This window comes from Phocoena sinus, chromosome 7 (assembly GCF_008692025.1).
Source record: "Phocoena sinus isolate mPhoSin1 chromosome 7, mPhoSin1.pri, whole genome shotgun sequence".
Classification (NCBI taxonomy): domain Eukaryota; kingdom Metazoa; phylum Chordata; class Mammalia; order Artiodactyla; family Phocoenidae; genus Phocoena; species Phocoena sinus.
Genome location: NC_045769.1, coordinates 6,262,548 through 6,406,349, shown reverse-complemented (window position 1 = coordinate 6,406,349; position 143,802 = coordinate 6,262,548). Strand labels below are relative to the sequence as shown.

Genomic DNA, 143,802 nt, shown 5'->3' with positions numbered 1-143,802 from the left:
ACCTGGAACTCCCAGACCCTTCAGAAATAGCCCACTTCTCCTTGTAAGAGTTAGCGCACCCCCCTTTTACTCAGAGCCTATGCAGAGGTGTCATCCTCTCCAGGCAACACATGCTCTCCTAGCGTCTGCTTCCCTCCGCTCCCTCCACCCTTTGCCTATAACTAGAGCTAAGTCAAAACAGAACCCAGTGGGGTTGACCTGGTACTGCTAGAGATCTGCAACACCAAGGCAGCACGTTCCAGAAGGAGCTAGGAAACCTGCAGATGTGATGAGGATAAAATAACCGGGGTATAACTGTTTATGTGGAGAACAAGAAAAGGATGCCTCTTAATATCATTACAATTCAATATTAATAAGAGCTGTCCAGTGTATTAAGTGTAAAAAAGAAAAGAGTTTGAACATCAGGAAAGAAAAGACAGATGATTTGCAGATGATATGATTGTCTACCGGGAAAATTTAAGAGAGTAAATCCATTGGGAAACATGCAATCAATACTAAAATTTTTTTTTTTTTTTTTTGCGGTACGTGGGCCTCTCACTGTTGTGGCCTCTCCCGCTGCGGAGCACAGGCTCCGGACACGCAGGCTCAGCGGCCATGGCTCACGGGCCCAGCTGCTCTGCGGCACGTGTGATCTTCCTGGACCGGGGCACGAACCCGTGTCCCCTGCATCAGCAGGCGGACTCTCAACCACTGCGCCACCAGGGAAGCCCAGTGGGGTATTTTTTTTTACCAACTATGTAAATTTGAAATGAAATCACAATTTAGAATGTTTGTAAGGGGAATCTAATGTGTGAATCACTCGGAAGAAAAGAATTCAAATCTTGAGATTTGAAACTGATAAGGCATTTCTGAGCTTGTCAACAAGGAACAGGTTCCCCTAGGTATGCCCAGGGTTGGCTGGTTTGCCCGTTTTTTGTGAGGTTCATGAATTAAGCAGCACAGACCAAGCACTCTCTACCTGAGTGCCCTGAGAACACAAGAATGCCCTGAGAATGCCAGGATGCAGAAAGCACCATCTGCATCCTCTTGGGAGTCACAAGACAGGGGGGAACCTGACCAATGAAGTGGCAGTTATGGCCTTGTGATGTAAGATGCGGAGGAACAAAGAGCGGGAAGTGGATGATGCCACCTGAGAAAGGTTCTTGAAATAGGAAGTGCTTGACTTGGACCTTCAAGGCTGAGCGTAGAAGGTGGGAGAGAAAACGTCCGGGTGTGAGAGCAAGGCAACAGGCAGAGCATGGAGGAGAGAAGGCACGTGAGGTGGTGGGGCACTGATGGTTGCTCAGCCTGCTGGGAGCATGAGATCAAAGACAGGTGTGAAAGAGGAGAGATGCACCGGACAGCTCCCCGGTACGCAAATAACAGCCAGGAGGCTGAAGGCAACTAGTCTGAACTAGTCTGAGGCAACTGAGCTCATCCTGAAGTTAAAGCACTCTTCCCTAACGTCGCCAACGCTACTGCTTCTATCTTGGAGCCATCTTCACCATTTTTTCCCAATTCTTCTTCCCTGACACTCGGGAAGTTTCTGTTCTGTGTAGAGCAGGCACCTTTGTTATCATTAGAGAGCCAAGATCTGGAAACAGCACAAGAGTAAAAAGGAAAGAGAATGAAATATGATCAGCTGGACTTGAATTTTGAATTCGTGTTGCCTAGGGGGTTGACCAGATGTCATGAAGAAATCAAGAAAAGCTCTGATCTTATAATTGTGTGTGTGGCCACAACACCCAATGAGTCACCTGATCAGGAACGTATCTATGCTAGGACAATTCCTAAGAGGCCCATTGTGTCGGACCACCAAGGATATTCTTCTTAAGTATAGCATCATCTCTGTAATCAGAGAGGCTAATGGGGAAAAAACGTTGTAAAAATTCTCACCGTAACTTTAGGGGTGGGGGGCAGAGGAAGTAACTTCATTGCAAGGACCAGGTGAGTTTTGATCCCAACAGCATATTCTTCCTTTCCATGTCAGTCATAGGAAAAGAAACCCTTGAAGTGGAATCTATAATCTGTCCTTTTAAAGAACACATTAAAGCAGCCAGTCCTAAGTGGTTTCAGACACACAGCATCACAGGACTCGATAAATAATTGATTTAAATTAATGGCCAATGAAAGAAACATATCCGCACTGATCTATAATTACTGGAAGCAACCTCATATATTTTTCATAAAAGTGTCTTTTCATTGCAGTTTTTTTTTTCTCTAAAATTCCATGTATTTAGAGTTTAAATTGCTTTCAATAACTGCTTTCAACTGCTTTCAGTGGTGGAGCTTCTCTGTCAATACGGACATCAGAGAAGCCTGTGATTTGGGTGTTCCTTTCTCACCTTCTGATTCTGCCTGACTGTCTGACCTGGAATGGCGACAGCACAGAGGGAGATTGGGATGGTTGGGAACACCTGCGGGCACACTTCAGCTGCTGGGTGTTCTGAGTGTGGCTCCCCCAGAGCCTCAGGGGGAATGTCATTGCTTCAGAAGTTTGTAGGAGCAGAAGCCGGGTCCACAGTTGGCATGAGAGCAAGTTTACAGCCCAGCCAACTGAGGGTTCCATTGGATCCGGTATAGACATATGATTCCACAATGAAATGAACCTTTTAGGCAGTGATTGAAGTTTCAGCTAGGGTTCTGAATTAACTTTGCCAAAACAATCATTCAGACAAAACAATAACAACAAAGACCCAGTTCTGATCTGGAAACTGACTTTTTGTTATTAAGAGCATGGTTTCTGGAGTCGGACCGACTGGTTCGATTCCTGGCTCTGACACTTGCTAGCTAAACTTGGGCAAGTTACTTCATATTTTTGAGCCTCAATTTCCTCATCTGTGAAATGGAATAATAATACCAATTCCAAAGGGTGATTTTGAGGATTAAATGAACGGAAATATCTAAAGCTTTTGGTATAATGGCTGAAAGTTATCATTTGAAAATCAGTGAAGACCATCGAAATTGGTAATGAGAAAGGATCTATTCCCAAAGTGTGCACGTGCCCACGGATCCAGATGTATCATATGAGGAGAGCAATAAAAGTCCAAAGGCCTCGGAAAGCTTGGCAAATCATGAAAGGATGATGAGAGTTTTAATAATCAAACTTACCAATGAAGAACCAGTTTATATAGCATTTTTCTTTTGATGTGCTTTTAAATATACAAATTCTGGGCTTCCCTGGTGGTGCAGTGGTTGAACATCCGCCTGCCGATGCAGGGGACACGGGTTCGTGCCCCCATCCGGGAAGATCCCACGTGCCGCGGAGCGACTGGGCCCGTGAGCCATGGCCGCTGAGCCTGCGCGTCCGGAGCCTGTGCTCCGCAACGGGAGAGGCCACAACAGTGAGAGGTCCGCGTACCACAAAAGAAAAAAAAAAAAAGAAGGTACCTTTCATTTGTTGATTGGTAGATTGACGAGTATAATTCAGCAAGCATTTTGCATGGCCCTCTTTATACGAGGCACAGTGCTAAGTATTGGGAACATAAAAGAAATTGGCCCTCAAAGTTTATTTAGTTCTGCTACACTGAATTCTTGAATTCCGTCTAAAGTAGTGTCCAAAATCAACCATCTGCCAGGCCCAGGCAGTGATATCGGGCTGAGCAGAAAGTAGGAGGATCTATAGGAAATCGGCGTGTGGAGGCGTCAGACAATGGTGTTCAAATAAAAAATCGTAAAACACTGTGCTGTTCTAACAAAGTATATATGTGGATGGTGTTCGGCCCACCAGCTCCCATTTGTGACCCCTGCTCTACACCATCCCCAGGGATGGCCTTGTGATGTGGGCTCAAGACGATCAGTGAGTTGTATTTGCTGATAACAGTAATTGCTTAGGGTAGACTCATGACCTCCGTCAGGCCAATCCGAAACCTGAAGATCCACTTCTGAGACTTCTATTCGTGTGGTCTGGAAAGTGGGCACTCTTTCCCCCATTTTCCTTGCTCATGAGACGATGTTAGACCGAGCTTCTCAGGCCATCCTGCAATCGTGAGTGGAAAAACATGTCTGAGAAAAAAGCCCAGAGAGAGAAGGCTGGACCCAAGAAATACAGAGACAGAGGCCAGGTCCTAGTGATGTCACCTGAGCTCCTGACCAAACTGCTCCTTAAGGCGATATGACCCTGTTACTTTTAGTTTTCTCGGCTAATAAATCCCTTATCAAGCTAACTTGGATTGGGTTGGGCTTTCATTGATCTGCGGCAGAAATTCAAACTGATACACAGATCTCTTTCAAAGGAGATCTGGTGAATAAAATGTTTCCAAGTCTTTACTATAATAGATAATCCACAGAAGGTAGAGCGAGATCTAGCAACTTCCAAGTCTGAGTATCAGTGGTTGGGTTCAGTGATTATACTGGAATTACCAAGAATCCTGATCCATCGGTGAAAGAGAAAGTATAAAAGAAGGATTAGGAAAGAGAGAGACAGAGAGACAGATAGAGACAGACACAGAGAGAAGGAAATCTCCTTCAAGGAAAAAGAATCAGGCTGTGAAGAAAAGCACTCATGCCTTCCATTCCATTCTGCAGCATGAATAGGGTGGGGCCTGTTGTTTGGCCAACTTTGATGACTTTCCGTTACTTGAACCTAGAAATAGAGTCGTTTGTAGGCAAGAGTCTCCTGGTAAAGGAGACTTCTTACCTTCCAAGGTAGGAAAGGGCCTCAGGTTCTCCAGGTGGTGGAAGCATAGGCAGAAAGCCTGGGTTTGCTCTCAGTTTCATATCACAGCGTGCAGCCTGGCCATCCGAAGTGGCCCCGGTCGTACACAGATGACTGAATCAATCAGTCAATCAGTCAACCAACCAACATGTCTTGGGCACCGACTGTGTCAGGAAGCATGGGAGGCACAGGTGTTATGTTGTCACCCTCTCTAAGGCCTAAGGTTCACACCTGAGATATCACATGGCAGAGGAACTAATTTTCCATTTGTTTGGGGCTCATGGGAAAATACACAAGAAAACTTCAAATGTATTTGAGCCTGGATTATTGATCCTATTCCAGGATTAGGAAAAAGTTAGTCAGAGGCCAGAAAAGTTCGAAACACACACCAGTGCACCTACAGTTCCCAGAACTCCATGTTTATGTGCGTTCAGTCTTGCTTGTTGTCAGAACTGTGACTTCCTGGGTAAAGGCTGAAGGGGTATCCACTGGAGCTGATCCTTAACCCGCAGTCTCCAATTGGTCAAAGATGATATATTCGAAAGAAAGTACAAGGCTTTCTTCTACTGTGTTTTGTGGCTCTAGCCTTCTCCGTCCCGAGGGTCCTGGGTATGGACTTAGGTAGCACTGGGCCCCTCCTCGCGTCCCCTGATGCTCGCTGGGAGAGCTGCCTGCCGTGGCTTCAGCTAAGCCTGATTTAGCATCACATGAACTTGGGCAACAGCGGGACAACCCCAGGGAACAAAGAGAAACCAGGCGCAAATAGATGCCTCTCCACACATGGAAAATCGACTTCTGAGCCGCATCCAGGCAGGGAGGTATCACTGCTTTGCCCACCGCTGAGAGCACTGGTGGGCAGAGCAGGGCTGGGGGTTCCAGAGAAAGCACCAAAGCTGGCGCTTAGGCATCAGTGTCTGACCCATTCACTGGCGTCTTTTGACAAAGTCATACTGTTGCCAACAAAACATAACCATGTTGCCTGGACTTCTACCACATTTTCTGTCTTTGTTATCATAATTAATGTAATAAAGACCAATAAAAGTAATAACAGCAGAGTCAATCAATAAAAAGTACTGTGGAAATGTTCTTAATTGGTTTCCGCTTAGGTGAGTCACCAGATGTGAACCGGTGCCGTTAATCTGCTTCGTAGAATCTGCCGGGTTTGGCCCAGGTCATACCAAATCCTTGCTGCTCCTAAGTCACTTTTCAGAAGGACCTTGAACCTCTCCTTTCACCACTAAAGGAAGCTGATGAAACCAGCCTTGGATGTGTTTGTTCCCGAACACTGTTTCTGCCAGTTTTACTTGATGTTATAATGATGTAAATTAATTAAATACTCCATACATAGATGAGAAATAAATGTGAGAATTAAGAGTTGCTCTTTCTATGGAACTATATTTGTTTTCAATTGCTGCTGTGACAACTTACCACAAACTTCATGGCTTAAAACCACATAAGTTTCATGTATGACGATTCTGTACCTTAGAAGTCCAACATGGGTCCCACGGGGCTAGCATCAAGATGTTGGCCAGGGTGTGTTCCTCTCTGGAGGTTCTAAGGGAGAATTGTTTCCTTGATTTTTCCAGCATCGAGAGGCTGCCCACATTTCTTGACTCGTGGTCTCTTCCTTGTAGCATTTCTCTGCCTGTTTCTATCATTACATCTCTTTCTCTGACACTGACTCTCCTTAAGAGGACCCTTGTGATTACATTGGCCCCCTGGGATAATCCAGGAAAATCTTCCTACTTTAAGGTCAACTGACTAGCAACCTTAATTCCTCCTTGCCACGTGATCTAACGTATTCATAGGTTCTGGCATTAGGACGTGGACATCTTTGGGGGTCGTGATCCTATTTACCCTAACATTTTAAATTGAATGCATCTCAAAAGTCTTTAAATTTTTGCTGCTCTTCAAAGAAACTATATCCTACTACTAGCTCTGATGGTGTTTGCAAGAGGATTTCTACTGAAATTGCAAAGAGCACAGTGGTAGTGAATTAGAAGTAATTGCGCGTAACTCCGCAAGCACGGCCTGTACAGCTTGGTTGATTCCTCCTCTTTCTTATATCCTACCTTCCAGAACTTCTAAGATTATAAAACCCATCCCTCTTCATCATCTCTCTCAATCTCATCTCTTGTTGGGACCAAATTGCTTCTTTGTTTTCATTCTTCACTTGACCACTGGGGAGACTCAAGGATGATCTTTGTAAAACACAATTCTGGAGATGACCCTGTGATAAAGCCCTTCAGTGCCTGCATGCTCTCAAGATAAATTCCAAACTTGTCTTCCAGGCTCACTTTTAAAAGGCCTGTTCAACCTCCTCTCCCTCACCCCAACTACCACCTTTAAACTCCAGCCACACCCATCTGTTTGTTGATGGGCATCCCGTGTTTGGTTCCTGCTCCTGTAGGAATGTGATGGAGAGGCAGTTTTTCTCATTCCCCTGGGCTATGTTGCTGCCCCTTTGGGTGTTTCAGTTATCCATTTCTGCATCTTTGACCTCGGCCATGCTGCGATGCTTATAAGCAGGTACCAGGTTGTACTAGCCTAGGTGACCTCGGTGCTCAGCGTTAGGCCAGTATGGGGTTGGTGCTCAGTTATCGTCAAGCTGGTGAATGAATCAAACGATGACTAAAGAAATAAATTAGTGAGTAAAGAGAGAGGGGAGAGAGGGCAAGTATGGGAGGGTGTGTCTGCACTCAGGCACCAGGGTAGACTTGACGTTGAACCACAGAGAGTTCTACTCGGTGGCAGCCACGTGAGAACTGCAGAACATACAACACAATGTCAAGACCTCCCGTTAAGGTTTGAGGTGCAGCGATGACTGGACACAGACTTGGGCAGCAGAGTAACAATCCCAGGGAACAAAGAGGGACCTCGCACAAAAGGAGCGTTTCTGCACATGAAAAATTGACCTCTGTGAGTTACGTTGTTCATTCGGCTTTTATCGAGTCCTACCCCACGCTAGGCTCTGTTCCAGGCCCTGGGGAAACCCTTGTGAAAAAGACAAGGCTGCTGCCTCCCTGGTGAAGCTGAATAAAGGCTGGAGGGAGAGAGAGGTGATCAATGACACACGGCAGCACAATCTAATAGCAAGTGGCGATCAATGTAGTGACGGAGAACAAGACAGGGCGATAGGACACAGAGGGATTGGTGCTGGGGCTCAGGGAGGGCTTCTCAGACTAGGGAGTGGTTGAACAGAGACCTGGAAGAGAATGCTATTAAGAATATAATGATGACGATGACGAGCATTTCTGTATGCTTACTGGGCGCCAAGTACTGTCTTGAGTGTGTGACATGTATTAACTAATAAAATCCTCATAGAATATCTATGAGGATGGTATAATTATTATCTCCATTTTACAAATGAGAAAACTGGGCACAGAGAAGTCAAGTAACTTGGCCAAGGTCACACAGCCAGTAGTGAGTGGTGGTCTGACTCTCCAGGGTCCAAGCTCACAACTGAGTTGCTATTAATAAAGCTAGTAATAATAACCACAGTGAACACTGCTTGAGGAAGGCACTGCTCTGAGTGCTTCACTTGGGTTAACAAGAACCCTGGGTAGATACTATGATTATCTTCACCATTTTCTAGGTGAAGAAACAGGTACAGAGAGGCTAAGAAACCTGCCCGAGGTCACACAGGTGCAAGAGTGGTGGCAGTGCCCTTCGGGAGCCTGAGCTCTTAACCTCCACCCCATGCATCCTCGAATGCCACATGCTGGAAGATCTGGGGAAGAGGGTTCTAGACGTGGCAGATGGAAAACACCAAGAGCCTGAGGGAGACAAGAAGGAGGAGGCTGGGAGCTGAGGCCGGCGGTTGCCCCAGGCCGTTGCAGGGGCCTGGGTTTTATCCTGATTACAACAGGATGCCACCTGAAGGGTGTAAAGCGGGGACAGATACGATCCCACAAGGGCTTTGATGAGATGGCTTTGGAAGAGAGGTGGACAATGGATCCTGGGAGCAGAGAGGGAAGCAGATCAGCTTCAAGGAGAGAGATGGCGGAGCCTTGGATGCAGGAGGTAGCAGGAGGGATCAGAGAGGTGGCCGGGTTTGGGGTTCACAGGATTGGAATTAGAGGCAGCGCCGACAGGAATTACGGGTGGATTGGGTCACGGGGGGGAAGAGAAGATCCGGGAATGACTCCAGGGTGAACACCAGGGTGGAGGACTACTCCAGGGGACCGTGAGCTCTCTGGGGAAGGCAGAGGTTAAGGGTTTGGTGGGAGTGGGTGGCTAGGACTCAGACACTATGGTGGGGCCTCTGCTAAGTCTGCAGAACATACAACACAATGTCAAGACATCAAAGGACATCAAGGAGACATCAAGGACAATCCTTGGAAATTCCTGAAAGCATAACTTGTCCCACAGAAACATGGCTGGGACAGCCTTGACCTTTCTTTGCATTTGATTAGGGCCAACCTGCCTCTCTGTGCCTCTGCGCTGAGTAACTCCGAGGGCGTGTGTGTGTGTACACGTATAGGTATGTGTTTGTATGTGTGCACGTATCTATGTGTGTGTAGGCATGTGTTCGTGAGTGTGTACACCTGCACGTGTGCCTGTAGCAGAAAAGTCAGACAGAAGAACTCTGGAACCACACAGCCTGGATTCCAAAGCTAGCTCCAGCACTTGCTGGTTATGTAACTTTTGGCAAGTTCCTCAAGCTGTCTGTGGCCTCATTGCATTATCTGTAAAATGGGGTTGGTGATAGTATTAAGAAATATACTTGGTACCTGGTACCTCCTTGCAGGTTTGCTGGGCAGTTCCGTGAGTCAGCACATGTAAAGCACCATGTGCCTGACACAGAACAGGCTCTCCATAAATGTTAGCCATTGTCACAGGTGAGTGTGTACACACGCACTTAACTGTAGAGAGAGTTTATGATGGTAAACTTGTTCAAAATTAGGAATTCTTTATTGGGTGAATGGTCCAGTACTTTCCTACCTGAGATGTCATTGTTACAGAATGGATAAAAGGAGAAAAGCTTAACAGAAATCCTGTCCTTGGTCGCTGGATGGACTGCCTCGCTGCAACTGGCCAGAATCCCACATCAGACACTGGTTTCTTCTGCACAATTCTTACTGACTGAATTCCTCATGTTCAGTCTTTTCCTTCCGTGTGTTTGAATTTGCAGCCCCTAGCCCGGATCCTGGCGGCCAGCCAATCCTGGTTTGATGGATGTGGGGCTTCTAGGGGTCAGCAAACTGTGGTGCTAACTCTGACCTTGGAAACACGTCTTTCCCGTCAGGTTACTTTTGGGACAAATATTCAGTTATCATTTGGGGTCGCTTGGCTATTTTTGTTTCTGACATTTGAACCCTTTTCCACTCAGGGGCCACTCTGTGTGTTGGCAATACTTATAATAATCCTAATTGTCCACGGTTTTCATGTTCTTTCTTTCCATTACATTTCATCACCCGTGGCCATCATGCTTTTAAGTAACAATCAATCATCCTTTCTGTCTTGGGATGGGTTTCTCATCCCCCAAAGCAGAAAGAAGACAGAGCAGTTCTGCTAATCCAGGTGGGCCTGGAATGTGTTTTTATTTTCATGCTATTCTCATGACCATATAATAGTGGTCAGAAATCACTCAGAACTTATTTTGTCTCCTCAAGCGAAGTTTCGGTAATTCGGGTAAAAGGAAAGAGATGGCTTCTTATTGTTCCGGAGCTCTAAAGTGGGATGGAGCAGGGTCATATGGGCCAAATGGACCACGGCGTGAATTTTCAATATACAAGGTAGTTTCGTTTCCTCTTGCACGCAGGAGCCGAAGCACACTTGGGCTGGAATCAGGGCGAAAACGTTTCCTCAAAAGACACCCTTCCATCTCACCATCCCATTTGCTTTATCTATTCGAATTGCAGTTTCCTCTGTAGCTCTTTGAAATGATCTACGTTTAGTCTCCTAATCCTGTTTCTAATTCCCGTGCGTCACCATCGTTGACAAGCTTGCCCGATAGTCACGGAGTGCTTATGCGCTACTGTCAGAGAGCACGCCGTCCTGTGTAAGGAGCTTAACCCCCTCAGCACACTCTGTACTCACTGATTCTTTACCCTGCATCATGGCATCTGAGCTGAGAGCTTTACAGGTGGTGCTAGAGGCGTGGACACTAGGTCAGGGAGGTCAGGGACCTTGCCCGAGTTTGCCCTGGAGCCTGAGCTTTAAGCCAGACTCATCTTCCACAGGTGGAGTTCTTGATGGCTACAGTATTCTGCATTACTCTGAGAGATTTCTTATAAAAGCATAAGGAAAATTGTCGTTGTTTACATTTATGTTGGTGAATATCAGATACTTGATCTCTGGGTCTGAGTTATTCTTAGTCCTTTTCACTTTGGTACCTCTATCATCTCTCTCTCTCTCTCTCCCTATCTCTATCTCTCTATCTCTATATCTCATCTCTATCTCCGTCTCCATCTCTGTCTCTCTCTACTTTCATCCTCATCCCCATTCCCATCTCCATCATCTTCAACCCTGTCTCCTTCCCCATCATCTCCATCTCCATCTCTTTACCTGTCTCTATCTCTATTTTTATCTCCATCTTTATTTTGTCTATAAAAACTACTGTTCAGGGCTTCCCTGGTGGCGCAGTGGTTGAGAGTCCACCTGCCGATGCAGGGGACACGGGTTCGTGCCCCGGTCCGGGAAGATCCCACATGCTGCGGAGCGGCTGGGCCCGTGAGCCATGGCCGCTGAGCCTGCGCGTCTGGCCTGTGCTCCGCAATGGGAGAGGCCACAACAGTGAGAGGCCCGCGTACCGCAAACAAACAAACAAAACTACTATTCATTCTTGTTTCTAGTCCCAGTTCACATGAAAAGCAACTTGGCTGACATAGAAAAATCATTGAGGAGTTTCATTTAGCCTCTTACGTCTGGCCTAACTGAAGAAGGCTATAGCCATGAGAATGAAAGAGTTTTAAGCTCCTACCTCTTATCAAATCACTCAACAAAACCCTGATCTCTAAAAGAGGTGTCAAAAAAAAAAAACACAAAAAAATTAAAGAGGTGTCAAGCCCCACAGTTCCCTTGTCAGGTCACCTACAAGGGAATTGGGAAGACATGAAGTTTAAGTGGCCCAGGGAACGTCAGGCTGAGGCTGGCCAATGTTCAGATACCTTGAACACAGCTAGAACAGGAGCCTCTCACTTGAGACCAGAGGAGAGACTGGTGCCTTAGCGAGCCGGCTACATCTGATTCTGTCCAGGGGAGCAGAGTTCGGAGGGCTGGGGAGATGTCTGAAGTGTACCAAATCCAGAGGCGTTCCTTCTCCCCTAGGCAGACATGGTTCCTGGGTTCACCTGATGGATCATGTTCAGGTGGGTGGCACTTTATCTGGACCGCTTTTCTGGTTCCTACCTTTCTCGTTGCTGCTTGTCTTGAAGCTGACCCTGGTGCTGGCAGAAATCTGGTTCTTTCTGCTAAAGATGTAGCATCCCAGGTCCTCCCCTATATGTGTGAACCAGAAACTGCCTTTACGAAGATCCTCAGGTGGTTCACGTGCACATAAAAGTTTGAGGCAGGGCCAGGGCCTACCTGGGACTCCAGCTTCATGCAGGTGGTCAGGGGAGGAGGCAGGTTCATGGAAATTCACAAGCGCAGCCAATGCGTGAAGGGTGGCCTCTTCATGTAACGCCCACGTGGGCCCTCCTGCACTGGGCCAGAGGCCGTGTCCTTCCAGCCAGCTCAAGGGGAGCAAACTCAGTCGGAGGGCGTGGCTGCCACGCACAGCTGTGCCCAGTCTTCAGGGGAGGGGGACGGCCCGAGCGCCTGGAGAGGAGGTGGCCCCAGGGGACAAGGAGGCTGGGACTTTAGAGAAGGAGCATATGCTGGGGAGATGGAGGGGAACCAGGGCGAGGCCCTTGAACACCTGCTGACGTCTGGGCTCCAGTTCATGGCCGCTGTGTGTCTCCTATAGGGAACCTGTGTGCCGGAGGGGGCGGGACAGCCCTGCTTTCAAGAGGGGTTCTTTGGGGGCACAAATGGCTAAGAGATCTCTCCCATGACCCATGGGGTCTGCAGTAGCTCAGAGCCAGTATATAGTATATATTGTATATATACTGTATATAGTCTATATGGGCTATTTACTATACTGTACACATATATGCTATACATATATATATGCTACACATATATATATACGTATACTATATATACATATATATAGTATACTATACAACGTGAAGTAAGTAGACAGCCAGTAGAGCAGAAAGAATCCAAGCTCTGGGTGGAAAGTGCATGTGTTGGCCTTCTCCTTCCCTTGTAGACAATGAGCTTTGGGGGTCCCCCACAGAGCGTGACCACTTCTCTGTGTGGTTGCCCAGCTCCCGCCGGCTGTCCCTGTCCCCAGGGCAGCACACTCACCGCCACCCAGCTGGCTGTGTTTTTGCCTTGTTCTTGCCGGGTGACAGCATTTTTTCAGCTGACACTTGTTTCTTCAGAGCTGAGGTTGTCTAACTCCGCCGAACTGGAGAAACATCAGATTCCTGGTTCAACATGTCTAGGTTGGGGCCTGGCCATCCTTTTCAACTTGTGGCCCTGAAAGGCCGATGTAGGCGGTCATGGGTCACGAAGGGAAACGCCGGTGGAGGCAGGCGGTGTCTCATCTTCCTGTTTCAGTGGGCGCTGGGTGACAGAGAGAAAGGCGCCCTCTCCCTGCCCCATCTGCAAAGTGGAACCCCAGACACAGGGATGCTGAGCTGGGGGGACAGAAGCAGCCAGAGGGGGATGCTAACACGGTTGGTGCATCTGCCACGGTTGTTCTTTCAGTATTCCCCCCAAATCCTGGCACAGCCTGAGACATAGGCACTAGGACCCCACATGGCTGAGAAGGAGCCGGGGTTCGGGGGTTGAGTAGCTTTTTCGAGCTCCCACAGTTAGCAAAAGCTCAGAGCCAATTTCATTCAATTATTATTATTATTTTTTTTTTTTGCGGCACGCAGGCCTCTCACTGCTGTGGCCTCTCCCGTTGCGGAGTACAGGCTCACGGACGCGCAGGCTCAGCGGCCGTGGCTCACGGGCCCAGCCGCTCCACGGCATGTGGGATCTTCCCGGACCGGGGCACGAACCCGCGTCCCCTGCATCGGCAGGCGGACTCTCAACCACTGCGCCACCAGGGAAGCCCCATTCAATTTTTTAAAACTATTTTTCAGGGGCTTCCCTGGTGGCGCAGTGGTTGAGGGTCCGCCTGCCGATGCAGGGGACGCAGGTTCGTGCCCCGGTCCGGGAAGATCCCACATGCTGCGGAGCGGCTGGGCCCGTGAGCCATGGCCGCTGAGCCTGCGCGTCTGGAGCCTGTGCTCCGCAACGGGAGAGGCCACAACAGTGAAAGGCTTGCGTACCGCAAAAAAAAAAAAAACAAAAACTATTTTTCATTGTGGCAAAATACACATAACGTAGAATCTACCGTCCTGCCCATTTTTAAGCATCCACTTTAGCAGCATCCATTACTTGCATCCACGTCGTTACTCAATCGCCACCACCCGTCCACTTCCAGTTCATTCAATTTTGACATGTTTTCTCACAGCACAAAAAATAGGGAAGCAAAGCTGAGAATCCAGGCTACACATGGAGCTGACGGACTCTGCTTACTGTTCTGGGGCCAAGAGGGCGCTGAAGGGACAGGCCAGGCCGACGTCATTGTTCACCTGTTAAACCTGCTTTAGGGATAAAGATGGTTGAAAATGTCTCTCCTGCAGCCACTGAATCTGCTCAGAGAAGCCACCTGCTGGCACTGAAAGAGAATGCGACAAGCTAGTATTTAAACATTCTTTAAAAAATCACGTTTGCCTCCGTAGAGGAATTTGGTCATTTTGTTAAGTCTTGGACAAAATGGCAAAGCTGTAGGTTATATACCTATGCATCTATACCTATACATACAAATCTATGCTATATCTATCTCTGTACTTCTATATCTACACCGATACATCTATATCTGTAACTATACCTGTATCTCTACCTATACACCTCTGTTTCCATCTCCACTTCTACCTTCTCCACCTCACCTGGTTAGATGTATTTTGTTGTTGTTGTTGCGGTACGCGGGCCTCTCACCGTTGTGGCCTCTCCCATTTTGGAGCACAGGCTCCGGACGCGCAGGCTCAGCAGCCATGGCTCACGGGCCCAGTCGCTCCGCAGCATGTGGGATCTTCCCGGACCGGGGCACGAACCCGTGTCCCCTGCATCGGAAGGCGGACTCTCAACCACTGCACCACCAGGGAAGCCCGGTTAGATGTATTTTGAATCTTTCCCTTGTAAACACGGCTCTAAATCACCATGTGCAATGGCTCTACGATGGGGCACCTGATGAGGTCATCCTCCTTCCCATCTCTCTCATCCCCACCTCTGTCTCATCCGTCTTCTGCTCTCAGCTTTCCTTCTGCCAGCCAGGGGTCACTCACTGCTCTGCCACCTTCCACAAGGCGTATTCCTCCATAGCCGATCAGCGTGCAGTTGGTACTTCAGTGTCTACAATTTTCTAGCCTTCTGGCCTTTTGCAGTTCACATGCTGGTTTTCAAACTAAACTTTAGGTTCTGCTTTTCAATACCTTTGCATCTCTGAAAATACCTGGAAGGATGCTGTGTAGACTGCAGGCTGAGGACAAAGAGGACCAGATCCACAGCCCTGTGTATGTGCATGCATGGGGGGGGGGGGCCAGGAAGGAAATTGCAGCAGGTAAGGGTATGGGAGTTTTTAGTCCTACAATCCACATTCAGGGCAATTTTGAGATTTCTCTGATCCTCTCTCTGTTTCTGGCTAGATCTCTTCTCGCATGGGTCCTCATTGAGATACGGCCCCTGATGTTTCCAGCATTCCACAGTCCTTACCCTTCCCTATTGCCTCACGCTTGGTCACTCCATTCATTTTCACTACCTGTCTGACTCTTGGAGTATTTGAGTTTGTGATCTTACCTTAACTTTTTTCTTAAAGATTTTCTTTGTCAAAGGGTTTTCTCCCGGAATTGAACATGTTTTCTGTAGGAGTAATTATCATTAATTACATCTTATCTCTCCTTACAGATCTTGACCAAATCCCTCTGCCTTTACAACATTGCCCCTGTCTCTCATTATGTTTAATCTCTAACTTCTTTGCATTTGTTTGACTGTATAATCAAATTTTAAATTATACGATCTTATTTCTACTTGCCTGAGACATATCCTTCATATATGAATACATAATAGAAATAATAGCCAATACTTACGGAACATTAACTGTAAATGTTGCTTGTGGTACATCATTTAAATAAAATGACTAAAAATTGCCCACTAGGGCTTATTATTTTATCTCTCCTAGTGGGATTTTCACAGAGACAAAATGTAGTTTAAAGGGAGCATGGAAATAACTCTAATTTAATAAAGCCAGCCTTGCTGAGTTTTCAGGTCACCCCCCTCAGCCCTGCCTAACTAGCCCAATGCTGGATATATGTTGGTGTGGATAAAGTTAACAAAATCGACCAAAAAGCAATGTTTGTTAAATTTCCTCTACTGAACAACTTTTTCCTAATCTTAATTAAAAGCTTTTAATCTATTAATTAATTTTATCATGACTTTCCATAATGAGCATTTCCCATTTCATTTGTGGTTTTTAAAATGTGCCACAAATTGTAGAAATTCATCTTTAGTATGTTTCATACTCTGATACAATTGGCAAGCCAAGAGTGGGGATTTTGTATTCTTACTTTCTGAGCATTTAAAATACCCTGTTCTATGAATATGCATTCTTTACTCATATTCAATTGCTACACTGCTATGGTATCCCATGGTGTTAACTGTCTTTTTTCAGTGGCTTGAGTTTTTTTTCTCTCCTCGTCTTAAGAGAACCTCAGAGAAGAAGGCGGGGCTGAGAAATCTCGTTATAAAAGCCTCTTCCTTTTGCGAGTAGATCAGAGGAGCAGGATCTTTGGAGTGAAAGCAAGTCCTGTCTGATAACCTCCACAGGTACGTTATCAACTTTTGCTTTTCATCTTTCCATAAATGTTGCAGTTGTGTAACTTGTAGAATTGATGTTGGTGTAGTGAATCTGAGGAGGGCATCATTTGTTTTTTTCTATGAAGATAAGAAACCAAAGGAAGACAAAATTTGAAATTTCTCCAGGATCTGTGTGGATAAGCAAAATGCTAGTGTAGGTATCTTCAGTACTCATTTGGATTTATTCAGAAATGTAGAAATCTGTGCTAGACTTTTGAGCGATTTAAAATATATCTGTAGTTTTTTCTCTTTTTTCCTTTTTTCCTGATTGCCAGAGTCAGACATGTCCTCAAATGAACTTTACTAAAAAAAGTCACTGGGATCTTAAGTCTGCAACTGACTATCTTACCCAGTCCTATGGTCTCAAACCTACTGGGAACAGAATAAAACAGTTCGTTCTTAAATCAAGACTATGGTGAAACATAAATTAACATCAAGAAAGGATGCATTCAAATGGTCAATATTCTTTGATAATAAAAGGAGAAAGGTATATTTGACTTATTTTTACATACTGTGGTTCCCTTAGTTTTTTTCAGCTTCTGAAACATGCTCATTGGTTGTATTATTTAGAAGAAACAGAGAAACGCTGAGGAGTTGGATGAATAATTAAAGGTTTTATTTCTATTTAATTTTGAAGCCATTATTGCTAAAGCTGACTTTTTCAGTGTGAAGATTCTTAAGCTGAAAGTAAGAAAATGGTTATTCCTTAACCTAGTCTATATATGTGCTCCGACAAATATGTTCGTCACGATAGGAGTTTTAGCTCATTAGTGCCTTAGAGTGTAAAGAGCTTTCTCCCAAGGTTATGACTTTGGGTTTACAATCCTTTCAAACTTGGAACCAAGCTGTTACCCTCCATTATTAATTTTTAAAGAACTGATGTGACTCTTGGCACCTATAAAGATAATAGGGTTCCAGGCACCATAGGGACTCCCCACTTTTCTCCTTCCAGACAGTACCTTTGAGCATCGTCTCCTGCCCCAGTTCTACCTCCGGTCTCTTGCCTCTACTCTTTGGGATAGGATATATGGGATTGATGCCTTCAGGAGCCTCCATTGGCTTTTGCCGTTTTCCTGTTTTTTACCCATCTATGCAAATCTCCAAAAATGTGGTCGACAGAGGCAATTAGAAAAGCAGGATGACTCTGATAACAAAACAAACCTCATTTCTTCTCTAGGGTTGAAAGACACGTGGAGGCGGTGGTGTACGTTAACCCTTGCAGGTCACTGTAACTCTTGCAGGTACCGCTCTAGCACTTTTGCCAAAATGAGAATTGAGAAGATTTCTCCGGATGGTGTCATTTATTACTGAAGCCTCTGCAAGTGTCACACTCATTATTACGATGAATAATTGATGGAAGCCAAGAGTGGAGATGGCTGGGGTTTGGTACGGGGCCTTTTGGAACATTCTCATGAGAGTATATGAACAATTTAGTTCCTCTCTCATTAAGTGTTAATAAGGAGAACTTCTTATTTCTTCTTATTTAAAAATTTTTTTTAAACATAGAGAGACTTAGAACTTGAAAATGACATCTTGGGACTGATTTGAACATGGTGATAGGCAGGCTGAAACACAATTTTAAAAACATGCCAAATGCCATTCTTGTGTTAGGACAATAACGTAGCAGATTGATTTATGTTTTTGTTTTTGTTTTGGGCTCACAGGATTCAAGAGTATTCTGTTGTTGATGGGTGACTTCTAGACCGTTTGAAATTATTCATGAGCGTCAATGATAAAAATAACACCAGGTCAGCCTCTCCCCCAACCAACAAAACAAGGTTTCTAATTATTTAAATGTTGATAGTGTATTTATATAGTAAAAATGACAATCTATCCTTTCACAAGGACGTGTTAAAGTGGCACAAAGGAGCTTCAATTTTAAGGATTGGGCTCTCGGGCCAGCCTGCCTGGGTTTGAATGCCGTATCCTCTACTTATCAGCTGTGTGACTTTCGGGGAAGTTACTTAACCTCTCTGTGCCTTGGTTTCCTCATCAGTTTTAGTGGGAAAATAATAATCCGTATAATTCATGAGAAGATTAAAGGAGCTGACACATGTAAAGAGTGTAGCACAGTGCCTGGCACATAATAGGCGTTATATAAGACAAAGCTGTTATTAGTTATTCTTGGCCTGATGAAGATGTATGTTTCACATGCTATCAGGACAAATCGTGTTGTTCATAAATACAAGTTGCAACCACAGAAGAGCACTCAGCCAAAGTTATGTGATGCCGCCTCTTAAGCATTCTGTCGATTCCATGCTTGTGTTTGAAGAAGATTTACGTACAAGCTTTGAAAAAGTCTAACTGGTGTTATGTGTAGCATCCTGGTTTAGCTCAGTGGTTCTCCAGTGTGGGACCCTCCCCAGCAGCATCTGGAAACTTGTTAGAGATGCAGAATCTGGGTCCCACCCCAGATCTGTGGAGTCCTTGAGGTGGGACCCAGCAGTCTGAGTTGGAGCGAAGTCCCCAGTGATTCGGCCTGCCCAGCCATCACGTGTTTCCCTGAGTGGGAAACTGCAGAAGCTGGGCAGCTGTTAGCACGGAGCAGCTGTCCTGATGTGGCTGGTAGTCAATATCTTCACGATCTACAGTGAAGTCTGAAAATGTGAGTGCTGGTTAAGAATCCACTGTGGTTTTAATTTTCACTGAGGTAAACTTCGTGATGGGTATCAGGACTCCATTAATTTTGTCAGACCCATCTGCAGTCTGAGGATAAGGACCGTAAGTAAAAAATAATTGAGATCTTGATGAAAATACGAAAGCAAAGACTTTGCGTCATTCAACAAGTAAGTTGAACTAAATCTGGCCAAACTCTCAGACATTTCTATACTGGGGCCCATCATTTGTCCCTGCTATGGAACTGCCTGCATTGAATTTTACCTTAGTGATACATCTTCCACTTGCATTCAGGACTTCATAAGAAATAGCCACACAGTTTTGTGCTGTAGGCATTGCAGGGTTATGTCAAGATGTTTCCTATCGTGTGGCCCGGAGTTCTTTTTACATAGAAGTTTATTCCTTTTAACTTATTATTTTGAGATAATAACAGATTCACAGGAAGTTGAAAAAATAGTACAGAGAGGTCCTGGGTAATCTTCACCTGGTTTCCCCCAAAGGTAACATCCCACATAACCATAGTATAATATCAAAACGAGGAAACTGACACTGGTATACTCCATAGACTTTATTCAGATTTTACTCACTTGCATGTGTAGACTTTTATGCAATTTTAGCATGAGTAGATTTGTGTAATTGCCACAACAATCAAGTTGTTGAACTATTCCATCACTAGAAAAAAATCACCCACGTGCTGCCCCTTTACATTCTCACTGTCTTCCCCCCACCCCCACCTACAGGAGCTCTTTGTACATTGGACTCTGGATCGGGGCAGTTGGGTTTGATCTTGCTTTATGGACACCGTGAAGCTTGCAGTTGACCATGTTTGTTCCCTTGCTTTGGTCCCTTGTAATTAGGTTGCAGTTTCTAACAACGCCCCACAAGCAGGCTTTCCATGCGCTGGATGAGCCCATCACGTTACCAGTTTCTCTCGTTTTACTCTCTGCTCACTTCTTTCTCTTTAGTTCCTTTGTATTCAGTAATATCTTAGGAGGTATCTTCAAATCCTTGTGCACTGAGATGAAATATAAAAAAGAAAGAAAAATAAAGTCAAGGGACTTCCTTCTTACAGTGGTTAAGACTTTGCCTTCCAGTGCAGGAGATGCGGGTTCAATCCCTGGTCAGGGAGCTAAGATCCCACATGCCCTGTGGCCAAACAACCAAAACTTAAAAAAAAAATAGAAGCAATATTGTAACCAATTCAATAAAGACTTTAAAAATAGTCCACATCAAAAAAATCTTTAAAAAAATTAAAGTAAAAAAAAAAGTTCCGCCATGCCTCCTCCGTTTATTATTTAAACGCATCGCCCCCTTCAAATTCCTGAACTGCTGAAAGTTGTGTGGGTGCCTGACTACCACCTCCTCAGATTCCTGAGGGTGTTTTCTGCTGCATTCACATTTGCATTGGCTGAGGATGCAATTCCTAGGTCACAATCTTTTCCTCCAAAAATTACAAATATTGCCACATCTTCTAGCTGACAGTCCTTCTAGAAGAGAAGTCTGATGTCAGCCTGATTTCCCCCCTTCTGTAATTTACCTTTTTTCTACTATGTGGTTTGTATGGTTTTATGTTTATTCTTACCCTTCAATAATTTCACCGGGTACCTCTAAGCCTATTAGTTTGCCTGGTATGAGGCTCTGGGACTTCTTTGTATTGAAGACCCAATTCTTCCCTTAGCCCAGGGAAGAAGATTTCTCCTGTTGACTTTTTTGACTGCTACGTCTCCTGTGTGGAAACTTTTCTTCTTCTGGAAGTCCCTTTGCTTACGTGACACATCTCCTGTACTCTAATACATGTTCCCACGGCTCCATGGAAAGGGGCCAAGCTTCCTGAGGAGCTCCCGTCCCTTTGGACAGGTGAAAGCTGATGGGCGGAGCCTCGTGACAACTCCACCCTTGCTGTCGTTACTCAGCAAGCTGCCTGTGTCAGGGGTCCCCGTGAAGGACGCTGTGGGCTGGCATCCCCTGCACGTCCGAGCACATCTTCTGGTGTGACATTGGGTGACATGATGATGCCAGTTTTTGCCACCCCTGAGTAGGATGTCAACTCCATGCAGAAATAAGGACAGTAGTCCATTCTGGAAGGCAGCACCGTCCTTCTCTCTTTGTCACAACTGCCTTCATTAGACAGTTACTGAACTGGGGAGGCCACACACTCCCTGGGGTGCTGTCCATGCCCCCCGGAAGCTGTAATCAGAAAACAATAATGAAATAGCAAACTTTCTAGAGCTGAAAACAACAAAACCAAAACTCGAATTTGCATGTAAAAAAGAGCACATAGTGTAAAAAGTTTAGACAAATATCTAGTCAGAGTCAATGAAATATTAGAATTTAAGGAAAAGAGGAAGAAGCATATAAATGTTGGACAGAAGGAATAAAAGTGAGGCTGCCTCAGCATTTTCCTTTACAAGATCAAAGCCCTAAAAAGAATGGAACTGTTCCTGCGGTGTCGGGGGGGGAAAAGTGTTGGTCAGATTATCCATGTGTGAACGCAGTAAAAAGACATTTGCATTGTAAAAAAAAAAATAATAAACAGCAAAACCTCAATAAATGGAGTCGGAGGAATTTCCTGGAGGTCCAGTAGTTGGGACTCCACGCTTTCAATGCCGAGGGCCTGGGTTCAATCTCTGGTTGGGGAACCAAGATCCCTCAAGCCCGGGGGTGAGGTGGAAAGAAAAAAGAAAAAAATGGAAAAAAACCACATAGAGTTGAGGGACCACAAGGGGGGAGCTCTCACATCCTGTGATGACAGCAGAGCCCAATAGGAAGAAGAAGGACTCTTCCTCCCCCCTCCCCCCGCGGGGGCTAAGCCAGTGAAAAGCCAGGGACTCTGTTTACTACAGCCCTCCCTCCCTTTTCCCTCTATAGAGGAGTCTCCTTCCCTTGCTATGCAGGAGCTTGCAAGTGGTTCACCATGGTTGCTGACCCTGAATAGCAATTCTCTGCTGGTTCTGAATAAACCCATCTTTGCTGGAGAAATATCTGGCGGTCTATTTGTTTTAGGTCAACAACATGGATAAGAAGCTCCTAACACACACACCTCAATAAAATCATCCCCAGGGACCCTCTGATGCCGACAGAGGAGTCCAATGTGGACAAGTCGGATATGGAAGGACTCACACTGGACTCATGGCCACCAGTGACACATGCAGGGCTCAGTCTAAATGAGTGTTGAAAATACAGAATAAAAATTAATATGAAGATAGAAATTATTCTCAAAGGGGAAATCTAGAATCTAAAAAGAATAGCTTACTCGTAACAGCATGGATCTAGATCCCAGATTGAGTGGACCACTGTAGTGAGGTTGGGTGATCAATGCTCAGATGGCAGGCCGTCAGCGGATTAAGAAAAAGCCAACTTTTACCTATACCGACTTAGCGTATGGTCATCAGGGGTGTGCAGTTGGAAGGGAGGCTCGTTGCGGGTTCTGTGCCACCATTTTTCCTAAAGTTACTCTGATTTCTTCCTCAGGGTTTCTGCTCGGTCAGATACCTTAGGAGTCCTGCTTTGAATTTTACATTTATAAGACCCCCAAAATTGATGAGTCTTACGGCCAGTCTTGGCACAATGCTATATTCAAAAGATATTCAGGTCCAACAAAGCAAGAACACTGGAAATAAATGTGAGTTAAAGGTGCCACGGTAGGTGGGCTTCTAAGATGGGCCCCCCACCTGTGGAATTCATGGCTATTCACGCCCTCATGTGGTCCCCTCCCCTTGTGTGTAAGCAAGACCTCATGATTTGCTTCTAGCCAACAGATAGATATGTAATGTCACTTGCATGATTAGGTTACGAAAGATTGTGACTGTGTCTCACTGGCAGGCTCCGTCTAATGCCTTGTCAGCTTATATGCTTTGATAAAGAAGCTGCCATATTGGAGAGGCCCTGGTAGCCAGACACTGAGGGTGACCTCCAGCCAACAGCCAGTGAGGTACGGAGGCCCCTGGTCCAACAGCCCTCAAGGAGACGTATCCTGTTAACAGCCACGTGAGCTGGGAAGCAGGTCCCCCCAGCCCCCACCCCGCCAACCCCGGCCCCAGCCTTGAGACAAGACCCCAGCCCCTGCTGGCATCTGAGTGCAGCCTGTGAGAGCCCCCAAGCAGAGAATCCAGCGCCACTGAGCCCAGATGCCTGACCACAGAAACTGCAAGATCATAAGTATGTGTCATTCTAAGTAATCACATTTTGGGATAACTTCTTACACAGCAGTAGCAGCTGATACTAATGGCTGGACTCTAAAGAGCACCCAAAAGATGCCGTCCACCCATCTTGCTAAAGCCTTACTCACCGTGGCTGCCACCTTCCCCGTAGAGTCTGTATATATTCTCGCCTCTTCCTCTCCACTCGCCCGAGCTCTTCCTCTCTCACCACCTCTCCCCACGTTCTACCTGTTTTCCCTGTGACTGTCTCTGCATCCTTTTGAATGTAAATCTATTTAGCTCCCCTAGGCCACTTCCAAGTTTTCACCCTGCAAGGGCCTCAGGAGCTGAGCAGATAAAACACAAGTTTCCTGGTGACACGGGAGGGAGTGGTCACGACACTTGTGAGCCCCTGTTCCTGACTCTTCCTGCCACAGCGATTTTCTTCCCGCTCCTTCCTGACTCTTCTCGTGAAGCCCCGACGCTAGTAATAGGAGTATTGATAAAAGCACCGATGTCTGCATTACTGAAGCACGTGCCAAGCTTGCTGTAGGAGCATCTTCTTCAGTCCTATCACAACCAAGCCATGGGGCAGGGAGACACGTTCTTAGAGATCAAGGAGCTGAGACCCAAAGGGGCTAAGTGAGCTGCTAGTCCGTGGTGGAGCTCAGTCCCACGCTTGGATTTTCCTGACTCCCAAACTCAGGCTTTTGTTTTGTTTTGTTCTCTGTATCTCTACAGTCCTCATTTTCCTCCAAGTTTGATTGTATTAATAATAGATGTCTCTTGGTGTGTTTATTTGAATTCCTCTTGACATTGTACTTTTCATTATTGAAGAAAAGTACATGTTTCATTTTTGCCTGAACTTTTGAATCTCTGGCCCGTGTTACGACACTAGTGTTTTCCTGATGCATTGACCAACCCTACGATCTTTTAGAAGTAGAATAACGGGGTGAACTGGGTTTGAGTTACATGAAATCCTCATCAGACCTCATATACACGTTGCGGGGCATGCTTGGTGTTGCTTTACTGGTGGATTCTACTTGGGGAGGTGCCCTCGGTGGCGTTAGTCCACATCCAATGCTATCATTTTCCTGACTCCATTTTCCCACTCCTCAGTGAGAATTTCATTAATTTATAGAAATACACTCAGATACAGTTAAAGGTAAAGCGAGAAGATGGTCTAGCCTTGAAGTTCATGCTTGTCAGCATTACACTCCACTGCCCTCCAAATGGGTGGAACGTCAGTGCCAAATACCCCGTTTCCGATCCAGAGAAAGACATAATATCTGAGAGAGAACTTTGGTGAGGTTTTAAGACCGTAACAATTATGTATCATGCTTACATCATGTCATGTTATGTTGTGTTATAGTTTGGGAGCTATGAAATCACGTATTCCAAGATGTATGTGAAATGCCAACCCCTAATCGTTGGGGTTATTGGGAATAAGTCCATCACCTTTAACTTCTGGAACTTGCCAAACCATCTATAAACTCACTTTTCCTCAAGTAAAGTAGTGCTTTCTTACCAATTCCAAGAGACGGAAGCTGCAGACGTCCCCTGGCTGCCGGTGCAGTTAAGGTGACCCGGAGCAAACCTGCAGCAGAGCTGCAGAGCAGATGTGTCCAGCTGCTCTTCAGCAGCAGAAACCTTTCCTCAGGGGGAATCTGCTAGGACCCTGGAGATGTAAGTCTGGTGAAGCAGCACTGCTCCCACTGACGTGGGGAGGCATCCCTGAGCCCCTCACAGACGCAAAGCCCTAAGCCCCGCCTTTGAAACCACTACTCTAGACTCAGATTTTTCAACAACTATTTAGTTTTTTTTTTTACATCTTTATTGGAGTATAATTGCTTTACAATGGTGTGTTAGTTTCTGCTTTACAACAAAGTGAATCAGTGATACATATACATATGTCCCCGTATCTCTTCCCTCTTGCGTCTCCCTCCCTCCCACCCTCCCTATCCCACCCCTCTAGGTGGTCACAAAGCACCGAGCTGATCTCCCTGTGCTATGCGGCTGCTTCCCACTAGCTATCTATTTTACGTTTGGTATTGTATATATGTCCATGCCACTCACTCACTTTGTCACAGCTTACCCTTCCCCCTCCCCATATCCTCAAGTCCATTCTCTAGTAGGTCTGTGTCTTTATTCCTGTCTTACCCCTAGGTTCTTCATGACATTTTTTTTTCTCAGATTCCATATATTTGTGTTAGCATACGGTATTTGCCTTTCCCTTTCTGACTTACTTCACTCTGTATGACAGACTCTAGGTGCATCCACCTCACTGCAAATAACTCAATTTTGTTTCTTTTTATGGCTGAGTAATATTCCATTGTATATTTAGAGTTTCAGAGCCCTGAAAATGTATGCAGTGTCCCCAGCCAATCTCCTCTCTGGGGCAGACTTGGCATTTCTTCTCTGGAGTACAAGTCAGACAGTCCAGATGAGACCAAGGGCCTGTGGCCGGTGGGATGTCAGTTTCATGTCCGGAAATGATTTCAAAGATATGATGTGAGAGAACAAAAATGCCCCGATTGTCATCAGTATTTATTATGTTATTGTTGACTCTCTTTTCCTTTTACCTTCAATTTATCGTTTATCCTCAATCGATCATTTTAGTGCTGATGGCTTCACCGCTCCTGCCTACCTCCACAAAGTCCTACTCCATGCTCTGCAGTCATCATAATTATTACATTATTATATTTGCCCTGTGGTTTAATCTCTCCCTCTCTGCTACTTTTCCTCTGCCAAGATTTAAACATGATCCCACCTCTTGGGAGGAAACACGTCAGCCACGGACCCTCCCCTCCCTTCTAGCTACCCACCCGCCATGTGCTCTTGTGGATGGAGAGGTCTGCCCTGGTGGTCCTCACTCTCTCATCCCACTTACTGAAATGCTCTCACTAAGGTCACTGGTTCTCTTCGCCTTGCCCAGCCTCTAGACACGTTTCCTATTTATTAAATATACTTTCCAGATTATTTAAGAAATATATTTAATTTGGGCAAATATAAACAGTGAAAGAATAAAATTAAAACCAGTCACAGTCCCAGCCCCACATATGGCAACGGTGAACACCTTGGTGTATTTACTTCCGTGTGCCTTATACACATTATACGTGATGCATTTACATCCCTTACTTCGATAGCTGCCCTTCCTGAAGGTGGGTCATATGTCAGCTGCTGAACCACCTTTAAAGGGAAGCTGAGAGGGTGAAAGACCCACTCAGGGTCACAGGGTGAGTGACTGAACGCGAGCTGACCATCTCTAAAGCCAGAGCTCCTGACCACGGTGATTTCTTGCCTCCGGCTTTTTTTCTACTCACGATAAATCCTATGACATTTTCCATGTCATTAAAATGCACCCACTTCATGGTATCATCCTCTTACTTCTTCTGGGTGTAATGTGCTCTTACTGATGGAAGTTTAAGTCATTTCTAATTTTTCCTATGAAATGAATATCTTTTGAGTATACCCTTTAATGTGTTTCATGATGATTTTGTCTAGAATTCTCCAAAGCCAATTCAGTGGGTCAACAATGATAATACTTACGTGTCTGGCTACATTATTGCCACGTTCTTTTGCAGGCAGGAAGATGATTTTTAGCCCCCCAATGATATGAGAGTGTCTGTCCCACTAAGCTCTTCCCAACGTCAAATGCTGTCACCTGAAATATCTCCCCGGGGTGTTTCATCATCGTTGGACTTTTATTGTTTTTATCACTAGGAAGGCTTAGCATGTTTTTGTGTTTATTAGTGACTCGTGTTCCCTTGTTTGGTGGCTTTGGATTCTTTGGCCCATCTTCTCTACTGGATTTTGTGTTGTTCAACCCAGTGGTGTGATTTTATGACTTTTCCTTAGCGTGTGATACATCGACTGGTTTCTCCCTGGTGTGGCTTTCATTCCCTCCTCCTTCTACTTTTCCAGTTCACCCCCTTTCAGGGCCGGGCCACCCTCTTTCCCAAGGTTCCTGGGGGGCCCCTCTGGACCCTCTCCTCTCCTCTCCAGAACCCCCTGGAAGCCCTTGGTCCTTGGCCTATGTCCCTCCTCCTGGAAACCCCTTTCACACCGAACCCTTAGCTCCTGCATGTGTTTAGGAGATGGATAAACGGTACACCTGGAATACCTGGTATGTGGGATGGTATGAAGACCGCCTGGACTCATAATTCGTCACCTTGGACATCCCCCGGCCTCAGAAAGCCAGTTAGAAACTAACATCGAATAAAGACATGCGAAATGTCAGAAAAGGGTAGATTCTGCATTTCTTACACAGCTTTCCCATTTCTTATTTGACTGAACTGTGATGAAAAAGCAAAAATACACTTTTCTCCGTTGCAACGAAATAAGCAGTTTTTTCATTGTGAGCAAATGAAATCATTTCCTGACTGTTGGTGCCCTACTTAGAAGCCATTTGCTGTATGGGGATCATAGTAAATACCTTGCAGGATTGATTTGCGGTTTTGTCATAATGTATGTAAAGTACCAATTAATGCTCTGAGCCTCTCCGTGAAATGCCTGGGGAGAGAAGTAAAAGAAGCACTCCTTGTTTTAAACAGCCTGGCCTGAGGGTTCTGAGCGGGCTTTGAAGAGGCGTCGTTGTCTGTGGCGTGGGAGGGTTTTGAGGCTGGGACAGGTGACCTGGAGGAGGAGACAGGCTGAGGGCTCAGGAGTCGTGTGGCTGAGCCGTGGGTCTCAGGCCTTTCCTCTTGCGGGGGGCATGGAAGGCGAGTTGGAAGTAATTTGCAAACTGAAAGAGGATTTTGAGGGTGGGAGGGAGTGTTACGTAATCACTTAGATTATTCGCTCAATCAATGTTGGTACAATTCTACTCTGTGCTCTGTGCCAGGCTCTGGGAATACACTGCTGAGCAGATGGAGCAGATTTTGTTTCTGTTTTTTGCGGTACGCAGGCCTCTCACCGCTGTGGCCTCTCCCACTGCGGAGCACGGGCTCCGGACGCGCAGGCTCAGCGGCCATGGCTCACGGGCCCAGCCGCTCCGTGGCATGTGGGATCTTCCCGGACCGGGACACGAACCCGCGTCCCCTGCATCGGCAGGCGGACTCTCAACCACTGCGCCACCAGGGAAGCCCCTAGATCTGGTTTTTTACTTAAGTAGGCAGACAGGGGCCAAACAGATCATGTAACAAATCAGGATACACATGGCTTGGTGGAGGGGAGATGGTGCTTCCAGAACAGGCCACCAGGCACCTGCGCCAGCCTGGGCGTCAGAGGTACCTCCCTGAAGAGATGGTGCATAAGGCCCGTAGGATGGGCGGGAGATAAGCAGCTGGGCAGGGTTTGAGGAAGAGGGTTCCAGACAGACGGTGGGACCTAGATGGGAAAAGCGGGGCCCCGTGAGGAACCTGGCCCAGGAGGAGAGGGAGGTGGGTGCAGTCATGCGGGGGAGGCAAGCAGGGCCCAGGTGGCAGCTGCGGGCCACTGGAGGGGCTGGAGAGGGGCGAGGGGGTGCGACTGCCACTTGGATGTGGTGATGATGGAGGCGAGGGTGGGGGCCAATGTCACAGGCAGCTGGGGGAGCTTGGTGCCAGGAGGAGACACAGGGAGGCGGGGTGTAGGAGAAGGATGATGCTCTTGTTCTAGAAACGTCTTGTTTGCCGTGTCTGCCGGACAGCCTGGGGATGTGGAGTAGCTCTCTGTGGATACGGGTCTCAGATAGTGTTTGGGAGACAGGAGGGACGGGTGGCTCCTGCAGCTGGGATGGGAGGGTCTGAGCCCTAGAAGAGCAGGGGACAGCCCGGAGGCATCTCCGTGGCAAATGAGGCTTCCCGGATGCCCGGGCTAATGGCCTGCTCTCCAGGCTGGGAGGGAATTGTTGCCGGGTGTCCTTGGGAACCACGTGCCGGCTCTGAGTCTCAGGGTGACCTGGAGCACACTGGCCCTCAGGCCCTACTGCCCCTGTGGGTCAAGGTCCTTCTCCCACTTCACTTGACCGCATCAGGGCAGGACTCCTCTCTGCCGCCAGCCAGCCGGTCCTCTAGCTGCCACAGCCGCTAGCTACAGTTCTGCAAGTTCCTTCACTACAAATCCATTAACTTCGAAGGAGCTATGATGCACCTCCTATGGGCGGTGGTCTGGGATGCGGGATCCCACCTCCCATAGGAGAGGGGAGCGCACCCAGGAGGGCTCTGCCCAGACGGGAGCGGCCAGGGAAGGAGTATGGAAGGACTGAACTCAAGCTGGGTCCTGGAGGACGAGAAGGAATGAAGCAAGGAGAGCAGAGGCGGGGGGACCAATGTCCTTTGGGGGTGGGGGGCGGGACGGGGCTGGGGCATGGCAGACAGCGAGAGGGGGAGGGCATGGCGGTAAAGCTTTCAGTGAAGCCCGTCCACCGTTTGTGACCCCATCTTACCCTCCCTCCCCTTTCTCCACAGGGGAACAGATGTCCTTCAAGGGCGCCCGGCTTAGCATGAGAAGCAGAAGGAACGGCACGCCGGACAGCACCCGGACCCTGTGCTCCAGCGCGTCTCGCAGCACAGACGTGTCCTACAGCGAGAGCGTGAGTTGAGCCACGCCCCACCAACCCGCTCATATGTCAGAAAGCAGCCCTTTGCAGCTAGGATTCTTTGGGGACCAATACTCCTTCTTTAAAAAGATCATATCTCAACGTATGGCATTTCGTTCTGTGGATTATTTTTGTCGAATGTAGAGGCCTTTTCTTTTCTGTGTAGTTTCTCAGCCATTCCTGTTTTGAAGATTGTGACTGCAACCTTGAGTTGCTAAAGAATGTACTTATTTGGGGCCTTTTTAAAAAAATAGCAGTGTTCATTTCTGCTGTAGAGCAAAGTGACTCAGTTACACATATATATACCTGCTTTTTCACATGCTTTTCCATTGCGGTTTACTACAGGAGACTGGATGTAGTTCCCTGTGCTGTTCAGTACGACCTTGTTTATCCATTCAAGAATGCACTTGTTAAGTGACTTTTATGAAATCCTAAATACTGCACTTTTAATATTCCTTTTACTAGTTAATGCTTGGTGTCCTTGCTTCCAGCCCTGTGGGTTCACCCTGGAAGTGATTCTTGAAGTCCTTTTCTTCAACTCTATGGCCGGGGGCTCATTCTGGGTCTGCATTTGTTCTTGCCGTAGCTTCTAGCTGTTCTCCATAGCATCTCTCTCCTCCTTCCAAGCCCGTGTCCACACTGCCTTCAGGACATAGAGGCACACTGAGCTGTTGCTTAGGGGTGAGCGGACTTGGGTGGGGCGCCCGGCAGGAGGCTCCCCGCTGGGCTGAGCTGCCTCTTCCGTCCCTCAGCCACCTCGAGTGGTTCCCGCAGGCTTTCTGTTCACTCTCACATCCTAGCGAATACTCTCATTTGTCAGGAAATAAAGACAACGTTCCAGTCTGGTACCAAGCTTCCGCCGACTAGAGTGTTAAAAGTCGGGGCGGTGGCTAACTTTGGAAAAAGGAAGGAGGATGGACTGGGTGGGGGCTTCTGGGGTGCTGGGCATGTCAGTATTTTGATCTGCTGGGTGGGGTTCTCGGGGGTACCCGTGCACTTCTTGCCACTCCCAACACCCAGCGCCTCCTTAGATTTTGCACCTGCCGTCACCTTGACCCTGGTCCGGTGAGAATAACACAGTGGGCAGAGGGCGCTGGTGGCCTCTCCAATGCCCCCTCCTCCAGCCTCCAGCAGTGACAGACCTCTGGGAGGGCAGAAAAGGCCTTTCCGGATCACACTTGGACGCAGGCGTGGGTGCCTCTGGGAGACAAAGGCTGACTCTCCCTTGCCATTCTCCTTTGGGCTCCCATGGGATTTCTGGATGGATTTCCCACTCCCCTCAGAGATGCCAGCTGCCCTGTGGGTAGAATTTCTGAGACCACCTAAGTACATCCCAGTTATGGGGGGGGGGCTCCTGTTTGCCCCTGAGAATACACACCTTTGCAAAGTACATTTTTCAGAGGGAACTTTTTTTCTTTAAAGGCCTTTATTTTTTAATTAAAAAAATTTTTTTTGGCCACACATCATGGCATGTGGGATCCTACTTCCCTGACCAGAGATCGAACCCATGCCCCCTGCAGTGGAAGCGTGAGTCTTAACCACTGGATCGCCAGGGAAGTCCCCAGAGGGAACTTTCAGCAACAAGGCAGTTTTTATCACCACCCCTCCTCCACCATCATCGATTTCACAAGCTTATACACATAAGCTTATACTGTTGAGTTTTCTTCATCTGTGTTAAGTAGACTTAAAGTTAGTGAAGAGCTAGAAAATATTCTGAGGAAGAAAGGGCATCACAGGTTTTCAAAATTTTTCGCGTTCAGATGAGTGTAGGATTTACTTTTGCTCTCTACATTTTTATTATTTGTAGAAAAGAACATGCGAATGTAAATTCCCAGCCTAAGGAAGAATAATAAAATGAACACGCTTGCACCCACCACCAGCCCTTTGTAGGAGTCCCCCACGTGCCCTCCGTGCCAAAGGCGACAGCTATCCTGAATTTTGTGTTCCCTGGTCCTGCTTTTATTTATAAGCTTATGACTTGAATATATGTCCCTAAACAATACAAGGCTTTGTTTTGTCTGTTTTGATATTTGTGGAATTATACAATAAGTATTCCTTTGTGATTTCATTTCTTTTTTCTTTCCTTTCTTTTTTTATATCTTTATTGGAGTATAATTGCTTTACAGTGGTGTGTTAGTTTCTGCTTTATAACAAAGTGAATCAGTTATACGTATACATATGTTCCCATATCTCTTTCCTCTTGTGTCTCCCTCCCTCCCACCCTCCCTATCCCATCCCTCCAGGTGGTCACAAAGCACCAAGCTGATCTCCCTGTGCTATGCGGCTGCTTCCCACTAGCTATCTATTTTACGTTTGGTAGTGTATATATGTCCATGCCACTCTCTCGCTTTGTCACAGCTTACCCTTCTCCCTCCCCATATCCTCAAGTCCATTCTCTAGTAGGTCTGTGTCTTTATTCCTGTCTTACCCCTAGGTTCTTCATGACATTTTTTTTTCTTAAATTCCATATATGTGTGTTAGCATACGGTATTTGTCTTTCTCTTTCTGACTTACTTCACTCTGTATGACAGACTCTAGGTCTATCCACCTCATTACAAATAGCTCAATTTCGTTTCTTTTTATGGCTGAGTAATATTCCATTGTATACATGTGCCACATCTTCTTTATCCATTCATCCGATGATGGACACTTAGGTTGTTTCCATCTCTGGGCTATTGTAAACAGAGCTGCAATGAACATTTTGGTACATGACTCTTTTTGAATTTTGGTTTTCTCAGGGTATATGCCCAGTAGTGGGATTGTTGGGTCATACGGTAGTACTATTTGTAGTTTTTTACGGAACCTCCATACTGTTCTCCACAGTGGCTGTATTAATTTACATTCCCACCAACAGTGTAAGAGGGTTCCCTTTTCTCCACACCCTCTCCAGCATTTATTGTTTCTAGATTTTTTGATGATGGCCATTCTGACTGGTGTGAGATGATATCTCATTGTAGTTTTGATTTGCATTTCTCTAATGACTAATGATGTTGAGCATTCTTTCATGTGTTTGTTGGCAGTCTGTATATCTTCTTTGGAGAAATGTCTATTTAGGTCTTCTGCCCATTTTTGGATTGGGTTGTTTGCTGTTCTGTTATTGAGCTGCATGAGCTACTTATAAATTTTGGAGATTAATCCTTTGTCAGTTTCTTCATTTGCAAATATTTTCTCCCATTCTGAGGGTTGTCTTTTGGTCTTGTTTATGGTTTCCTTTGCTGTGCAAAAGCTTTGAAGTTTCATTAGGTCCCATTTGTTTATTTTTATTTCCATTTCTCTAGGAGGTGGGTCAGAAAGGATCTTGCTGTGATTTATGTCATAGAGTGTTCTGCCTATGTTTTCCTCTAAGAGTTTGATAGTTTCTGGCCTTACATTTAGGTCTTTAATCCATTTTGAGCTTATTTTTCTGTATGGTGTTAGGGAGTGATCTAATCTCATACTTTTACATGTACCTGTCCAGTGTTCCCAGTACCACTTATTGAAGAGGCTGTCCTTTCTCCACTGTACATTCCTGCCTCCTTTATCAAAGGTAAGGTGACCATATGTGTGTGAGTTTAGCTCTGGGATTTCTATCCTGTTCTGTTGATCTATCTTTCTGTTTTTGTGCCAGTACCACACTGTCTTGATTACTGTAGCTTTGTAGTATAGTCTGAAGTCAGGGAGCCTGATTCCTCCAGCTCCATTTTTCGTTCTCAACATTGCTTTGGCTATCCGGGGTCTTTTGGGTTTCCATACAAATTGTGAAATATTTTGTTCTAGTTCTGTGAAAAATGCCAGTGGTAGTTTGATAGGGATTGCATTGAATCTGTAGATTGCTTTGGGTAGTAGAGTCATTTTCATAATGTTGATTCTTCCAATCCAAGAACACGGTATATCTCTCCATCTATTTGTATCACCTTTAATTTCTTTCATCAGTGTCTTATAATTTTCTGCATACAGGTCTTTTGTCTCCTTAGGTAGGTTTATTCCTAGATATTTTATTCTTTTTGTTGCAATGGTAAATGGGAGTGTTTTCTTGATTTCACTTTCAGATTTTTCATCATTAGTGTATAGGAATGCCAGAGATTTCTGTGCATTAATTTTGTATCCTGCTACTTTACCAAATTCATTGATTAGCTCTAGTAGTTTTCTGGTAGCATCTTTAGGATTCTCTAGGTATAGTATCATGTCATCTGCAAACAGTGACAGCTTTACTTCTTCTTTTCCAATTTGGATTCCTTTTATTTCTTTTCCTTCTCTGACTGCTGTGGCTAAAACTTCCAAAACTATGTTGAATAAGAGTGGTGAGAGTGGGCAACCTTGTCTTGTTCCTGACAAGGAACAAGTGGAAATGCTTTCAGTTTTGTTCCACTTGTTCCTGACAAGTGGAAATGCTTTCAGTTTTTCACCATTGAGGATGATGTTGGCTGTGGGTCTGTCATATATGGCCTTTATTATGTTGAAGAAAGTTCCCTCTATGCCTACTTTCTGTAGGGTTTTTATCATAAATGGATGTTGAATTTTGTTGAAAGCTTTCTCTGCATCTATTGAGATGATCATATGGTTTTTCTCCTTCAATTTGTTAATATGGTGTATCACGTTGATTGATTTGCGTATATTGAAGAATCCTTGCATTACTGGAATAAACCCCACTTGATCATGGTGCATGATCCATTTAATGTGCTGTTGGATTCTGTTTGCTACTATTTTGTTGAGGATTTTTGCATCTATGTTCATCAGTGATATTGGCCTGTAGTTTTCTTTCCTTCTGACATCCTTGTCTGGTTTTGGTATCAGGGTGATGGTGGCCTCGTAGAATGAGTTTGGGAGTGTTCCTCCCTCTGCTATATTTTGGAAGAGTTTCAGGAGGATAGGTGTTAGCTCTTCTCTAAATGCTTGATAGAATTTGCCTGTGAAGCCATCTGGTCCTGGGCTTTTGTTTGTTGGAAAATTTTTAATCACAGTTTCAATTTCAGTGCTTGTGATTGGTCTGTTCATATTTTCTATTTCTTCCTGATTCAGTCTTGGCAGGTTGTGCCTTTCTAAGAATTTGTCCATTTCTTCCAGGTTGCCCATTTTATTGGCATAGAGTTGCTTGTAGCTATCTCTCATGATTCTTTGTATTTCTGCAGTGTCAGTTGTTACTTCTCCTTTTTCATTTCTAATTCTATTGATTTGAGTCTTCTCCCTTTTTTTCTTGATGAGTCTGGCTAATGGTTTATCAATTTTGTTTATCTTCTCAAAGAAACAGCTTTTAGTTTTATTGATCTTTGCTATCATTTTCTTCATTTCTTTTTATTTCTGATCTGATTTTTATGATTTCTTTCCTTCTGCTAACTTTGGGTTTTTTTTTGTTCTTCTTTCTCTAATTGCTTTAGGTGCAAGGATAGGTTGTTTATTCGAGATGTTTCCTGTTTCTTAAGGTAGGATTGTATTGCTATAAACTTCCCTCTTAGAACTGCTTTTGCTGCATCCCATAGATTTTGGGTCGTCGTGTCTCCATTGTCATTTGTTTCTAGGTATTTTTTGATTTCCTCTTTGATTTCTTCAGTGATCACTTCGTTATTAAGTAGTGTATTGTTTAGCTTCCATGTGTTTGTATTTTTTACAGATCTTTTCCTGTAATTGATATCTAGTCTCATAGCGTTGTGGTCGGAAAAGATACTTGATACAATTTCAATTTTCTTAAATTTACCAAGGCTTGATTTGTGACCCAAGATATGATCTATCCTGGAGAATGTTCCATGAGCACTTGAGAAAAATGTGTATTCTGTTGTTTTTGGATGGAATGTCCTAAAAATATCAATTAAGTCCATCTTGTTTAATATATCATTTAGGGGCTTCCTTGGTGGCGCAGTGGTTGAGAGTCCGCCTGCCGAGGCAGGGGACGTGGGTTCGTGCCCCGGTCTGGGAAGATCCCACATGCCGCGGAGCGGCTGCCCCCGTGAGCCATGGCCGCTGAGCCTGTGTGTCCGGAGCCTGTTGCTCCGCAACGGGGAGGCCACAACAGTGAGAGGCCCGCATACCGCAAAAAAAAAAAAATATATATATATATCATTTAAAGCTTGTGTTTCCTTATTTATTTTCATTTTGGATGATCGGTTCATTGGTGAAAGTGGGGTGTCAAAGTCCTCTACTATGAATGTGTTACTGTCAATTTCCCCTTTTATGGCTGTTAGTATTTGCCTTATGTATTGAGGTGCTCCTATGTTGGGTGCATAAATATTTACAACTGTTATCTCTTCTTCTTGGATCGATCCCTTGATCATTATGTAGTGTCCTTCTTTGTCTCTTCTAATAGTCTTTATTTTAAAGTCTATTTTGTCTGATATGAGAATTGCTACTCCAGGTTTCTTTTGGTTTCCATTTGCATGAAACGTCTTTTTCCATCCCCTTACTCTCAGTGTGTATGTGTCTCTAGGTCTGAAGTGGGTCTCTTGTAGGCAGCAAATATATGGGTCTTGTTTTTGTATCCATTCGGCCAATCTGTGTCTTTTGGTGGGAGCATTTAGTCCATTTACATTTAAGGTAATTATCAATATGTATGTTCCTATTCCCATTTTCTTTATTGTTTTGGGTTTGTTATTGTAGGTCTTTTCCTTCTCTTGTGTTTCTTGCCTAGACAAGTTCCTTTAGCAGTTGTTGTAAAGTTGGTTTGGTGGTGCTGAACTCTCTCAGCTCTTGCTTGTCTGTAAAGGTTTTAATTTCTCCATCAAATCTGAATGAGATCCTTGCTGGGTAGAGTAATCTTGGTTGCAGGTTTTTCTCCTTCATCACTTTAAATATGTCCTGCCAGTCCCTTCCAGCTTGCAGAGTTTCTGCTGAAAGATCAGCTGTTAACCTTATGGGGATTCCCTTGTGTGTTATTTGTTGTTTTTCCCTTGCTGCTTTTAATATGTTTTCTTTGTATTTAATTTTTGACAGTTTGATTAATATGTGTCTTGGCATATTTCTCCTTGGATTTATCGTGTATGGGACTCTCTGTGCTTCCTGGACTTGATTAACTATTTCCTTTCCCATATTAGGGAAGTTTTCAACTATAATCTCTTCAAATATTTTCTCAGTCCCTTTCTTTCCCTCTTCTTCTTCTGGAACCCCTATAATTCAAATGTTGGTGCGTTTAATGTTGTCCCAGAGGTCTCTGAGACTTGTCCTCAGTTCTTCTCATTCTTTTTTCTTTATTCTGCTCTGCAGTAGTTATTTCCACTATTTTATCTTCCAGGTCACTTATCCATTCTTCTGCCTCAGTTATTCTGCTATTGATCCCATCTAGAGTATTTTTAATTTCATTTATTGTGCTGTTCATCATTGTTTGTTTCAACTTTAGTTCTTCTAGGTCTTTGTTAAATGTTTCTTGCATTTTCTCTATTCTATTTCCAAGATTTTGGATCATCTTTACTGTCATTATTCTGAATTCTTTTTCAGGTAGACTGCCTAGTTTCTCTTCATTTGTTAGGTCTGGTGCATTTTTATCTTGCTCCTTCATCTGCTGTGTGTTTTTCTGTCTTCTCATTTTGCTTATCTTACTGTGTTTGGGGTCTCCTTTTTGCAGGCTGCAGGTTCGTAATTCCCATTGTTTTTCGTGTCTGTCCCCAGTGGCTAAGGTTGGTTCAGTGGGTTGTGTAGGCTTCCTGGTGGAGGGTACTAATGCCTGTGTTCTGGTGGATGAGGCTGGATTTTGTCTTTCTGGTGGGCAGGTCCACGTCTGGTGGTGTGTTTTGGGGTGTCTGTGGACTTGTTATGATTTTGGGCAGCCTCTCTGCTAAAGGGTGGGGTTGTGTTACTGTCTTGCTAGTTGTTTGGCATAGGATGACCAGCACTGTAGCTTGCTGGTCGTTGAGTGAAGCTGGGTGCTGGTGTTGAGATGGAGATCTCTGGGAGATTTTCGCCGTTTGATATTATGTGGAGCTGGGAGGTCTCTTGTTGACCAGTGACCTGAAGTTGGCTCTCCCACCTCAGAGGCGCAGCACTGACTCCTGGCTGCAGCACCAAGAGCCTTCCATCCACACGGCTCAGAATAAAAGGGAGAAAAAGTAGAAAGAAAGAATTAGCAGAAGTAGAAAGAAAGAAAGAAAGAAGGGAGGGAGGGAGGGAGGAAGGAAGGAAAAAAGGAAGAAGATAAAGTAAAAAAAAGTAAGATAAAATATAAGAAATTTATTAAAATAAAAAAATTATTAAGAGAAAAAAAGAAAAATATATTAAAAAACAAAAACAAACGAACAACAAAAACGGACGGATAGAACCGTAGGACAAATGGTGGAAGCAAAGCCACACAGACAAAATCTCACACAGAAGCATACACATACACACTCACAAAAAGAGGAAAAGGGGAAAAAATCCTAAATCTTCCTCTCGAAGTCCACCTTCTCAATTTGGGATGATTCGTTGTCTATTCAGGTATTCCACAGATGCAGGTACATCAAGTTGATTGTGGAGCTTTAATCCGCTGCTTCTGAGGCTGCTGGGAGAGTTTTCCCTTTCTCTTCTTTGTTCTCACAGCTCCCGGGGCTCAGTTTTGGATTTGGCCCTGCCTCTGCATGTAGGTCGCCGGAGGGCTTCTGTTCTTTGCTCAGACAGGACGGGGTTAAAGGAGCCGCTGATTCGGGGACTCTGGCTCACTCAGGCGGCGGGGAGGGAGGGGCACGGAGTGCGGGGCGGGCCTGCGGCGGAAGCGGCCGGCGTGACGTTGCACGAGCCTGAGGCACGCCGTGCGTTCTCCCGGGGAAGTTGTCCCTGGATCCCGGGACCCTGGCGATGGCGGGCTGCACAGGCTCCCCGGAAGAGGGGTGTGGAGAGTGACCTGTGCTCGCACACAGGCTTCTTGGTGGCGGCAGCAGCAGCCTTAACGTCTCATGCCTGTCTCTGGGGTCCGCGCTGATAGCCGCGGCTCGCGCCCGTCTCTGGAGCTCCTTTAAGCAACGCTCTTAATCCCTCTCCTCGCGCACCAGGAAACAAAGAGGGAAGAAAAAGTCTCTTGCCTCTTCGGCAGCTCCAGACTTTTCCCGGGACTCCCTCCCGGCTAGCCGTGTTGCACTAACCCCCTTCAGGCTATGTTCAAGCCGCCAACCCCAGTCCTCTCCCTGCGCTCCGACGGACGCCGAGCCTCAGCTCCCAGCCCCGCCCGCCCCGGCGGGGGAGCAGATAAGCCTCTCGGGCTGGTGAGTGCCGGCCGGCCCTGATCCTCTGTGCGGGAATCTCTCCGCTTTGCCCTCCGCACCCCCGAAGCCTCCTCTTCCGCCACCCGCAGTCTCCGCCCGCGAAGGGGCTTCCTAGTGTGTGGAAACTTTTCCTCCTTCACGGCTCCCTCCCACAGGTGCAGGTCCCGTTCCTATCCTTTTGTCTCTGTTTATTCTTTTTTCTTTTGCCCTACCCAGGTACGTGGGGGGTTTCTTGCCTTTTGGGAGGTCTGAGGTCTTCTGCCAGCCTTCAGTAGGTGTTCTGTAGGAGTTGTTCCACTCCTAGTGGTGTAGATGTATTTCTGGTGTATCTGTGGGGAGGAAGGTGATCTCCGCGTCTTACTCTTCCGCCATCTTCCCGGAAGCTCCCGTGAATTCATTTCTTGCTCAGCGTCCTGTGTTTGTGGTCCCTCTGTGTTGTCAGGTGTAATGGCTGTTGATTCACTCCTGCTGGGCCACCCTCCATCCTGTGCATGTCTGTCCAGCCTAAGCGGGGTGAACATTTGGGTTTCGGGTTTTGCTATAGGAGCAGGGCCACTCTGAGCCTTCCTGGATGTGGGATGTTCTCTCTGGAGAAGGTTCTTCGGCTTGAGGCCGATGGGTAAAGGCGAACACCTCTCCCTCATGGGAATTGGGGTTAAGACACAGGACTTCTGGGGAAACTTGGGGCACGTGGTCCCCATGCTCTGATGTCTCAGGATGTACGTTGGTGGGGGTAGGGGCTAGCAAAGGGGGAGACTCCTGGAGGCGTGGTGGACCTTCTTCCAGGAGAGGGAGTGCCGCCTCCCTTTTCGTGGTGACCTCATTGTGGGGGGGTGACGAGTCAGGCCTGGCTTCGGTGCAAGGCCGGGGGGCAAACCCACATGACACTGTCTGAGAACTGCTGGCGCCCGGTGACCTGAGGGAAGTGGGTTTGGGCTGCCAGCCCCACCTCCACGGAACAAGACAAACCCCTAAAGCTGGCAGCACGGTGCCAGGCATCTGAGTTTGCAGGTCATTCACAGGACACAGGGACTATTTCTAGGGCACGGTGGTGGACAGTTTCCCAGAGTGGTCGAGCCAGTTCCCTCACGGCCCATAGCGGGCTGAGGCCCCCCGCCTGGCTCTTCACTGGCATTTGGTGCCAACGGCTTCTCAAGTTTTCCAGCCTGGTGGGTGTGTAATGGGATGTCATCGTGGTTTCACTTCACATCTGCCTCATTACCGACAAGGTTGAGCTCCTTTTCACACATCTGTGTGTCCTCTTTCATTTAATGCCTGCTCATGTCTCTTGCCTTTTCCCCACGAGGTTGTCTGTCTTATTCTTAGTGACTTACAGTCTTTTATATATTCTATTTACCAATCTTATCATGATTAATATATGTCGCAAATATCTTCTCCCACTTTGAGGAGTGTAAATATTTTCGAAGTATTCTTCAACTCCAAGGGGTTTGTTTCTGCCAACTAAAGGGAAGCGTTCCGTTGTTTGTCAGAATTAGGTCCCTGATATGCCTTACCGCCTTGCCCATGGGGGGACAGATGCAACTCTGGAAGGAGCATTTGGAATATACCTGCTTTTGAAAAGCAAGCAGAAGAGGAGCTACAATCTGCAGTAAAGCATTATTTATGCTAAACTATCAATAAATGCTTATATTCCCCCAGTTGCCTTAGAGTCAGAAAAGCATACTTTGTATGTATAGAATGACATTTGTTACAAGATGATGCCAAGTGACTTTTAGAAAAATTTGCATTTAGTTATAAAAATGTAAACGTATGCCTCTTTTTACAAACTTTGACTCTGAAAGCATGAATGGATGCTGGTTGCTATGATGTGCGGTGAATCCTTAAAACCTTTGAAGTAGGTTTAAGCCATTCATGAAGAGCAGCAGGGGGTGAGAACAAATTAGTAACGTGTTGTTCCAATGTTCTTTCTCCAAAGGACTTGGTGAATTTCATTCAAGCAAATTTTAAGAAACGGGAGTGTGTCTTCTTTACCAAAGATTCCAAGGCCACGTAAGCAACTACTTTGCCTCCATTTTTTGCTACCACGTTCAAAAGTAAATTATTGACCACCATGACGACAAAGAAATTGCTCACTAGTTCATTATTCAAGTTGTTTGCATCTTGCAATTCTCAGAAACGGTGTGTGAACAGGAAGAGTTTGGCAAGCAGCTTGTCCCTGGAGAGGTATCATCTCATTTCATATTTTAAGCTTTGTCAGTAGTTGGTAAAGACTCCAAGACAGGCTGTCACTCTCTTTGATATTCCCACGAGCCTGGGAGCCCACCGGAGTGGCCATGGCAGTGAACCTTGTTGTTTCGTAGCGGTTGGCAGGAGACACCAGGCATGTGCGCACGTGGCAATCTGACCGGCTCCTCTGCCAGGCTGTTGACTGTGGCCCTTCCCATCTGACCGGGTGTTCATCTTCTCTGAATCTCGTGTGTCTCGAAGCATCGAGGCTGAGTCACAAAAGCCTTGGGGAGCACCTCCAGCAGCTCTGCCCCCAGGAGGTCCTCAGCGAATGCTACCTAGTGGGCCAGTGATAAGTGGACTGACCTCTGGTGTTTCCCACAGAAGGTGCCCTGGGATCTAACGAAGTGATTTTAGTCCTCCCTCCCTCTCACCTTTTGCCCCTCTGCCCCCTCTCTTTTGCTTACTGGTGATAGGAGAGAGTCTAGCTATTAATATTTTTTAATTGAAGTATAGTTGGTTTACAAAGTTGTGTTAATTTCAGCAAAGTGATTCAGTTATGAACATAGATACCTTCTTTTCAAAATATTCTTTTCCATGATGGTTTATCATAGGATACTGGGTATAGTTCTGGTGCCATGCAGTACGACCTTGTTGTTTATCCATTCTATATGTAATAGTCCAGCTATTAATTGATTGTTTACCTGCTGCTGTAGTTTGTAATTAAAGCACTGACTGTTGAACAGAGGCCGTGCCCAGAGGAAGGCAGTAAGAGCAGGGGCCTAAGAACCAGCGTTGGATCCAACCTGGGCCTGGCTGCCTGCTCACTCACTGCATGAACTTGAACCAATTATTCTCTTTTCTGAACTGAATCCTCTTATCCTAAACCGCTGGCAAAGTACACCTCCTGGGTTGTAGTAAGGGTGCAGTGGGGCGATACATAAAATTCCTGCTGTAGAAAGTTCTCAGTCAGTGTGCTTTCCTACTTTGTAAGAATTAGAAAGCGAACATTGGAAAAACTAAGAGATCTCTATTTTGTCATTGGTATAAACTTAGTCATTATGAGTCATTTTGACGAGTATAAACTCTGTGAGTCGGTTATTTATTCCCCACACGTCTCCCTGAAAGATTTTGCCGTTAATCTATTTGTTTGACTGGTAGAAAGCACTGTTTGGATTCGTTCACTCATTCAACAAATATTTATTGGGCATTGACTATGTCGTGGGGACTCATGTACTTGACTGCTATTCTACAACTGCCCTGCAAGGTAGCTGTTATCATTTGACTGACAAGGCAAGTGAGGCCTGGAGGGGCTCAGTGTTTTACCCAGGGTCACATGGCTGGCAGGGGATAGATGAAGGATTGAACTCAGTTTTCTGATTCCTCCCTGTGCATTCCTTTTATGCCCAGCTCCTGCCCCTTCTAGGAACAATCCTGTCTCGGGCTGACCGTCATCGTCAGCACCTTGTCAGTTGCAGATATCCAGTCTAATTGGCCTAAGTGAGTGGTGATTGTAATGGGACAGCCACATCCAGGGCTCAGTGTCACCAAGACCCTGCCTCTTTCTACCTGTGGTTCTGTCCTTCTCTGGGTGGGCAGGCTCCTTATTAGTGGTGGCAGAATGGACACCACCACTCTGCTGACACCTCTTCAGCTTACCAGTGAGGGGAAGGAGGGCTTTGTTCCAGCAATTCCACCCGAAGTCCTGGGCTCACGTTCATGGCTCTTATTGGCCTGGCATGGGTCAGGCACCCACTCTAATCCCTGCAACTGGGCAATGGAATATGTGACTGGCCAGCCTTGGGTGTTGTGTCCACATGGACCTGGTGTGGAAAGGATGATTCCTCAAAGGAAAATCAGGTGTTCCTACTAACAGAAGGAGAAGTGGATGCAAGGTAGGGAAACCTATGGCTGTCCACCTTACGGTCCTTGACTACCACTTAAGTCTGGCCCCAAATAAAGGGAGATGTGGTGAGCAGTCCCTGCCCTCCACAACACCAGCACAGGACAGGAACACCTCAGGGTCTTCCAGTGCCCATGTCAGAGGGGACCCAAGGTTATACACCAGAGTGAAGACTCTACAAGATTTTAACTTCTTGTATTTATTATTTTCATCTCTCCATCGGCAGTGGGGATGCTCTTTGTAATCTGAATTACTCATTGGACAAGTGAATCAAGGGAAATGACTAGTAATAGCGTTACTGTAATTTTGCAGCTACTTGCCACATCAGCTGACATAGGCTGCCCCAGATCTCCCCAGAGCTGCTTCACATGTGCTAAGCCCAGACCACTCATGTTTCTCTACTTTAAACCCTTCGGATGTCTGTTTCTTGCGTGGTCACTAGGGAGTGATGCCGGACCATGGCTCCTATTGCCTGGTACCCTCTGAGACACTGCTGTCCAGCTTAGGGGCCACCTCCTGGCACTCCTGAGGCTGTAAGTCCCTGGATCTGGGATTATTCTCTTCAGTTCTCACTGCCTTGACCAGGCTGGGTTCTAGGTAGAAAAAGGAAGAACATTACTTTTGCTGTAACGGGCTCTATGTAATGGAACTTTCTATTATTACTACGATGGGAATATTCTTTTTTTTAATTAAAAAAACTTAAAAAAACTTTATTTAATTTATTTTTGGCTGCATTGGAGGTTTGCTGCTGCGCACGGGCTTTCTCTAGTTGTGGCGAGCGGGGGCTACTCTTTGTTGTGGTGCACGGGCTTCTCATTCTGGTGGCTTTTCTTGTTGCGGAGCATTGGCTCTAGGCACGTGGGCTTCAGTAGTTGCAGCATGCGGGTTCAGTAGTTGTGGTTCATGGGCTCTAGAGTGCAGGCTCAGTAATTGTGGTGCATGGGCTTAGCTGCTCTGCGGCATGTGGGATCTTCCCGGACCAGGGCTCGAACCCGTGTCCCCTGCATTGGCAGGCGGATTCTTAACCACTGCACCACCAGGGAAGTCCCAGAAATATTTTTTTATCTTCATCGTCCCGTATGGTAGCCACTAGCCACTTGTGACTAGTGAGCGTTTGAAATGTGGCTAGTGCAACCATGGCATTGAATTTTCAAATTAAGTTAAATTAAATTGCATTTAAAGTCAATTGCCACATATGGCTAGTGGCTACTATATTGACAGTGAGGCTCCAGAGGATTCAGACTTGTCTTGAGGGGTAGAACTAGCGTCCTGCCGCTCTCCTGTCCTCTCCGTATCCCCTCTCTGTCACTCCTTTGCCTTCTCCATGTATCTGTGCTCCTGACGCCTTCCTGGCATTCTTCCTGCCTCTTCCCTATTTGTAAGCCAGTTCACGTAAATTGGTGCTTGGAGGGTTCCAGCCCCATCATCAAGATGGAGACAGGGGTCACCCGAGACACACCCCTACCCTTGGAAGGGAAAAGGGCTTGAGATTCGGTCGTCAGTTGTAGCAAAGACAGGTGGGGCAGGGAATTCCCTCCCCAATCCTGCAATGAACTTGGGTGGGTGTGGACAGACCCCAAAGGATAGTGGGACAGTAACAGCTAAAGACAGAGGGGAGGAAGCCAACTTGGACCCTAGTGAGGAGGACCCTGAGACCAGTGGGAGCAGCCCCCAGGCTCAGTTAGAGAAAAGGCTAAGGCAACTGTTATCAATTCTGGTTGACTTTTCTTTTCTTGGCCAAACTGAGTGATGCCCCAAGCAACTGTTCCGAAAGAGGCAAGATTTCTGGTTGGAGGAGTGACTTTGGATCCAGGTTCTAGCTCAATTTTTATAGCTTTAGAAAATATTGAATGTTTTGACGTATATTTTTGAATACAGATAATTTCCATACTTACAGTAATTAAGACTTTCAGTTGCAAGGAACCCGAGCTAGCTTAACCTAAATGGGGAGACTTACTCTAAGGAAATAGAAATGCCATGCAGAACCTGAGAGAGAGAAGTGGCTGGGAGTCTAGAATTGTTAGGACCATGGCTGGAGCAGGTGGAGGCTCAAGAGGTCTTCTCTGTTTGTCTTTTATCCCCTCCTCTCCCTGCATTCATGCTTTCTTCTTTCTCAGCGGAGATACAATTGTACTGTGTTGCCTGGATCTTCCATGTCACAGGGGTAAAACACCAAGATAGTTTTTTTTTTTTTTTTTTTTTTGCGGTACACGTGCCTCTCGCTGTTGTGGCCTCTCCCGTTGCGGAGCACAGGCTCTGGATCCGCAGGCTCAGCGGCCATGGCTCACGGGCCCAGCCGTTCCGCGGCATGTGGGACCTTCCCGGACCGGGGCACAAACCCGTGTCCCCTGCATTGGCAGGCGGACTCTCAACCACTGCGCCACCAGGGAAGCCCCCGCAAGATAGTTTTTAAACAACCGAGATGATGAAAATAGTCTGAAAATTAGATGCGATGGTGAAATCTCTTTTTGTGTTTATTTAAGCTAATCGTGTCTATTCTAAGAAACGTGATGAAATATTTAAGCAGGTTTAATGAAAGCTATTCCTTCCCATCAATATCCTTCCGCTCAGGGAAAATGTGTGCAAGTGTGGCTATACCCAGAGCCAGCACATAGAAGGCACCCAGACCAACCAAAATGAGAAATGGAATTACAAGAAACACACCAAGGAATTCCCCACTGACGCTTTTGGGGATATTCAGTTTGAGACTCTGGGGAAGAAAGGGAAGGTAAGCAATGCTTTCCTACTTGAACTAGCTAATCCATATACTAACATGGTGTGGGCTACCTTGGGTTACCTTGAATTGTCTAATAGTACGCATGGAGGTGGGAGAGGTGGGTAGTCAATCCAAAAATGATTGCAGAAGAAGATAAATCTTGTGAAAAATCAAAAGCCATGATTAGATTATGTGCCATGGCAACGCTCCACGGGTGAGGACTGGCTTGTCACCCAGGGTCCTTTCTCTAGGCACAGGGCAGGGTCATGTGACATCCACGTTGGCCCTCACTGCTACAAAAGGCCCGACAAATGTGCTTTTGATTCATCATCTGGTTTAGTTTGGCGTGTGACATTCTTGAGAATAAATGTGGCCTTGAATAAGGTGACATTCTCCTCTACGCGATCACACTGCAGGCTCTTACACAGGATTCTACAAAGATGTTCTTTTCTTTTTCTTTTTTTTTTTTTTTTTTGTGGTACGCGGGCCTCTCACCGCTGCGGCCTCTCCCGTTGCGGAGCACAGGCTCCGGACGCGCAGGCCCAGCGGCCACGGCTCACGGGCCCAGCCGCCCCGCGGCACGTGGGATCCTCCCGGACCGGGGCACGAACCCGCGTCCCCTGCATCGGCAGGCGGACCCTCAACCACTGCACCACCAGGGAAGCCCTCTACAAAGATGTTTAATGATTATGTCAAATGAAAAAAAAAAAAAAAGCACAACATGAGAGTTGTGAGTTAAGTTTTATTGGGGGCAAAATAAGGACTGTAGCCCAGGAGACAGCATCTCAGAGAGCTCTGAGGAACTGCTCCGAAGGGGGCGGGGGCGGTGTTATCTGTGATTTTAGAGAAGGGGGGACGTGCAGTCAAGCACACACGTTGGCAGAGGTTTCTTGCCCGTCACGAGGAGCAGATGTGTCTCCGTTAACGATTCTAGTGCTTTTCCAGATACGAGGAGATGCGAGAACTTGGGCTCATAGAATCTCCTGAGAAGTATCTAACTATCTGAAGGCCTGTTCTGCCAGCTTTTCCCAGAGCACACAGGCCTCATTCCTGATCTCCACCCTGAGCTCCTTTCAGGGTGTGTTGAAGGTCAGCGACCGCAGCGGCTGTTGATTTCATCTTTGTAGAGGCAGATGACAATGCCAATTTTCAGTAGGCAATGGTTAGCAGTCTCCTTAAATCCTCCTGTGTCCTCTGTCCCAGTGACACAGCCGTCCTCAGGCAGCTGGAAGCTGGGCCTTGACCCCTCACCTCCCCAGTCCCTGCCGCTGCAGCCCTGGAAGGTGACCCGGCTCTGTCCACTCTGTGTGTTCCCAAGGCCTCTGTCCCAGGATGGGCCACCACTATCTCACCTCCCTGCATCTCTCTCCTGTCTTGTCCCATAGTCAACACTGCCGCTGGAGGACTCTCTAAAATGTAAATCCCATCCGGCTTCTACTCTGCTTAGAACACCTCACAGGTGCTCTACTCCCTTTAGGATAAAGTCCCAAGTTCTCCAGCCGGCTTGGGATGGGGGGGGTCCCTGCAGGGGCACCCACACCCGCCTCCACTCCACTGCCTTCCTTCCACTTCCCCAAGGGGACGCTCCTCGGCTGCAATGCGCTCCCCTCTCCCCCTCCCTAAGGAGCAGGTAAACTGGGCTAAGCCCCACCATCAAGAGAACACCTGCGGATCCTGATGCTTCCCCTCTTCCCCACAGTATATCCGACTGTCCTGCGACACGGACGCGGAAACCCTCTACGAGCTGCTGACCCAGCACTGGCACCTGAAAACGCCCAACCTGGTCATCTCGGTGACCGGCGGCGCCAAAAACTTCGCCCTGAAGCCGCGCATGCGCAAGATCTTCAGCCGCCTGATCTACATCGCGCAGTCGAAAGGTGCGTCGGCCTCGTTGCGTCCACGCGGCTGTCCCTGCTGCAGCCACAGGACCTTCCCTGCGGCGGCGGGGACCTTGCGCCCGCGGGTTTATCCAACCAGGCTGCGCAGCGTCTTCAGAGGCGGAACGAAATTCTCCTTTGCAATCATGCGCAGACTCCAGATGCTCTAGAACTGCATGATTAATCATTATCTTAATTAAAAACAAGATCCTTCAATGAAGGGACAGACCGGGAGCTCTGGCCGATGGTGAGGGGGTAGGTGGAGGGTGGGGACACGGTAGCTCTTTAAACTCAGCGTTAAGGAGTAATTTTATGTTTCTTTCAATCTAAATTTTTCACTTTTTAATTTTTTACGTGTGAACTTTTACCCAGAGTATTCTGGCGAATCAAAAAGGAAAGTTTCATTCGTCTGCTCTTTTTTTTTTTTTTTTTTTTCTTGCGGTACGCGGGCCTCTCACTGTTGTGGCCTCTCCCGTTGCGGAGCACAGGCTCCGGACGCGCAGGCTCAGCGGCCGTGGCTCACGGGCCCAGCCGCTCCGCGGCATGTGGGGTCCTCCCGGACCGGAGCACGAACCCGCGTCCCCTGTATCGGCAGGCGGACTCCCAACCACTGTGCCACCAGGGAAGCCCTCATCTGCTCTTTAATTTTGGGATCAGTGGTGTGTTTTGGAAATCGTGTTAGTGCCTGGCGGGTTGTAAGCACCATGTAATTGTCTGATGGAGACCAAAACAAATAACCCTGGCTTTGTTATTTGAAATATTCAGCTTATTTTTTTCTTTTTAACTTTTTATTATAAAAAATGTCAGACCTACAGAAGAGTTGGAAGAATAATACAAGGAATATCTGTACCCCCTTCACTTAGGCTCACTAATTGTTAACATTTTCCCATATTAATCTTCTCTCTCTCTGTAAATATCCACATATTATGGTTTTAAAAAAAATCACTGAGAGTAAATTTTAGGTATCATAACCCTTAGTGCCTAAATATGTGAGCATCGCTGAAGAACAGGGGTGTTCTCTCAGATAACCCGACGCAACTATCAAACCTGAGAAAGTTAACCTTGACCTACACTGTTGTCTAACAAACAGTCCTTGGTTTCGTTTTGCTAATTATCCTAACAATGTCTTCAGAGAAAAAAAAATTTTTTTCTCTGTCTGGATTCCAATCCATTTAGCTTTTCATATCATAGGAAACTGAAAACCTTTCTTTCATCTGGAACTACTTTTTAGCTTTTTTCAGTCTTTCAGGACATTTTTGAAGAGTATAGGCAAATTGTTTTTGCAGCCTTACTTCCATTTGAGTTTAACTAGAATGTTAAACTCTAATTTCAAGATTAGATTCTATTTATCAAAGCCTAACCTTTATTTTATTAGTTTATCTAAGGCTAACATTTTAAAAACTTCTGTATTAAGAATATTAGTTGACAGAACTAAGGAAGCATGTCTTGTTTTAGATGTTTTTCCTTAATGTCAAGAAGAAACTGTGGCACCCCTCCCCCATTTATTCTTAATTTCCTGACCAGTCAGAGGGGACCACACAGTAGGTAGTTACTTTGTTATGAAACCCAGCAGCTCAACTTCCTTACTACTAGATCTGAACATACATCATTCATTCATTCAGCAAATACTTCTTAAATGCCTGCTATGTGTCAGGAATTGTTTTAGGTGCTGGGAATAGAGTAGAACAAAGCAGACAAAAGTCCCCAGGGCTGGGATATCTACATAGATGAAGTGAGGGGCCAGAGCAGGGAGGTTACTTGTCTCCTTGTGGGGAGCTACTATGCCTCCCATTGCCTCATTTGAAAGGGGGATGTTGACAACTGAAATCTGTCTGCAGGAAGGAGGCTGGCTGCCAAGGGGTCTGGGTTCACATCCAGTGAGAGCTGGCTGAAGGAACTGGGTCTGAAACTTCTAAGAACTACATCACATTTACCTTAAAATATTGGAAGGACTTTTATGTGGGAGAGGGCTAAATTAGTTCATCATCAGGAAGACTGTAGCAAAAGTAGAGAATGGAGACAAAAATGAACAAAAGGACTTTCTAGCAGCTGGGGGAGGGGGCTTGCTTCGGGACTCCTGAGGCTTCCATTACCAGAGCTAATCAGGGGAGGCTGGTGACCCAGCCTCAGGCTGGATTCCTGTGTGGGTAACATATTAGACTAGGGGCATTTCCAACTTTAGATTCTATTATTATGTGAGAGAATATTTTGTAGGTATTATTTACTTCAATTTTGAAAACAAAAACAAAACTGTGCAACACCTTTGACACTGCAAAAATCATCAAATAAAAACCTTAAAATACCAGTGTGCAAAAGTGTGTAATTGTAAAGTTAAATCGTAGGCACCAGGGTCATGCCAGGAAGGTCACCGGGATCCCTGAGGGGGCTCTGGGAGCGCAGCGCTCCGCTTTCCATGATGACACTGCCTAACTTGCTCAAAGGCTCAGGCCAGGCATTCATTACCCATAAAAAGATCTACCCGAGAGGCTGGTTAAAGAGGCAGGTTCCCTGGTCCCACCTCCCAGAGAGTCTGATGATGTGGGTCTAGAGTGCGGTCCAGAATCCGTATTGTTTTTAAACCAGAATCTCTTAGAAACTTGGAGATCTTCTTCTCCTTCCTTTCTATATGGTCAGAGGTCAAGCCCAGTGCAAAGTGTGGCCAGTAATGCCGCGTCCTAGTGCTCATGGGTGGGGCTTCTTTAGGGGTCGAGCAAAGGATGGGAAACTTACGAGGAGCCAGCTGAGCGTTTGTTCTTCTCTCTTGTTGACAGGTGCCTGGATTCTCACTGGAGGCACCCATTATGGGCTGATGAAATACATTGGAGAGGTAGTGAGAGATAACACCATCAGCAGGAATTCAGAGGAGAACATAGTGGCCATCGGCATCGCGGCTTGGGGCATGGTCTCCAACAGGGACACCCTCATCAGGAGTTGTGATGTCGAGGTATGGGCTGGACGTGAGGGGGTCTGCGGGGTCACGAGGCAGAAAGACCATGGCACAGGGCTCTGGCCTGAACCCTGGGGCTCTGGGATGGAGTCAGCTCATAAGGAAGTCGACCTTACAATGTTGCTTTGGAACCTCAGGGTGACATAATCAAAGAACTCCTGGGAAGGAGTTACCAGTGGATGTGTTTTGCTCATTAAAATTTGTTCCCAGCGAATCCTGTTAGAGTCAGTTCTTTAGTTTTTTATTCTCTGGTATTAAGTGCGAGGACAAAGTATCTATTTAAATTGCCTCTTTTCATGGTCCCGTAACTATGTGCTCCTCAAGGGCTAGGACTCCATCTTATTCATTTTCTAATCTCTAGACGCTGTCATAGGTCTTGGCATATGATGGATTGCAGACAAATATGTGTGTGTGTGTATCAATGTCTACCTCTGCCTTATCTAGACACACACACATACAAATGTATGTGTCTGGATACACACACACACACACACACACTTTCCTGAATGCTGTCAGTTTCAATGAATTTATACTAAAGAGCACAGGGCAGTGGAACAAGAAATGGATTAGAATCTGATTCTTACGCTGCCACCGGTCATTTACGTGACAATAAGAAAGTGATGCAACCATTTTGAGCCTTCATTTCTTCATATTTAAAATGATGGCCTGTACTATAAGATCTCTAAGACCCTTCTGCGCTTAGGAATCTGGGAAGAGCATCAGTTGAACCCAAAGGGTCAGCCTTAAGATGAACCTGTGAAAATGTCGTCATGCGTTTTGGCCAACAAATAAATCTCAAAGTCAAGTTTCTCTGTGCTTTTCAGGGATATTTTTCAGCTCAGTACATTATGGATGACTTCAAGAGAGACCCTCTGTACATCCTGGACAACAATCACACCCACCTGCTGCTTGTGGACAACGGCTGCCATGGGCACCCCACAGTTGAGGCAAAGCTCCGTAACCAGCTGGAGAAGTACATCTCCGAGCGCACTATTCAAGGTCAGTGTTTAGGAGGTGGGACCTTAGACAGACATACTAACGAGTAGCAGCAGCACCACCGACAATAGCTCCCAATTATTGAGTAAAGAATGGTGAACTCACCCAATTAGGTGTTCTATTGCCAAAGAAGAGCTGTTATATCTCTTCTTTAATATACCAGAGGTACTCCTGCCAAGGTTACTGTGATGTGTGCCCTTCAACGTGCTGGAACACTGACAAAGGCTGCCTTGTCCTACCCTGGTTTGTCCCACCCAGTATAGAGAACCTGCTGTCCCTTCTGCTCGACAGCATTTAAGAACAAATTAAAATTCGCAATGGCAAATTTGCGCTGACAAAGCAATGTGGTTAGCTAGGATAGAAGCGATAAAAACCAACCCACTAGCTTAACAGTTAGGTGGTTTACTTCTTTGGTTATTGGCTACTTCTGTATACTAGAACCACCTAAAACATTGGTTTCAAGGGGAGAATGCAGCAGTCGAGTGAAAGCCTGTATTTGCTATGGCAAGTGATAAATAACTCTCTCTCTTCTTATTGTTGAGGTGTGTCCTGTTGTGGAACCAGATTACCTCGTGATCTAGTGATAGACTCCCTCACAGGGACTTGTTGGAGATAATCTCAACCTTTTTCCTTTCTCAATGGGATGTATACAAAGGAAGACACTGATACATGCAATACTCTCACTGGAAAGAACACACAGTTATGCAAACTTTTCAGCCACTCAAGAAAGCATAGGATTATGTGAATGAGTGAAAGTGTAATTATTCTAAGGATAAACTTGAACCTGGCCTAATGTATATTAGCAAAAGTCAGTCATTCACAGACTTTGGCATTTTAAATATCAGTAAAAAATTGCAGTGTGACCCGTGTCATGCTGTTACTGGTTTGGAGCACAGGGATGCATCCACTGTGATCAGCTGGTAGATGGTCAAGTCTGTGAGATCTGCAGCCATCACCCCACACCCTGGGCTCATGGGGTCCACCACTTCCCTGAGGTAGGTGAATATTTCTGATGTGCCCAAAATAAGTTTTACGTTTTATATTTTACAGATTCCAACTACGGTGGCAAGATCCCCATTGTGTGTTTTGCCCAAGGAGGTGGGAAAGAGACTTTGAAAGTGAGTCTTGGTTTGGTTTTCTAGAAGATCAGTCAACGAGCTTACTCCACAAATTTGCATTTTCAGGGCTTTGGGGTTCACCTAATCTAACACGACTAATTTCTTTTCTACAGCAAATAGGTAGCATTTTCCCAATCACACAGTGTTGCCCTAATAGGCTGAAGTTGTTTCCTCAGCTGAGAAAATTTAGGAAGAGAGTTTGTAGCAACGTGAATAGTCCGTGCACTTACTGCTCTCTTTGGCCATCAACCTGCCAAAGAGAAGGCTTGACATGAACTCACAGGACTTAGGGATCATAATCAGCGTGTATGTTGGAAAACCATGGCCACCCCATGATCATATACACCTGCAGTTACAGGAAATTTCTGGCAGAGTTATTTGGAATCATAGTCTAATGCTTCTCTCTGTTTATTCTTTTCTATAACAATGATTCATTCATCCATCATTCATCAACGTGCATTCATTCATCAACAGGTATTTATTAAGCACCTAAAGACTTTTCAGAGAGAAATTAAAATAGAGATTTTTTCCCAGTGTGAAACAGTATGGAAATGCTTGAAGAAGCAGTCACATTACAGAGGAAGAGAGATGGAGAAAACGTAATCGAAGATGGTTCCATTTATTATCTCTCAGATTTTAGATTTAGAATGATGGTTTCCAGCAAGCTGCTCCTGGCCTACAGTACTGCATTTCTATAGCATTTCCCACAAGGTCTGTTCAGCCAATTCACCACCCACAGAACCCACAGGAGAGAGGAGCGAGGGAAGAGAGACTGCCTGCTGAACACTTCTTCCTTCAGCTCACTCTCTTATCATCCCCACTTCAGCCCCAGCGCAGCCCCGACACCCACCTGGAGCACAGGTAGTGAGGTGAAGATGGATCTCACCCTGATTTGATGAAGGCACCACACTCTTTATGGCCAACGTCTTCTCTCAGGAAGACATCACTCCTGGCTAAAGGAAGGGGCTTCACAGTTTCTTCTGTACCCACGTGTACATCACTCTGTTTTGTTGTCAAGTGATTAAAATTTTTCGTACCTTGTTCTCCTATGCTGGTCTCTGTGATTTTTATCAAGGAAATAAAAATGTGGTAGGTGTTTATCCAGAAAGCAAATATATTTTTCTTTTCTTTCAATGGAAGGAGCAAGGGAAATTATTTGAGGACGGAAATATGTGAGTCAACATAACAAAAAATGTATGGCTGCTGCTGTGAAGGTATTTTCATACCTTAAAAGTACGAATATTGTTAACCTCCATCAGAAAAGCTATCAACGACAGTGTTGAGTACCATCTTAAGAGCTGTCACTCAAATCTACGATGTCAGTATTTGGAATGATCGATTTTGTATAGAGGGATTTTTTTTTTTTTTTGCGTTACGCGGGCCTCTCACTGCCACGGCCTCTCCCGTTGCGGAGCACAGGCTCCGGACGCGCAGGCTCAGCGGCCATGGCTCACGGGCCCAGCCACTCCGCGGCATCGGCAGGCGGACTCTCGACCACTGCACTTATTTATGGAAAACTTGCCAGTCACACGTGTCCTCATTATGGAGTTTGGTATTAACATAGGATGTCAGACAACTAGCTTACATTTCTGATGCTTAAAGTGGTTGCAAACATTTGGTTTGCTTCTGATTGAAAATAACGCCCCGCCACCCCCCCACTGCCCCGCCAAATGATGAAGTGCAGAGATGTGTCGATGTGATTAGAACCTCGGTCCTGAGCTGGGTTCTGTTGATCACCTGGTCAACTCTATCTCCCTTCTCCCAGGCCATCAGTACCTCCGTCAAAAGTAAAATTCCCTGTGTGGTGGTGGAAGGCTCAGGGCAGATTGCCGATGTGATTGCCAGCCTGGTGGAGGTGGAGGATGCCCTGACGTCATCCATCATCAAGGAAAAGCTGGTGCGCTTCTTACCCCGCACTGTGTCCCGGCTGCCTGAGGAGGAGATCGAGAGTTGGATCAAATGGGTGAGTTGTAGGGAGTAAGTTCCTGGGAAGGGAGAGCGCCTTCAGTGCCCAACTCCACTCGCAGCTGGGGGTCTTTATACTTTCTCAGTGACTTTGAAACGGCACTCTGGCTCACACCAGGTTTTTTTGCTGGAAATTGAAGCTCACATAAGTTAAACGACTTGCCCTGTTTCCATACCTCACAAGGGGTAGCAGATGAGGCTTAAATTCCAGTCTGTCTGTTTGCAAAGCTGATGGTCCTTCTTTTACACCCTGTCAACAAGCGTTGAGCCTTCTGTGTTTTGTAGGTTATCAGCAGCGGGGAGGAAAAAATTCCTGTGATGCTGTTTTAGAAATGCAGATTCTAACTTGAATCTATGTCTAGTGGAGAAGCTGTTACTACAGAGTAATTGCCTTTCTAAGTTAACTGACCTGCGATTAATTCAGAATCTCTCACCTTTCCTATTGGATCATATAAGAAATAGGTACTAATCGAAATATCTCGTGCTTCTTTTGCTAAGCCTATAAAGCACTTTAACACAGTGCTATGCTTTCTCACCTTTCTCTCTTGTTTCGTGACTGGTGTTGACTTGAATGGCTTTCATTCTGTTGACTGTTCAGTTTGTGATAAAGCTCACATTAATACCCGTAGGAATGTTCACATCGGCTCATTCAGAAATGGCCTTTGCTGGTTGGATATTCTTAGGAGCACGTGCTGCCACTTGGAAATTTTCCCGTAAAGGAAATGACAGGCTGTAGACAACAAGAGTTACTTCAATCATACAGCCCATTTCATCATTAGAGTGAAAGGTTGACTTTAATATAAAGAATTTTAAAAGTTCTTTAATTAGCTTGGTATTTCTAAAGTATTTAGTTGTGGAAGAGCCTCAAAGTGTCAAGTTTGGCAAACTGAAATCCTGGAGTAGGGAAGATTATTTTGCTCACGGTAGCCTTTGTCATTATTTTTTTCTTTTACTGAAGTATAGTTGATTTACAATATTGTGTTAGTTTCAGGTATACAGCAAAGTGATTCAGTTACATGTATTCAGTCATATGTATGTATATATATATATATATATATATATATATATATATAAACTTTCTTTTCCAGATTCTTTTTCATTATAGATTATTACAGGATATTGACTATAGTTCCTGTGCTATACGGTAAATCCTTGTTGTTTATTTTATATAGAGTAGTGTGTATTGGCCTTTGTCGTTATTTAAAGCAAGCCCGGATAAATCAAATTCTTGTAAATAATGAGAAAAATCAACCCCGCCTTCTAGGCTGACAGGTACTCTGTACGAAATTAACACACACAGTAAGACCCTATTGGTTTTGTTTAATTTCACATGAGTAGGCAGTTGGGCGATAATCCCGGTAAGGTACAGCAGGGTCGAAGTGACCAGGAAGCAAGTCCTTTCTGGATTAAGCCTCATTACTAAGACTCAGGATTAAAAAATGCACATGCCTCTTCTGTCTGTAGCTGACAGTCAGTGTTGGTACTGAACAATGCCCTGCCCAACAAATGCGTGTATGATGTTCCTACTTGAGATACTGCATTTTGCAGATTTGACTGAAAAGGGTGAAGCTGGTGGTTTTACATGAAAGTTTTTGCTGGGATTTTCTTGTATCTTGGCCAAGTCCAGTTGAGAGACAGACACAAGAATTGGATAAATAGAGAGATCAAAATATCAGCTTCGTTGGTGATGAAGGCCAAGTTGAAAGATGTGGCTTAGGGGTGCAGCCACCATGGGCCTCCTTATGCTGAGCCCCAGAAAGAGACAGATGAACCCACCCGGACAGAGGCAGCCCTGGCTGACTGCTGGCCCCCATCTGCCTAGCCCTAGCCTAGCCATGTGGCTGACAGTGGACACCAGAGCACTAAAACCCTGCAAGGAGCAGATCCCAACGGAGAAGCAGGAAAGGACTGGCTGGGCAAGGCCAAAGTCACCAACTGGCTATGTCACTCCCCTACCCGGAGTAGCAGTAAGCGAAGGGCTGGGGGATACCTAGGGACCTGATTTGGATGGAGGTCCCTCTGCGTGAAAATATATGGGTGAGGAAAATATGTATCACCCAAAGTAGTTATCTTTAATTCTCCATGTATTCAGACCTAAACAGTTTGAGTCGTTCCAAACACATCAGGGAAGCAATCCCCAAGCGTAGATATCAACCGAAGACCTTGTGTGTTGAGCAATGTCCTCAAGGTAACTTCCTGTGATGGATGGAAGAAATTTGGTGGTCAGTTCAAGGATGCCCACAGAGGAAGGAATAGACCACTCTTAATTCACCCACCAAAGATGGCCCTGGGTCCATTCTAGTGACTTTTCTCCTACTCCTTCTGCGAGTTGGCTTGTTTAGTCCAGACCAGGTCACACCCAGAGGGCCATGCCACCTTATGGGTCCCCACATCCTTTATGAAGGATTTTGATTTCTGCTTCAAGAAAACTGATACGGGAAAGTCGTCTGAAGCAGGCTAAATGTCAGACATATTTCACTTCCTGTGATTATATTATTCTTTCTGGGATTCATATCTAATTCATATTCATATGCTAATGATTTATCATAATTATAATCAAGTCAACCAGAAGACATACAACAATAATAAAAATTAGTCTGGCATTTTGATTATGCACTTGTATGGGGTTGGTAGAAATTTCCCAAAAGACCAAGCCCAAGAGTGGAATTATTAATTAATGAATATATACATTCAATCAAATTTTTTTTGAATTTTGTTTTATTTATTTTTTTATACAGCAGGTTCTTATTAGTTATCTATTTTATACATATTAGTGTATATATGTCAATCCCAATCTCCCAGTTCATCCCACCACCACCCCCACCCTGCCACTTTTCCCCCTTGGTGTCTATACATTTGTTCTCTACATCTGTGTCTCTATTTCTGCCCTGCAAACCAGTTCATCTGTACCATTTTTCTAGGTTCCACATATATGTGTTAATATACGATATTTGTTTTTCTCTTTCTGACTTACTTCACTCTGTATGACAGTCTCTAGATCCATCCATGTCTCTACAAATGACCCAGTTTCATTCCCTTTTATGGCTTAGTAATATTCCATCGTATATATGTACCACATCTTCTTTATCCATTCGTCCCTGTCGATGAGCATTTAGGTTGCTTCCATGACCTGGCTGTTGTAAATAGTGCTGCAATGAACGTTGGGGTACATGTGTCATTTTGAATTATGGTTTTCTCTGGGTATATGCCCAGTAGTGGGATTGCTGGGTCATATGGTAATTCTAGTTTTCATTTTTTAAGGAACCTCCATACTGTTCTCCATAGTGGCTGTATCAATTTACATTCCCACCAACAGTGCAAGAGGGTTCCCTTTTCTCCACACCCTCTCCAGCATTTGTTGTTTATAGATTTTCTGATGATGCCCATTCTGACTGGTGTGAGGTGATACCTCATGGTAGTTTTGATTTGCATTTCTCTAATAATTAGTGATGTTGAGCCACTTTTCATGTGCTTCTTGGCCATCTGTATGTCTTCTTTGGAGAAGTGTCTATTTAGTTCTTCTGCCCATTTTTGGATTGGGTTGTTTGTTTTTTTAATGTTGAGCTGCATGAGCTGTTTATATATTTTGGAGATTAATCATTTGTCTGTTGATTCATTTGCAAATGTTTTCTCCCATTCTGAGGGTTGTCTTTTTGTCTTGTTTGTAGTTTCCTTCGTTGTGCAAAAGCTTTTGAGTTTCATTAGGTCACATTTATTTATTTTTGTTTTTATTTCCATTACTCTAGGGGGAGGTTCAAAAAAGATTTTGTTGGGAATCATGTCAAAGAGTGTTCTTCCTATGTTTTCCTCTAAGAGTTTTGTAGTGTCTGGCCTTACATTTAGGTCTCTAATCCATTTTGAGTTTATTTTTGTGTATGGTGTTAGGGAGTGTTCTAATTTCATTCTTTTACGTGTAGCTGTCCAGTTTTCCCAGCACCACTTATTGAAGGGACTGTCTTTTCTCCATTGTATATCCTTGTGTCCTTTGCCATAGATTAGTTGACCATAGGTGCGTGGGTTTATCTCTGGGCTTTCTTTTTTTTTTTTTTTTTTTTTTTAACATCTTTATTGGGGTATAATTGCTTTACAATGGTGTGCTAGTTTCTGCTTTATAACAAAGTGAATCAGCTATACAAAAAATATGGAACGCTTCACGAATTTGCGTGTCATCCTTGCGCAGGGGCCATGCTAATCTTCTCTGTATCGTTCCAATTTTAGTATATGTGCTGCCGAAGCGAGCACTATCTCTGGGCTTTCTATCCTGTTCCATTGATCTGTATTTCTGTTTTTGTGCCAATATCATGTTGTCTTGATTACTGTAGCTTTGTAGTATAGTCTAAAGTCAGGGAGTCTGATTCCTCCAGCTCCGTTTTTTTCCCTCAAGACCGCTTTGGCTATTTGGGGTCTTCTGTGTCTCCATACAAATTTTAAGATTTTTTTGTTCTAGCTTTGTAAAAAATGCCACTGGTAATTTGATAGGGATTGCATTGAATCTGTAGATTGCTTTGGGTAGTATAGTCATTTTCACAATATTGTTTCTTCCAATCCAAGAACATGGTATATCTCTCCATCTGTTTGTGTCATCTTTGATTTCTTTCATCAGTGTCTTATAGTTTTCTGAGTACAGGTCTTTTACCTCCTTAGGTAGGTTTATTCCAAGGTATTTTATTCTTTTTGTTGCAGTGGTGAATGGGATTATTTCCTTAATTTCTCTTTCTGATCTTTTGTTGCTAGTGTATAGGAATGCAAGAGATTTCTGTGCATTAATTTTGAATCCTGCAACTTTACCAGATTCATTGATTCACTCTAGTAGTTTTTTGGTGGCATCTTTAGGATTCTCTATTCTATGTCATTTGCAAACAGTGACAGTTTTACTTCTTTTCCAATTTGTATTCCTTTTATTTCTGTTTCTCCTCTGATTGCCATGGCTACGACTTCCAAAACTATGTTGAATAATAGTGGTGAGCGTGGACATCCTTGTCTTTTTCCTGATCTTAGAGGAAATGCCTTCAGTTTTTCACTGTTGAGAATGATGTTTGCTGGGGGTTTGTTGTATATGGCCTTTATTATGTTGAGGTAGGTTCCCTCTATGCCCACTTTCTGGAGAGTGTTTATCATAAATCCGTGTTGAATCTTGTCGAAAGCTTTTTCTGCATCTATTGAGATGATCAAATGGTTTTTATTCTTCAATTTGTTAATATGGTCTATCACATTGATTGATTTGCATATATTGAAGAATCCTTGCATCCCTGGGATAAATACCACTTTATCATGGTGTATGATCCTTTTAGTGTGTTGTTGGATTCGGTTTGCTAGTCTTTTGTTGAGGATTTTTGCACCTATATTCATCAGAGATATTGGTCTGTAATTTTCTTTTTTTGTAGTATCTTTGTCTGGTTTTGGTATCAGGGTGATGGTGGCCTCATAGAATGAGTTTGGGAGTGTTCCTTCCTCTGCAATTTTTTGGAAGAGTTTGAGAAGGATGGGCGTTAGCTCTTCTCTAAATGTTTGACAGAATTCACCTGTGAAGCCATCTGGTCCTGGACTTTGTTTGTTGGAAGATTCTTAATCATAGTTTCAGTTTCATTACTTGTGATTCGTCTGTTCCTGTTTTCTGTTTCTTCCTGGTTCAGTCTTAGAAGATTATACCTTTCTAAGAATGTGTCCATTTCTTCCAGGTTGTCCCTTTTATTGGCATAGAGTTGTCTGTAGTAGCCTCTTAGGATGCTTTGTATTTCTGCAGTGTATATTGTAACTTCTCCTTTTTCTTTTCTTCTCCATTTTTTTTTATTGATTTAAGTCCTCTCCCTCTTTTTCTTGATGAGTCTGGCTAAAGGTTTATCAATTTTGTTTATCTTCTCAAAGAACCAGCTTTTAGTTTTATTGATCTTTGCTATTGTTTTCTTTGTTTCTATTTCATTTATTTCTGCTTTGATCTTTATGTTTTCTTTCCTTCTACTAACTTTGGGTTTTGTTTGTTCTTTTTTCTCTAGTTCCTTTAGGTGTAAGGTTAGATTGTTTACTTGAGATTTTTCTTGTTTCTTGAGGTAGGCTTGTATAGCTATAAACTTCCCTCTTAGAACTGCTTTTGCTGCATCCCATAGGTTTTGGATCATCATGTTTTCATTGTAATTTGTCTCTAGGTATTTTTTGATTTCCTCTTTGATTTCTTCAGTGATCTCCTGGTTATTTAGTAACGTATTGTTTAGCCTCCATGTGTTTGTGTTTTTTACGTTTTTTTTCCGTAATTGATTTCTAATCTCATAGTGTTGTGGTCGGTAAATATGCTTGTTATGATTTCAATCTTCTTAAATTTACCAAGGCTTGATTTGTGACCCAAGATGTGATCTATTCCTGAGAATGTTCCATGCACACTTGAGAAGAAAGTGTAATCTACTGTTTTTGGATGGAATGTCCTATAAATATCAATTAAATCTATCTGGTCTATTATGTCATTTAAAGCTTGTGTTTCCTTATTTATTTTCATTTTGGATGATCTGTCCATTGGTGTAAGTGACGTGTTAAAGCCCCCCACTATTATTGTGTTACTGTGATTTCCTCTTTTATAGCTGTTAGCAGTTGCCTTATGTATTGAGGTGCTCCTATGTTGGATGCATATATGTTTATAATTGTTATATCTTCTTGGATTGATCCCTTGATTATTATGTAGTGTCCTTCCTTGTCTCTTGTAACATCCTTTATTTTAAAGTCTATTTTATCTTATATGAGTATTGCTATTCCAGCTCTCTTTTGATTTCCATTTGCATGGAATATCCTTTTCCATCCCGTCACTTTCAGTCTGTATGTGTCCCTAGGTCTGAAGTGGGTCTCTTGTAGCCAGCATATAGATGGGTCTTGTTTTTGTATCCATTCAGCAAGCCTGTGTCTTTTGGTTGGAGCATTTAATCCATTCACGTTTAAGGTAATTAGCGATATGTATGTTCCTGTTACCATTTTCATAATTGTTTGGGGTTTGTTTTTGTAGGTCCTTTTCTTCTCTTGTGTTTCCCACTTAGAGAAGTTCCTTTAGCATTTGTTGTAGAGCTGGTTTGGTGGTGCTGAATTCTCTCAGCTTTTGCTTGTCTGTAAAGCTTTTGATTTCTCCATCGAATCTGAATGAGATCCTTGCCAGGTAGAGTAATCTTGGTTGTAGGTTCTTCACTTTCATCACTTTAAATATATCATGCCACTTCCTTCTGACCTGTAGAGTTTCTGCTGAGAAATCAGCTGTTAACCTTATTGGAGTTCCCTTGTATGTTATTTGTCATTTTTCCTGTGTTGCTTTCAATAAGTTTTCTTTGTCTTTAATTTTTGTCAATTTCATTACTATGTGTCTCGGCATGTTTCTCCTTGGATTTATTCTGCCTGGGACTCTCTGCACTTCCTGGACTTGGGTGGCTATTTCCTTTCCCATGTTAGGGAAGTTTTCGACTACAATCTCTTCAAATATTTTCTCCAGTCCTTTTTCTCTCTCTTTTCCTTCTGAGACCTCTATAATGTGAATGTCGTTGCATTTAATGTTGTCCCAGAGGTCTCTTAGGCTGTCTTCATTTCTTTTCATTCTTTTTTCTTTATTCTGTTCTATGGCAGTGAATCCCACCATTCTGTCTTCCAGGTCACTTATCTGTTCTTCTGCCTCAGTTATTCTGCTATTGATTCCTTCTGGTGTATTTTTCATTTCAGTTATTGTATTGTTCATCTCTTTGTTTGTTCTTTAATTCTGTTAGGTGTTTGTTCTTTAACTCTTCTAGGTCTTTGTTAAACATTTCTTGCATCTTCTCGATCTTTGCCTCCATTCTTTTTCTGAGGTCCTGGATCATCTTCACTATCATTATTCTGAATTCTTTTTCTGGCAGGTTGCCCATCTCCACTTCATTTAGTTGTTTTTATGGGGTTTTATCTTGTTCCTTCATCTGGTACAAAGTCCTCTGCCTTTTCATTTTGTCTGTCTTTCTGTGAATGTGGTTTTCCTTCCACAGGCTGCAGAATTGTAGTTCTTTTTGCTTCTGCTGTCTGCCCTCTGGTGGATAAGGCTATCTAAGAGGCTTGTGCAAGCTTCCTGATGGGAGGGACTGGTGCTTGGTAGAGCTGGGTGTTGCTCTGGTGGGCAGAGTTCAGTAAAACTTTAATCCGCTTATCTGCTTGTCTGGGTGGGGCTGGGTTTCCTCCCTGTTGGTTGTTTGGCCTCAGGCAACCCAGCACTGGAACCTACCTGCTCATTGGTGGGGCTAACGGTGGACTCTGGGAGGGCTCATGCCAAGCAGTACTTCCCAGACCTTCTGTTTCCAGTGTTCCTGTCCCCATGGTGAGCCACAGCCACCCCCTTCCCTCCACAGGAAACCCTCCAACACTAGCAGGTAAGTCTGGTTTAGTCTCCTATGCAGTCACTGCTCCTTCCCCTGGGTCCCAATGCGCACACTGCTTTGTGTATGCCCTCCAAGAGTGGAGTCTCTTTTTCCCCCAGTCCTGCCGAAGTCCTGCAGTCAAATCCCACTACCTCTCAAAGTCTGACTCTCTAGGAATTCCTCCTCGCATTGCCAGACCCCCAGGTTGGGAAGCCTGACACGGGACTCAGAACCTTCACTCCAGTGGGTGGACTTCTGTGGTATAAGTGTTCTCCAGTTTGTGAGTCACCCACCCAGCAGTTATGGGATTTGATTTTACTGTGATTGCCCCCCTCCTGCCATCCCACTGTGGCGTCTCCTTTGTCTTTGGATGTGGGTATCTTTTTTGGTGAGTTCCAGCGTCTTCCTGTCAATGATTGTTCAGCAGTTAGTTGTGATTCCGGTGCTCTTGCAAGAGGGAGTGAGCGCACGTCCTTCTACTCCACCATCTTGAACAAATCTCCAATCAAATATTAATTGAGCAACCTCCCAGGGTAATTGTGGGTGACCTTACTGATCATGTGGACAAAGAGCACCCTAACCTGACCTTATGGTTTCTCATCCTCTTCAAGAGACCCTGTATTCTTCCCCACTGGGACCAGGCCCTCCTCCCCTAGCAGTGCTCTCATAGTTATTCTGCTGTATCTACTCCCCACCTTCTCAATAACTTGACCCTTCAAGTCTTCCAGTCTATCTGCCAACCAAGGTATCATTCATTCATTCATTTATTTGAAACACCTGGATTTGTTTATTTGTTGTTTATTGAGCACATACTGTATGCCTGGGACTGGAACAGGCATCTCAGAAAGAACAGTATACGCAACAGGGAGTGCTTATCCTCAAAGAGAGCACAGAAATTGAAAAAAATTCATGTTGAGTGATTACAATACAATGTATTGTATAGTTTCAAAACAGAAAGGGTGTTCTGAAGAAAGGTAGCATGGATACACAGGGCTTGAGCCAAGGGAGCCTGGCCTGGTGTGGAAGGCCTTTCAAGGGAGGGCTTCTCAGGGGCAGTGGCATGGGAGCCATGTCTGAATGATGGGTGGGGTTCAAGGGTGAGGACTGGGGTTGTTTGGTGCAAAGTTCCTGAGATGTGAGGTAAGCATGGCTACCGAGGAGTTGAAAGATGGCAATGAGGGTGGATACTGTGGGTGGAAACTGGAGGACTTTTGAGGGTTTTGTTCTTGTTCAGGTGTAGTGGGAAGTCACTGAAGGGTTTGAGGCAGGATGAGGCGTGATCCAAGTGTATTCAGTTAAGGTCACACTGGCTGCAGTAGAGGGTTAGTATCCGAGGAGGTGAGAGTACGTGGGTGGGGAGGGGGGATGAGGTAGGCGCCCCTGCAGCATCTCTGGGTCCCATCAGTTTGCTCTATATCCATATTCACCTTCTCCTTCTTCCTTTTCATTTTGAAGGAAAAGATGTCTCACCCCCTCTGTGCTGCTTACCCCCACTTGTGCCCCAGAATCTTGGGACCTAGACCCTTCCCTTCCTGTCATTTCTGGCTGGGCCCCTTTCCTCTGCCTGAACAAAGGCTGCCAGCATAATGAGAGGGCCCTTCCCCTCCTGCTGTCAGCCCCTCCTCCTCTCTCCATCAAACTCACTGCGACTTGTGTTTTCCTGCCGTTTTCATTTATTTCCTCGTCACCCTCAGATGTCCTTTGAACTAGGGCCTCCGACACTATTTTTCCCAGGAAACTGCAACCTTGAGGTCACCTGCTAAGGTCCAAATCCAGGGCTTTTCTTTTTTTTTTAATTGAACTATAGCTGAGTGACAGTATTGTGTTAGTGTCAGGTGTACAGCAAAGTGATTCAGTTTTCTCTCTCTCTCTCTCTCTCTATATACACACACACGCACACACACACACACACACATCTTCTTTATCCATTCATCTGTTGATGGGCACTTGGGTTGCTTTCATGTCTTGGCTACTGTAAGTAGTGCTACCATGAACATTGGGGTGTAAATATCTTTTTGAATTAAGAGCTTTCATCTTTTCTGGATATATGCAAGGGCCCTTTTTAGTCCACATCTTCACCCTTCCAGCCTGACCTGAGGCTTCCCTCTCCACCCAGCTGAAACTCTCTGTAGTTTTAGGCCCTCATTTCCAAATGTTGCCAGGAAAACCCACCACCATCTTGAACTCAGTCTAACCACAGCCAGACTCGTTTCCTCCTCCAGAAGGAGCTCTTCCTTGCCAAGCTCCCACCAAGCTCGCCAATGCCTGAATCCTTGGAATCAAGGGCTCTGCCTCTCCCCCAGCTCTTGAATCTTAAAAAGTGTCTTAAAATTAAATTTTAAAGAAAAATCACAAAGGATAATATAGTGAATTCCTTGTCGCTTTAGTCAGTCACCAAGTTGTCTTGGCTTTTGTTCACACTGAAATTTCCTTCCTATAATCTAAGCCCTACGTCCACACTCGGATGCTTTCTGTGGTCTTCTGTTCTCTTTTCTGCATTTATTCACTCATTCAACAACTGAGCACCTACCATGTGTTACACACACACACACACACACACACACACACACACACACACTCATCCCTAGTCAGTGAGTCTCTCAGCTTTTTTTTTTTTTTTTTTTTTTGCGGTACGCGGGCCTCTCACTGTTGTGGCCTCTCCCATTGCGGAGCACAGGCTCCGGACCCGCAGGACCAGCGGCCATGGCTCACGGGCCCAGCCGCTCCGCGGCATGTGGGATCCTCCCGGACCAGGACACGAACACGTGTCCCCTGCATGGGCAGGCGGACTCTCAACCACTGCGCCACCAGGGGAGCCCTCAGCTTTTTTTAAAAAATTAATTTTTATTGGAGTATAGTTGATTTACAATGTTGTGTTGGTTTCTGCTATACAGCAAAGTGAATCAGTTATAGATATACATCAATCCACTCTTTTTTAGATTCTATTAGCATATAGATCATTACAGAGCACTGAGTAGAGTTCGCTGTGCTGTACAGCAGGTTCTTATTAGTTATCTATTTTTATGTATAGTCGTGTGTATATGCCGATCCCAATTTATCTTTCCTGCCCCTCCTTTCCCCCTTGGTAACCCTAATTTTTTTTCTACATCTATGACTCTATTTCTGTTTTGTAAATAGGTTCATTTGTACCATTATTTCTTAGATTCCACATATAAGCGCTATCATATGATATTTGTCTTTCCCTGTCTGACTTCACTCAGTATGACAACCTCTAGGTCCATCCATGTCGCTGCAAATGGCATTATTTTATTCCTTTTTTATGGTGGAGTAATATTCCATCGTATATATATACCACATCTTCTTTATCCATTCTTCCATCGATGGACATTGAGGTTGCTTCCATGTCCTGGCTATTGTAAATAGTGCTGCAATTAACATTGGGGTGCGTGTATATTTTTGAAGTATGGTTTTCTCTGGATATATGCCCAGCAGTGGGATGCCTGGATCGTATGGTAGCTCTATTTTTAGTTTTTAAAGAAACTTCCATACCGTTCTCCATAGTGGCTGTACCAATTTACATTCCCACCAACAATGTAGGAGGGTTCCTCTCTCAGCTTTTTGATAGGGTCTTGTTGACATATGTGCCCTTGTAGAGCCAGTACTTTATTCTCATTGTGCTCGGGACTCACTATTCCAATTTAGAAATTAGATGCTGTGGGTACAGGTGCTGTAGAAGAGGGAAGGAGATTTGGAACATTCCTATAGGTTGTGTTTAAAAAAATGGAATAAAATATTCCTCACCAAAAGAGAGTTTATGCTCCTTGTGCCTGAAATCAGTTGGCTGACAACTCTGCTCTTTAAATCTTGCCAGCTCAAAGAAATTCTCGAAAGTTCTCACCTATTAACCATTATTAAAATAGAAGAAGCTGGGGATGAAATTGTGAGCAATGCTATCTCCTATGCATTGTACAAAGGTGAGTAAAATTAGCTCCTGTAGAAGTTTCAGCTTTGTGTTGCTTTCTGTGGCTTTTAATGGCTTCCATTTATTTTTTAAAACAGCTTTACTGAAATATAATGTTGCACTTAATTTTGATTAGCTTATATTAGAAGTTGGAATAACTACTGTTGACCTGCTGAGTTAAATCTCCTTGGTTGTATATATTTAACAGAACAAGAATTTTTTTTTTTTTTTTTGGCGGTACGCGGGCCTCTCACTGTCGCGGCCTCTCCCGTTGCGGAGCACAGGCTCCGGACGCGCAGGCTCAGCGGCCATGGCTCACGGGCCCAGCCGCTCCGCGGCATGTGGGATCTTCCCGGACCGGGCCACGAACCCGTGTCCCCTGCATCGGCAGGCGGACTCTCAACCGCTGCGCCACCAGGGAAGCCCCCAGAATAAGAATTTTTATGTCATCAAAATATCAGTTAAAGATGATCACAGTGCTTTCCAAAGAGCTGTCTCCAGCAGTGGTTTAGAATCTTTATCTGAGTCTGAGACACTTTGAGAATATGATAAAAACTATGGACCTTTGTCCCAGGATTCCACATCTGTGTACACATGTGCACACACACATAGATAATTTTGCATTCAGTTTCAGGGGTTAACACATCTCCTATGCTTATGAATGAACCTCAGTTTTAAAATCTCATGTGTGAACTTTGCTGTCTGAGAATCCCATCAAGGTGGAATTACCTGAAGTAGATAGACCCCTGGCAAAGGCCACGTAGAGTAGAGCCATCTGATTAATATATTTAAGGCATGCAGAGCAGAGTAAGGCACAAGAGAAGTGCACTTTAAGCCTTAGCTATTTATTAGAATCATTCTTACTGTGCTTGTCAGGAATTTGGTTGCAAGGATATTTATTAAAATGGGACTATATCTGTAGAGATACATAGGTACAGAAATTATCAGCTCTGAAAAAGACAAGTGGAGTATTGTCATGATAGAGCTCATTATGTCATAGCTTTAGATATAGTAAAAGTCAGATGTGGTCCTGGAAATGTGACATTTATGGAATCTGCATGTATGGAAAAATATCAATATACCATAGTTACACTGTTAGGATATGAAATGGAAAGATATTATCACCTAAACTGATCCACATTACATACTTTGGGACATATAGAATATGGATAAGATTGAGTGAAATAAACTGTCAGCGAAATGACGGCTCTGAGTGTCTGATTCTAAGATAACATGCTTAGAATCTCCTTTGATAAATGGCTCTGATAATTGGCCATAAGGAATGGTTCTGACTCTCTTGTTTCTGGGTGTTTGGTGAGTTGATTTTTTTTCCCTGTCCTCTTACAGCCTTTAGCACCAATGAACAAGATAAGGATAACTGGAATGGGCAGCTGAAGCTTCTGCTGGAGTGGAACCAGCTGGACCTAGCCAGTGATGAGATTTTCACCAATGACCGCCGGTGGGAGGTACATAGGAAGCCCTCCTGGGTTATCCAGTGACAGGTCTGGTCCATTTCTGACAGGGTCTTTGCCCTTGAATATTGTAAAAGATTGTCCTGTCCTGGTACATCAGTGTCGTCAAGGCTCACTTTCCTCATCTGTAGTAGGGACAATAACATTGACTTAGTAGGTTGCTTGCAAAGAGATAATAAAAATAAATACACTAATGTAAGGTAACATCAATCCACCATTACCATCCAAAGTTTATAGCTCTCCCGCCGTGATATGAGAGGTGATTCTCCATTGAGGTGTTGAGGTGCAGATTTCCTCCTGGGAGTTGATGGACAGAAATGTGGGGAAACGAAGTGCAGGGTGATTGAAAGGGGTTTATCAGAAATAACTCAACTAAAAATCCAGACAGCGGTACTCATTTTGTGCCCTGCCTCACCTTCTTAGCCAAGTTCTCATAAGAGAATTGTCAGCAGTGAGACGCATAAGAGAAAAATAGAACAAGTTGATTAAAGACATGCAATGAATATCTTAGAGTTAGAAAATCAGGACTCCCCCAGGCAAACGAGTACCTCCAATATGGAAGTTGTATGTCCAGAAAATCTGTATTTTTTTCCAGTAGAGTGACTTTTCTCACTTTGAATTTGATGAGAGCTGTAAGACTGCATTTTCCAGCAGCATCCTTTTGGGTACGACTAAAGTGAGATCCGCCTTAGGAGCTCTGTTTTGTAGGAACAATTATAAACCATCACACTTGGAGCTGCAAGGTGGAGGCTTCTCTGTTTTAAGCTCTTCAGTCACTGGTGGGCAGTGAAAACATTTTTAGGCCTGTCGTTGTATAATCAAAGATGCAGACTTCAGTTATCCTTACATGTGATCAATTTTAAGAATATAATCCAAATAAAATCATGGCTTATGGGTTTTAAATTATTTATTCCTCTAGCAAACATTATCTTTGGTCTTTGCAGTATAAGGAACCCTATCTCACATGGCAAGCCTTTAGTTAGTTGAGGGGAAACAGAACTGTTTGTAAATCTAGGTAATTGATTCAGAAATGAACGCCTGTGTGTGAAATGTTCTATTTAAGTGACATCAGATGGTACAAATAAACATAAACTCAGGCATGCATTGAATAGTACATTTCATTTTATTAACTCCGCTAAAGGTAGTTGAGTGAAGGACATAATGGTTGAGAGGATGGACTCTGGAGCCAGCCCATCTGCATGAGTTAACCTCTGCAAGTTACTTAACCTTCCTCAGTTTCCTTGTACAGTGGTGAATTGGGGTCAGTTCATACTGGTTTTAGCAAGAGCTGACTGCTAAAATTTTTAGGGTTTTTTGAGTCGCTTGTTAAATACAGTCATTAAAAATCAAATACTATACTCTTAGAACTAAATAAATTTTATTAAAAACAAAGGCAATAAATAATCAAACTCGTCCCTTTCTAACTATTTTACTACCTTTACTCTGATCTATACCCTGGAGGTTATGTCTATCGTATCTGCATTCTGGAAACGCCGTACTTGCTACTCTGTGTTGGGTCCCAATTGTGCATTCACTGATGTCACATGGTAGCCGAAGACCGGCCATGTTGGGAGCATTTACACTGCAGCAATGGTCAAATACTACAAATCAGGGCTTATTATTTTCTTCCAGAGTGTTGGTTGTGAAGTATTTACCAGCACACCGCTGCTCATCTGAAAACAGAGATGGTAATAATAGTGGCAGCTCCCTCACTGGAGCGTTGCGATGCTTAAATCAGATAGTATTTCTAAAGTGCTTAGAGCACTGGCACATATTAAGCCGTATATAAGTCTTTGTTTAAAAATAACTAAAGATCTTTGCATAACCTTTTGTAGTGCACAGAGCAGCTTCACTGTGCTAGTTCGCTTGGCCATCATGCCAGCCATCACAGGGATTATCTCATTTTGCTGGTTAATAAGCCAGGGCTCCATGGGTACCACAGGAGGGCCATTCTGATGGTTTTTTGAGGGCCTGCTCCGAACTTGAATCTCTGAAGGCATCTCGACCTGTGTTATCTCATTTCATCCCCACAAGCACCTATTTTACAGACGAGCAAACTGAGGTTGAGACACAGTCTTGTTCAAGGTCGCACATAAGGTAATGGTAGAACCAAGGTTTGGAAACAAACGTGTGTCTGACTGCAAAGCTGTTCTCTCCTCCACATGCCAGTGGCTCTCAAAGGGTGGTCCCTGGACCCGGGGCAGCATGAGTAACCTGGGAGCTTGTTAGCAGTGCAGAGTATCAGGGCAGCCACCTCTTTTTGCACCTATCCCACCTGGAGCCACAGTGGGGGGACTCAAGGGACCCTTGGCAGTTGGCTCTGCAGACAATGTGTGATCCCGGAGAGACCAACATCAGACAGAAACAGAAACCGCTAATGCTGCCCTTGGCAGGGGATATTCCCCTGAACCAGGGCTCAGACAATTAAAGTGAGGACAGTGGGCTGGGTGAGCCGCCGCGAGGCTAGTGGGGGCGCTCAGGGCTACAGTGCCCAGGCTCCTGGAGCTGCCCCAGTTGGCTCCAACTGACGGTTCTCTGTGTTGTCAGAGCTTCTGGTATTTACTAGTGAATCTGGATTTTAATGCTGGCAATGTGGATTTTTATGAACTGTCTAATTTTTAATGTTGGCAACTGAATCAAATTGTAAGAAATAGGGCTTCCCTGGTGGCGCAGTGGTTGAGAGTCCGCCTGCCCATGCAGGGGATGCGGGTTTGTACCCCGGTCCGGGAAGATCCCACGTGCCGCGGAGCGGCTGGGCCCGTGAGTCATGGCCGCTGAGCCTGCACGTCCGGAGCCTGTGCTCCGCAACGGGAGAGGCCACAACAGCGAGAGGCCCGTGTACCGCAAAAAAAAAAAAAAAAAAAAAAAAATTTGTAAGAAATAGTATGGAGGACCATCAGAACATATCTGAGAGCTGGTGTGGCCCGTGGACCACGGGTTTGTGTCTGAAGTACACGTTAATTATCTTTATTAAGATGCTTAATAAGCTTCTATGGGATAAGGATTACCAGGAGCCCAGACAGTAGAGGTACAGATAAATAATAACCAGGTATCACTGTCAAGTGTTCCAGTGACTCATGGTTATGTAACATGACCAGGCATTTGCCTCATGGCATGGGAAGGGCAGTGGGGCGACCCCATGGCACAGAAGGAAAAGTTGGCTGGTGGTTAGGTCACAATTGGTGTCCAGTGTAGACCTCAGAGAAATGGTGTGAGCTGTACCATGAGCCCCCTGCCCCCTAATGGAGCGAGTGCTTCCTTTATGCCAGACACTGGGATCAATTCTTGATCAACATCATCCCTTTTTTTAATGTAATTTGTTTTTTTTAGATTTTTATTCAACGTGGGCCATTTTTAAAGTCTTTATTGAATTTGTTACAATATTGTTTCTGTTTTATGTTTTGGTCTTTTGGCCACGAGGCAAGTGGGATCCTATCTCCACAACCAGGGATCAAACACGCACCCCCTGTATTGGAAGGCAAAGTCTTAACCACTGGACCACCAGGGAAGTCCCTCAACATCATCCTTATGTGGGTGTCATTATCTCCACTTTACAACAGCAAGAGACCAATTCCCATCCAAGCTCACATCTGGCTGATTTCAAAGATTCCACCTTGCTGCTGCCCCCATCTCGATGTTTGAGCTGTAATCTAATATTGTGTTACAACTGAAAAGATAAATTTTATTTACCTCATGGTTGAAAATGCGATGTGTCTGAGAAAGAAGGTGCCTTGTTTTCTTGATTGGATTTAGGCTGTGCATTCTCTCTCTGCTCTTTCTCCTCAGTCTGCTGACCTTCAGGAAGTCATGTTTATGGCTCTCATAAAGGACAGACCCAAGTTTGTCCGCCTCTTTCTGGAGAATGGCTTGAACCTGCAGAAGTTCCTCACCAATGACGTCCTCACCGAGCTCTTCTCCAATCACTTCAGCACCCTGGTGTATCGGAACCTGCAGATTGCCAAGAATTCCTATAATGACACCCTCCTCACGTTCGTCTGGAAACTGGTTGCTAACTTCCGAAGAGGCTTCCGGAAGGAAGACAGGAATAGCAGGGATGAGATAGACGTAGAGTTCCATGTGTGTACTGTCACAGTTGTCTGCTTGAATTCTTTGCTCTCTTGAGTCTTCCCTCAAAAAAAATCTCTCTACTTCCATCTTTCCTACTCCCTACCTCATTGCTGTCATGTAGTTAACATGTTGGGGTTGTTATTTTTTCCTACTGCCTGTATTTAAGCTAGCAAGTCCTAGCGAGGTAACAAGTGGTGCATTTTCTTGCTTTATTCTTTGTGCTATCTTTACAACTAGTTATTGCAGTATTTCCTAATTGCAAAGCTTGGTGCAGCACACTTTCTGAAGGCATCTAGCAGGGAATGGGGAAAAATAACTGGCTGCCTGATCACGTCTTAGCCTTTTGGACATGATCTGCCTGAAATAGTTCTCTGCTACCTATGCAAAGAACAGGAAAACTGCCAGGTTTCCTTTTGTGAATAAAAGGGGCAGTGAATCTTTGTAAAGAGATAATCCAGGTTTCCATTTGAGAAGGTGTTGTGGATGTACCACTTACATCCTCTCAAGAGTTCCTATTTTAAGCACAGGCAGGCCCAGTTTCTAGCACCTGCAACTCTTTGCTGAAGGTCTGCTCTGGTCAGAGCCCAGTGACTGCCAGAAGTTGGTGTATAAATACCTCAGCAACCCCCCCGCTCAGAGGAGATAATTCTGAGACCTGTGTCCTACACTGGCTCCAAGGGTTGCCTAGTGGGATTAATCTCTGGTTATTTACCGTGACAACTTGTTGGTCCTTTCTTTTCCAATCTCATTTCCTCAATTTCCTAGTGGTTTTCCTGGAATCTTGTCCAAAATAAACTACTTGTCTCAAATGCTTGATTGCTTCTGGGAAAACTCAGACTAGGTCATGATCTTTTATAGTTTTAGAATTTTATTACATGTGTGTTGCAAAAATCTAAATGAGCTAGGTGTTTGAAGGAATTGGAAATGTTTAAAAAGCTGTTTGTTGGATGCTATTTATGTTAAAACTCTCCACAGTATCCATAACTATGCCAGAAACATTTCGGATACTGGTAAAACCTGTAGGGAAGATTAAAAGGAATATATACATAGAGTTCTATTTGAAAAGGTTCCCTTGGAAGATATGGGAGGCTGAATGGGAGCTGGGATTCTTAGTTGATGTATTAGGAATTGTAACTTTGAATAACGCTCCAAAGAAATAACTTTAGTTTTACATTGTGATAATTGAACTTCAACTATTGGAAAGTTAGAATTTAGTTAGAACGATTTCTCTAGATGAGAAAGAGATTTCTATGATGAGAAGAACTTCTCTTCAGCCGTTCAGAAGTCATTCAGTTTTAAAATTGCTGTCAGCCCATTTTTTCACCCTTTATACCTTTCCGTCTACTTGTACGTTGTCTTTTATGATAGATCAAAGATTCTGTTGAAACTCACATCACTGTTCTGTGAAAATGGATTCAGACGCCAAGTTACAGAGCCCTCCAAACATGGGGCACTCTCCTAGGGCATCCTGACCCTGTCTTCATTCTTACACTAGTGTGTCTGCCAAAGTGGTGCTCCATCTGCATGTGCTGACCCCCTGCTCTAATCCCTCCCAGGACGTGTCTCCTATTACTCGGCACCCCCTGCAGGCACTCTTCATCTGGGCCATTCTTCAGAACAAGAAGGAACTTTCCAAAGCCATTTGGGAGCAGGTAAATGTCCAAGTCTGTGGCAGATGTATGCTTGGTTGTGGTCGTTCTGACCCTTTCAAACCTCGCATACCTAATCTAAAGCGGGATATTTGATGTCGGTGGATATGGTTGTGCCTGTTTCCATGTGAACAGGGGTGTGTTTGGGAGGGGAGGTCCCTGGAAAGTTCTGGGCTTGGTGGGTAATCCAGGAGGCACCTGCTTCTTAGGTTTGTGTGGATGTGTGATTGTCTTCCAAGTGGAGGAGGTTTTAAAGTTTAAAATTAATTTCTAACTTTCTTGCATTATAGGCAGGAAGTAGGGCCTGTACAAAGCCTGCTTTAGGAGATGATTGAGACTTTTCTTTGTGATTCCACACATAATGATTTTTATAAATGATTTATGAGCAGTTGAAAAGAAGCTGCATTCTCTGTTTTTAGAGCCTAAGATTAGGTATTGAATATCGATTCACACACACACTCTCACTAACTATAACTGTCAGTGTTCGTGTCCTTGACCAGTTTCCCCCTCTGAGCTGTTACAGCATGATGGTGGGTCATCAGGCTTCCCATTGCCGTGTCTAACTATCAGCTTCTCCTGCATTTGTCTTGTTTTTTTTATTGGAGTATAATTGCTTTACAATGTTGTGTTAGTTTCTGCTGTACAATGAAGTGGATCAGCTATATGCATACCTATATCCCCTCCCTCTTAGACCTCCCTCCCCCCCTTCCCCACCTTCCCCCCCATCTAGGTCATCACAGGGCACTGAGCTGAGCTCCCAGTGCTATACAGCAGGTTCCCACTAGCTATCTATTTTACACATGGTAGTGTACTTACGTCAAACCTGATCTCCCAATCTGTCCCACCCTCCCGTCCCACCCCTGTGTCCACATGTCTGTTCTCTACGTCTATGTCCCTATTCCTGCCCTACAAATAGGTTCATCTGTACCATTTTTTCTAGATTCCACATATATGCATGTACAATATTTGTTTTTTTTTTTTTCTGGCTTACATCACTCTGTATGACCGACTCTATAGGTCCATCCACATCTCTACAAGTGATCCAGTTTCGTTCCTTTTTATGGCTGAGTAATATTCCATTGTATATATGTACCACATCTTCTTTATCCATTCATCTATCATTGGACATTTAGGTTGTTTCCATGTCCTGGCTATTGTAAATAGTGCTGCAATGAACGTTGGGGTACATGTATCCTTTTGAATTATGGTTTTCCCAGGGTATATGCCCAGTAGTGAGATTTCTGTGTCATATGGCAGTTCTATTTTTAGTTTGTTAAGGAACCTCCATACTGTTCTCCATAGTGGCTGTATCAATTTACATTCCCACCAACAGTGCAAAAGGGTTCCCTTTTCTCCACACCCTCTCCAGCATTTATGATTTGTAGATTTTTTGGAGATGGCCATTCTGACTGGTGTGAGGTGATACCTCATTGTAGTTTTGATTTGCATTTTTCTAATCATTAGTGATGCATTTATCTTGATTTTTTTTTGTATGTTAATTCCGTGTTCAAGACTGTGAGTATATTCAGGTTCAAGACTCTTGGTGCACATTGCAAATTTTACTGGGAATCATTATGAACAGTTCAGATTTTTACCACTTCCTGCTTTTGCCATCAATCTGTGCTTGCCTGACTTTGATGTTGACTCGACTGCAAGGGCTTACGAATTAACTGTGACATTCTCACCCCTCTGGAAGACCAGGGGCTGTACTCTGGCAGCCTTGGGAGCCAGCAAGCTTCTGAAGACTCTGGCCAAGGTGAAGAATGACATCAATGCTGCAGGGGAGTCCGAGGAATTGGCAAACGAGTACGAGACCCGAGCAGTGGGTAAGCCTCTGGGAACGGGAGCCGTGGCCGGCACAGCCACACCACGTGGCATTTACTGACTTTTCCAAGAATGAAGGTGGTGAAATATAGGCTCTCTCATCCCACAGCTGCCCAGGGCCACACCCAGGCCAGGTCTAAGTAACTCAGCACCATAGGGAAGCCTTGGGGTGTTTTGTTTTGGGGATGCTATTCAGAAACCTTGACACGTGTGAGGTTTTACCTGATGTGCAAGCTAACAGGTTAGCCTGCCAGCTTCCTATACATATACTGACAGAAGACCCCAGACCCCTGGGTTAGGGACACAGATGGTTTACTACTAATGGCAAAGGCAGCAGCCAGAGCAGCATCTTGGGTTGGTCCCCGTGCCTCGATTCCCCACGAGGTCACGTGAATAAGGGCTGGTGTTGGTGGTCCCACATCTCCACAAACTTAGGAGGCTCAGAGCTTCTATAACCCGAGGCAACAGGCGAGCTGCCCAGCTCCCCTCCAGGGCGATGTTTCTCATCACCTGGAACTGAAGAGCGCAGAGGCCCCGCTGAGTGTGACACTCCTGAAACATCTGTCCTCTGTTCGCTGTTCACCTGCCCTTGACACGGCTTGCCATTGCCCCTGCTCAGAGGGCCCGGACCCCGCGGGACTGTGAGAAATCCAGGACCAGTTGCCTCGCAGCAACAGAGAATTTTAGGCCAGCTCAGTTTTCTTCTTTCCACTGGGGGGTTTTCAGTTTGCAAGGTGGCACGTTGCAAAATGCAGGCATGTTTGTCTGTTGTCTGATCTAATGAAGAAATGTTCATGCATTTAGCCTCTCTGTGTTGGGGAAAAGGTGTCTGATTATTTCTTCTACTATATTAAAAATTTCAAGGTATTACGTTGTTTTTGGATTGACTTCAGCTGGGCAATGGCTCCGAGCATTTCGACTTTTAAAGGATTTTCTCTGAGGAGCTACACACCAATCTGTTTGTCATAAGGTCTCAAAATATAAGCACACCCTCAGTGCAGTAGGCCAGTGTTGTTGGGTTTTTTTTAAGTTTTTTTAAAAAAATTTTTATTTATTTTATTTTTGGCTGCGTTGGGTCTTCGTTGCTGTGCGTGGGCTTTCTCTAGTCGCGGCGAGCAGGGGCTACTCTTCGTTGTGGTGTGAGGGCTTCTCACTGCGGTGCCTTCTCTTGCTGCGGAGCACAGGCTCTAGGCACGCGGGCTCAGTAATTGTAGCACATGGGCTTCAGTAGTTGTGGCTCATGGGCTCTAGGCGTGCAGGCTCAGTAATTGTGGCACGCGGGCCTAGTTGCTCTGCGGCATGTGGGATCTTCCCGGACCAGGGCTCAAATCCTTGTCCTCTGCGCTGGCAGGAGGCTTCTTAACCACTGAGCCACCAGGGAAGCCCTGGGCCAGTGATTTTTATTACGTCATTTTGGCTTTTTTTTTTTTTTTTTTTGCACTGTGCCTTAACCGCAAAGAACCTCACCAAAAAAGCACAGAGGTAAATGAGATGGAGGGGGGCTCAGGGTCTGGATCCCCTCCCCAGTGGCTGAACCCCACCAGAGAGGGCATTCCTCATGTTCACTGCAGCTCAATTCAGTGGGCATTTCTGGACACCTGCTGCCAGGAGGCGCTGTGCTGTGTGCGGGGTGCCCAAAGAAGGTCCCTTTGTTCAGTAGAGAATTACATTGTTCTGGTGTTCTGTTTGCCTTTTATAATCCAGGATGCTCACAGCCAGGCTTTCATGAAAGTCAGGGCTTGGCTGGTGGGCCCGGGTGGGGGGTGGGGGAAAGTTCTGTGTATTGGCCAGCCCTGCCTCCCGTTTCCCTCTCTTTGGGGACAATGTCACTTAGAGCTGTTCACGGAGTGTTACAGCAGCGACGAAGACTTGGCGGAACAGCTCCTGGTCTATTCCTGTGAAGCCTGGGGCGGAAGCAGCTGTTTGGAGCTGGCGGTGGAGGCCACGGACCAGCATTTCATCTCTCAGCCCGGGGTCCAGGTAAACAACATGCAGTCACCAAACATCATGCCCAGAAATGGGCCTTTCCGTCAGCTGAGTCTCTGGATCCAGTGCATCTCTAATTAGGTGTAGGGATGGGCCAGGTTACATGAACTCTCTGAGCCTTAGTTTCCTTATCTGTAAAGTGGGCATAATAGGGGGTAAAGGAAGGGTTGCTGTGAGGATTCAATGAGATAATATGTGAGTGGGGCCAGCCCTTTATGGTAGCTGTTACTCTTGGAGCTATTACTAGTAGTAATGGTAGCAGAGAAACTAGTATGAAGTGGGTTCAGCCAGTGTAGACGTTTCCTGCCCCAAATTACATTAACAGCAGTTTGCACCTGGTATCTCAGGTTTCAGAGGGGAGATTTTTTCCACCCGCCATCCCAGCTGGAGGGGTCTGGTGTGAAGGGGAGGAAGGTGGGGAGGAGATGGAAGGACTGACACTCGTCTGCGTAGCCCTGGTACACGTGACCACGCTTCACCTTCACAGCACGTGTGCGGGTCGACATCATCCCATTTTACTGAGGAGGACTCAGGAGCTCGGAGAGGTTCTGGAATGTTCCCCAGGTTGCTAGGAAGTGGCAGGGCTGGGTTTTGATCCCATGATGGTTGCCTGCCTTACGGACTTCCCATTATTCCATGCAGCCAATAACTGGCACAGTGTTTACAAAAGAATCCGTTTGCTACTGCAGCCAAGTGGATTCAGTGAGTGTGGTCATGGATGACAAGGGACACACAGGGAGCCTTGCTGTTGTTCTGGTGTAGCCTCTGTGTTGTAGTGGGGTGGAGGGAGGCCAGTGCTGGGGTCAGGGTTGCCTGGGAGACCCGGCCGGCTGCCATGGCTGCCTCGCTCTGCTCATGGCTCTGCTCACAGCTTCTTAGCCCCCACACCCCTTCTTGCAGGTGTCCCAGAGCTTTGGGCCCTGGGGAGGTTGACTCGTGCTCCCGTCCAAGTTCACCAGGCCCGACGGTTTCCACCAGATGCCGGTTCAGCGATGTTTATGGAATGTGTCCCTGCCCGGCCCGTGGGACCAGGGAGTGTGGCTGCTCTGGGCAGGCTGACGTGTGGGCTCAGATGTCGCTGGTGGCCACGGAAGCCGAGCTAGTGCGGGAGGTTTCTGTGACCGAGGGCCTCGTGGTGCCGCTTGGCGATGGCCTTGTGGGCTCATCACCCTGGAAGGGTCGGGACAGTGCGGAAGACCGGACCTTACTTGTCTCGGTGTGCCCCGCAGAGGCAGATCGCCAGACAGGGATTCGACTGCAAGTGGTTTATGCTGGATGTGAGTCCGGGAGGTGCGTGAGGGGGGTGGAGGCCGAGAGGCTGGGAAGAGAAGGGAAGGAAGCAGACACAGGTATGCTAAGGAGAAGTTGCCTTCTGGGGGCTTCTGGGAGCTTCATGCCGCCTGCCCTGGTGGTGCCCATCCGAGCACCTACCCACCAGCTGCAGTTTGCGGTTCCCTGGGTCTGCCCCTCAAGAGCCAACTACCCGCCCGGCCCCAGAAGCCCAGGCAGAGCGGGGCAGGGCTCTCGGGAGGAGCCGTCCTCTCCTGGAGGGATGCGCCGGGGTATGGATGGGTCCCCGGGTCCCAGCCCTCCAGACAGTGCTGGGAAGGCCTCAGGTCCCCCCTGCTCTGCCACGGAGACACACCGGTGCCTTCTGATTGGCATGATATTTTTGTTCTTGTGGGGTATTTTTTTGGCCGTGCTGTGCAGCTTGCGGGATCCTAGTTCCCCGACCAGGGATCGAACCCACACCCTTGGTAGTGAAAGTGTGGAGTCCTAACCACCGGATCACCAGGAAATACCCAATACGATCTTTTCTGAGAGCCGCGGGGTCCTTCCGTGTGACCCAGCCTATGCCCCCCGCTTCTGTGTTGACTTTCAGTGCTGCTGTCAGAGACAAAACGAATTTCTAATTCCTACCTTCGTGGGAGGCCCTGTTCCACCTTTCAGGAGCTGATATGTTCTGGGGAGAGCTTTTCCATGCCTTTTTAGCTCAAATGGGTGTTGAGACACCAGTGGTCTCTCTCTTGCCGACTTCCTTTCAGTGTCCTGACAGGTGTCACCTATCTGCCTCCAGAAATGAATCCTTGGGGCCCCGCAGGTAGCACTGGATGTCGTGTGAATTTGTGATCTTTCAGGGAAAAGGAGCTACAGAGGTGCCTGTTTAAACTTATGCAGTAAGAATTAGAGTTGGTTAAAATTCATAGGTTTAGTGAATTTGGACTCATACAACCTCTGTTTTAAAGTTCACAGAACACAACATAGAAAAGGACTGAAAATCAAACAGAATTTTATATGGTTGAATCATAGCCCCTTAAAATCCAGGTAACTAATGTAAAAGAATAAGGATCTCAATTCAGAGAGTTATTTATTTGGAGAGGTTTGAGGGCTGGGAAGAAAGGTCGCACACCATCCAGCATGTCATAGCATTAATAAGGACCTGTGTCCTTTGTCTCTGTTTCCTGTAGAATTTTCTTTCCAAGCAATGGTACGGAGAGATTTCCCGAGACACCAAGAACTGGAAGATTATCCTGTGTCTGTTTATTATACCCTTGGTGGGCTGTGGCTTTGTATCATTTAGGTATGAAACCAAGGCACATAATCGTGCGTGAGTGTGTGTATACATATATCTGTGTGTGTGCATGTATCTGTGTGTGTGTACAAGCACCTGTGTGTGTGTACAAGCATCTGTGTGAGGTAGAAGTGGGCTCATGTCTTCAATATCTGAGGCAGAATTTGGATCTGTTAAGCACGAAATGCCGAGGCTGAATTTTGGCTGGGTCAAACTTAGAGCCCAATTTGGACACCACCTGTCCCTGGCCCAGCTGTGGGTCTATGTTCATCGGTGTTCGGAAGGAGAGGTGTAGCCCACGCAGTGATGTTGGCCAGGATGGTGACAGTGCTGTCCCTCCTCGGTCCAGGAAGAAGCCCCTCGACAAGCACAGGAAGCTCCTGTGGTACTACGTGGCCTTCTTCACCTCCCCGTTTGTGGTCTTCTCCTGGAACGTGGTCTTCTATATCGCCTTCCTCCTGCTCTTTGCCTACGTGCTGCTCATGGATTTCCACCCTGTGCCGCAACCCCCGGAGCTGGTCCTCTACGCGCTGGTCTTTGTCCTGTTCTGTGATGAAGTGAGACAGGTAGGTCAGCCCCGACGTGGGGCCTCCCCTCCTTTCCTCAGTGAGCGGCATCTTCCTAATGCCAAAGGGGAGCAGAAGTTGCTCCTCAAGTTCCAAAGTCATTATTTCCCCCAAATAAATGTTCTCATTTGGTGGCCACCCATGAACATGAAGACGCTCTTCCATGAGATCTCCTAGCCCCAAGCCCAAGCTTTGCTCTCTAATTAATGTTAATTGGTGCAGATGAATTACTCGGGAATGTGTTCAAAGAGCAGGTTGACCTTGGACTTTTAAACCCACTCCCGTCATCAGGAGCCATTTGTGATCCTGTCATTACTGTCACTAGGGTAGGCAGCACCATGAGTGGCAGGGGAATTGGAAGGACTTTCCAGCTAAGAGCATCTCAATGCCCAGCATGTCAGATTGACAATGTCGGAAATTCATATTTGTCCTTGTGAATTTCAGGGAGTTCATTTATTCATGGTGTTTTCTCTAGTTTCTTGGGATCTGCATTGTTTGGCATCCTCTTCCCACCCTTAATCCGAACTTAGCCCAGGCCTGGCACGTAGCAGGTGCTCAGTTAATAATTGTTGAATGAATAAATGTCGATGGTGAAGGTCAGTGCTGTCCCTACACCATCATGAAAAGTCATCCCAGAAAATCCTTTTAAGATGGTAGTTTACAAAATATTTGAGAACTGCTGTTGCTGTCACTCTTGTCCCATATGAGCCCAAACCGAAAAACATATCCATTCAATACGTATGGCCTAGGTGCTTACAGTGTACAAGGTACTGTGCCAAGTGATACCAGATATTTGGAGGGGCAAAGGATGCTGTTCTGGACCCCACAGAGTTGCTGCCTAGAATAGGATTCCTAAATTGTTTTCGACTATCATGCTAACTCTCATAGATTCTTTTTTTTTGGTGGCTTCTAGGAGCCCTGGGTTAAGAAAGATTCTGAGCCTCTATTTTCAGCAGGAGAACATCTTAGTGAATTAGAAGTGTCTGCCATGGGCACAAGGGGTGGCAGGAGTCCTGGTACCAGTGCCCTGGATCTGCCTTTGCTTGCCTAGTAGGTGGGAGGTGCAGACGCAGGCTGGAGATTGTTGAGCATGCAAGATTATCCGGCTTTCTGTCTACCAGCAAATCTCCCCCAGGACCTGGTCCTGCTGACGTGCAGAGGGTTTCTGTGACTTCAGATCAGCCTCATGGGTGCCCCAGGCATTGGCTCAAGTGGTCACAGTTCAGTCCAGGGCACTTCTGTATTAGCTCGCTAGGGCTAGGGCTAGGGCTGCCATGATGAAGCACCAGCAGCTGGACGGCTTAAACAACACAAGTTCATCATCTCATTGTTCTGAAAGCCAGAAGTCTGAGATCAAGCTGTGGGCAAGGTTGGTTCCTTCTGAGGATGTGAGGGAGAACCTGTTCCAGGCCTGTCCCCAGTTTCTGGAGATTTGCTGGCCATCTCTGTTGCTGCTGTTCCTTGGCTGTAGATGCATTGCTCAATCCCTGACCTCTTGCTCACACCAAATTCTCCCTGTGTGAATGTCTCTGTCCAAATCTCCCCTTGTCATAAGGACACTAATCACATTGGATCAGGGGCCCATCCTGCTCCAGTATGACCTCATCTTAACTAATTACATCTGCAAGGACCCTACTTCCAAACAAGGTCACATCCTGAGGTGCTGGGGGGTAGCACTTCAATGTATGAATCTGGAGGGGATGCAATTCAACCCACAGCCCCTTCCATATAGTCTCAGAGGTCTTCTTTTACTTGCTAGTTCTCTCGTTCTTTTTTTTGACTTATGTGTATCAGCAGCCAGGGTGTGAAAATATCCTGCTGGAGAGAAGCAGAGGAAGATGGAAGGAGAATCAGCAGTTAAAACGAGAATGGGCCCTGGCCGTTGTGAGAAAGTTAACCAAGAGCTTTTAAATTAGGAAGCTCCCAAGTTACGTTGTCATGGGAGCTGGCGCTGCACGGGGTCGCACGTGTTCCCTCCTAGACTAGTCGGGTGCTGGGGCCCTGACTCCCTTCCTTTGCTGTGCTCCCGGGCGTGGTTGACCACCTTTCAAAGGCACATCAGAGAGAAAGTTTGGCTTTTGCAGAGGAAGAGGATGAAAGGGTGAGTTTGGAGGGGTTTGTTTGACTGCGGGGGGAAAGCCCTGCGTCTCATCCTGTTTGAGAGACCAGCAGACCTCTCATCCTCTGTGGACGGGGAGGTCCAGTGGGGCAAATAAGTCATGAGCACAAATAAGTGGAGAGAGAGAGAGAGAGAGAGAGAGAGCATGAGAGCGAGAGCGAGAGAGGGAAAGGGAGAGGGAGAGGGAGAGGGAGAGGGAGAGGGAGAGAGAGAGAGAAAGGGAAAAACCAGCAGGAACTGCAAATAGCATGGTAGTAACTTACTTAATGTCTTCGACCTTCTGGTTCCCCATCCTTAAATGGGCATGTTTCCTACTGCAAGTGGTTATTTTTTTCAGCTTATTGAGATGTTATTGACATATAGCACTGTATACTTTCAAGGTATACAGCATAGTGACTTGACCTACATATAACCGTGAAGTTACCGAGGGGAGCAAGAGGACGGGGTGTCCTACCTGCAAGCCTTGCCCCTCTCGTCCGGCACCAGCTCCACCGGGGCGTTCCAGCTCCTCACACATACTCTGCTCTTGCCCAGAATTGGGTGGCATGGAAATGACTTCATGCAGATGTTTGTTTCTTATTCACATTTGATCCTCAGGGCCTAGCACAGGAGTGGGCGTTGTCACGTTTCTGGCAAGTGCACGTATCTTTTTTTAAAAACCGAATTGACAAGGCGGGGTCTTCCTGATTCAACCCCAGAGATGTGCCGTGACCGAGAGTAAGGGGGGAACCGTGAAGCCAGCACTGGGCATGTGGGGAGGAAGCTGGCAGGGGGGGCTCAGACGTACCCTTTTGAGCAGAGGGTGCTGTTGGCAGCTTCTTGGAATGGTTGGTAAAAAGTAAAGTCCTTTTCCTGCTGCTGGCTGCCCCTCACTCACGCTCCCAGCATTTCTCTCCTCGTCCCGTTCCTGACCCTGCCTCCCAGCTGCATGAAAGTCACAGAGTCCAAACGTCGTTTGTGTCCTCCAGGAATCTAAAGGAGCATGAGGTCTAGAGAGACGACTTATCCTGGGTTGCTCTAGGGGCAGAGCTTGGCCTGGAAGGAGGATGCAGGGAGAGTCATCCTGGCTTAAGGCAAGCACTTCATTCACGCAGTCTTTCTTTCAACAAATATTTATTGGGCACCTACCACAAGCAGTGTCTTAGACCCTGGGGGTACAGCGATGAACCAAACAGGCAGATACCTCTGTCCTCATGGACTTTCTACCAGCTAGCGATGACCGGCAGGGTCTTTTCTGGGAGCTTTCAGGGAGAGGAGGTGAGCGCCGCCAGTAGCACTGAATGAGCGAGTCTTGAGTTGACGGGGAGGTTGGCCTAGAGGACCTGGGATAGTAAAATTTGGAGTCCTTACGTCACAAGCATCTCCCTTCAGATTCTCATGTACATTTAACTGCTCATCCCTTATTCGGGTCATGCAGGAAGGAGACTCAGGACAGGTGCATTTTTGCACGGAGAGGGGCCCCCCGGCAGGTGGAGTGTGTGGAGCTTTGCTCAGGAGAGACACAGAGCAGGGACACTAAGTGGGGGCAGACGGTGGGTAGGAGCCTCAGGGGGAGGTTCTGGGTTTCTGATGTGCTTCCCAGTTACTCCCCAGGCCTGATGTGATGCCCACAGGGTCTGGCTGAGTCCCAGCTGTTCTACCTTCATAATGGGTGGTATTAGGGATGTATAGCTTTGTCCAAGTGTGTCCTCTGTTTCTTTGTAAAAGTTATTTTTGAAGGGGCAGTGTTTTTTTTTAACATCTTTATTGGGGTATAATTGCTTTACAATGGTGTGTTAGTTGTTGCTGTATAACAAAGTGAATGAGCTATACATATACATATATCCCCATATCTCCTCCCTCTTGTGTCTCCCTCCCACCCTCCCTATCCCACCCCTCTAGGTGCTCACAAAGCACAGAGCTGATCTCCCTGTGCTATGCAGCTGCTTCCCACTAGCTATCTATTTTACATTTGGTAGGGCACATATGTCCATGCCACTCTCTCACTTCGTCCCAGCTTCCCCTTCCCCCTCCCCGTGTCCTCAAGTCCATTCTGTACGTCTGTGTCAGGGGCAGTTTGAATTCAGCAGTCCTGCATATTAAGGCGATGGTGAGGGACGTGCCTGTGCTTAAGGTCAGGGGCGTGGAGTCAAGGCCACCCCTGCTGGCAGGGAGCAGCTCTGCCTGTGTGGTCTGTGAGCCCCGTCTCCACAGCACAGCCTTGCTGATTCCTGTCATTACAGGACTCTGACACTTGGGGTCGCTGTTTCCCTTTCGGGTCTGCAGACTCAGGCCTTTGGAATCCTTCATGTGGTTGGTTTCCTCAATCAGCTCTGCCGGCCTGGTACTGTTTTTATTAAGCTAATTCACACTTGTTAGCAAAAAGCAAAACCAGGCAGGATGTTACCTGCTTCAGATAGTGTCTGGGTGTCAAATGCATGCTTGTCAGTGTCTCCCCGTGTCCCCTTGCCCAGGAGACAGAGGTTGCTATGTTAATTGGAATTTTTAACCAAGGCAATCAATAAGTGCAAACATAGTTGCTAAATAGCTCTTAGGTCTATTAAACAGACTGTGAATGTTTATTTAAAGTGAGGTAAGTCCCAGCGGCCCTTCGTGGAGGGCATGTTCAGTCTTGAGGCCCTTGAATCCCCAAATCCTGAGAGATAGGATGAAATACACTCCCGGTATTTTATGAATATAGCCAATCGCTGGAATTCCATTCAGAAAAGAGGCGGCTGTTCCTTTTTAAAAATGTCTTCTTACTGCAACGGTGCTTCCCAACCCCAGACTGGATCTACTTACGGTTCTTCCTGTCATGTGGCCCGAGGCTGAGCCAGCCTGGGGCTGCCCTGTTGCCCTGTGCCTACCTGCCTCTCAGGCCAGGGTTTCAAAGAGGGAAGCAGGTGGCAGGTGTCATCTTGCAAATGGCTCTTGGTGGGTGGTGATCAGTTTCACTGGGACCACCCAAATGGACAGTTAGGGATCCTGACTGGATTTCTGAGCCCAGGAGTTCAGCCATCCCACAGGAGAACATGGTCAAATTGGGCTGCTCACACCTGGGGGATTTTAATATTTCCTTGGTACTTGATTTCACAACGCCCTCACCCCTTTGTCCACTAAAGTTGCTGTTTGCATTTATAAATGAGTGAAAAGAAAGACTTGTTGAGAAACCGATGATGTTTCTTAAACCCAAGTCTAAGATTGTGGGATCTCTGTGCGGGGGGTGGGGGGGCGGGGGCGGTTCTAAAGAAGCAGGGTGATGCTGGAGAGAGGAAACCACATTTCAGAGCCCTAAGACCCATCACTTGCTGGCTTTCTGCCTAAGGGCAAGTTCGTTTGCTGCTTTTTCTTAGGCCCTGGTTTCAGGTGCAGAATAGGAAGTACCATATCTTAACAGCAGGTGGACCCACGTTGGTGGTTCATTTAGTAGATTTGAAAAGTGCACGTTCCTTTGATGACACATCTTTGCTGTTGTTTTCCTGCCGTGCACAAGTCTGGTGGTTTCCTCATCTGAGCTCACTTGGACCTTTGATCTTACCTCCCCTCCCACCCTTATCACATTTCATTTTAAACATGTTTAACGTCTGTCTTTGCTGTGGGCCAGTAGATTCCTTGAGTGTCGACATCACCCCCAGTCCGATGATGTCTCTGTGTCCCAGGAGCCCAGCACAGGTGTTTGCAATCCCGTGGATTCTCAGTAAATATGTTTTGAGTGGATGGATGAATGAAAGGGTTAGATGACCACCCTGGAATCCCTCAAATCCAATGTATGGATTGCCAGAGAGGCTGTCCAGATGCAACCTTCTAATGGTTAATCTTATCCCTCTTTCAGTGTTTTCCTGACATGCCTTCTTCTGAGAAATCATGACCGATATATACAAATCATGATGGAAGGATCACTCTTGATTTGTGGCACACTCTTCCTGTCGGTCATTTCTGTGACCACGTCTGTCCTCCTAGCTGCCACACATAGCACCTGTGTGCAAAAAGCAAAAAAGTTTTTAAAACTTTTAAAAAAGTTTCTTTAATAAGATGCTTTATTGCCACGTGCCAGAAAATTTTTACAGTAAACACACAAATCTGTGATGACGGCAGTATGGATAACACCCTCTAGAGTTGTGCAGTGCACAGCCTACACCACTGTACGTGGCAGCCATGGGGAGGGGCGTTCCACCTTTGCCCACACAGGTTGTACTCACTCTCTGCAGGTTTCTCTTTAAAAACAGTTGGGATCCACGAGCCTTTTTATCTTGACTTTGTTAGCAACACATGAATAACAGCACAGCAAGCATGCAACCTACTTTCCAATCCCCCTGGAACAGCACAGGGCAGTTGCAGGGCGTACTTGGTGCATCATGGGCTCAAAAAGGATATGGAAAGAAATTTGTGAGCAAGAATAAAGCCAGAAGCAGTTGATGTTTCCAAGCTGCTGTGTCCTCTCTCTGTCCCTCTCTGTGCTGCAGTGGTACATGAATGGGGTGAATTATTTTACCGACCTGTGGAACATCATGGATACGCTTGGGCTCTTTTATTTCATAGCAGGGATCGTATTTCGGTAAGTAGTCCTCACCACGTTTTCAAGTTTCAGGTGTTTTGGGATTCTCTTGGGTGGAAAGGCGGAGGAAAGACGTTTGAAGCCCAAGATAAGAGAGAGAGGATGAACTGTGGTCCCGTTATTTTATGAATATAGCCTAGCTCTGGAATCCCATTCAGAAAAGAGGCTGCTATTCCTTTTAAAAAATGTTTTCTTACTGCAACGGTGCCGGTTCTTCCCATCATATGGCCCGAGGCTGAGCCAGGCTGGGGCTGCCCTGTTGCCATGTGCCCTCCCCGCCCCCATTTAGAGATCATTACAAACGCCCATTGTCTCTGCCTCTTAGAGACACAGCTTGGTTGGCATAAAGCTGGGTCTCCTCTCTTCCCCCCTCCTGGTGATCTGTAATTGAAAAAGGGTTCTTCATGGTTTTTCTCTTTGTGCTTATAGAATTTGGGGAGAGAATTAGAAATCAAGGAGAGAATGATGAGGGTGTTAAATATAACACAGTGTTTTCGTTTGGGGCCATAGAATCTTCTAACGTACACTTAACTTCAACTTAAATGTTGGTTCTGGAGACTGCCCTCCCAGCTACAAGAGTTCCTCAATCCCTGAGGATTAGAAAAACCAGTTGAAAAGTACTGTCGAAGGCAAAAAGCAACATGACGCCACGTGATAGGGAAATTGGGGTGCATACAAACCTTGGCCCCCCGTGTCCAGCCATGCTCCCTTCCGGCCCGCCTTTCCCAAAGAGCTTCAAGGTGAAGCTCGTGGTCTCTTGGAGCAGAGAAGCCTGACCATTAATATTCTCACCTCCCCAGAATGAGATGCTTTACAGTGAGTGCTCGCTCTACAATACGAACGGGGTAAGAGCTCAGTTTCCTCCTCCAAAAACACCCTCCCTTTCTGCTTGGGTCAAAGGCCCAGCATTTTTTTTTTTAAGTTTTTATTTTATATTGGAGTATAGCCGATTAACAGTGTCGTCATAGTTTCAGGCGCCCAGCAAACCGACGCGGCCATACATATACATGTATCCATTCTCCCCCAAACTCCCCTCCCATCGAGGCTGCCACATAACGTTGAGCAGTGTTTCCTGTGCTATACAGTAGGTCTCTTTGGTTATTAAAGGCCCAGCATTTGAATCACGGTTGGATGTGATTGCTAGAGCATTCCAGTTAGAAAGCACATATGGCTTTCAGTGAACACGCCAGCAGGTGGTTAGCTAATCAGATGATCTGGTGCAAACGAGGTAAGTTTCACTGGGGGGAACCTGGCAGGGTCAAGTGCCAAGTGGCCGGGGTCATTGTAGAGGCCTGTGAGCCAGGAAGTTAGCGATGTCGGGACTGGGTCCTGCAGGAGTATTTGGGATGAAGGACTAAAGTGTCCTGCCTCTCCTGGAGTCCATGAGGGCAGTAGACGTGGCCTTTGGTTTTCAGTGGCTGAGGGGCCGGTGATGTCCCTGGTCTATTTCCACTTACTCTCAGTTCCCAGGCTTTTGGCTGTTTCTTCACGTTTGGTTATTTTTAAAAGCAAAACTTTGATTGTAAATCAACTGTACTTCAATAAAATTAAAAAAAAATAGCAAATAAAATCCAGAAATAAATAAAAATGATAAAAAGCAAAACATTGAAATATTTTGTCAGCATCTCACAGTTTCTTTCCTCTTGTTTCCACAGGCTTTACCCTTCTAACAAAACCTCGCTGTACTCCGGACGAGTGATTTTTTGCCTGGATTACATTATATTCACGCTAAGGTTGATTCACATTTTCACGGTCAGCAGGAATTTAGGACCCAAGATTATAATGTTGCAGAGGATGGTAAGAATGAAGAATATTTGTAGTTAGTTGTCCTTCTTCTAACTGCATCCAGCGTTCCTTTCATCGTTGAGAGGAGGATTTTGTGCATAGAGTGATGGCTGCATTTCACAATCAGTAGGGTTTACTTTCTTGATGTGTTTTCATCAGGGACCCCTCTTCCAGGTTAAAATTGAACAAAAGATGGCTGTTAGGAGCAAACAGCATGACTCAGTGCGTTGCTAAGAAAGATCTCTAGATTTTACATGTTTCCAAGTGCTTTCACTTGAGTCTTAACAACTCACTAGGAGCCTAGGCGGGAGAGGGACTTTTATACCCATTTTACAGATGTGGACAGTCAGGTTCAAGAGGGTTAATATGTTTGTCTGGAGACATGCAGTGAGCTAGAAGCATAGCGTGGACTGGAACTTTAATCTTACAACCATGCGATACAGACTTCGGGAAAGCACTCCCAGCCCCGTTCCCTGGGGACAAATAACAGAAAGATACACACTGACGATGTTGCTTCTCTCAGCTTGTTTTCCACGTGACCCAAACCTCCCGTGTTTCTGTCTTTAAATCAGATGGGCGTTTGGATGAGCTCATCTGGAGGTTCCTTTCCAATGCTGAGCTTCTTGAGTTTGTGGTTTTAATTCAAAGCATATCTGGGGCATCAAGTCACCATGAAGTCATGCTATGTGTGCAAAACATTAAAAAAGATAAAGCGGTGCATTCTTGTCTAAAAAGGAGAGCTTTTATTTTCCTTAAGAAAAAAAAAAACTAAGGCAATAGCTTAGGGGTCTGCAGAACGTGAGCTGGAGAGGAGGAGGGGGGTCCAGAGTTGGATCCCTCTTCTGCTCCCAGGCTGGTCTCATTCAGAAAGTCTCTGCTGCTGCTCTGGTTTGGGGACCTGCAAGGAAAGATGCATCCGTCAGTTTTAGTGCCGGGAAGGAGATGCCCCGAGACCCAAGGGTGATGATGGCCATTTTTAAAAATTAGTGATCAAATGCTGGGCACCTTAGGTTCCAGGGTCCCAGAGCCTCTGTCCTTCTCCGTGGTCAGCGGAGTGGACAGGCCGCCCTGGTGCAGTCCTGACTCCACTCTCGTGTCCTCCCATGACAGCTGATAGACGTGTTCTTCTTCCTGTTCCTCTTTGCCGTGTGGATGGTGGCCTTCGGCGTGGCCAGGCAAGGGATCCTCAGGCAGAATGAGCATCGCTGGAGGTGGATCTTCCGCTCGGTCATCTATGAGCCCTACCTGGCCATGTTCGGCCAAGTGCCCAGCGACGTGGACAGTAAGCCTGACGTGGCCTGGGCGGGGGACAGCTGGGAGGCGGCAGATGCTTCTAGAACCAGCCTCTGAGGCTCCCCACTCTGACCCTGGGGACTGTCTTAGGAGCAGAGGCGGCTGGGATCTGGCCAACACCAGGCAGGGGACGGTAACCCTCAAAGCCATTTCTTTCTCCTGAGCAGGATCTTACGTCCACCTTGTAAGCTTGTTCCCAACATTTCAGCCTGCAATTTTTAAACCTTTTTAAAAAGAGTGTTTCTCATATTTCCAACAGCAACGTGGCCGATGAAAGCAAGGAGCCTCACTGGTTTAGAAACGCGTGTTGCGAGTCTGTCCTATGCAACAGTGACGGGGTGCTCGTTTATTTCAAAAAGTGCAATATTGAAAAATTTTGCACTGCAACCTGGAATTTAAACTTCCAGCATTAGCCTTCTGCCAGCTATCTTTCAGAGGCAGGTTAATGGTGGCAGAGATGGCATGGATTTGGCCACACCCAGTTGACATAAGGAAAGTGTTGGGCATGTGCAAACTGGTGTGTGTTTTGGATTAACTGTCTAAAGCATCTCTGTGATGCTGACAGTAGCCTGAGCTTGTCATGTTCTGCCTGCCACGGGAAACCCACCCCGATGTTTGCCTGGCCCTGTGCTCTCATTTCTCAGCTCCTTGGTGTTTCCTCAATTAGCTCCGTGGCCTCGTGTGGTCCTTCTGGCCTCTTTTGCTGCAGCCTCTTCCAAGACCTTAGAAACAGCTCTTTTCCGTGCAACGATGGGAAGGCACCTTGTTATTATGATTTCCCGTCTGCACACTGTACTTACCATTTTACGTAAAGGGGAGTGTGTGTTGTCCTCACGGCAACCTTACGTGTCCGTGGTTTTAGTCCTGTGACAGACAGCTCACAGTAACTAACCTAAAGAGCCAGTGGCAGGTGGGGTTCAAATCCTGGTCCAGCCACGTGTGTGCTGTGTGCCCTGGGACGCAGCTTGGCATCTCTGCCTCTCAGTTCCATTGCAGGTAAAAATGGGTGTAGCACCGACTTTTCTGCTGGGCGTCTCACCGACCGGCGGGATTGAACTCAAACTCACACGCTCGGATGAGGGTCTGTAGCCCGGAGCGACTCCCGGAGGGCCAGACACTCACATCCATTGCCTTCTCTGAGATTCCCAGACACACCTCTCCACCCTCCCTTCCAGACTCAGACCTTCTGCAAGTCCCCATTCTAGGATCTGTCACCACCGGTCGCACAGATGTGCAAAGCAGAAGCCTCAATGTCATGTCCTTGATGCCTCCTATGACTTCCTCCCCCACCTCCAGTTCATCAGCTAGTTTTGTTGATTTTATCCCCTAAATGTCTTTGAAACCCAGCCACTTTTTACCATCCCCATCACCACTACCCTAAGCCATCCTTACCCCCTGCCCACGTGGCTCTTAGGCAGAACCTCCTCACATCTCCCTCCGGCTCCTTGTGATCTGTGCTGCAGCCAGAGTGATCCTTGAATAGAGAGAATCCGATGTGTCACACCTCTGCGTCAAGCAGACTAACGGCTATCCGTTGCTTTTAGTATAAAGATAAAAAAGTTAACATGCTAACTGCACATGCTGTTCTCTCATTTCAACAGACCTTTCCAGTCCCCCTACCACAGGGCCTTTGCACGTGCTGTTCCCTCTCCAGATGCTCTAGGCACCCCATCTCTCCCCATTCATTTAGCTGGCTCCTACTCATCCTTCTGTCCTCAGTTCAGAGACACTTCCTTCCTGTGGAACCGTTCTCAGATGAGGTGCCTCAGTTTGTGCCCACGGAGCACACTGTACGTGTCCTTCTTAGCACTTCTCAGGGGCTGAAATGTTCAACTTGTGTGGTCAATCATCTGCCTATTCTTCCAAAGAGGTTGGAAGCTCCCTGAGGGCAAAGACCATGTTTACCTTGCCTTCCTTTTTATCTTCCATCCTAGTGAAGTCCTGGCTCATAGTAGCTGCTCAATAAATACTTAAAAATTTTTTATTGAAGTCTAGTTGATTTACAATGTTGTGTTAGTTTCAGGTGTACAGTAAAGTGAATCAGTTATACATATGTTCACTCTTTTTTAGGTTGGTCATTGCATAGTATTGAGTAGAGTTCTCTGTGCTATACAGTAGGTCCTTATTAGTTAACTATTTTATATATAGTAGTGTGTATATGTCAGTCCTAAGGTATCCCCCCATTTCCCCCTGGTAACCATAAGTTTGTTTTCTACACCTGTGACTTTATTTCTGTTTTGTAAATAAGCTCATTTGTACCATTATTTTTTGGTTCCACATATAAGCAATATCATATGATATTTGCCTTTGTCTTTTTAACTTACTTCACTCAGTATGACAATCTCTAGGTCCATCCATATTGCTGCAAATGGCATTATTTCAATGCACTATTATTCAGTCAATAAATAATGAGTAGATGAACGCCTGATTCTGAGGCTTACCCATGATTCTGAGGCTTACCCATGATTCTGAGGCTTACCCGTGATAGAGTGCCTTGGAACGATGCCCAGCACATTGCTCATTGATCATCACACCTTTGTGGTGCTTTAGCACTGCCCCCTCCAGAGGGTCCTCACGTTGCCTGTCTGTTGTTGTATCCTCAGGTACCACGTACGACTTCTCCCACTGCACCTTCACTGGGAATGAGTCCAAGCCCCTGTGCGTGGAGCTGGACGAACACAACTTGCCCCGCTTCCCCGAGTGGATCACCATCCCGCTGGTGTGCATCTACATGCTCTCCACCAACATCCTGCTGGTCAACCTGCTGGTCGCCATGTTCGGGTATGTGCTTGGCCATGCACCGGCTGGGGGTCCGTGCCGTGCCGGGCCGCGTGCCAGGCGGGGCTGGGGGAATCGGGAGTGAAGCAGCAAAGGTCCACCCTTGAGGAGCTTATGATAGAGGTCTTATGATAGGGGATTGGTGGTCTGGGGCGGGGAGAGGTCTTGAAGGGACTATATTAAGATATAGCGAGTCCTATAAGCTGTAACATAAGTTTTTGGACCCCAAAGACAGGTGCCTGTAACCCCCTCCAGCACGTTCAGACTGCACGTTTAGTGTCCATTTAGCAACCTCCCCGGAGCGCCGAGATGCCGGCCTGACTGTGGCTGAGCCAATGACTGTGGCTCAGCTCGGCTCCCAGGTTCTCATTTTCTGTGGACTCCGTGGGATGGATTCTAGGGCTTAAGGGACTCAGCTTTTAGTTAGCTGCTGCTTTAAAATATTTAGTTTAAGTACAAATCAAGAGAGCAGAGTCAGGAGAGCGACTGTCCTTTGGGGCTCATGTCTAATGAGGTTGGCGTGAGAACACGATGGCGACTGACACATTTTTTTTGCTTTTGGCCATTCTCTGTAATCCATTTAGAAAGTCATGTTTATCTTGCCCCTTTGTCTTTCTTAGGAGCGTTTCAAAGAACCCCATGTGGTGGGTACAGTGGGGGTACCTTAATTTTATGCTGTTGTTGTGAGGTAGGGGGTTATTCTGGGTACATGAATCCTGGCATAGACGGGCAAGCAGTTTAGAAACAAAATACAAATTAAAAAAAATTACTTGTTAAACTTTGGAGTGAAAGAAAAACCATAGTTGAAACCAGAAACTGCGAAACTGTGAAGGACAAGAAAAACACATTTAATTTCATTAAACAGGATACCTCAGATGAAGTCATGTGGTAAATGATAGACTGGGGGCAATGTTTGCCTAAGGTGAACAAAGGCTTCTCATTCTTACTATAGAAAGAGCTCCTGCAAATCGGTGAGAGAAAGATGAGCCAGTAGAAAATGGGCAGAGGAATGCAATTCAGAGAAATTCAAATGGCCACTAACTGTAGGGGAAGGGGCTCAACCTCATGGGTAGGAAAGGTCAGCTGAAACCAACAACGAGGTGTTGGTTTAGGATCCCTCAGGTGAAGAGACATCATAAGAAGTGCTGGAGATGATGCTGGGAAATGGGCACTGCTCTGGGAATGTGAATTGTCTCCCACTTTTGGGAAAGTGATCTGAAAATAGCTATTAAAAAATATGCAAACCTTTGGCACAACTCCTTCATGTCTGGGAATCTTTCCTAAAGATATTGAGGCAAAAAACGTTTATTAGATCATTGTTTGATGCCTATCAATAAGGGGATGGTAAAACAAAGCATGTCGTATCCATACCATGGAACGTTATGCAGCCCCTAAAAAGAAAAGCTGAGATCTGTATTTATTGACTTGGAAAGATGACATTTTGTTAAATATAAGAAGCTCAGTGCAGCCTTATGTTTATGGCAAAATCTTATTTTCTGACAGTAAAAAACAAGAAATGTTTAAAAGGCAAGTGTATATTTCACTCAACACAATGATCACATATCACTTCCATAATTTAGAAAAAAAGAATCAGAAGATAGTTGTCATATAGAGTCCTGAGGGGCACCAGGATTGTAGACGAGGGTCATCTTTCTTTGTCGGTCAGTGGCCTCCCGTTGAGTGAGGCTGGGTGGGGGGACGTGTGCCTTTGGGGACATCACGCATCCAAGGGGCTGAGCCATGAGTGGTCATCTGGTCTTCAGGTGTACAGCGACGTCCTCCTCTATACCAGCTTCTACACTGTGGCCATAGTGGTGTTTCTGAAATGTCACGTCTCTGCTTAAAATTCTGGAAGGATTTCAGTATTTCCCCATAGTGTTCAAGGTAAATTTCAGCCTCCTCAGCTTCCTCCAAGGCCATCGACCTGGGCTTTGAAAACGCCTTCAGGCTTCACCCCTGCTACCTGTCCCTGGCAGGCATCCCACCTGTCCATCCCTAAACAGGGTGATCTGTCGTACCTGACATTTTGCAAATGCCACCCCTCTGTTGGCATTACCCGTCCTATCTCGACCGTCTCCTCCCCGTTCCTCTCGCCCTCTAAGGAGTCCAGCAGCATCCTTCGCCCGAGTGGTCCTCGTGCCCTCCCCACTGTGCACAGAGACCCCGTGGGCCCCCTTCACAGTGGTAGCTTCCTCTTCTTCCAGACCATAAGCTCTGGAGAGTGGAGATTGTGTCTGTCTCAGCACCTGGCCCTTTCCGTGAATGAAAAGAACAGGATTCTTTCTGCTTTTAGTTCATTATTCAGTTTTAGTTAGGGGAGTAGCTTCCTGGTCTGTTATTCACCAAGTAGTGTCAATGGTGAATGTCAGACCAGTGAGGGGTTCATCACATAGATGTATAACATCGGTTCTGTGCCAGGTGCCTGGGCCATGGAGATCATGTGGCCTTTGTCCCACTCAGCCTTAAAGAGGGAATATGCACCCCACCCCACCCCCAACTCCATCTCCGCCCCTAAAGGGGGGCCTGGGAAGGACTCAGGAATCCAGACGCCTATACTGCTTACGGGAAGCTGGACCATGTCAGAGGCTGCCAGAGGTCCCCAAGTCTGAGCTTGCAGAGAGAAGTGGCAGAGACGGGTGGTTATGTATCCACGTGAGGGCAGAGAAGGGAGGACCGATTCCCAAACTCGAAGCAAGAGTGGGGAGGGAATGAGATGATTTGGGGTCCTATTTTATAGTGATAACCTATCCTGTCAACCTGTACATTGAACGTTGGGTAGTCCCTGTAAAAACTGACCACTAATATAATATCTACAAAAATTAAGCAGAAGGGCCGACAGCTCCCAATGCGATGGCCTTTGAGCTACACGAATTCAGTAGATCTCAGGAAGCAGAGTGCTTAGAGCTCTCCCGAGTCTGTGTGCTGTGAGCTGTTCACCAAAGCCATTCTTGAGGACCATGTCAGTTTGTAATTCATTACCCCCATGACAATCGTAAAGTGATAGCATTTGGAGCTGAGAGGGACAGGGGTCCGGCCTGTGATTTTCAGGTTGAGGAAGTGAAAGTCGGGCAGCTCAGCATCTGTGGCCCTGGCCGCACTGCCGTCCGTCTTGCCTGTGTGCATTCGAGGCTCGAACTTGAGTCTCTTCCCTGCGAGGCCCGAGCCATTGGGCCACAGCCCACTGTTGCCTCATTCAGTGTGTAAGTGTGACCACTGGGGAACTTCCCTTCCCTTGGGGGATCCTTAGATTCATCTTGGGCTAAGGCAGAGGCCTTTTTTCTGTTAATACCGGTCTGAGCAGCTAGAGTAGCCCCCTTGCCATCCTTGAGCTAACTCGTCAGGACACTGTTTCTGATGGTTGTGATGGATATTCCGGGTTCACTCCAAGCCGACAGCTCCGGGCTGTGACCCCCGTCTGGCACCGCATCAGAATATTCATGTAAGAGCTTAACCATGCACGGTGGCAGCCTTTTGAACTGTAACATAAATGTACGCTTGGGAATTTTAAAGTAATATCGGGATGCTCTCTAGATGGTATTCAGCAGGGAAAATAAATGGGGGTAAACATCTGCGATGATTCCACGTTAAAATTACCCATCACAGGCCCTGCGTGGCTTATCAGAGGCACGAAGTGATCTTGAGGTCAGTAGGTGACTCGGGGTCGTCTTAACACGGAGCTGTTAACGCTTTCAGGCACCGTGTCCTGAAGATAAATTCACCCACGGCATTTCTGCTGGAAAGGACTCATCAGACATGCCCCGTCTAAGATAATTTCTAAGAATAAAATATTTTTGTAATCTTAGGAATAATATATGTTCATTATGAATATGTAGAAAAGTAGACAAAAGAAAATATCTCCTGGTACAGATTAAACGTTCCGGTGACTTCACCAGTCCCAGGCAGGCTACTGAAATGGGATGAAAAGAAGAAAAAGAGAGCAGATAATTGTAACAATAACAATAGCTAATATGGATACTTTTCTGTGCTAGGCACATCCAAGTGCTTTACATGTGTAGCCTCATTTAATTAGTCACCGTTTTTGTGTAGGTGTGGCTTTATAATCATTCATAAATGAGGAGCTGGAGGCAGAGAGAGGTTAAAGTCTCTGCTATCTGAGCGGGAGATGGGCACATAGACAGTAATATAAGATGATGTGAAAAGATACAGTACGATACGAGCGGCACGAGAAACCTATTCACAAAGGACTCTGGTGCAGAGTCGGGGTTATTAATTGTGACAGATCTTGGGGGTGGGCAGCAGCGAATGGAGGAGACATTTGCTCAGAGGACCCTGTGAGCATTGTTTGGAGAGGGAGAGAAGCAGAGGAGATAGAGCTGTTCTGGGGAGAACTAGAGACTGCGGATGGGGGAAGGTCGGCAGGGGCTGGGTTATGGAGTGTCCCTTACGCCGTGTTAAAGAATTTGGACTTTTCCCTGCAGGTGAAGGGAGATTTCATGGGTCTTTACACAGGCAGCGGCACAATCTTAGTTGTGTTACTTTGACAGAAACATGCTCAACAGTTAGCGTTTCACAACCAGTGCAGTGGAATCGCTGGCTGTCTCTTACTGTTAGCGTCGATGTTTTTTTGGTGCTGTAGAGCGCGAGGGGAGCCAGGATGTGCGGAACGTTTTAACGCGCCCGCTGGGGCACTGAGTGGGTGCAAAAAGGCAGGGTCATCAGGGTTCACTGGCTACTGCTGCAGTGTCTGGGAAGGAATGGCAGGTGGAAAAATGTATGAAATCTGTGGAAAGCTTGGAAGAGGGGTTTCCCTGCTTGCAGTCTAGCTGGCAAGTTTCTCGTATTTCAGTTTCTTCTAAAATTCTGCCGTTGTTTCAGCATCTACTTTTCCTTTGTGAATTTTCTGCAGGCTCTTCATTCTGTTCTGTTAATCGGTCTTTCTATTTTGGTTTTTACTACCAAATGGCTTTAATTACTGATTTTTCAAAATCATTTTAACATCTGTTGTGCGAGTGCCCTTCATTATTCTTACTCAGAACTTCCCTGGCTTTTCTTATATTTTTAATCATGTGGAGGGCCTAAGGCTCATCTTCCGCAATCCTTTCTTCTTCCCTCTTCCAAAAAATTTCTTTAGTGAATTTTATTGTGATGATGTTAACTTTGTAGAGCCATTTAGGGGAAGCTGACGTCTTTAAAGCATGCCAGAAAAAATGGCGTGATTCTCCATTTATTCAAATGCGTATCGTGTCCCAGTAAACTTTTATGGCTGTATCCACATGGATATGGCAGATTTTTTTGTTACATTTTCTTTTCTAGCTATTTGTGGTTGTGAGTGAGATATTTTTTCTATTATGTTTTTTCAATAACTACTTTTGGATATGCAGGAAGGCTATGAAGTATTGCTTACTTCTTTTGGAACAAGTCTCCTTACTGAATTCTTTTTTTTTTTTCCCCCTCTCTTTTCCTTTTATCATATCATGGAAGTTTCCTCCTGTTTCTTATTTATTAAGCTCCTTCCTTTTTCTTCTTCTTTATTTCTTCTAATCAGAAATGGATGCTGCATGTTGCCAGGAGACTTTCTAGAAACAGTTTAAATGGCATTTGTCTTTTCGACCGATGATGTATTATGAAAATGATGAATTATATAAATAACCTTAATATTGAGTCATCCATTTGTTCTTTGGTCAGACACATTGCTCTTTTAACGTACTGCCGAATTTCATCCACGTACAAGGCTATGTGAATCCTAAACATTTATCTCTTGGTAACATTTTCACCGTCAGTGGGTGTCTGAGAGTTTGTCTCTCCTGCTTCCTCTTCCTCTCGTGCTTATCTGAGGTGCTCAGCTGCTCTTAGGGGACAGAGCTCCCACCAGCTGGGCAGCTGAGGGCACTAGATATCACGGGAGATGTCACGTCAAAGGGGACCTTGCGGAATTCCTCTCAGGGAAGACACTAGATGGCCAGTGGTTGGCAGGGACAGTGAGAGCCATCAGAGCTGGGTGGGCGAGAGCCTGAACACGAGAGTTGGCCCGTGTGCTGCCCTGGACATTTGGGTTTGCTGAGCGGGGTGGGGATGTAGTGGCCCCAGAGCTCAGCCTGTCTGCTATAGGAATGGAAAACCATGTCTCAAAAGCATTAAAATTATTTGAGCAGAGCAGTTGGAAACCTTCCCTGGGGAACCCTCATGTCTTGTTGGCCGAGTCTGGACCTGACTCTAGAGAAAAAGAGCAATTTGGAAGGTTTGGGGTTGGATTTCGCCTCCAGGTCACATTTTGCTCATTCCTGCTGCTCTGTGGGGCAGGTGGACGTAAGTAAAGAAACGTCAGCATGGCCAGCCCCGGAAATGTGTTACTTGTGCAAAGTGGCTTTTGGGTATTAATGTCCAGCAATCAATCAGTTCACCCACACCCGCCCTGGGATGCGGATAAGGGCTTTTACCGTTTGCCCAGGAAAGGAGCGCTGCTCACTGGATGCACGTGGACCCTGAGGTGCAGAGGAAGCAGAGGTTCCAGCAGGAGGCTCCTTGGAGCCTGCTGGGTTGTCCAGAGGAGCACATGGGGCAGTGAGGGGAGGCGGAGTTCTTCAAAAGGAAGAATGATACAGGGCTTCCCTGGTGGAGCAATGATTGAGAGTCCGCCTGCCGATGCAGGGGACGTGGGTTCGTGCCCCGGTCTGGGAGGATCCCACATGCCACGGAGCGGCTGGGCCCGTGAGCCATGGCCGCTGAGCCTGCACGTCCGGAGCCTGTGCTCTGCAATGGGAGAGACCACAACAGTGAGAGGCCCGCGTACTGCAAAACAAAACAAAACAAAACAAAACAAAAAAGAATGATACGAACACCAACCCCTGTTGTGGGCACTGGCCTAAGTGCATTCCAGACCAGGGCTGGGTGGCTTTTTCTGCAGGGGCCAGCCAGGGTCTTGGCTTTGGCCAGATGTGCAGAAAGAAGCAGTGCTCGGCGACCCCGCACCCATCCCTGCCTCTTTGCTCGTGGGCCCTACAGAACAGGTTGGGTGTTAGATTTGGCCCCTGGGTCACAGTTTACCAATTCCTTTTCTAGATGACCTGGAAGACTTCAGATGTTTTTCACTACCTCAGAGTAACCAGCTAAGCTAAAATGCGAATCTCTTCCCACTAGGACCCTTCTTGGCCACAGTTCCACTCGAAGCTCCCAAGGAAGGGAGGGAGAAGACACCTTCCCCAGCTCTAGGCATCTGAGTGTTCCTCACTTCAACAGGAGCTATTAATTCCTTCTGGATAAACCTCAGCACACAACATTCGATGCATTAAAATGGAGGCGATTTGGGTGTCTGTTGAGTTTTAGGGGGCAGTCAGTAGGATCCATTTTTGGCTAAATACGTAAGATTTTAAGATGCTCCTAGGGGCTCATTTGAATGGTGAGACTTGTTCTGGACCAAAGTATGTAGTAAAACGTGATTGCTGGCACGTTCTTTGCCTGGACTTCATTAACCTGGGCGTGCCTGCCGTCCTCTCTTACTGCAGTGACAGAAGCCTGCAGTGTCCTTTGCAGACACAGGATCAGCAGGGACTGGCGAGGACAGATAATGACGCTTGGTGTTCGTCTTGGAGCAACCTGACCTACCTTTGGAGGAAACAGCAGGCTCCCTGCCAGCTTCAGTTTGCTGCAGTCTCACGCATCACGGTCCTGTCCGCTTTTCAGCCAGAAAATCTACCACGTAGAGTTGACGCTTGAATCAGTCAAGAGGCAGTTTTACATGCCTAGTAAAGGAGTTTACGTATAGTGGATACTCAACGAACATGAATTCCCTTTGCTTTAAAGACCACACCCAGTTGAAGAGGCACTTTCTGGGAAAGCCTGCCCTGCCCCGCCCCCAGGACCTGGTGTAGAGCTCAGAGGGGTCTGATTCCTCAGTAAACGCCAAGATAAGCAGAACCAAGCTTATAAGCAAAGCCACAAGCGTGATCTGTGTAGGCTAGTGTTTTGCTCACGTATACGATCCCCACTTGGCTGAAGATATTTAAGTCTTAGGTTGTCGTGCACTGAGGGGTAAGAGTGAGGTCTCACAACGGATGTGTCCCATTCCTCTGCCTGCAAGGTTTGGCCTCTGATGTTTTCACCCAGAATTTGGAGAATTTAATCTATCTGCAGTCAGGATTTGCTGTCAGGCAATTTTAAGGGGCTTGTTGCTGCTTCTTTGGCTTTTGGAGGAGTGATTTGGTGTTAACGATAAAAGTATCTCAGATGATTGAACTTCAACAAATGGTAAAATGCTTCACGGTTATCTTTTACTAAGTAGTCCAACCCGATCCTTTTGAAATGGAGCACGGCTCAAAACATTCACGCTCCACGTCGTGAGGTGGCATCACGTACTGACAGAGCAAATGGGCCCTGGGCTGGATTTCGGGGTCCACATTTTGGCTTCGTCACCTGCCAGTCGGGGGACTCAGACAATTTACCTACCCCTCTTGTGCCTCAGTTTCTTGATCTGTTAATCACAGATGATAATAGCACTTAACGTTCTACAGGGCGCTGTTTGCAGACTAAATCGGCTAATACAAGTAGACTGCGTGGAACGGTGTCTGGTATGTGACAAGTGTTAGCTACTTTGTAACAGATAAGTTAGTGGGATAGTCAGACGTTTTCCGGATAAATAGACGTTTTCCTAATTCTTTGTTACGGGATCTGTTTCTCCCCGTGAATTGTGGTTCACACAGTGAGATTGTGTCGTGAGTACAGGTTTGAGCCTCATTATTTTCACTCACATGTAAGCATTTGCCCAAAATATAAAAGTTAGTCATAAACATATTTTTTAACGGCAGCTGCATAGTATAATCACATTGATTGGCCATAACTTGTGATATACTTTCTTAGTGTTGAACATTTTGGTTGTTCAGTGCTGCTGGGTGGAAAGTGGGAGCGGCTATTACTCAGTGCTGTGGCAGACACCCATGTGTGCTATCCATTTCTGTATTTTCTTTTCTCAGTATCTCCTTATTCTTAGGTTAGATTTCCAAGAAGGAAAATCAATGGGTCAAATGGATAAATATTTTTAAGGTCCCTGATAAATATTAACGAACTGCTCTCCCAGGTTGTTTATAATTAAGCTCCCACAGTGACGTTGGCAACTTACTCCTCCGAGAGTCGCCACGTTGGGCCTCTGGGTATCGAACACAATACCAGACTAACGGAAAAAGGGAACCCTTGAAAGGTCTTGAAACACGCCTCTACCGTGTGGGCGCTTGGCGGGTCCTTCAGCCATGCCCTGCCTGCCCCCTCGCAGGCAGGAATCATTTTAAAGTTCATTGAACAGTCTTTTGTGATTAAAAAAAAAAACCAAAATGACAAAAGCCAGACCCAGTTTTGGCCCAGCATGAACGGAAGGGTGCCTGAGTTGCTCAGGTCCCGATACCACCATAGATTCTTCTCTCCTATGGCAGTGAGAGCTTGGTACCAATATCACCATATTCGGCAATGAAATGGCCAGGCCTATGGAAAGCTGAGGCTTGACCTTCTCTCCCCCCCCCCCACCCCCCCGCCAGCTACACCGTGGGCACCGTCCAGGAGAACAACGACCAGGTCTGGAAGTTCCAGAGGTACTTCCTGGTGCAGGAATACTGCAACCGTCTCAACGTTCCCTTCCCGTTCGTGGTCTTCGCCTACTTCTACATGGTGGTCAAGAAATGCTTCCGTTGCTGCTGCAAAGAGAGGAGCACAGAGTCTTCCGCCTGCTGTGAGTGGCTCATCTGTTGTGCTGGGGCCTAAAGGCAGGGATTCATTCTGGGGAAGCGTGTCTGGTCCACATCTCAACAGGAAGGGTTAGTCACAGTTATTTCAGCGCTCACAGGTGTCTGTCTGTAAAGTTCAGGCATCGAGCCCCCCAGTGACTTACTCGAGAGAAAGAGTAGTTTGTTCTTTGAATTTACAGAGCACAATATTAATATTTTAGTAGACTTTACAATACCTGGAGCAGTTGTCCGTGCCCACAGGTTTTTTTTTTCCTGTTTTTTCTTTTCTTTTTTTAATGGTAGTGTTATCATAGCCGTTTTATTTTTTTTATTGAAGTATGGTTGATTTACAATGTTGTTTTAATTACTGCTAGACAGTAAAGTGATTCAGTGATACATATATATGCATTGAAAGAGTAGATTAAGAAAGCCTTCTATTCTAGATCTGCCAGGACAGCCTTATTCCAGGGGGCTCACTTGTGGATGTACATAATAATGATGTAATTAGGATGTTGAGCCAGCAGGATTCATGGGGTGCGTCAAAAGCTCTCTGTTGCTTGTGTGACATTTATTCTCTGGGAGATCTTAGCTTTTTTTAATTTTTTTTTTTAACATCTTTATTGGGGTATAATTGCTTTACGATGGTGTGTTAGTTTCTGCTTTATAACAAAGTGAATCAGTTATACATATACATATGTTCCCATATCTCTTCCCTCTTGCGTCTCCCTCCCTCCCACCCTCCCTGTCCCACCCCTCCAGGCGGTCACAAAGCACCAAGCCGATATCCCTGTGCCATGCGGCTGCTTCCCACTAGCTATCTACCTTATGTCTGTTAGTGTGTATATGTCCATGATTCTCTCTCACCCTGTCACAGCGTGAAGTAAGTCAGAAAGAGAAAGACAAATACCGTATGCTAACACATATATATGGAATTTAAGAAAAAAAAAAATGTCATGAAGAACCTAGGGGTAAGACAGAAATAAAGACACAGACCTACGGGAGAACGGACTTGAGGATATGGGGAGGGGGAAGGGTGAGCTGTGACAGGGCGAGATCTTAGCTTTGATTCCAGCAGGGCTCATGACTTTCCTGCTTGTTCTTAGAGAACTAGAAAAGCTTATGATGACCTTACTTGGTAAAACAGTCTCAATTTAGAAGTTAGGACTTGCAGTCCAATAGATTAAGCAGCCCATTCATCGTCATTCAGAGGGGAGACTCCTCTTACCCTGAGGCCGCTCTCAGCCGATGGAGTTGTCGGGAAGGATGGGCTGCTGGCTTTTCTCTCTTTCTTATTCGCTTCCCTCCCACTCACTCACCAGCTGCTGTTCCTGACCTTCTCCGGGTTGGAGCACAGGGGGAAGGGAGGAGAAAGAGCAGAAATGCTGTTTAGCAACGGTGGCGCTGCCCTGGGCTGGCTCTGCGCTTCCTGGCCTGGTGCGTGCTTAAAACTGACCCTCTGCTGTGTGGGCGCTTGGCGGGTCCTTCAGCCATGCCCTGCCTGCCCCCTCGCACCAACCACAGCTCCCGGGACTTGGCGGTGCTCTCTCTGGGGGCCGCTGCCCCACAGGAGCCTCTGGTTTCCAGGGGTGCACTCTGCACAGACTCTCCCTGCTGGGGACTGTGGAGTTTGTTCTCCCTCTCACGTGGTCACCCAGCTCCTCAGCCCTGACAAACTCCAGGTAGACGGATCCCCACCTAGCCCCTCTCCTTGCCCCTGCCGTGGGAGCCGGAATCTCTGACCCCTGACCCTCAGTCACACCTGGGTCCCCATCGTTTTGGCTGCAGGGAGCACACATCTGGCTCTCTTCCCCACGAACCGAGGTGTACTTAACACCCCTTCCTGGAGCCACTGAGCCGCACAGATCTCCCTCACCCACAAACTTGTTTCAACCAAATTCAGCACAAGGGAGGGAGAGGCCTATTTTCATTCATCTGGATGTCTGGATGCAAAGGAAAAGATGGAAAGGGCACCACTGGCTTGTACACTTCGTCTTCTAGCCTCAGACTTAAGCTGGGGACTCCATCTCCCTGTGGGTGGATAGGCGTGCAGCCATAGGACTGACGTCTGCACAGCGACGGGGCCCAGGCACTTTGGGGTCCACACAGTTCTTTTCATTTCTTTTAAAAATCAGAAGAAAAAGAACGAACTTTTAGGTGACAGAAAACCTATTGGTATATACTTGTCCTTATACCAACCCAGTCATATATCTTTTTCATATTTTCTTGATCCAGGAAGGGGCCCACAATGGCAAAAGTGCCAAGGGCCTAGGGTGGCTGACTTGTCCCGGTTTGCCCAGAACGTCCCTGTCTTAGCGCTGAGCGTCCCGCATTCTGTATGTCCACCTAGGGTGACCGACTCGTCTCAGTTTGCCGGGGACCATCCCTATTGTAAAACTACAAGTCCTGCATCTCAGGAACCTTGTCAGTTCAGGGGCTGCTGGTCACCCATCAGTGTCCCCGTGTGCTGACTAGGGAGGCAGAGTTAATGACGCAGGTTGGACCCAGCCCTGGTACCTGCGGGATTTCCATACCCAGTCCCATTCTTGAGAAAAACAAGTAGATCTGAGTCTCTAAGCAGATCTGTTGTGTCTTATTGTGAAACAACCCTTTGAAATCTGGTTCCCGAAAACTACCACTGTTTATCTGCCCCTGACTCCATGGGTCAGTCCTGGGTTGGTCTCTGCCCGCTGTGGTGTCTGGCTGTTGGCAGGTAGGCCATGGGCTGGCGGGTCCCAGTGTCCATGTGTGCTCACATGCGTGGGGTTGGCTGGGCTGTCATCAGGGAGCCTCAGTCTCCTCCAGCTCAGGCTCCCACAGTTGGAGCCTAGACTCCCACAAAAAGCAGAAGCTGCATAGCCTCTGAGGCCCTGGGCTCAGAAAGTCAGATGACATCACTTCTGCCACGTTCTATTGGTCAAAGCAAGTCACAGGCCCACCCACCTCAAGGGAGGGCAGCCTACACACGGGGTGGGCAGAATCTGTGGCCCTGTTTTGCCGTTTATCACACCAGGCATCCCCTGAACAAGCTGGATGAGCTGCTCTCTGGAGAGTGCCCTCCCCCCACAAGCCCCCGCCCCCACCCTGCCCCGCTCCCACGCTGGCCTATCGAGAGAAAGCAAGGTTCTCACCGCCCTCCCCACCCAGGCATCACAGCTGAGCTGAGTCCTTGCCACTGGGGGCGGTGTGCATGCGGGCTTCTCTCTCATTAACTCACCTGACATGTTAAACCTAGATCTGACACACTAGAAATGAAAACATGTCTCAGTCCAGAATTATCTTTGATGCCTCGAACAGTTTAGAATAAAAATTTCTCAGCTATAATGGCTATAACTGCATTCACCGTAGGGAAATGCTCGATACCTAGGCTGACCCTATGTACATATACGGCCCTATTTGCTGTGCTTTTCCTGAGCCTCAAAAGCGTAGACAGCTGAGCGTGGACCTTTAAGAAACAGCTTCTTGATTGTTCTCAGTCCTTTGCTGCTTTTTCTTTGCCACTTTCTAAAATGATATAGTTTCATGAGCAATTGGAATATCTGCTCTGTTTTCCTTCCTGAAGCAACCTTTCCTGAGCACTTCCTTTCTGAGCACGATCTGTGAGAGATGCGGGTGGCATAGAAAAGTACCAGCTTGGTTCCAGAAAATGACCTTCAGCAATTGGGATAGAAGTGGGTGCCTCAGTGTTTATGAACTATCCGGTTAGTCTTATCACTTAGATTCTAGACAACCGCCAAGAACCAATGAAAACATTCTCATGAAATGTCTAAATAGAGTGATAAAAAAGGAAAATCACTGAGTTCTTATAAATTCCAAAAGCCAGAGCCTACCAACCTCATTTCCTGCCACCGTTGTCTTTGGAAGATTTTTGTAAAACCCACCCCACATGTTCTGCAGATCTGGGTTTAAAAACGGAGGGAGTGCGGGGATGGATGGATACGGTGCATGGGAAAGACAGGCACAGCGTGAAGAGGGGCCTTCCCTACCTGTGCACACGAACGAGAAATAACTGTAAAAGTATTACGGGAGGCGTTCATTTCTTTACACACATTTCCTCTCAGTTCTGTGCAAGCGGCCTGGGGATCATTAATTCAACAAATATACATCAGGCGCCCACCATGCGGCGGCCAGGCACTGTGGGAATGGTGCTAGCAGCTAACCTTGCCCTCAGACAGGGCTCATAATCTCAGGAGAAGAAAGAAAACGAGAAAGCCTTAATAGAGAAGTGCAGGAAACATGAGTTTAGAGAATGTGCAGGGTGCCGTGATAGCCACATCGTGGACATTTACACCCCAGACTAGAGTGAGTCAGGGGAGACTTCCTGGAGGAAGGGGATATTGAAACTGAGACCTAGAGGATGAGTTGGAATTAGCCAGGCAAAGGCGTAGATGCTGGGAGGGGCCCAGAGAGTGAGGAGAGGTCAGAGAGAGAAGTTACAGAGGTCAGAGGACAGGTGGGATGGGTCCAGGGAGCCAAGGGTTGCAGGGAGACTAATGAAAGACCCTGGTCCGTGTCCCACAGCCAGATTCTAGCCCCACACAGTCTCCTGCCTCCCATCCTCTGCCTGCTGTGTCACGGTGTACATCCTGAGTCCCAGGGGAAGGAGAAAATGCAGACAGAAGACACGATAGTGCAAGAAATGGTCACATAAATCGTGACACACCCTCTTGCGGATTGAACTTATTTCCCTCAAGATGGAAGTGAACAAAGAAACTCCCAGGGCCAAGCAGCAGACACCCTCAGCTCACTGTGTGAAATGATGCTTCTCAGATCCTGACGTTCGTTCTCCTGACTTGGGGAAGAGCAGTCAGTTTAGGGTTCGGAGAGTGGGGCAGGATCTTGAGATGTGTCCCCTGAATGGATCACTATGGGTAAAAAGAGAAGTCTCCGTTAAATAGCAAAAAACTGGGTGTTGGGGGCAATTTGGGGAAGGGAGAATCTAAGGGAGAATCCAGTACAAACAATGAAAGGAACGCCATTAGGCTGGTCTTGTCTCTCCAGTTTACTGAATTTTGTCCGGATGCGTTAGAGCTTGTCTGCTTTGTCTGTGTCTTGTTCCTGCTGTTTACTGTGCTGTGTCTCCCTGGGGCTGCTGGCTGTGCGTTTATGTGTTGCCCTCTGGTCTTTTCTTTATTGCACCTGGTAAAATGGTCAATGACTACCATCATGGGATTCACGTTCTGTATTGGGCCAATCATTCCTGTCCCTTTAGTGTATCCCCAATATTTTGATGATTCAGAAAGTAAAAAATACGAACTTTACTAACCTAGACATGATAATTGGCGGTAATTAAGAAAAATTGAACTTGCCAAGAACCATCATTTTTTGTGGGATTCCTTAACTACACAGAAAAATGGAGGAAAGATACTCAGGAATATGACCTTAAATATTAGTCATAACTTACTTCTGTGTTGTCCCTGGAGCCATGATCTCCTAAAGTCTGGCTTTCAGAATGTAAATGTACCAACGACCCCCATCTCGTGTCACAGTTTAAAGAATCCTCATCGTCGACTCTTTGAACAGCATTATTTCAAGACGTTAAATGGCACTCTGGGGAATGTCATTAGCTATCACACATATGTAAATGCCTTTCCTAATGAAGAAAGGTGTTTTGACAATTTGGATAAGTTGCTGTCTTTCCCCTCATCATTTTGCCATGGAGGACAAAGTGAGTCATTTCTAACGAAAAGAATGAAAAGTCTTTATATCTGGGATGGGAACTGAAAGTTGAGACCTGGAATTTGTACTCAAAGACCACACCCAAAGATCAGAGGTGCGTAAAGAAGTGTCTCAGAACTATGTCTGAGTCCATTTTGAAGCCATGTCATGGATGAGTGTCTACAGAACCTGAGGGAGAGCTCAGGGGACCAATCCATGCCACAGATTTGGAGGCAAATGCAAAGTAGATTTAGGAAATGTATTGCTGACTAGAGGCTCCGGCAAAAAGTTTCATACTTCTTCCTGAATCGTTCCAGAGAACAAAAACAAACGATGGATGAAAGTTGTGGGGAGGAAGATTTGATGCAATATAAAGGCAAAGCAATGTCTAACAATTAGTGCTATCTGGAAATGACGTGATACCCTGTGAGGTAGTGAATTCCCTATCACTAGTGGGATTCCAGTTGGGGGCGGGTAGGTAGAGGGGCCGTATGGGATGCAGGTCCACTCTCCAAATTTACATTGTGTTCAGCCCAGGATCCATGGAACCAGGAAACTCGGTGTTATAGGTAAGGACGAATCAGTCCTCCAGATTCAGGATGGGTTGAGAAGGCAGAACGAAATGCATTACATTCCCCCCAAACTTATTTAACGATTAAGTACAAGAAGGAACATAAAAATGAAAACAGATCCCCCAACCTGGCCAACAAGTGGACAAGAGCTAGAGAAAGCAAACGGGTCAGAAATGAGCTGTTTTAATCTGCACCCGTGTCCCTGATAGGCCCCTGGGAAAGTGATGCTCTCACAACAGTCGGAGAAACAGACAGTGAGCCATGGATGTTCTCTTCTAACAGTTCTTAGTCTCAGGAAGGAACAAAGAAATAGGGAGAATGGGAGACCACAGGACAGGATCCCTTAGACTTCTGGGGGGACCTGGTCACCGCCTGCTCATTTGTTTCTCCTTAGGGATGCCTAATTCCGGAACCACAACAGCCTGTGGTTGTCGAATCACCTCATGGTGATTCATTTCCTGCCTTTACTTTGCATTTGCCTCCAGTGATAGGACAATCCTGGGGTTTAAGCTTAAAATTGCTCTTCTTTAGAGGAAAATGCAAGATTTTTTCAAATAACTTTCAGAAAAGGTAGAATCCAAACTTCCATTTTTGGTACTTTCTTGGTGACATCTTCAAGTAATGGTAAAAAATATGCTACCCAGTCATTGCATTTTTATAAAATGTGCTGTTTTTCATGATTGAAGAAGTAATCCAAGCTCATTTATAAGATGTTCGAAAAACACAGAAAAGCACAGTTAAGGAAGAGCAAAGAGCAGATGTAACCCACCATCCAGAGATAAATATTGATAACGTATTGGTATTCATTCTATTATTCTTGTGTGGGTGTATGTTAATTTGATTGCTCTGTGAATACACATTCAAAATCTAATTTGTTCATTTGACTAATAATCTCCCAGAGAACGCCTCCCATAGCCATAAATATACATCTTTATAGCAATTTTTAACTGTGGAATATTCCAGCCTATGGGTATACCATACTCAATTTAACCAACCCCTGGTTAAACACGTAGATTGTTTCTCCTCTTTTGTTACTATATAACACTATGAGAAACAGTTTTATGTATTCATTTTTGAGCATATCAGTGATATTTTCCTTTGAGTTCTTTCTAGAAGAGAAATTTCTAGATACAGTGTATGTACTTTGGATATGTCTGCCCCCCTTCCCATCCCTCATTCCCTGAGGCTGTAACAATTTACAGATTTTCCCGTTATGTGGGAAAGCTGTTTGTTTACATCTTCTCCAACAGAGAGTACAGCCATTATTTTAGCCTCTGCTAATTTTCCAGTTTGGTTGTGACAATGCTACGTCATCGTTTCAATCAGCATTTCCTTGACGGGGAGAGAGGCTGGACATTTGGCCGTTGGTCATTCTTCCTCTTTAGCCACCTGAGTTCAGGAGCGCCTATCCTTTCCGTTGATTATTAAGTACTCCTATCGGGCTTCTACGTACCTTTAGTTTGAGGAAAAGACATTGGAGATGACTTTGCTAGGAAGAATCCACTTGAAAGAAATTTCGTTAGGAATTATTTTCTAAAGTGAATAACCACCATTTAAAAAGAAATCTTTATTTGCTATATAGGAGTTGCTTCAATCCTGACACTTCCGTATGTCTTTGACTCCCAATGAATTCTTTTTATATCTAGGAAGATCTTGAAACAGTTCCTCAGCTCTAACATGTAGATGAACACATTGAAAAGTAAACACGAGATACATTTATTCCAAGTGGACGCTTGCATGAACATATGTGCTTTTCTTTCCCCGTGGATTCATGTGGAGGAGTGCTGTCCATTGCACTAGTACCTGAAACACAGGTGACAGGTTGATTTGTTCCTTTGTTTGCTTGCCATCTGAAAGGTTAAGACACTGTAAAAAAAAAAAAAAAAAAAAAAATTGAACTAAAAATCTTTCTGGAACATTCCCCAGGCTAATTTTGCAGCACACCTGACTTAGGTGAGAGGAAAAAACTAAACATCAGAATTATCCTTGAGGTCTACACCCAGACTGCCTATTTCGAGAGGGTAGGGATGAGGTCCAGGGATGATTTTCCTCCAACTTTTCCTCCAAACTTTCTACCCCCATGTTAGGTTGAGAATAGACAATCCATCAGTAACTATCCGCCTGAATGATCAGAGTAGTATTTTTTTTTTTTTTTTTTTTGTGGCCTCTCCCGTTGCGGAGCACAGGCTCCGGACGCGCAGGCTCAGTGGCCATGGCTCACGGGCCCAGCCGCTCCGCGGCATGTGGGATCTTCCCGGACCGGGGCGCGAACCCGTGTGCCCTGCGTCGGCAGGCGGACTCCCAACCCCTGCGCCACCAGGGAAGCCCCCAGAGTAGTATTTTGATGTCATCAGAAAGGAACAGGAACACATAAGAAATGTGAGAACCAAATTCACTAGGGAAATGATTTTGTTGAGTCACAAGGCACACAGGCCGGCTGTGGATGGATCTCTAGTTGCAATGACGATTGCGTTCCTATGTCATGCAAGCTCCCATTCTTCACTGTTACCAGGACCTTCGTTGACATTCCATGGGTCTGCTGCTCTCACTGGTAAGTAGCCTCAGTCATATCAGCCCGTGCAGGACAAATCTAACTCTCTTGGTTCCAGAGCGTGGCAAAATGCCCAGCAGGCATCGATGTAGGAGGGAAAGGGGGCAGATGAAACAATTTGAATGTTTTTCTTTGTCTCATTATTCAAGGTTTCAAGAATGAAGACAACATGACTCTGGCATGGGAGGGTGTCATGAAAGAAAATTACCTTGTCAAGATCAACACAAAAGCCAACGACACATCAGAGGAGTATGTCAGTCATCTATTCCTGCTTTGCGAGCCTCCTCTTGTGTATAGAAGCTGGCAGAACACAGGCAGCTTCTTTGAGCAAACTCTGTAAAGAGAATTTGCGGCAGAGAGGAATGGCACCAAAAGGATATGGTTCAGGCGACTGAAGGTGACACACGCAAAAGGGTGTGTCAGCCTTTCAGGAAGGGCAAAAACCACCCACCTGCCATCTGATTGTCCTGATTGAAGTGCAGGGCTGTGGGACCAGGTGACAAGAGCGTGGGTCCCTATGCCACTGCTGCAGAGGTGGATTCTAGGAAGACCCAAGGATTGCGGGGAACAGAAGTTACCTTGCAGGGTCTGCACATGTATCCCTGTGAGGAAGAAGCAAGCGATTAGAAGATGGCCAAACCCTTTGGTTGATCTCTTACAGACAGTTGTCCCTGAGAAGTCCTGAGCGCCCTTTATGAGTCGCATGGAGTTGTTGTAAACATCCCATAGAACTAGCTAAGTCACTGTCTCCCTAGATGGTCCATGAGGAATGTGGGATGCAGGGCATCCCAGAGCGTGCCCTTCGTATTTAAAGTGGGGTAACAGGGTTAATGGTCAGAAGTCACTCTTACAGAGAGCTCCAAACACACCTCAGAATTCAGTCTAACAAAAGAAGCGTAAACATAAGAACAACTAATCCCTTTGTTAGGTTCAACACAGCTATTGGGAGCAGGGGATGTGAGGCATGCTTTTTCTCTTTGAGTAACAAAGCAGATGCCCTCCATTCTCCTCCATCCCTAGACGCGGAGATCTTAGTTTTGGAAGGAAGAGACGGACCTTACAGGTCATCTTCCACCCCCCCATCAACAAAAGTAGCATCTATTTGCTGTCCTTCCATCTGGGGTGAGAGTGGAATTCTGCTTCGCTTGGGTATTAGGAAGAAAGTAAAAGTGGTAAAAGCAGGTGACGTTGATTTAGTTGAAGATGAAAATGAGCTGTATTTTATTCTTTAAAAGACTGCGAAATGGAGCCTAATAACCTGTTTTGTTTCTCTCTCTCTCTCTCTGTTCTCGCTCTCTCTTTTTTTTAACTTCCTTGAAGAATGAGGCATCGTTTTAGACAGCTGGATACAAAGGTATAGTTCTGTTTATAGTTTGGGAATTATTTTTTTAAATCTCCATTATCTTTGAGCTTTCAGCTAGAGGCCAGTGACAAAAATAGATGAAGTTAATTGTTTAAAAAAAATGGATGTGACCCTGTTCTATACTCAGCTTTCTTTATTCACTGCACGAAGTCGGGGTGCTGGAATGGAATTGCTTCTCCAATGCTCCCAGCCCGCACGGGAATAGTCCTGCAGTCCCATTTCCACGACTGTCTCTGTCTACCCCAGGACCCCTTCTTTTTCTGTCAGGTGTAAGATGCTTGCAGGGAGTACCAGAAAGGCTCAGAAAAGCAGGTTGGGGGCCTAGAGACCCTATGCCAGTCTTTGCTGCCACTCTAATTTGTCATCCACTTCATTTGAATTACGACTGCAAGAATACGCACGTGAATTAGACGTAGAGAGAGTATGCCCACCTCCACCCTGAGCTGGGTAGCTGGAAATTATGATTTGGTTCAGCAGAAATGACAATCGATTCATAAATGTCGGCTCCCTGTTAGGCTCTGAGGAGGAGGTGATATCCATGGCATTTTGGGGATGGAGTCCTGGGTGACAGAGTCACATACCCTCCCCAGGGCTGTGCGGTTCCACGGCTTGACGATACCCCATCAGGGGTGGCAGGGTCTCCAGCACCCGATTCCCTGCCTATAGTAGGGCCTCAAGGAACATTGAATAAATGAACAAAAGGTGCTCTTCTCAGAGCTCTAAGATGATCATTTATTTGGTTCATAATTTCTCGTGTATGTATTTACGTGTTAGTTACCAGCAGCATTTAAAAGATCTGAGGCCGTGTTGCCATGGGCCTCCCTTCCTGAACTCTGGCCTCGTGCAGGATGGTGGACTGCAGCCTGGTACCTTCCTACTTACCGCCCACCCCGCCCCTGCCTTCCCTCTTCTCTTCCTTCCTCCCCTTCCCTCCCTTGGAGCTGCTTGCTCCATATATAGGACTCAACCACTCAGGGTGACAGTACATTCTGTGCTGACAGTCGAATGTTTCCATCACAGTTTGCTTTAGTTCCCTAGTGCTGTGCAACAAACAACCCCACATTTTAAAATTTATTTTATTATTATTATTTTCTTTGCGGTACGCGGGCCTCTCACTGTTGTGGCCTCTCCCGTTGCGGAGCACAGGCTCCGGACGCGCAGGCTCAGCGGCCATGGCTCACGGGCCCAGCCGCTCCGCGGCATGTGGGATCTTCCCGGACCGGGGCATGAACCCGTGTCCCCTGCATCGGCAGGCGCACTCTCAACCACTGCGCCACCAGGGAGGCCCCTACAACCCCACATTTTAGTGGCTTCAAACAACCATTTTATTTTACTCTTGCTTTTCTGGGTCAGGGGTTTGGGAAGGGCTCAGACGGGCAGTTCTTCTGCTTCAGGTGGTCTCAGCTGGGTTTACGGGGCTGGATTCAGCTGGCGGTGAGGCCAGGATCTGGCACCTCAGTGGTCCTCCTCATGGCCTCTCTCTTCCACGTGATCTCTGATCCATGAGGATTGGGGGTCTCGGGGCAGTTCCCCTTTTTCCATAGGGACTGGCTTCCAAGCGTGAAGAAGCAGAAGCCACCAGTGCTTCTAAAGGCGAGACCTGGACCTGGCATGACAGCTCGTCCACCAGCATCTATTGATTAAAGCAGCCCCAGGCTGGCTGGGATCCAGGTGGGGGAGCAGTAGACTCTCCTTGTTCATGTTCCACCTCTAGATGTGGGAGTGACACATGGACAGGGAGAAACGTGGCAGCCATCTTTGGAGACACGCCATCACGCAGGAGTATATCTTGTTACGGCTGCTCTCCTGTTGTACTGATTTTTAATTGAGGGGCTGGGAAGACTCCTGTGTTCTTAGAGTTGAGTATCTGGACATAAACAATCATGCCAGGATGTATATCATGATTATAATCAGTGAAGAGGGGAAGGAAAAATGCTGGATATTTTTAAAAATTTAAAAAATGCTAGAACGCATGAAAGGAAGCATAGGGGATAGTATTCTAACACTGAGTATGTATATTAGATGACTATAATATGTACTATAGAATATATATAAAGCCTTATAGGATTATTCACTTTCTCTACATCATATATTTATATTTAAATATATTGTCTGCTGCATCGGTACCTAAGCTACACAGCTCGTAACACTTATTGAGCACCTGCCATATGCCAGGCATTGGGCTAAGTGCTGTCAAAGCAGACGTGGGCCCCAAATTTCATGAATGGACCCCTTGTTAAGTGGTTTGGGTGTAGGAGCATTTTCCAGCTGAATTATGTAGGATTCAATAGCGGTAACCCTTTTCTTAGCCATATCAGGCATATGGTCCAGACTGCCCATGTCTGCATTACCGGGGAGCAAGGTCGGCAGCTGGGAAGGCCCTAAGTCCAGAGATGCATGGAATGTTCTGGGCAGTTGGAGAGAGATGGCGTGGACCAGGGGAACACCGAGTAGGAAGGAAGGGGGAGGCTGGGTCGTCCTCGGCAGGAACTTGCTGGCCTCTTTAGGGTTGGATTTTATTCCCGTGCAGGGCAAGCCTCTGGGGACACACCTGGGAACACTCCTTTCAAAGATCCCTCTGAGCGGTCAGAGTGGCCACATAAGAGGGGCTTAACAGTTTGGTTTGGGGAATAGAGGTGCCAGGGACTTGTCTAAGTGTGTGTGTAGAGAAAACAGTCTATTTTTGTTGTGTTGAGTTGTTTTACTTGTGGGTTCACTTAAGGTGGCTTTGGAAGGAGCCGATGGAAAGTACACTTGGGGCTGGGCTCAAGCTTCTGCAAGACTTGCCACTGCCCCTGCTCTGGGGCACGCAGGACATAGGCAGGATGGCAGCAAGGGGATGGGGCAGAGCAGGGCCTGGGTCGGAGGTCAGCCAGAGATCCAGGAACTGGGGCAGCTGAACTGACTCCCAGGGGCCAGGGAGGCCTCCCAGCCAGTGCGTGTCTGGGTGCGGCAGGGCGACCCTCTGGTGGGGACAGTGGACCTGAGCATGACGGTTGTGGGCGTGGTGCCGAGGGGGTCACAGATGACTGGAGTCCCAGTTGGGGGCTGTCCACACACACGTGTGAGCCAGGGCTCTGTGGGGTCCTCAGAGGAGTGCCTGTGGGTCCGGCCCCCTCCGCATCTCCCTGTCTGTGGAGCTCCACCCCTTTGTTGGTTCCTGCAAGAAGTCCACCTACACCATGCCTTTTGTAGGTTTTAGTTGAATTTGGGCAGATCCCAGGGAAACCTCAAACCACACAACACTGAGACATGGGCCACCACCCACAGGATTTCACTGCCTCTCTCCCTGCTTCTCTCCTGCTCCCCTGCCCTCTCTCCCCTTTTCATCCCCTCCCCCTTCCTCTACCCCTTCTCTTCTGAACAACAAAAAGTCTCTCCTTTCTATCCAAGGAGAATTTTAGGGTTGGCCACTTGTTTCTGGAGCAAGTTCTCGGTGTCTTAAATCCTACTAAACATCACACTAAAGTCCTTTTACTGTCAACCAATACAGAAATCTCTCCAAAGCCCCTCCAGTGAAAAAAAATTTCTCCGTCTCATTCTTACACGAGAAAACAAAGTTATTCACATTGACCTTAAGTCTGTAAGTGGGAATCTTACTATGCCTTCTTTATTTTAGGCAGCCATTAGCCCTTATGGTTTCTTTTTGTCCTTTTTAAAGAAAGAGTTAAATGAAGAGGTCAATACTGGAAATAAGCCTCAGTTAAACAGAAAGTTTTCCTTGAGTGAGTGATATAGCAAGTTGGAGACCAACTGTACAGAGACTGCGCTATGTCTACAGCTCTTATTAAGTGTAAAAATATAGCTTGTAATTTAAAGTGATCTGCATGCATCTTGTGTAAAAACCTGTGAAATATGCATGTATTGAAAATAATTTTATCATGCTTTTTACTTAAATTGTTTCGCTACTTATACTGTTTTTGTGTGTGGAGGGGAGAAACTTTATTGGCAAAAACTTGATTAGTATTGTGTCATATTATTTTCATTATATTACACTTTTATCAAAGCAAAACTTTATTGGTACCTTATAACTTTATTAGTTACATATAACATTTTTATTTCTATATATTACTTCTCTGTTGTAATCTATCCTTTCTATGTAGGAATCACTGGTGATTTTTATTTGAGTAAAGCTAATCCTAATTGGTGCTAATGATTATTTGCTTGTGATATGATTTCAGAAAGTTAGTAATGGACAGGGTCTGAAAAATCGCCTGGAGTCTGCCGTACTCCAGGCGCGAACCATACTTCCTATTTTATATATAGTACATCTATTTCATAGAAAAGCCATAGAGTCATAATTTAAAATTTAAAGTTGGAAAATTGATCTTAAGACCAGTTTTATTTTTTTCCCCTTTCAAGCTTAATGATCTCAAGGGTCTTCTGAAAGAGATTGCTAATAAAATCAAATAAAATTGCATGGACTCTAATGGAGAAAAATCTCATTCTAGCAAGGTAAGTAATTTTAATGGCTTTTTTCTTTTGCTCTGAAAATTTACGTACTTTAAGACTAATTCAAAAATCATGATATTTTCTCAGTTACTTTCACATATGATCAGATTTGAAAATAAGGCATGGTGTAAAAAATTCGAACAGTATAGGTATATGGAAAAGAACAGGTAGAAGCCGCCCTCACATTACTTTCCCTGTCTGCTCCCCGGCCTGAGGTTAACACTGCTGGCAGTAGGTTACAGTATCCTTTTGGATCTTTAAAACAAAACAAAACAAAAAACAAACTTCCAAACTATACAGCTATTTTGGCATTAATTGGATCAAGGTCACACTATTCTAAGACTTGGTATTATTTTTTTTCTTACTTAACTCTAGATCATGGGTATCTTTACAGATCCACGCCTCAGACATGTACCTCATTCTCCTGATACATCATATATGTTTACTGATATAAGGAATGTACAGATGAATGGGTTCTTTGTTTAGTTTGTTTTAAGTATCTGCCATCGTCAGATGCATGTTGATCACATTTTACTACCAGAAATGTTTTAGTAAGGCTTTCAAGGTTTTTAGCAATAGCTCATTTGCACAATAGAAATGTAATACAGTTAACAGACCAAATTGAGGCCAAGGCTTTGCTCCATGATCTTACCATTTGCTTTAATTATGTTTTCCCATTACCTGTCCAAGTGCTGAAACAAAACGTTGTTAGGGACTTGTAAAGCTAGGAGAAAACAGCAGTGAGCGATCCATTTGATTAGAATTTTTTGAGAAAGTGAAGGGTAAGGAATGGAAACAATTAAGCCTCCCTCGTTTCGTCCCTTCCCTTTGTGTTTACTGACTGCCTTCTGAGTGCTGAGGGTACTGTGCTCAGACCCTGATGAGGCTCAGGTGCTGATTTTTGCCTTTGCATAAATCCTCTCACTGCAGAATTTCTATTCACAGGGTGACTGTGTTATAGGGGTGACTGTGATAGGGTTCTTTCAGTATATCTGGTAGCTCAGTACTTTTCCTTGAGTTCTGACAATTATAGGTCATGTTACAAGCCCTCTGTCCTGGAAGACTTTGTAAGAGCAAGATTGATGCATATTGCATTTGCATATTTATTTTCTGTGAAGGCAGGTATAGTCTCCCAAGCTGCTCAAGAAAACAAACCTTGTGTATTTAGGAAGAATGTATTTCAACTCTTCCATCACGCTGTTTCATGAACACGATAGTATACTTTAAATTATAATTCGAGTTTTGAAGCATTTATTTTGTTTGATTAATGAACTGAAATATAGAAAAAGCAATTAGGAAGAGACAAAACAATTTAAAATGATTTTTAAAACCCTTAGAGGTATAATAATTAGAAAAGATTCAAAATGAGCTGTACGCATCCATCTCTTAAAGCTCTAATCTCCTCATCTCTCCTTCTTTTTCCGAAAGTGTTGACTATGAGGTAAATAAGCAGACAGACTGGTTTCTTAGCAACTTGCTCTTTGCTTAAACTTAAATTGTTACTACTATGTGGAGAGTCCATTAATTGGTGAATGAAGATGAATCGGGAGAACGACGTTACTTCATGGTCAAGTGGGCATCTTTAGAAACAATGCATTTGGCATGTCCAATTTGTTGGTATACTTTTTACTTCTGGATATAAGATCCATTTTCTTTTTTTGATGTCATCTGTTTGGCATATCCTTAAGAGGTTCACTGAAAATGTAATTTTATAGGCAACCACCTACATGCTCTAAAATATATATATTTTTGATTTGTTAAATTGAAGTATAGTTGCTGTACGATATTATATAATATAGGTGTACAGTATGGTGATTTGCAATTTTTAAAGGTTATACTCTATTTATAGTTATTATAAAATATTGGCTATATTCCCTGTGTTGTACAATATATCCTTGTAGCTTATTTTCTACCTAGTAGTTTGTACCTTTAATCCCTTACCCCTATGTTATTCTTGTAGTGTCTCTCTGATACTTCTTTCTCTAGAAGGGTGAGTGTATCTTTCCTGGGGGCGGAGGCAAAGAAAGAGAATGCCAGCTTAAGTGGGTGTGAGCTGGCACCAGTGGAGGTAGGGCAGGAGTGGACATCTGGGGACAGGTCTTTGCCAGTTTGCCCATCTGGGTTTTCCATCTCAAGTCAGCCTTTGATCCAGTAACTTGGGATGGGACGTTTGTGTATATATTTTCTTTTCTCCCACACTAAATTTGAAAGGAAGTAAGAACCAGGGTGAGAGAAAGCTCTTTGTTTTCTCATACCCTTATACCTTCCCTGAGAATGGGGGTGGGATGGGGGTGGGGGAGTACTTCCCTGAGGGCACTGGAAATTGTTCGATCCCTACATAATAATCCATTGATTCTTGTACTTGCTGCAGTTAAATTCTAGTTCATTTAGATAAATTATTGTAGTTCTTAACTTTCTTATCAACTCACCCTTTACTTATCAGAAATCGTTCAGCAAATAAAGCACTTGGAAACTTTCTGGGTCTTTGAGGTGAGTCTTAACCATTCAGCCAGAGTCATTCCGTTCATACTGGCAAACTGGTCAGAACTCACATCTTTAAGAGAAAAAATTGTCTTGTAATTACTTCAATACCAAAAGGCAATCTCAATTTTTGGTAGTACATTTGGACCCATTACCAGTATATTACCAGTGTATTTTGAAGCACGTCATATCCTGAGAATGAAAGTGGGAAATCATTCTTAACACAGGGCTCTTCCTTTGTTTTCACAGGTGGTATCAGACATCTAAATGGAAAAGATTCAAGGGATGCTCCTGAGTAGTTTTGTTCTCGTCTAAATGAGAATTGTTCAGGCCCCTGGGTGCACAGCGATGGTTTTAATCACCCCAGTGTGCTCAATCTGAAGATAAAATGTGTTACTGATTTCACACGCAAGATGGATGTAAAGGAAGAACACCTGCTACAGCTTGCTTCCGCTGAAGGCTGCCCTATTACTTTCCGAGTCTCAGTGGCCAGAGCCTGCTGGTGATAGTTTAAACTGTACTGTGTCTTCCTGTTTCCTGCTCTCTTCCTCCTTTGACCCATGCGTATTAGAGAATATCTCTCCTAGTAGCTGGAACCTGGTCATGATTTCCCTCCTGTATTGTTATTTTGTCTATTTCCGATTGATTCTCCATTATTTCCTTTTTTGTTTTTTTGTATAGTGTGACTAGTTAGCTGGCGTGTTGTTAAAAGTCTCCCCAGTCAGGTCAGGTTCTAAAAACGCGCTGCAGCAAGAGGGCTCTCCTTTCTTCAGGAGAAACTATTTTCATTTCTCATTATGCTTTTATTCATTAAAGCAGGTGATAAAACAGCATCTTCCTGTCTCACACTCACCAGGAGCTCCACTTGAAGGAAATATCCCCTTCCTAACCATGTGAAAAGGCACCTAAAAATGAAATCCTCAGAGGTGCATCTGATTTTGTTTTCACTGGGTGTTCCTCTTTCTCCTCCTATTTATCATTTTCCTATTAAAAATAATTCGTGGATAGTATAGAAAAGTCATGGGTATTATAGAAAACACAGACTACATGGAAAAGTAGAAAATATAGTCTCACTACCTAAAGATAATCACTGCTAACAAGTTAGGATGTTTTTCCAAGTCTGTTTTTTTTTCTATGCATGTTTTATTTCTCTTTTAAAATTTTACATAATGTTATCATACCATGTATACAATTTTATATACACTTTTTCAGTTAGTATTTTATCGAAGATGTTTTCTTTATACTCACGGTCTTCTTAAACTTTACATTAACAATTGCATGCTGTTCAGTCTCTAATGGTTTCCACTATGTTGGTCACTGCAGGTGGTTTCTCGTTGGCCAGTTGGATGAGCATCTTTGTGCCAGAATCTTTTTCCACAGTTGGGAAAATTTCCCATGGCTAGATTCCCAGGAATATGTATTGATTATCAAACTATTTACAAGGCTTTTTCATAAATGTTTAGCAAATAGGAATTATTAACTTGATATAAGATATGAGATACACGAACCTAGAACTCTTAAGATAAAATATTATATCTAATCCTTAGTTTAGGAAGAAACCAATATACTTATTTCAGTATGATAGATGGTGAAGGCATTGGTATAGAATTGGAAAGATTATATTATTGAACACTTGTAGTCCCAGCTTTGTCTGGAAGTGGTGTTATCTTTGCCCAAAAGAGATGCGCTTGGAAGTACGTAAAGTCATTTAAATGTCCATGATTAGTTTTTTCCACTTTGAATAGAATGTACTCAGTGGCTAAAGAAGAAAATCTTAGAAGGAAGCTGTTAAATGATTATCTAATAGAAAAACTATAAAAGCATGAACCAAAGAAGCTTTTTCTGTTTTTCTGTTTTGTTAAAATGACTACTCGCAATATTCATGATGTTTTCAGGGAATGAGCACAAATAAGAGGTGTCTTTTTACTTAGACCTCGTTAATGGTCTAACAGGGAATCTTATTCAGTAACAGGATTGATCAGTTCATGGTTTTGGTTGCTGAAAGTAGATGGGATAAAATCAATGACAAATGTTGTCAACGAAAGGGATTTTCACGTTTTCTCTGTTGGTGAGAGAATTTCACGGTTGTTTCACCGTGGCAACTAGAAGAGCTGCCTTTTCTGAAGGCACCGAGAAGAGGCTTGTGTTATCTCCACGGTGACTGGAAAAAACGAAGTATACGGCACTGAATATACTGTGCAGAGAGTGACAACTGTCCTAACCTCCTACCTTCAATTCAAGCGGTGAATTTGAGTGAAATCAGTAAATGAAATTGAAAACCTACCAGAAGACAAAACTTAGCATAACTGTTGGCTGACCCCCTTAATCGTGCTTGTCCCTGTATTCACATTTCCATTGACTGTGTTTTTGTTAGTGTAAGAAATAGGCCATGTGCACATCCGTATCACGAGTAAAAGCAATTCTCCCATTGGCGCTGATGACAGAGAACTTGAACAATACTTGGAATTCACTTGTATCGGAGAGGGAACTGCCCGGTGTTTCCAGCTCAGCTTGTCTGGGGGATGTTTTTGCATGGTGACTCTCCATGATTTTTGTGTAGGCCAATTCACTGTTTTAGGTGTAGCTCATGAGAATAGCACACGTCTTGGATGCACCTCTCATCAAAGGTACTCTGTCTTGTACATGGTACTAAAAGTGTCCTGTGCACGTGTACCTCGCTGCTGATAACCCTGCAGCTTGGTTTAAATGAGTGGGTCAATGAATTAATTAACCAGGAGGCAACAAATGGGTTGCCTTTGTCATTCTAGTGAGAGTGGAAAAAAATCCAGTTCCTTCCTTCATACAGATGCATCTCTATGGGGATTTGATTCCCAGAGTTACGTGAACTGACTTCGCTAAGCAGATGACTAGAACATTCTGAGCGAATGCGAGCAGAAGAATGCCCCCCGTGGTTCTGGTTCTTGCCAGCAGGGCCAGACTTGGATCCCATGGTTAGGCACCCATCTGTAGCCCAAGGGTCTCCAGCTTCTGTGACTTGGAGCTAGCCTCCTATGTCACCAACCCTCAGACATGCATAGCAGTTTCTGAGATTACAGGGGTCTCCTGTGGCCTCAGGATCTGTCTTGGGGCCAACAGGGTGTCTTTTGTCCACAGCCCCATGTGGTGATGGGGCCTCAGGCCCAGACTGACATACATGGCTTCCTTGCTGAAGGCAGGGTCCTCCAGAGCCACCTTGGTTCCGGACAGAACTGGGGAAGTGTGTCTCCCTCCACCCCTTCCCCTTCTTGGTCCATGCGGGGGACTGAACTATGTGGTTGTCATGGAGACGGCCTCTGCCCATGGTCTCCGTCTCAAAAGAAAAAGGCTGCGATGTCGGGCCGTTGGCCGAGCTGGAGCTGGATATTGGAGACAAACGTCCCACTGCCCTTCCCGACACCCATCCCATGCGTGCGTGGACTGGACGGGCCTTTATTCTCCTGAAGATGAAAATCGTGAGGGGAAAAGCAGCCTTCGGTGGCCCACCCCATCCATCCATCAGACCTCAGCAGATGTTTCTGAACCATAGTTCATTTAGGATCAAGCTGGGGCTTCGGGACTGCACGCACACATTTATAGCCTCAAGTTTTTAATCAATGCTTTTTCCCCCGGCAGAAGTCCTGTTTGACTAGGAGAAATTTCCCTCATTTTTTCATAATGTGCAATGTGTTGTCACTGTGTCCACTGCGAGCACTTCCTGGGGACCCAGAATAAAATAAGTAAAAAATAAAAATTAAAAAAAATCAAAAAGCAGGAGCCTCTGCCCTCCACCGTCTTACAATCCATTCGAGGACATTGATTTAAGAAACAGGAACTTGACGCGACAGAGGCAGTGGGCTGCAGCCCCAGGAGAGACCTGCATGGGTGGAGAGGCAGGAGACTGGCTTCCCCCGAATTCCTCTGTGTCTGTAACTGATAAGTGCCTTGAGAAGTTCCCTGGGGTAGAGAGTGAGGCCCAAGTGTCTAAAGCGGGTCACTAATTGATGTGCACACGCAGGGCTGAGGTGTCTGAAGTTGCTCGGGGGAAAACTGAGGCAGATTTATTGAGATGGGACACAGCAAAAAGGTGCAGGCTAGGAGGGGCGTGTTAAGGGGTGTGCAGGGCGCAGTACTTGGGAGCCCCTCGCTGGGAGGGCACCAATTGTCAGGAAAGAAATATACAAACCAGGAAGCAATCACGGCAGCAGACAGAGCACACATGGTCATTTGGACTACAGAGCACATCATGCCTCGGGCTCCTGTCACACTGGACCACAGCAGTACCCTTCCAACACCTGTCTCCATCATTGCCCTCACGTCTCCTCCTGATTCTCGGCACTGCCTGAGAGGTATCTTCTTGATCCTCCTCACGGAGCATCCTGTCCCCTGCTCATGAGTCTTCAGTGGCTCCCCATTTAATTTCTGCCCAAGTCCCTAAAAGGGAGCTTATGACATAGGCAGCCTGCCCCTCATCCACCTCTGCAGACACATGACGTGACCTCCCTGCCTTGTCCCTAAAGTCCATGTGGCTGTCCTGTTCTGAGCTGAATGCTGTGTCCTCCTCCCAGCCCGTTTCTTACCACTGGCTGCACAGCTTTCTGCATCCCAGGAAAGCCACACTGCTTATGTGGTCCTGCCTTCCCCCTGGATTTTTTCACCTCTTTTGTCATGTGCCTTAATGGGTCTTCTAATGGGTAGCAGTGGAGTGCCATAGTTTGGAAATACAGGACACATTTACCTTGCTGTGAATCCCAGTTTCACTGCTTGCTGGCTGTGTGACTTTGGGAAGGTTATTAAACTCTCTGTGCCTCAAGTTACTCATCTGTAAAATGACTCCTTCCCCTCAGAGGGTGCTAAGGTCCTGGCTGGCACTTCCTAGCTGCTCAGTGAAGGTTAGCACTCTTTATTGTCACCACTCTTAGCTGCTCCTTTGTTCAAAATCTCCTCCACCTTGCTTTCCGGTGAACTCTTACTCTATCATCAGGGCCCAACTTGGGAATCACCTTCTTCAGAAAGCCTGCCTGATCCTCCGCTCCCAGAGCAGCTCTGTCCTAAGAGAGCTTCCCAACTCTTCTACCTCCTGGCTGTGCAGAAGATGAGAACATCTGTGGGTCACCTGTGTGCTAGAGAGGGACTTCTCGAGGCCACGGGCCCTGGCCAGCCCCATCCCCCTCCAGCAGCCCAGAGCTGGATGATGAACACCTCCCTCACTGACCTCCTGCCTGGCTGGGCACCCTGGCCGGGCATGTGTGGTTAACAGTTCCCACCATGGTCTGCTTTGGGTCTCCCTCCCTCCCTCTCTGTGACATTCGGGAGGGAAGGGCTTTGTGTTCCCAGTTTGTTTGGCTCACTGCATCTAGATCTAGATGATGCCTGGTCTATTGCTGGAGCTCCATCAGGCACCTGTGTGGTTGGATTGAATTAGTCACCACTCTCCATGTGGTTTCCTCATCAGTGTTTCTCCTTGTCCCTTCTTGGCTGTTAAAATATGACTCATCCCCAATTAAGCACCATCCTGCCCTTTTCTTGCACCCCAGGCAGAGGTCACCAGTCCTTCCCCATGTGAGTTTGGAACCTGATTTATAAACTTGACTGCAGCCCTTGCAGCCTGTCCATAAGGTGTCATGGTCATCGTGTAGGGATCTGTCCTCCCACTGGATTAGAGCTCTTGTAGGGCAAAGACCAGGTCTTTTTCACCATTGCATTAATTTGTGCACTCAGACACATATACTGTGTACCTCACCATGCTTGGATATCAGCCTAACCCTGTCCCCGGGGATCTTACTGTCTGCAGGGAGTCCTGAGTCTTGGGTGATGACCGGGGCTGTAGTACAGGGGTCCAGGGGGCAGATACGAGGGGCTCCCCACCTAGCTCTGGGGGAGGGGGCAGGAGGGATCCCCAGAACAAGCAGAGCGATAAAGAGGTTTGATGCAGGACAGGTGGGGCTTGTTTGAGGCAGAGGGAACACACGCAGGGGCAGGCGAGTGGTTGAGAGCATAAACTTGAACCAGCTTGCCCGGGTTCATATCCTGACCCTGCAGTATACTTAGACCCGAGCCTGGCAAGCAGCCCTGACCCACCGGTGTTAGCCTCGTACCTGTGGGTCCCTTATTAACTTCCTTTAAGTTCTGAATTCTGTGTTCTCGGCACAGTGTTTCAGCATGTGGTGATCCTGTGAAATTTTCCCTCACGTGGCAGGAAAGTTTTTGCTGGGGAAAAATGGAAAGGAGCAAACATCTCCAGGGAGCCATCCTCATAAGATAAAGAGAATGCGGGCTTCCTGCAGGGGTGCAGGGGACCCGGTGTAGGGGGAACTAGGGCACATCCTCAACGGCTCCTTCCCACCCTCAACCCCAGGGTGAATTCTTCACACAGAAGAACACTTGTTTTTATTTTAAAAATAAGCAAAAAGGATATAGCTCCCAAATTAAGAGAGTATAACGTGTACACACACACACGTGTATATATACACATACGTGTATATACACGCATACATGTACATACATACATGTATACACACACATACATATATACACACATACATGCATATATACACACATACATGTATACACACACACACACACACACACACATAGTTATGAGGTGGGGGAATAGTGTTTGCAGTAATTTTGTGTGGGTGAAAGTGAAACCTCATGTGCTCATTTGCCTTTCTGCTTTTAAGTGAGTACAAAAGAACAAATACGTAGTGTTACAGCCCTGCTGTGACTCCAGCTCAGCGGGGTTAAATAGCGATGGTCTCTGTCCTTGTTTCCTACCGCCCTTCATCCTCCCCCCAGGGCTCTACCATCCCCTCCCTTCCTCTTTGTCTCCCTTCTTTCAATTCAGCGCTGGCAGATGGCTCTGACGTCTACTTAATTTTTCTCGGAGATGGGTGAAGAATAGAAGCAAGGCTGCCCTTCTAGGCTGACGGAGAGGGCTTTTGCCTCCAATTTCACCTCTCACATCCCCTGGTTCAACCTCCAGGCACAGACAACGCCCCCCCCCCCACCCCCCGCAAAGTGAAAATCCCCTGGGCGCCCTCGGCTTTGCCTTGAATCTGCTCAGTGGAAGCTGTAGCACTCTTACTATTCCAGAAATGGATTTTCTTTCAAGCCCCACTGTCAGTGTCTTTCAGGCAGATCAGGCGATTTATGGATGCTTAAGGAGCCGTGTGCTTTCAGTGACCCAGAACTGAAGACACTCGGGTGTCCTGGCGCTGGTCGCAGCACCCCCGTGGGTTTCCCTAACAGCCCGGCTCCCCGGGGACAGCCCAGGCACAACCAGCACCCTGACTCCCTGCAGGCCTCCCCCCACTCTCTACCCATCAAAGCCCCAGGCTCTGACCCCTGCTGTCCTTGGAGTGTCTGGAAGCAAGAGACTCTCATTCCAAGTGCGAGTTGTTTCCAGATCAGGAGAATAATTTCCTCCCACTCCCGAGAGCACTCGGCGTTCCAGCTCCAGAGCCCTGGGCTGTGTCCCTTCTTCATGAGATTTCCTCTTCGGATCCTTCTGAAATGAAGTGACACGATTTCTCCCCCAGTTAAAAAGAGAGGCTTTCATATTCAGACTTGAGGTGCACTTGACCTGGATGCAAGCATTTTTGAGTTCAGAGAAGGGAGGTAAATTCACTTTCATCAAGCACTCAGCGTCTCAGTGTCCAGTGTGCTCAGATTAATTATCAAAGAACGCGGACACCCGCGGCTGAGATGCAGCCCTTACACTTCCCTGCGCTTCGGCCTCCTTATGAGAAAAAGGAGAAGTTGAGCTAAACTCTTACCCAGGTTGTCCCCTCTCTGAAACGCCAGCATTTGCTGCTCCCTGGACAGATGAGCAGAGCTCGGCTTTGGCCAGAACACTGAAGAGCTTCCTCTTCTTGGTCATTTCGATTGCTTCGAACTTATTTCTGTAGATGTGACGGGGACGAGAGGATGGTTATGAAATGTGGGGTGCTGGCAGCGCTCTTCCCTCTCACCATCCGCCCAGCCTTCAGAGGGCTCCTCAGGCCGCCTCTTGTGGGAATGATCCCAGGGATGGGAAAATGAGGGGACAGACACCAGGCAGGCCGGAAGAAAGGAGGAGGGAGGCCTGGATGTGAGAGAGCGTTTACGGAGTGTGGAGAGGCTTTGGGTCCTGGCCAGTGTGTGCATGGGCGTGCGTGTGCCTGTGTGCGTGTGCATACGTGTGCACGCACATACAAACCACCTGGAACCCTCCTTGTTTTCCTGTCCCACCGCTCTCTGCAGTGGCCACCTCAGACCACCGTGAAACCTCCGGCTCCCCCTCTACCTCCATCCCCTTCTTTGCTCTGGCAAACAGACTTCCTACTCCCCCCACCCTCGCTCCCATGGACGCTCACTCAGCCCCCTCTTCCAGATTTGCAGACACCCCCGCCCACTGGGCTGGCTTCTATCCTTCCTTCCCACTGCCCTTTGTCTTTTCCAAGTCGATTCCTTCCTCCTGCGCTTTGGACTCCTCCCCCCGGGCTTCTCAGGAACCTTCTAGGATTGCTTACTCCTCCTCCTTGCTTTTCCCTTCTCCCTGGAATATTTCCACTTGCTTCCACCTTTCCTACCCTCAGAATAGAGCAGCCCTGCCCTCCACCTTCCCCCGGGCCTCCTGTCCCCTCCCTCTCACAGTCTGAAACCTCACAGATGTTCCCGGACTTACGGCCTCCGTTTCCCTCCCTCTTGCGCACGGCTGAGCCTCCTCCAGCTGGCCCCACACCCCTCATCTCCCGAGGGTCATCACTGGGCTCCGTGTCTTCCATCCGGCGGCGTTTTGCTGTGACCTCTCTTCTCTTGGCTTTCTGGAGCCGCAGTCTCGGGTTTCTCCCTGCCTCTGTCAGCACTTTCTCAGTCGCCTTTGAAACTTGCCCTGCTCTACTCCTCTATTCACGTTGACTTTCCTAGGCTCCATCCGCAGCTCTCTCCTCGTGTGCCCGGGGGGTGCCCTCCTTCACGCCCACAGCTTCAGCTACCATCCAGGTGACACTGATTCCCAGGTGTACAGCTGCAGCCCGTACTTCCCACCTGAGCTCATCCCAGCTCATCCCACCGCCTAGCTAGCATCTCTCCTTACCTTCACTGATGTTTCCTGCGATTGTGCCAGACAGAGATCCTAGCATCACTACTGAGGCTCTCTTTCCTCCCACGTCATAGCCTGTCTTTGTACCCCCTAAGTATCTTGAGTCTCACCACGTCCCTTTCTCCACTTAAATCTAACTTTGTCTCACCTTACTACCTGCATCCAAGCCACTGTCTTCTCTGCCTGAACCACAGTCATAGACCCTGACCCCTCCCGGATCACCTGGTCACCTCCTCGAAATTCTTCTCCGTATCGAGACCGAAGTGAGCTCTTCAAAATGAAACCTGCTCACGTGATGCTCTTGTTCAAAACCCTCAAATAGCTCCCCGTTGCTCTTGGGATAATGACCCAGGTTGTTAGCACAGACTGCAAGGCTAAAGCCTACTCTGGTCCCATTTATCTTTCTATAGCATCGTCTGATACACGCTCCCTGAGCTCTGACACTATTGACACTAATGATTATTCTGTGACAACAAGCGTGAAACAGTCAACAGTCTTGGGAAAACTGTGTGATTTCCCCACTCAGGACTGACATCCTCCCTCCGGCCCCAGGGCCTTTGCTCGTTCTGTCCCATCTGCCTGGGAGTCTCTTTCTTGCCTCGTCACACTTTTGTAGCTCCCACTATGATATATATAACTGTGTGGTGCCATCAAGCCCTCCTCTGAGGGTCTTCATCACTGTTGCCATTTTGCATATATTTATGTGATCTTGGATGTATACTGACATTCCTGGCTGAATCTGTAAGCTCTCTGCAGTCAGGAACCATGTCTGGGTTTGCTCCCTGATGTATATCCAGCAAGCAGCTCAGTGCCTCGCATATAACTGCTAAATGATATTCGGTGGGTGAGCGAATGGATAAATCAGGTAATTGCTGGGAGACAGTTATCCTTTGGTCTCTCTTCTTTCTGCCCCTCCGCCTTTGTTTCTGACTGTTCAAGGATTATCGTAGGACAAACAGCCTTGGAGACAGAGACGATTTCTCCCTTCAGAACAAAGAACAGGCACACTAACTTTGATAAAGACAATGTCCTCTTCTGGAGCAGAGGGCAGGCAGCCCACAGCCCCTTAGAAGGACTCGGGCTCTCTAAATCAGTGTTCATCTTCTGTAATGTGATTGACCACGTGCGTAGGTATCACCTGATTCTTTTCATGTTGCCTTGTGGGAAGTGGGGCTCGGGTAACCAGAGCAAGAAACGCTGATACTTTGGCTATTGCTGTGACTGATGAACCCCTTGTCTCTGACACAGGAGTCTTGGGTCCCCTCCCAGCATCCACGCCAGTCACATAGTGGGTGAAATCTCAGACTTTTCCCAGGGCTTGACATTAACTAGAGTAATTCTATTTTGTCCTTTCTGTATGTTTTTTGGAGTTCAGTAACAAAATGTGAACAAATGAAGCGTGAATGCCTTGAGTACCATCCCTTTATCCCTTTTACACAAACGGCATCCCCGGGTGACACTGTGAAGTCAGCAATGTTTTCCTCTCTTTCTTATATGTTCCCTTTTTCTCCTTCTGGTTTTGTAATTTTTTCCCTCCTAGGTCTTTGGTCTATATTCTCTTCCCTTTCAAGTGGTTAAATTAATTCCTCCTACATTGTTAGCCAAATTTTATAGAGGACCCTTAAAGGGGAAACACATTCAAGGTTTAGTAAAGTCTAGAAGAAAAAGCCTTGGATTAGAAGTTAGGAGACAACTTGGAGATTCATTCAGGACGAATTAGTAATCCGAAATTGAACAAGTCATAGAACTTGTTTCCTCATCTGAACTCACTCACCCATTCATTTAACGAATCAGCTACTGAATTATTTGAAATAAATGACATCATTGCTGCCTTTCAGCGGACTCACCCTCTAACGAGGGAGGCAGACAAGAGAACTTAAGATGCTAACACAGTGAACGGTATGATAATGGAGGAAATCCTGGAGAGCCACTGCAGGGCCCAGGGGCTGGGCATGGGAACACGAGTGGTCGGAGTGAGCTGAGGCCTGACCCGAGTCCCGTGGGCTAAGTGATTTGCCGTGAAAAAGGCCAGGAAGGGGGTTTTAGTCAAAGGAAGGAGAACGTCCTTACAATTTCTGTTGAGTCTTTTCCTGACTTAACCTGCTTACGAGGCTCTGCCTGTACAAACCTCTTGTGGTGTCTCTAAGGGACAGTCTTTCTCACGTCGAGGGCCACGGCAAGTGCACCTAGTAGACGGCAGTATAAGAACGCTGTGAAGGGCCCAGCTCCACCTCCAGATGTTAGACCCAAACGGTCTACGAGGGATTCCAACTCGCCCAAGAACCGCCAAGAGTCGAGAGCCGTTGCAACACGCAAGAGGTTTATTAGGAGCCGATGCACCGGGGTTCCCTGAACCTCACACAGGAGGCCGGTGGGGAACCCCTAAAAGCGGAATCACATACTTTTTATAGGTTTATTTACTCATAGGGCGGGTATATTTTCACAATGATTGGGTAAATGTGGTGACTTTTGAATTCATTGGCTTAGGAACTTTTGCCCCACCTTCTGGCCGTTACAGTTGTTTGTTCATTGTGGCGGTTAGGGCGTATACCTGTTAGGGGCAACTGGAAAATTACCCGCTGGCTGGAAAGTCCCCGTCAACTGAAAAACTCCAAGAATTGGTTTCGATAGGGAGAAGGAGTGGCGCACGATAGGGAGAAGAATTGGTTTCGATAGGGAGAAGGAGTGGCGCAAGAGGTTGGTTTACGGGAACAAGTGAGGGGGTGGAAAGTCCCTAAAGGCCCCACACAGCATAACCCTACTAACTGGGCCTAGCCTTCTTGTCTGCCAAAAGGGGATCCCGTTAGGATCCCACACGGGGTGATGGTGGGGATGAGATTGTTCTACACAGTCCTTGGTTCAAGGCATACATCCAAGTGCCTGCATCAAAATGGGGGCGGGGGGATACTTTGGAAATAATTCATGTACTTTCTTTTTTGTCTCTTTGAGAACATGACCATTTCCCCAGTTGGCCCAGGATTTCCATCTGCCTGGGGTGAGAGGCGAGATTAGAAACATCTCAGAATCCAGCAGGGAGGCAGAGGGAATTCTTGGTTTCTCCCGTGCGTAATAGGATTAGACAGCAAGAGATTAGACCTGGAAGGCAGGACAGTGTCTAGAGGTGGAATTACAAATTCTTTATTCTCCTGTTTTGAGTCTTCTCCCACCAACACCTTCCTCATAGTCTTTAGAAGGAAGACAAGGGGGATTCAGGGCATCTGGCGAGAAGATGCAAGATTGTCATTGTTATTTACATCTATGTGAGTCAATAAGAAGAGTTTAACGGTCTCCATCCCCTGGGGCTGGCTGCCCGGCCGGGAGCCCGCAGGAACACAGAGATGTGCTGGCCCCAAAGAGCTCCTGCTCTTTCAGTCCTTCAGACAAGCGTATGCTTAGAAAATGACTGTTCTGAAAATATCCACACCTTACCAAGTAGAAACAAAAAGTAATACTTCTTACTCATTTCAGAGAGGTACAAAGCAATCCCAAGAATTGGGAAGCCTCACAGAAGCTTCTAGATAAATCTTTGGAGCGCATTCAATGGTTAAGCCTGCAAACATGTCCACTGATGTACATTTTTAAAGGGACGTGTGTTACTTTAAAATCACCTGGATTTCTTCCAGTCTCATAGAAATGGTATATTGTGCTTCCAAGGGGCTGGCACAGGGTTAGACATGGTTAATGGGCGGGTAGAAGTCTGCAAATCACCACTCAGTGAGGCTTACTGAGTTCTTTAGTTTCCTTTGCTCTTAAGTGGTGCTTATCTGTTGGTTGTGAAAATGGAAACAGACAAAGGATCTGCTTCGGGTTCTGAGTACCTGGAGGTTGAGTGGCAAAGATGCCAGTAAGGCAAAAACCATTGCATTTCATCCCTTTTCTGCGGAGGATGACATGTGGAATTGTTGTGCATTTAAAAGATAAAGAGATGATCGCTATTAAATATTTGAGGTATTTCCTCCTAGCCTTGAAATTTTAAATTTGGTTTCTTTCCTTTCCAAAATACTATTTGACATATTTTAAAAAGCCAGAAAGCTTCACTAGGCTTGTCGTGGAAAATAGCCATCCCTGCCCTACCCCACCCTAAGCACTGAGGCAAACACTTACAAGCCTTTTGCCTATTTGTTCTGCGTTTTTGTTTTCATATTTCTAAACAACTGGCCCGTACTGCTATTTCTTAATTCTTGTTCAGTGTGTCTGTGATTGTGACCATATAAATATCATTCACGGCAACACCGCATTTCCTTCTGTGGTTGTCACTAGTGCTCTGTGCCAAATATTGGGGTGACAGATATTTGGGTTTCTACCTTCAGGGTACATGGCAAAACTTTTTTCCTGTTCCCTTGAACTTGGGTGGAATCATGAGACTGGAACTGGTTGATAGCTCCAGAGTGTGAATTGCCCGTGTGAAATTCTCCACGGCTCTGTATATACTTGCCGTTGCCAACTGCCACTGCTCAAGAAGACGGCTGCTCCATCAGGCTGCGTCCTTTTGTTACTATGATGAGTAAAGCTCCTTTTCAACCGATACTGAGCATAAGCAAAAGATATTTTACTGTTTTAAGCTGCTGTGGTTTGGGGGATGCTTGTTTCCACATTCTAACAAAAGTTTTCTTAACGTATACATCTTTCTTGGACAAATGCTTGTTTTCCCTGGAAATAGCAGTGCCTCATTTAAAAAGTTTGCTTAAGTTTCTCTGTACCCATCAGAAATACACTAAAAGTATAAATCTCTTTCTTTGTCAAGGACTCTTAATTTCTTCTTTTCTTTGGGACTTTCCATTGAAGGGTTGCCTCCAGCCCCCCACACAATGGTCTTCCTGGAGATCCCCTTCATCTCAGTACTGTGGAGCATAAAACCCCTGGTTCCTGCAACTCAGGATGGCAAAGATTATTCTTACTACCCCAATATCTATTTGCCTAGTTAATGGATTACATTCCCTAGCCTCCTTTGCAGCAGGTGGGCTCTGTAAATTATTTTTGGCCAAGGAGATGTAAGCCATAACGGATGTGACCTTTAGAAAGTGTTCTTAAAGAGAAGAGGCTCACCCACTTTTGTCTTTCTCTTCATCATGCTGCGTGGAATAGAATGTGATGGCTGGAGCTCCAGCAGCCGTTTTTTTAAACTTTTTATTTTATATTGGAGTATAGCCGATTAACAATGTTGTGATAGTTTCAGGTGCACAGTAAAGGGGCTCAGCCATACATGCATGTGTATGTATCCATTCTCCCCCAAACTCCCCCAGCAGCCATACTGGATCATAATGACAAGGGCTTCCTGAAGGAGTCTAGGTCACTAATAATTAATTACAGAGCCACGAAACAAGCACTGGTCTGCTTATTGCCACACTTTTATTTATTTATTAATGTGAGAAATAAATGTCCATCTTATTTAATCTGGCATTAAATTTTTGGGCACACGAGAATGAAGCTGATTCAAACTGATCCTTCCTTTTGCTTAGTTAATTCCCTTGTTTTGGTGAAGCACATCCTCTTAGCCATGGCTTGGTCAAGAAATAGAAGTGATTTTGTATATTCCAGGTACAAAGAGTTTTAATACAATAAAGTTTTAAAGAGTTTTAATACAATAAAGAAATTGTTAGATCATTACTTCACAACTTTTATCAAAATTCATTCTAAATGGATTAACTATTTAAATGTAAAAAGGGAAATCATAACACATAGGTAAACATTTATGTGATTCTAAGCTGGAGGAAGACCTTCTAAAGATGACACTGGTAGAAACCAAGTTGAGCGGGTTTAAAATAAAATCATCTGTAAGACATAAAACCCTGAAAACAAAATAAAATAATAGATGAAAATGAATAGGAAACTGTGATTAAAACTCAGGATTGCTGATCAAGGTTCTTTCCTTTCACCAGGATTTCTCAACCTTGGAGCTACTGACATTTTGGACTTGGATTCTCTGTTATGGGGGAGTCTGGCCTGTGCCTTGTAGGGTGGCCAGCAGCATCTTTTGCTTCTACCCACTAGATGCCCAGTGACACCCTCTACCCTAGCTGCTGACAACTGAAAATGTCTCCAGACGTTGTCAAATGTCCTAGAGGGCAAACTCACTCCCGGCTGAGGACCATTGCTCTACACCAGTGGTTCTTACATTTGAGTGTGCATCAGCAGCCCCCGGAGGATTTGTGAAACACCTATGGCTTGGTCTTCTCCTTAGGGTTTGTGATATAGTAGGTCTGGGTTGGGGTTTGAGAATTTGCATTTTCAGTAAGTTCCCAGGTGATACTGAAGCTGCTGGTCTGGGGACCACACTTTGAGAACTTCTGATTTCTACTACTTTGCTTGCAAATAAACATGCTGTCCCCTATCAAATAAAAGTAACAATACCATTCACATTTCCAGAACATGGAAAAGGATGACTATCGGCCATCCTCTTGACAATGGAGTTCAGGAGTTTAGACACCAGGCTATTATAAGAACTTAGAAGAGAGCTGCAAAATCTGTGGTTTATGAATCAGATGAAGATTTGGTTTATACTTGATCTAAATTTAGTGATTTTTTTCCTCAACTAATATTACTGTAGAGATGAGCAAGATGAAAAGAAACTATCTTAAGAGAAATGATCAAGATGATAGCAATGAACTGTATTCGTCTATGATACGGATGTCCACCCACCTTTATTCAACCTTTTTCTAATTGCTCATTGAGCTTCCTGTGATAAATTTTATATAAATTTCCAGAGGCTGCATGAGAAAATCTATACTCTACTCTTCACTTAGTGACACAGAATTTATTTTTTAACATCTTTCTTGGAGTATAATTGCTTTACATTGCTGTGTTAGTTGCTGCTGTATAACAAAGTGAATCAGCTACATGTATACATATGTCCCCATATCCCCTCCCTCTTGCATCTCCCTCCCACCCTCCCTATCCCACCCCTCCAGGTGGTCACAAAGCATGGAGCTGATCTCCCTGTGCTATGCGGCTGCTTCCCACTAGCTATTTTACATTTGGTAGTGTATATATGTCCATGCCACTCTCTCACTTCGTCCCAGCTTACCCTTCCCCCTCCCCATGTCCTCAAGTCCATTCTCTACGTCTGTGTCTTTATTCCTGTCCTGCCCCTAGGCTCTTCAGAACCTTTTTTTTTTTAGATTCCATATATAAGTGTTAGCATACGGTGTTTGTTTTTCTCTTTATGACTTACTTCACTCTGTATGACAGACTCTAGGTCCATCCACCTCACTACAAATAGCTCAATTTCGTTTCTTTTTATGGCTGAGCAATATTCCATTGTATATGTGTGCCACATTTCTTTATCCATCATCTGTCAATGGACACTTAGGTTGCTTCCATGTCCTGGCAATTGTAAATAGTGCTTCAATGAACATTGTGGGCCATGACTCCTTTTGAATTATGGTTTTTTCAAGGTATATGCCCAGTAGCGGGATTGCTGGGTCATATGGTAGTTCTATTTTTAGTTTTTTAAGGAACCTCCATACTGTTCTCCATAGTGGCTGTATCAATTTACATTCTCACCAACAGTGTAACAGGGTTCCCTTTTCTCCACACCCTCTCTAGCATTTATTGTATGTAGACCTTTTTGATGGTGGCCATTCTGACCAGTGTGAGGTGATACCTCATTGTAGTTTTGACTTGCATTTCTCTAATGATTAGTGATATTGAGAATCCTTTCATGTGTTTGTTGGCAATCTGTATATCTTCATTGAAGAAATGTCTGTTTAGGTCTTCTGCCCATTTTTGGATTGGGTTGTTTGTTTTTGTGATATTGGGCTGCATGAGCTGCTTGTAAGTTTTGGAGATTAATCCTTTTTAAGTTGCTTCATTTGCAAATATTTTCTCCCATTCTGAGTGCTGTCTTTTCGTCTTGTTTATGGTTTCCTTTGCTGTGCAAAAGGTTTTAAGTTTCTTTAGGTCCCATTTGTTTATTTTTGGTTTTATTTCCATTTCTTTAGGAGGTGGGCCAGAAAGGATCCTGCTGTGATTTATGTCATGGAGTGTTCTGCCTATGTTTTCCTCTAAAAGTTTTATAGTGTCTGGCCTTACGTTTAGGTCTTTAATCCATTTTGAGTTTATTTCTGTTTATGGTGTTAGGGAGTGTTCTAATTTCATTTTTTTACACATAGCTGTCCAGTTTTCTCAGCACCACTTATTGAAGAGGCCGTCTTTTCTCCATTTTATATTCTTGCCTCCTTTATCAAAGATAAGGTGACCATATGTGTGTGGGTTTATCTCTGGGCTTTCTATCCTGTTCCATTGATCTATATTTCTGTTTTTGTGCCAGTACCATACTGTCTTGATTACTGTAGCTTTGTAGTATAGTCTGAAGTCAGGGAGTCTGATCCCTCCAGCTCCATTTTTCTTTCTCAAGATTGCTTTGGCTATTCGGTGTCTTTTGTGTTTCCATACAAATTGTGCAATTTTCTGTTCTAGTTCTGTGAAAAATGCCATTGGTAGTTGGATAGGGATTGCACTGAATCTGTAGATTGCTTTGGGTAGTAGAGGCATTTTCACAGTGCTGATTCTTCCAATCCAAGAACATGGTATATCTCTCCATCTGTTTGTATTATCTTTAATTTCTTTCATCAGTGTCTTATAGTTTTCTGCATACAGGTCTTTTGTCTCCCTAGGTAGGTTTATTCCTAGGTATTTTATTCTTTTTGTTGCAATGGTAAATGGGAGTGTTTCCTTAATTTCTCTTTCAGATTGTTCATCATTAGCATATAGGAATGCAAGAGATTTCTGTGCATTAATTTTGTATCCTGCTACTCTGCCAAATTCATTGATTAGCTCTAGTAGTTTTCTGGTAGCATCTTTAGGATTCTCTATGTATAGTATTATGTCATCTGCAAACAGTGACAGTTTTACTTTTTATTTTCTGATGTGGATTCCTTTTATTTCTTATTCGTCTCTGATTGCTGTGGCTAAAACTTCCAAAACTAAGTTCAATAAGAGTGGTGAGAGTGGGCAACCTTGTCTTGTTCCTGATCTTAGTGGAAATGGTTTCAGTTTTTCACCATTGAGAACAATGTTGGCTATGGGTTTGCCATATATGGCCTTTATTATGTTGAGGTAAGTTCCCTCTGTGCCTACTTTCTGGAGAGTTTTTCTGATAAACGGTGTTGAATTTTGTAGAAAGCTTTTTCTGCATCTATTGAGATGATCATATGGTTTTGACCCTTCAGTTTTTTAATATGGTGTATCACATTGATTGATTGGTGTATACTGAAGTATCCTTGCATTGCTGGGATAAACCCCACTTGATCATGGTGTATGATCCTTTTAATGTGCTGTTGGATTCTGTTTGCTAGTGTTTTGTTGAGGATTTTTGCATCTATGTTCATCAGTAATATTGGCCTGTAGTATTCTTTTTTTGTGACATCTTTGTCTGATTTTGGTATCAGGGTGATGGTGGCCTCGTAGAATGAGTTTGGGAGTGTTCCTCCCTCTGCTATATTTTGGAAGAGTTTGAGAAGGATAAGTGTTTGCTCTTCTCTAAATGTTTGATAGAATTCGCCTGTGAATCCATCTGGTCCTGGGCTTTTGTTTGTTGCAAGATTTTTAATCACAGTTTCAATTTCAGTGCTTGTGATTGGTCCGATTATATTTTCTATTTCTTCCTGGTTCAGTCTCAGGAAGGTTGTGCTTTTCTAAGAATTTGTGCATTTCTTCCAGGTTGTCCACTTTATTGGCATATAGTTGCTTGTAGTAATCTCTTATGATCCTTTGTATTTCTGCAGTGTCAGTTGTTACTTCTCCTTCTGCATTTTGAATTCTGTTGATTTGAGTCTTCTCCTTTTTTTTCTTAGTGAATATGGCTAATGGTTTATCAATTTTGTTTATCTTCTCAAAGAACCAGCTTTTAGTTTTATTGATCTTTGATATTGTTTCCTTCATTTCTTTTTCATTTATTTCTGATCTGATCTTATGATTTCTTTCCATCTGCTAACTTTGGGTTTGTTTTGTTCTTCTTTCTCTAATTGCTTTAGGTGTAAGGTTAGGTTGTTTATTTGAGATTTTTCTTGTTTCTTGAGGTAGGACTGTATTGCTATAAGCTTCCTTCTTAGAACTGCTTTTGCTGCATCCCATGGGCTTTGGGTCATCGTATTTTCATTGTCATTTATTTCTAGGTATTTTTTGATTTCCTCTTTGATTTCTTCAGTGATCTCTTTGTTATTTAGTAGCATATTGTTTAGCCTCCATGTGTTTGTATTTTTTACAGCTTTTTCCCCCTATAATTGACATCTAGTCTCATAGCATTGTGGTGGGAAAAGATACTTGATTTCAATTTTCAATTTTCTTAAAATTGAAAGTTTCTTAAATGTCAATTTTCTTAAATTTACGAAGGCTTGATTTGTGACCCAAGATATGATCTATCCTGGAGACTGTTCCATGAGCACTTGAGAAGAAAATGTATTCTGTTGTTTTTGGATGGAATGTCCTATAAATATCAATTAAGTCCATCTTGTTTAATGTGTCATTTAAAGCTTGTGTTTCCTTATTTATTTTCATTTTGATTGATCTGTCCATTGGTGAAAGTAGGGTGTTAAAGTCCCCTACTATTATTGTGTTACTGTCGATTTCCCCTTTTATGGCTGTTAGTATTTGCCTTATGTATTGAGGTGCTCCTACGTTGGGTGCATAAATATTTATAATTGTTATATTTTCTTCTTGGATTGATCCTTTGATCATTATGTAGTGTCCTTCTTTGTCTCTTCTAATAGTCTTTATTTTAAAGTCTATTTTGTCTGATATGAGAATTGCTACTCCAGCTTTCTTTTGATTTCCATTTGCATGGAATATCTTTTTCCATCCCCTCACTTTCAGTCTGTATGTGTCCCTAGGTCTGAAGTGGGTCCCTTATAGACAGTATATATACGGATCTTGTTTTTGTATCTGTTCAGCCAGTCTATGTCTTTTGGTTGTAGCAGTTAATCCATTTACATTTAAGGTAATTATCGATATGTATGTTCCTATTACCATTTTCTTAATTGTTTTGGGTTTGTTATTGTAGGTCTTTTCCTTCTCTTGTGTTTCCTGCCTAGAGAAGTTCCTTTTGTTGTAAAGCTGATTTGGTTGTGCTGTATTCTTTTAACTTTTGCTTGTCTGTAAAGGTTTTAATTTCTCCGTCGAATCTGAATGAGATCCTTGCTGGGTAGAGTAATCTTGGTTGTAGGTTTTTCCCTTTCATCACTTTAAATATGTCCTGCCACTCCCTTCTGGCTTGCAGAGTTTCTGCTGAAAGAGTAGCTGTTAATGTAATGGGAATTCCCTTGTATGTTATTTGTTGCTTTTCCCTTGCTGCTTTTAATATGTTTTCTTTGTATTTAATTTTTGATAGTTTGATTAATATGTGTCTTGGCATGTTTCTCCTTGGATTTATCCTGTATGGGACTCTGTGTACTTTCTGGACTTGACTGACTATTTCCTTTCCCATATTAGGGAAGTTTTCAACTATAATCTCTTCAAATATTTTCTCAGTCCCTTTCTTTTTCTCTTCTTCTTCTGGGGCCCCTATAATTTGAATGTTGGTGCATTTAACATTGTCTCAGAGATCTCTGAGACAGTCCTCAATTCTTTTCATTCTTTTCTCCTTATTCTGCTCTGTGGTAATTATTTCCACTATTTTATCTTCCAGATCACTTATCCGTTCTTCTGCCTCAGTTATTCTGCTATTGATTCTTCCTAGAGAATTTTTAATTTCATTTCTTTTGTTGTTCATCATTGTTTGTTTTCTCTTTAGTTCTTCTAGGTCCTTGTTAAACATTTCTTGTATTTTCTCCATTCTGTTTCCAAGAATTTGGATATCTTTGCTATCATTACTCTGAATTCTTTTCAGGTAGACTGCCTATTTCCTCTTCATTTGTTAGGTCTGGTGGGCTTTTACCTTGCTCCTTCATCTGCTGTGTGTTTCTCTGTCTTCTCATTTTGCTTAACTTACTGTGTTTGGGGTCTCCTTTTCGCAGGCTGCAGGTTCATAGTTCCCGTTGTTTTTGGTGTCTTCCCCCAGTGGGCAAGGTTGGTTCAGTGGGTTGTGTAGGCTTCCTGGTGGAGGGGACTGGTGCCTGTGTTCCTGTGGATGAGGCTGGATCTTGTCTTTCTGGTGGGCAGGACCGAGTCCAGTGATGTGTTTTAGGGTGTCTGTAACCTTATTATGATTTTAGGCAACCTCTCTGCTAATGGGTGGGGCTGTGTTCCTGTCTTGCTAGTTGCTTGGCATGGGGTGTCCAGCACTGGAGCTTGCTGGTCCTTGAGTGGAGCTCGGTCTTAGCTTTGAGACAAAGGTCTCAGAGAGAGCTGTGGCCGATTGTTATTATGTGGGACTGGGAGGTCTCTGGTGGTCCAATATCCTGAACTTGGCTCTCGCACCTCCAAGGCTCAGGCTTGACACCCGGCCGGAGCACCAAGACCCTGTCAGCCACATGGCTCCAAGCTCTCTTTGATCTCTAGAGCAGAATGCTGGCTAAATCCAGTAAATCAAAGTGAGCAAAGTTCTTCTTCTCACCGGACAGATTCCTGGAGTCTCCCTCTCTGAAGTGTTCAAAAGAGCTACTAAAGGAGGTGGGGCAACACAGAATTTTTAACACCTTAGCTAAATAATTTTTGTTAGAACAGCAGAAAGCTACTGGAATTATTGCTATGTACATTTCTGCAGATCGGAAAAAGAATAATGAAAGAAATAATTATGGTTGGAATTTCAATGGTTGGCTTCTATTTAATCTTCTAGGTTTACCAGACATGACGGAGCTCTGCAGAGACATTTTTAGTAGTAATCGCTTTTTAGCGCTAACTGGTGGCTGCTCTGCATGCCGAGTGTCAATGTTTGTTACAACCAAATGAATTTGAGAAATAAAATGGTCTATTCTTGCATCAACAAGCTACAAGCAAAATCAATAGCCCTGTGCTGGCAACATTATTTTACTGTTGTCTCCTTAATCTCCTATACTCTTTTGCAATTACTTTCATTATTACTGCTCATTTAATGAGACCCTGAAGTTTGGAACCAGATGGTGCGGTTAGTTGAATCTGGAAGACTTTAATGGAATTGAGTTCAAACCAGGTTAAGAGTAACAGAATCACAAATCTTAGTGGTCATCGTCTCATAGGCATTGCTTTGTGTACATTTTATGCACCAGAAATCAGTGCAGGCTCAAACAGAATGACTCGGATTGAGGTTCAGAGAGGCCCAGTGTGCTCACTCACTCATTCATTCATTCACTCATTCATTCAACAAATATTTAATCGTGTTCCTATCTGGGTACTGTAGTATGGCATCAACAAGACAGGCGCATTTCCTGTCCTATGGAGCTTATAGTCTACTGTAGGAGAAAGAAAGTAACAAACAAACAAGCAAGATTACTAGCCCTTCTGTTAAGTGCTAGGAGGGAAGAAGCAGGGAGCTGAAGAAGGGGGAGAGGATGTGTGAAGTTCACGTGCGTGGTCAGGAAACTCCAGGACACCTGTGTGCAAGAAGGAAGGTGGCCCAAGATGAGGCCAGGAGCTTCTGGACCCAGAGATGCTGCATGGGCCAATGGGCATTTAGGCACTGAGATTTTCTGGGGATTTAATTTTATTTATTTTTATTATTATTATTTTTTTGCGATACATAAGCCTCTCACTGTTGTGGCCTCTCCCGTTGCGGAGCACAGGCTCCGGATGCGCAGGCTCAGCGGCCGTGGCTCACGGGCCCAGCCGCTCCGCGGCATGTGGGATCTTCCCGGACCGGGGCACGAACCCGCGTCCCCTGCATCGGCAGGCGGACTCTCAACCACTGCGCCACCAGGGAAGCCCCTCTGGGGATTTTAAATACACCTTTGTGCCAAGGTGCTGATGAATAAGACTTGTAGGAAGAACACCTTTTGGGTGAGGGCAGTAACTATTGATGATTCAGACAATATGTCAATTCAGAAGCATGATTTTAAACATTTGTGCAGAGGGCAGGCAAAGCAGAGGGAACATTTTGATTAAAAATTGCCTTACATAGTAGCAGTAATTAAAATTTTGTATCACTGCACTTCCTGTAAGGCATATCTTTCTTGTTAAATCTACCCCGTATCTCTTCTCCCCTGTCCCCCCCACCCACCCGCCTCCTCCTCCTCCACGTTGGTAACAAGGCCCGACCTGCCTCTGGAGAACATCACTGCCCCACACCACATCCTTGGCAAACGGCTGCAGTTCTCTCCCAGTGGTTTCCTGTCTGCTCTTTCTTCCTGGCCTGAGTCTCCTTCTCTCCTGTTGGGCACTTCTGCATCTGTTAACCAAAGAGACACAAGACCACCAAAGTCAGGAGGACTGAGCAAACTGCTGAAGTTTCCACCCTCTCCCAGAATTCTCATAGCAATTTATGCTTCCCTTGTTGGCACTTATATTTGCCTTGTTTAAGCAG

At 45.5% G+C, this 143,802-nt stretch overlaps 1 protein-coding gene and 1 non-coding gene across 2 annotated transcripts; one reads left to right on the top strand and one right to left on the bottom strand.

Moving 5' to 3' along the window:
- Window positions 1-29,749: 29,749 nt before the first annotated feature.
- TRPM8 (transient receptor potential cation channel subfamily M member 8) lies at window positions 29,750-117,850 on the top strand. Its single transcript, XM_032637415.1, has 24 exons — window positions 29,750-29,866; window positions 40,943-41,016; window positions 45,668-45,824; window positions 47,512-47,689; window positions 50,461-50,633; window positions 51,461-51,635; window positions 52,683-52,750; window positions 54,516-54,713; window positions 66,893-66,995; window positions 68,330-68,448; window positions 72,241-72,531; window positions 74,079-74,174; window positions 75,868-75,997; window positions 77,830-77,975; window positions 80,450-80,562; window positions 80,903-81,119; window positions 87,681-87,772; window positions 89,428-89,569; window positions 90,668-90,839; window positions 93,454-93,631; window positions 103,111-103,301; window positions 112,224-112,323; window positions 113,395-113,428; window positions 117,800-117,850. Exons 1-24 carry the CDS (start codon window positions 29,750-29,752, stop codon window positions 117,848-117,850), a joined length of 3,315 nt encoding a protein of 1,104 aa, XP_032493306.1.
- LOC116757240 lies at window positions 58,851-58,957 on the bottom strand. Its single transcript, XR_004350887.1, has one exon. It is a non-coding gene; the product is annotated as a U6 spliceosomal RNA (small nuclear RNA).
- Window positions 117,851-143,802: the final 25,952 nt, after the last annotated feature.

What these genes read in the sequence shown, in the direction of transcription:
- TRPM8 (XM_032637415.1), top strand. Translation starts at nt 29,750, where the DNA reads ATGTCCTTCAAGGGCGCCCGGCTTAGCATGAGAAGCAGAAGGAACGGC. An exon ending in ACGTGTCCTACAGCGAGAGC is followed by an intron (nt 29,867 to 40,942) that starts GTGAGTTGAGCC and finishes CTTTCTCCAAAG; the next exon opens with GACTTGGTGAATTTCATTCA. An exon ending in GTGGGAAAGAGACTTTGAAA is followed by an intron (nt 52,751 to 54,515) that starts GTGAGTCTTGGT and finishes CCCTTCTCCCAG; the next exon opens with GCCATCAGTACCTCCGTCAA.